Here is a 113,330-nt window from a genome sequence, read left to right as displayed (position 1 = left end):
TCCTTTCCCGTCATGCATGTCCGGAGCCCTAAGGAGTCAGTATTTTAGGTGTATCAGGCAAAATCCAAAGGAACAAAACAAAAAGACAAAATTAAAAACAAAAGACAAAAACACGTGGCACCTAAAGACTATGTTTCAATTTGAGTTTTCGTGGACACGTCCACTTTGTCGGTGGACGTCGACGAAAGCTGACATTAAAATATAATACTTAAGTCTTTAAGGTGCCACGTGTTTTCGTCTTTATTTTTGTTTCGTTTCGTTTCTTTGGGTATTGCCTCATATGCTTGCACAGACTGACAGGGCGACCTTTTCCAAAGCTATTTGAGGTGCGCGCTTCTTGATGTGTCGTGTAATAACAGCAAGTGACACCGACTAGAATGTTTTAGTCAGGCTGTACGTTTCCGTCACTTCATAGGAAACGGTGTGGAAAGATGAACCTCTTAAGGCGTAACTCCTTGGAAGTGGGGCAAGTGTTGTCTCCCCCGCCCCGCCCGTTCGCCTGGTTGCCTTTTACTTTTGCACCACACAAGGCTGGCTCCACCCCCAGGTTTATCTTCCAGGGACAGGGGGCCACTACGGGAGAAGCCACATTGCCACCACTTGGGAGCGTCGTTTGGGCCACGACCATTGCCAGTTAGGCAAGTACCGATCCTTCGTTTCCGGATTGCAAGACTTCCCTCAACATGGTGCCTCAGGCCCTTCGCCCAGCCATGACGTCACCTGCCAAGAAACGAGTAGGTAGGTACTCCCTTTGCTTCTCCCAACATGGCGTTGACGTTGTCGCGTTGCTAGAGACGCTCTGTAATTGCGACGCTAGGGGAGGAGAGGGGAGGGGGCTCGGCTCAGGCAGCTGGGCTGGCCGGGTGGGGAGGAGAGTGAGAAAAGAGGGCGGCGCGCGCGCGCGCGGGGGGGAGTTGATGGGACAGCGCGCGCGCGCAGGGGGGGAGTTGATGGGACAGCGCGCGCGCGGGGGGCGCATTTAAAGGAGCCATGTCCCCGGCGCGGCGGCGGCCTCGGCTGCTGTTGCTGAAGAGGCCGGAGCCGGGTGGGGGGCAGAAAAGGAAGGTGCCATAGGGTTGCCGAGGGGGAGCCGGCGAGGCAGCCCGGCCCTGAGCCTTCGAAAGCGGCGGCGGCAGCAGCAGCAGCAGGAACAGTAGCATTTTGCCCTCAGGATGGTAAGTGCGCCCCGGGGGGGGGGGGACAAGGCACCGCTGGCGAGCGCGACCGGACCGGAGGGGACGGAGCCCGGAGGGGACCAGGAGGCGGTGCCTCCGAGGGGTGGGGTGGGGGGGGAACACAAGTGACAGGGAGGCGGGAGGAAGCCCGCTTCGCCTGCTGCTGTCAGGGAGCGAAGTGACAGGTAGGCCACGGGCGGGGTGGCGGGACCGGCTTGCCTTGCCCGTGAACCGGCGCAGTGAGGAGAGGGTGCCCTAAGGCGGAAGAAGAAGAGCGGGAAGAGCTGGCGCCGCATCCGCCCCGGGCAGGTGACAGGTCCGGGGGGAAGGTTGGACGGGGCACCCCAGAGAGAGGGTTCCCGAGGCGGGACCGGTGCCGAGGAGCGGGCGGGCGGGCGGGGGGGGGGGAGAAGAAGCCGTGCGCCGGCCAGGGAGCTGAGCTGAGCGGCAGGAGGCGAGGCGGGGGTACCCCGGGGTGCGGAGGGCAGCTGGACGTGCCAGGGGTGAGAAGCCGGCGCAGGAGGCGAAGGGAGTGCGGTGGTTGGGGCAGGAGATGGACTCGCTTTCTAAGGGATTCCAGCAAAAGGGTTAGGGACGCGTTTCCGGGGGCAGGGGAGGGTCAAGGTACCTTATCAAGGTAAGTAGCGCCATCGGCCTATTGCTCGACCCACACGTATTGCGTATTTGAGGCTTTGTGGTCGTGTGCCTACCAGCTCTTCTCTTCAGCATAGTTCCCACGTGTGGGTCATGATGTATGGATTGATTAACAGGAGAAAACAAATTAGCCCGAACTAGTCAAGTGCATGTGAACCGATCCAGCTAACTGTTGGTGGATGTGTTTTTTTTTTCTTTGATAAATCTTTGTATAACCTCTTCCTCCTGCCATTTTTCTTTCCTTATTTATTTGGGAATAAGTTCCATTGAGTAAGGTTAATTCACTACTTACTTTGTAGTAGACATGTATAGGATTATGCTGTTTGTTTCCTATCATTCTTGCAGGTCATTTGGTAGGAACTGTCATTCTGGCAACTTGAAAGTGGCTCGCTAGTATGTCTAGTCAAAGAAAGACCATTCAAAGTTAAGAGAACTTTCTTCAGGTCAACATGGTTTTGAAATCTATATAGTGCTTACAGTAAGATTCTTGACAGCAGCTTCTTGAGAATTTTACTGTTGAACAGGAGAAAAGCTTCCTGTTTTCAATTTTTTAATATTTTATCCATCTATCTTCACAATATCCAAAGCTTTGCCTCTGTTAGATTCAGGTACATATATCATACAGACCAGAATTTTCTGATGATGAACATGATAAACAGGATTTATTGGGATACTGGAGATGAAAGCAAAACAGTGTCAGAACTGTGGGAGCACTTGAATATTCCATCCTCAATCTGGTGGGATACTTCAGAGGATTACTTTACTGAATATTCTAGGCAGGGGGAATTTTAAAATACACAACAGAAATATGATAACAATGAGAAACTGTTACATATAGTGAAGATGATGTGCTATCAAGTCATTTCTGACTTATGGTGACCCTTCTAATTGTTTTCTAGGTAGAGAGCATTCAGAAATGACTAACCATTGCCATCTTCTGGGAGATTGTGCAGCTTGCCCAAGGGTACATAGGCTGCATGTTCTCCCTGAAACTGAATTCCCAGCCTTTGGCTACAAAGCCAGATGCCTGCCTCACTGTATAAACCATGCTTCTAGTATAAATTATGTGCTTTCTGTACAATTGTAAAAGGGTTTTAGAGGTAAAGCTGTGTTTACTGCAGAAAGAACAAGGGTTGTGGCATCTTGAAGATTAACAAATCAATTACCGTATTTTTCTGTGTATAAGACACCCACTACTTTTCTAACCCAAAATTAAGAAATCTAAGTGGGGCTTAGCAAGTGTAGAGGGAAAGGGATCAAAGCACTGCAGGATCACTTTGATGCCTGCTTTCCCATCCACTTGGTTTTCTCTCTCCTCAGCTTACTTTTGTGTATAACACAACCCTCAAATTTTAGTCTAAAGATTTTAGACAAAAGTATAGTCTTATATATGGAAAATATGGTATGTTATACAGTTTTGTGAGTTACTGTTCATTTCACCTGATGACTCTTAGATGAGTATTCATTTATCACTCTGATTAACCCATTAATACATCTAGCATATATCCATATAATGTTCACCCACGAGACTGTTGTTGTTTAGTTGTGTCCGACTCTTCTTGACCCCATGGACCAGAGCACGCCAGGCCCTCCTGTCTTTCACTGCCTCCCGGAGTTGGGTCAAATTCATGTTGGTTGCATCGATGACACTGTCCAACCATCTCGTCCTCTGTCATCCCCTTCTCCTCTTGCCTTCACACTTTCCTAACATCAGGGTCTTTTCCAAGGAGTCTTCTTTTCTCATGGGATGGCCAAAGTATTGGAGCCTCAGCTTCAGGATCTGTCCTTCCAGTGAGCACTCAGGGTTGATTTTCTTTAGAATTGATAGGTTTGTTATTCTTGCAGTCCAGAGGACTCTCAAGAGCCTCCTCCAGCACCACATGAGACTAAACAAACTCAAAATAAGACTCAAAATACAAGTTTGCCAAGGTGCCTGTATAGTGGCTCCTCATCTACTGGTTATACCTTTAAATTTAATGCCAGATGAAAACACAAGGAGCAGCACATGGAGTTGACTTAGCAAATGAATGTCTGATTCTTCATCACCCTGCTCATGTTTTAAAATGTAATGAAGTCAGGCTGGTGAGAGGGCCTTCTTAGTTGTGGCCCCCACTCTTGGAATCATCTCCTTAAAAAGGCACATACTTGTTTCTATTAGATGGTTTTACTATTGCTCTCATAGCTGGTCTTCCTATATGAAGTTCTCATAGTATAGTATAAACTGTTCTAAAAGTCTTGTAAATTGAAGGACAGTATAAAAATCTAGTAAACTATCAGATGCAAAAGCAAGTGCAAAAGTGTTGCTTACCATTTGCCGGGTTACCCATAGGCAGGCAGTTGCCATTTGACTCATTTTATGTACAGGTTATATGTTTGGATTTTGAAGGCTAGACTGAATTCCTTGTTTGCCTGCTAACACTCCTTGACCATGACTGTTGGCTGGTTAGCTTCTTCATTATGTTACATCAGAAAGTAACATACTGTGGATACATGTTGGCTTTGAACCTCATTAATTAACCACCTCTAAAGAAAAAAAACTGATTTTTAAATTTAAAACAGTTGATTTAGGCTGCTCATGTATTCAGGCAGACTTTGATTAAATCTGTACAGCATGCTTGAGGTGTCAGCCAAAAGAATGAATGAATGCTTTTTCACTGTGAAGTTAGGAACATGTTTTCAAGTTCCCTGTCATATTCTTCATTACAGTAACTTCATATAGTTTATGGTGAAGAGTCTGCTTCCAAAGGCATACCTGCATCTGCTAGGTGACTATGTACAGTATAACAGTTATGTAGTGTATTCCTGAAAATAGTATCTTAGATGTGGGGAAGTATTTCTGTATACTTCCCTCCATTTACGCTCAGCTGAGAGAATGTTTTTGCAAAAGCTTTATTTTGTAGCAGTCATTTCCATTCTGAAGGATAGAAGGCAAGGCTGTTGAGGAGATTGTTGGGGAGGTGTCCCAGGATTTATTTATTTTATTTTATTTATATCCCGCCTATCTGGTCAGGCGAGGACCACTCTAGGCGGCTACATGTCCCTTTACACATGTATTTTATACATCTAATGACCAATCACAATGTACATTATATCATTGGACATTACATAGGATTACATAATCTTCTCCAGCTGCATAATATTAAGTCTTTAACCTGGGTACACACCTGAATCCACTTTGTACATGACTCAGGTTATATCAGCCATTTCACTTTTTACTATACAACATTATATTTAATACATTTTTAGATAAAAAATCCCATCAGACAAATGAGCTACAGGGCTCAGCAGACCCTGTTGAGGGATGAGGACAGGCTGCTGCAAAGCTACTGGAACAATGTAAATGCAAAACTTGGACTCTTTACTTATCTTGCATCACAGTGGGGAGGGGGAAATAATTTCTGCTGAAATAATTCATCAGCTGTTCAGTTCCTCACTTTTTCTTTGATCTTTTTTATTTGTCTTTGTTGCCTACTTTACACCTAAAATTCAGTTTGTATGCTACTTGCAGCTGGGGCCAATCTTTACTCTTACGCAAAGCATCACATACAGTACATGGATAGCATAATGGACATAATTTGGACAGGTTTTTGTTATAGTTCATTTTTCTCTTTACAGTTTCAAAATTTCAGTATGCCAGCAAAGTTCCTTGCAGCTAACTGCATTATGTTGTGTCTGCTAACTAGATGTATACACTTAATTTTGCATATAAGTAGCAGAAATGAATGTCTTTCTTCCTCTAAGGCTGCAATTCTCTATGCCCTTCTCTGGGAATAAATACAGTGGGATTTACTTTAGACTGAGCTTGTGCTGAACTACATGGTTAAGTGGTTGTAATAGCCATGTTGCCGTACTGCTTTTTGGTGAACCACTTAAGGCTGTACAGAAGAGGCATCCAAAGTATAGTATTCGACAATGGAACCAGTTACCTCAGGAGGTGGTGAGCACTGTAATGCTGGAGGCATTCAAGAGAAAATTGGATAACTGTCTGCCAGATGTGTTTTGATTTGGATTCCCGCATTGAGCAAAGGGTTGGACTAGATAGCTTTAGAGGCCCCTTCCAACTCAATTATTCTATTATTCTATTCTATGATTCTTACTTTGTCAGCTGGTGTTGATTTGAAGAACCAATGTAATTCACTGTTTGCTTGCATGATTTTCCACGGCATCTGTGGCATGTTTGCCATTTAATAGTTCTGCCTATATTTCTGGACATGCCCTTATAAAAGAATGTTGTGGAACCGCAATTTATGTACTTAGGCATTTTTTTAAACAACTGCCAGTCAAAGGAAATTAATTATCCCGCATTTGCCAGAATAATTTCCTCCTTGAGCAATTTACTCACCCTGCCTTCATCTGGCAAAGATGCCTAGCAAAGGGAATTCTGGCAGTGTATCAATCCACCATGGGTGGTGCTCAATCTACAGTGACATTTGGCAGGGGTAGTCAATTTGTGGTGTGTTCTGTAACCCACAGGCCATTGGGAAAAGTGTTGGATCTCTAGCAGGGCATGGAGTTTGAAAATGAAATAATCACTCATCATCGGTGTGATGATTCCAGGCCAAGTGTTTGAGTAGACATTGCTGCTCTTTATGTGTAACATCTTTGTGAATGCAAATGGTGTTCACAAGGTCAGTCCTGGCACATGCCACAGCACAACAGATTGAGAGGAAGCCTTTTAGAGAGACTGTTATGGTTTGCCTGGTTAATGTGTCATCCAAGAACAGCTTGCATGGAAGAAAGGTGCAACAAGTGTCTCATGGGGGTGGGGGGGAAGCTTGCCAAGCTGTTTTCTCCTGTCTTTCATTTTGCATTCCACATCCACTAACTACTGTGCTTGCTCACAGAGCCAGCATCACTTCTGGACATCTATCTCCTCCTAGTGGTAACTGCATTTGTTGTTCTGCTGGTTCCACTGGTCCTGATGCTTACTTCTCCCTCTTGAAGTAGCTATATTGCTCTTGGCCCCAAACAGACGTTCTGAATGTATTCACGAAGGCTTTCATGGCTGGGATCTAATGGTTGTTGTGGGTTTTTCGGGCTCTTTGGCCGTGTTCTGAAGGTTGTTCTTCCTAATGTTTCGCCAGTCTCTGTGGCCGGCATCTTCAGAGAACAGCTCTGAAGATGCCAGCCACAGAGACTGGCGAAACGTTAGGAAGAACAACCTTCAGAACACGGCCAAAGAGCCCAAAAAACCCACAACAACCAGACATTCTGAACCTTGGCTCCTTGAAAAACAGTCCAGGTTCAGTAGAACCAAATACTGGTGTCTATAAATCAGTTCATACATAGCACTGGGTTGTTCTCTCATTGTGGCAATACAGTATATTTTCGAACAAAGGTTTCTTCAAACCAGGAAAATCATAAGACAGGCACACAGATTGGTCATGGTGGCTAACAAATTCTGTCCCTAATTATTTCTGATTTGAATTGTTTGAAATTCAGTGGAACATACTATAGGCACTTCATCTGTTCTGATTGTCTTTCAGGCTTGTGTGTTAATTTAGTCTCTCGCAATTTAAGCACTTGAAATTTGAAGAAACCTATGGATGTTGCATGGGGAGCTGCAGAGGGATGGGACAACTGACGAAAATAGCTTCTTCAGCACTGGGTTCAATGTCTTATCTAAATGGAAATAGCTATTCTGTTTGAGGAAGGGACATTTAGGATTCCAGATTATGTGCCTTCAGCAATTTTGTGTAGGACTAGATTATTAAGGATACTGTGATTTGTTATTATTGTTTACTCTGTCATGTGCTCTTGTTCCTTTTGTATTTAGGGATGGTCCTCAGGATTGTGCTTATGTGGTAGTCAGTTTCATATGTATATTACTTGCTGAGAACTATTAGGTAATTTGAAATGCAAAAGAAGAATTAGGAATAGGAATAAGAATGATAATTGTTGTCAAGTCTCTGCTGACTCAAGGCAACCTTATGAATGAACAATCTCCAAAATGTCCTGTCCTCAAATGCCCTGTTCAGTTCTTGTGAATTCAGGTCTATGGTTCCTTTAGGGGGTCTGTCCATATTGTATTTGGTCTTCCTCTTTTCCTGCTGCCTTCCATCTTTCCCAGCATTATTGTTTTCTCCAAAGAATCCTCCTTTCTCATGATATGCCCAAAGTAGGGCAACCTCTGCTTCCAGAGATATTTCAGGCTTGATTTGATCTGGACCCACTTGTTTGTTTTTCTGGCAGTCCAGGATATCCAGAAAGCTATCCTCTAGCACCACATTTCAAATGAATCAAGTTTTTCTATGTAAGCTTTTTTTAACTGTACAGTTACAAGAGCAGGATGGTCTTGGTCTTGAGTGACACATTCTTATACTTTATGAGCTTTTTCTAATTCCTTCTTTGCTGCCCTTCTGAGTGACTCTTCTGATTTCTTGGCCGAGGTCTCCGTTTGGACTGAGAATTGAACCAAGGTATACAAAATCTCCAACAGTTTCAGTTTCTTCCTTGTCAGTGCTAAAATTGTGTAGTTTCTCTATAGTCATGATTTTTGTCTTAATGTTCAGCTGCATCCTGCTTTGGCAGTTTCTTCTTTCACTTTCTGTAAAAGTTATTTCAAGTCATTGCTTCTTTCTGCCAGTAAGATGGTGTCATCTGCATATCTTAAATTATTGATGTTTTTCCACTAATTTTAATCGTCTGTCATCTGAATATAGTTTGGCTTTCCGTATGATACATTCTGTGTATGGATTAAACAGATAAAGAGTTAAAATGCACTCTTGTCTGATACCTTTTTCTTTAGGAAACCATTTTATCTTTATATATTCTGTCCTAATATTAGCTTCCTGACCACAATACAAGTTACACATCAGGACAATCAAGTACTAATGCACATGTTCATTTCTTTTAGAACAACACATAGCTTTTCATGATCCACACAGCCAAGGGCTTTGCTGTAGTTTATAATGTATAGTCTGATCTTTTGAAATTCTTTTGTGCTCTCCAGTAGCAAGTGGATATTTGCAATCTGGTCAGTTGTCTTGCGCTTTTTAAAATCCAGCTTGGACATCAGACACGTCTTGCTCCATATAAGGTGAAAGCCTTTGTTGCAACACCTTGAGCATCACTTTTCTTGCATGGGTAATGAAAGCAATGGTCCATTGTTACTATACTCCTTGGCATTTCCTTCCTTGGAAATGCCAAGGAGCATATTGAGCATTTCTAGTCATTGTTTTGTTTCCCATATTTATTGGTATATTCTTGTTAGAATTTTGACAGGTTCAGTCTCTGTCTTGAAACAGTCCTATTAGTATTCCATGTACCCCTGGTGATTTATTTCTTCTTAGTGCTTTCAGGTCAGCTTTCACTTTGCATTTTAGAACTTCAGGATAATTATCATCATCATAATAAGATCAATGTATTACTTTAGAAAAAGTTTTCTTCAGTCAATGTTAATGTAGTATCAAGAATTGAACTAGCAGATTTGAACAGAAAGAAATTATGCCACACTAGCCATTATTAGATTCACTGGGCAGTTGGGAGTGATGGGATGCAGTTGTAATACTGTAGAATTTATAAGCTGAATTATGAAATTGAATAGTAGATATGTTCATGTCTGCATGTGACATAATATTTAGGTGTTGTTTATTGTGTGCTTTCAAGCTGCATTCTAATACAATTTTCAAGGTATGGTATAGTTTTACCATTGCCATCTTCCCGTGAATTTCCGTGCCCAAGCAGGGATTTGAACACAGGTCTTTTGAATCCTGTTCCATTGTTCTATCCACTACTACACCACGCCGGCTCTTGATATACTGTACACACATAACTTAAAAGAACATAGTTAGAGAGAAGATAGCTTCTTTGCCACAATTAGACTGAAAGGTTCTGCAAAAAAAGGGTGTGTGTGTCTTATTAATAAATTTATAAGAATATATTGATGTATATCTATTAATATATCTAGTCATGAAACTAGTGTAAATATAGGACTTTTACCCAATCATGTAAGTAAAATTAGAAAAGTACTAGATGACAGCAACAAAAATGATTGGACTGCTTAGGCCAGTCAGAGGAGATCTACTCCCACCCCCCCAATTGCTCTCTGCTGCATTTCCATGCATGTAAATGGCAGTGTCTTTGTAGTAGTTAGTAACTTTGTGGGTGCACTCACATGCTAATTTACCTGCATGGAATCCAGTGTATCCTTCTTTCTTTAGTTTTTCCTTTCTTATTGGAGTTTAGATGTCATCATAATGACATTAAATATTATTTATGACATTTATACCCCACAGTTCCACCAAAAGATAGCACTCAAGGCAGTTTGCAAAGTAAAGGAAAAACAGATAGAACCTCATTTAGGTTTTAAAGAAATCATATAAACCAGCCCCACAGTAAAACTGTTAAAAATCAGGCAAGTACATTAAAATAATTAAAAACAACAAAAGATATTGTTAAAACAAGCATAACAGGGTTTGTTCAATATCATATGCCAGTCTAAAACAGATCACTACTTGGGAGTGCATTCCATCGTCTATTGCTGCTGTCTCCATACTCATGAGTAAACCTGGTAAAACTTGTTTCAAGATCATCCCCAGCCACAAAGCAAACAAACCCCAGTAATTTCATAGTTTAAGTGAGTGATCTGCTGAATATTATTTTTAGTTATTAAAATATCTTTTAAAATATTTTCACAGAGGGGAGATAAACTGTTTGGCCAGAAAGGAGTTACTTTATTTTTCTGTTTATAACACGCCCCCATTTATAAGGACACCCCCTAATTTTCTAACCCCCAAATTAAGAAAACCTAGCTTTGAGGATTCAACCTCTGGGCTCAGAACATCAGACATTTTGTCTCTGTTGAATCTTGAGCCTACAGGCCCCACCTCCAAGGGGGTGTGTTCCAGTTGCTTTGTGCAGGGTCAGCTGACGTCAGTTCCATAAGGTTCGTGACTGGAGGAAGCTAAGTCTCCTGATTGTAGGAAACTAAGCCTCCTCACTGAAGGAAGCCTATTTACAGAGGCAAAGTATGTGCTGTTTTGTTCTTTCGTCTGCTATCTCAGCTTATGTCCATGTAAAAGATGCCCCTCAATTTTTAGGGTAATGATTTTAGGAAAAAGTAGTGCCTTATAGACGGAAAAATACGGCAACTGTTATTTTTCTCTCTATCATGGAATACCTCAGAGTGGCAGGGTCAAAAGGGCAATCTTGTTTAGAATGGTGGGAATTTATGAGAGATTGCCTAAACTCTGAATTTTTCTGGGTTGAAATGCACTAATTACAAATAGTCTTTTAGAGTCATGAATGGCTGAATTCCTGAGAAATAAAACAAAGGCAGGAGCTAGGGATTTTTTTCCAAGTATGCAATTTTTTTTCCTTATCAATGTATTTGATCTGTTTTAAATCATCCAGAGCTCCAGATCATTTGGTTCTCCACAGGGTGAAGACAGTGTTACTTTTTTAAAGAATTGTAACTTGCAAACATTTGCCCAAACATCCCCAAATTTGACACAGAGCAAGAGCAGACTTTCTGCTACATCTGTTCCTAATTTGGTGCTGTTCTGAAGTTAACTTTACTTAGATTTATACCCCACCCCTCTAGACCAGGTCTACTCGGGGCGGCTTACATACATAAAACATAACAAACGACATCTTAAAAGCATTGAAAACATCAAAATTTTAACAATTATATAAAAAAGCCTTGCCAAGATGGAAAGATTAAAGAAAAGTGAAGGTCAGTTTAATTGACTGGAGAGAAAGCCTGCCTGAAAAACCATGTTTTTAAATGGTTTTTAAAAACATCCAGCGAGGGTGCCAGCTGAATTTCTGTCGGGAGGCTGTTCCAAAGCCGAGGGGCCACTGTCGAGAAGGCCCGATTTCTTGTTCTTTCTTTCTGGGCCTCTCTCGGCGTTAGGCCCCTCAGCCGTCCCTGCTGGCTTTGTCAGGTGATTTGGGTAGAACTAGGTGGGAGAAGACGCTCTGCGAGGTATCGAGGTCCCAAACCGTTTAGGGCAGGGGTTTTAAACTCAATTTACCTGGGGGCCGCTAGAGGCAGAGTCTGGGTGAGGCTGGGCCGCATCAGATTTTCCGCCAAGCGGAGCAAGAGCCCGAGGAAGCCGCCCAGGAGTTTCCTTAGCCGACAGGTGGGCTGGCTGGCAGGCTGCAGTTCTGGATGGAGGGTGCAAGAGGCACTGTCTTTGGAGAGAGCCAGCGAGAGAGGCAAGGCTTTTTTTTTTACTCTTGACAGCAGAGGATGTGTGGGCGCTTTAGGGGGGCAGGCAAGGCGAGGGCTACAAACTATCATCTGGGGGGCTGCAAATGGCCCTCGGGCCGCATGTTTGAGACCCCTGGTTTAGGGCTTTATACGTCATTGTTAGTACTTTGAAGTCAATGCGGAAACGAATGGGAAGCCAATGCAGAGCAGCCAAAATGGGGGAGATATGCTGATATTTCCTCACCCCACTAAGGAGCCTGGCTGCCGCATTCTGAACCATTTGAAGTTTCCGCATCAACCTCAAAGGCAGCCCCACATATAGTGCATTGCAATGGTCTCATCTCGAGATAACGAACACGTGGACTAGAGTGATGAGGCCCCCCCCATCAAGATATGGTCGCAGCTGGGCAATCCGCCATAGATGGAAATAGGCGGAGCAGGCCATGGACGCCACCTGGGTTTCCATGGTAAGTGCCGGGTCTAGATGTATCCCCAAGCTGCGAACTTCGCTCTTTGTGGCAAGGGTCATCCCCCCAAATGAGAGGGAATCTCCCAGTCCACTGATGGAGGAACCACCCACCCTCAAGACCTCCATCTTGTCCGGGTTCAGCCTCAACCCATTCAGCCGCATCTATTGCAGTACGGTCTCCAGGCAGCGCTGAAGGGACAGAACAGCATCCACTGAAGTAGGTGAAAAGGAGATGTAGAGCTGCATGTCATCAGTGTACTGGTGACACAAAGCCCCACACCCCCGGATGACCCTGCCCAGCGGCCTCATGTAGATATTAAACAGCTTTGGGGAGATGATCGACCCCTGCGGAACCCCACAGTTGAGACTCCATGGGGCTGAGACACTCTCCCCAAGCTGCACTCTCTGGAGTCGGTCCTCCAAGTTTAGTTTTCAAGTTAGAATTTTTTGTTTGGACTACCACCCTTTTTAGAGCTATTTGGTAGCATGCTGTTTTTCATGTAATATAAGAAAGATAAGATATTCCTGTACACTGGGGATATGCAATGTTAAATAATTCCTCTTTCTGTTATGTGGGACTCAGTGTAAGCATTCTAATTTCAAGAGGTGAGGTACTTTGTGAATTGCAAATTGATGGAGGCTTGTATCTTGCCAGTAGCAGTGGTCCATACCCTGCAGCGATAAATAGAATCCTGACAAATTTGCACATAATGATTTATTTCTCCTCTTTTTCACTGTTATATTGCAGTTTTAACAAAAATTGGGCATCAGTTTTAATGGCTTGAGAGTGAGAGCTCATGGCATACTACCATTCCGATTTGTGGTTATAGTCATCAGCCCTTAGAAAAATAAAACTGATGGCCTTCCCTCATAATCGAAAATTTCTGTTCTCCCTATGTTAGTTATTTCCACCATTCTATGAAACATTACATCATGTTAAATCTTTAAATGTCTATGTTGTGGACTTAATGTTACACTGCTGTTTCTGAACAGGGACTGGAAAAAATATTCTGCAGTGGCTAAAATACAGTTTAGAGATGATTCTACAGTATTGATATTTCGGGTGAAGTATGGGCCTGAACTAGATAAATTGGTGTGCACAGTAGTTACGATAAGTATGTCACAAGTCAATTCGAAAGCATGACAAAGTACTACTATAATGCATTTTAATCCATAATATATAATGAGCTCCTTCTGTACGGTATTTTAAGGTGAGTTTGTCTGAGGTCTGTTGAGCCAAGAATTATAAGGGACAAATGCACCCTGGTATTGGCACACAGGTGGTCCTGCAAGCCCTTCTGGACAAGTGTGGGCATGCTGCTACCTTCTGCAGTTGGGATACCAGTAATCTAGCTTTGGCCACTCATTTACAGATGTGTTGAGATTAGCACAGAAGGTATTTTTTTTTAATTGTCTTGTCTCATGTCAAACCAGATTTGCTCTGCTGTGGTCTAGAAATAAGTACTATTTCCAGGAAGCAATTTGTTCTGAAATTGTATAATGTGTATTTTTAGAAGTAGCACTAAATCTTAACTAGCACATCTAAAAGTTGTTTGGTGAAATTCAGTTTTCTGAACGCTTCTGAAAATGAGCCATCTTGACACCTTTTTTATTATTATTATTATAGGTTGTCTGATAGTGATTATTCCAAATCTACCAAAGCCTTGATGTTTGGCTTGTGACATCAACCCAGGAGAATCCACAAGGAATGGAGAAAGTCGTTCCCACTGCTTCATCAAAACGACAGAAGGAGCATGAGGATGATAGAGAAAAAACTGTGCTGATGACCCTGGTGTCAAATAAAGAGGATCTTTCTGCCCTTGAGCAACTCCAAGGTGAACAGATAATAGCTGCCTGTTTGAAAGATGCAAACCCATCTCTTGATAGTGTGGCTCTATCAGGAATGTCGAATGAAGGGAGGAGTGTTCTCAAGGAGACAATCCCGAGTTCTTTAGAGAAATTAGAAGCAATGAATAGAGAGGGGAAAGTGACTGATGGGATATGTAACCGTAAAGAGGGTCCCTGCTTTTTGTCACTGTTTACTCACCAAGGCGCAGATGATGCTTTGGAAGCCTGTGATTTGACAGGTAAGTCCTGTGTGTTATAATGACAGGCACATTTTCAGAAGTAAGAACTTCCAATAAGGGCTTCATACTTTCAGAGCAGATGAGGCAAAGACCTTTGAGGTGAAAATTAATGTGCTTTTAAGACATGCTTTGGCCTAGAGAATGCATATGATATTGTTCTGTTGCTGTAGTTGATTAGATTTCTGTGGAAATGTGTAACATATGAAATAATCTGTGGTCTCTACCTTGAGACACACACAAATAAACATGCAGGATCAAAATGCATCTTCTGTTAATTCAGCATACAGTAATAGAGAGAGACCTGATTCAAGCTCTGCGTAGTACCTAGCTTGGCCTATAACTTTAACTGAATCGGTTGCACACTGAAGAATCCTGTCTAAAAATGGGCTGGGGAACATGTATTGAATTCCAAATCTTATCAGTACTGTATGTATTTGCGAAGGCTTGGGCAGGCTTATCAGTATGGCCAGTGGACAGGGCTGATGTGAGCTGTGGTTTAACAGTACCTGGAGGGCTCCTGGCTCCCCAAACCTGTTTTATGGTGCTTATATCATAGGGTTATCAATGGTGGAACACCAACCATATGTTTTTGTTTCAAAGGTATTGCTGACAACTCTTGTATGCCAGTTGTACAAATTACGGTTGCGATTTGGACATGTTTCGTCTGGCAGTCCTGTTGTTGCCTATAGTAAGAGTCCATGGCAGTGGGCCAAATCCTAATGCTTAGCATAGTAAATCACATTAGAGTGTGATTTATTATTCTAGTGCCATTTACTATACTAAAAAACAGCATTTTGGCCATTATGTTGTAAAGCTTTCTAAGAAAGATGGCTGTTCAGGATAAGGTTTTCTAAGGCAGTGGTCCCCAACCTTTTTCGCACCGCAAATTGGTTTAGCTGTGAGACATACGTGGACAGGGCGTCCAACTTTAGAAAGTGTGTGCGCGAGAGGTGTCTGTGTGTCTATGTGTGGGGCGTCTGTGCATCCATATGTGGACGGGGCATTCATGTGTCTGTGAATGTGTGGGTGGGGCGGACGGGTGTCTGTGCATGCGTGAGCGGGGCATCTGTGCATCCGTGCTTGTATGAGGCAGCGTCCGTGTGTCCGTGCGTTTGGGGGGAGCTCTGTCTCTGCAGCCCGGTCCTGCCAAAAGCAAAGCGTGCTGCTTATATACCGCCCCATAGTGCTCCAAGCACTCTCTGTTAATTATGCAGGCTACATAATGTGCCAAGGCCACAGCCCGGTATCTGAGCTCCAGTGAGAAAGTTATGACATGTACTGTGCTTTTATTGTTGTTGTTCTGTGTCTGTGACATACACGCGTGAAATAGGAATACATTAGATATAATAGAACAACATTCTATTTCTTTTATAGTTGTTCTACAAGAAACCATAAGAATTCACTATCATTTTGTTTACAAAGTTTGGTTTTTGACAATTTTACAAATGTTAAGCCAAAATACTTATGAGATGTGAAGATAGAGTAAATAAATATGGAGTTCCACAGGGATAGATCATCTCCCTATTGCTGTTCAACATTTATATTAGGCTGCTGGAGGAGGTAATTCAGAGATCTGGAGAGCACTCGTCATTACACAGATGACATGCAACTCTATCCTTTTCATCTTCAGCAAAGGAAATTGTGCAGATCCTAGTGTTCTGCCTGGTTGTTGTTATGGACTGGATGATGACTAATAGGCTGAAATTTAATCCTAACTATTTATATGCCACCTCTCTCCCCATAGGGGACACAAGGTGGTTCAAGACAGGGACCTTGTTGTTAGGAAGGGGACCCTGATTGGTTAGGAGGCTTCCTGCCTGATCTAGACGGGGCCACACTTCCCCTGAAGGATCAGGTTCATAATTTGGATGTGTACGTAGACCTGGCCCTCTTAATGGAGAATCAGATCTTGGCCATGACCAAATCTGCCTTCCTCCAACTCAGGCAGATTGCATACCTTCACCACTATCTTGATGGGAAGTCCCTAATAACACTGACCATGTGCTGGTAATCTTGAAGATTGACTACTACAATGCTCTCTATGTGGGGCTACCCTTGAATGTGGTTTGGAGGCTGCAGCGAGTGCAAAACACAGCTGCCAGACTGGTTTCAGGAACATAAAAATATGATCACATCTCTCCTGTCCTCGCCCATTTGCACTGGCTGCTGCTATGCTTCTAGTTCCAATTCAAGGTGTTATGCTGACATTCAACGCCCTGAACAGTTTAGGACCTTGCTACCTGACTCAGCAGCTCTTCCTCAGATATACCTCCCATCCTATCCACACCTCCCAGTCTTTGATGATGTGGAGGGCCACCCCAAGGGAGGCCTGAAAATCTACAACTAGGAACCAGACCTTCTCAGTTGTGGCCACTTTACTGTAGGAACTCTCTTCTGGTGGAGGTGCGTCTGGCCTCCATCGTAGTCTACCGTAGAAAGCAAGTACCTGTACTGTAAAAACATGACTTTTAACTCAAGCCTTTGAAAATCTTACTCCCATCTAATTTTAATTTATTATAGATATTTATTGTTTAATTGGTAACATTTTTGCCACCAGCTTTTGTGTTAGTGTCTGTCACTAAATATAGGAGGGTTCAGAGAGGGCCTTTTTTTGTCTGTTTTTTAAATTTATGCTTATTCCGGAATGTTGTGTCAATATTTACTTTTATTTTAAACCATCCAGGGTAGTGGCTTGCCACTATATGGGTGGGGTAGGAGTCTAATCAATCAGTCAATCAGTCAATCAGTCAATCAGTCAGTCAGTCAATCAATCAATCAATCAATCAATCAATCAATCAATCAATCAATCAATCAATCAATCAATCAATCAATCAATCAATCAATCAATCAATCAATCAGATTCTTTGGAAGGTGAGACATAAATCTGTGTAAGGTAGAAAAGCTTCAGGTTCTGACTGCTGGTGGATTCTGTCTTGTCACCTTTGCTTCTTTGCTGCATTGCCAGCAATTAACTGCTCCAGGCGTTAAGTGTTAAAAGGGGCTTTAAATCCCAGTGGGTGCTGGGTTATTTATGTGTTTTAATTGCTTTTAAGTAGCTTAATGTTTTAATTAGCCTGTTGTATGTTTTCAGTGATGTGTTTCATTTAATATAGTTCATTGTTAATGACATTGATACTACATTTTCTGGCTGGCTGGCAATTTCTGAGGAGTTATTTCATTTTTCTGATCATTCAAAATGCACCATATTATATCTGGAGGATGCCCTATTTCCTGAGATAGTGCCAGATATTACTGTTATGACTTCTTTGTGAGATGTTTTGGAGGCGCAAAGCAGATACAGTATTATGAATGAAGACCAGATCGTTGGTTGCAGAGTTATTTAGCTATTTGGAAGTGGTGCACCTATCTATATGTACATTCAGCTCAGGTTTACCAGAACTGTCTGTCAAGAAGTGCAGGCTTATCCTTTGCCTCGTTTATCTCTGCTAGTCTTGAAAGAGGACAGAAAATACATGGAAAGCACTGAGCCAGCATACTTTCTGATAGTAAGAATCTTGTCAACAGGATCCGTTTAAGTTTTATGAGATTTCATTAAGTATCACCCCCCCTCCTTTCCAAGTCTATTTTCACAGGAAAGAGGGCTTGACATCTAGTAAATGATTTAAAATGAAGGCTGAAATTTGCAGGATTTTGAACCCTCCATGTCCCTGCTTCATGCTTTTTGGTAAAATAGTTTCATTCTAGTTGCACCCTACTTGGCATGGAAGTGCAATCCAACCAGACCTGATAAAATATCAGAAATTGCAAAAGGCAGTCAGTAAGGCCATGGTCAGACCAGCAAAGCGTTTCCCCATTTTCTTGCATTTTTTTACTCCTTGAGCAGTTGTGACAGATATCCTGGGGTTGTGCATTCTGATGTGTTTTTGAATTATTGCAATATTTCCCTAAATTTTATGTGATATGATCAGCTACACTTAGGTACTGGAATATTTCCCTCTGGGTTGTTTATGTCTCTGGAGCTCCCTTTTTCCTTTTTATTTATTTATTTATTTATTTATTTATTTATTTATTTATTTATTTATTTATTTATTTATTTATTTATTTATTTATTTATTTCTTTCTTTCTTTCTTTCTTTCTTTCTTTCTTTCTTTCTTTCTTTCTTTCTTTCTTTCTTTCTTTCTTTCTTCATAAATTTAATTACATCAATGTTTCAGCAACATTTCCTTGATGGGTACAAGTTCCTCTGCTGTGTTTCTTTCTCTTGCAGCAGAGAAACTCCTAGTTGGGCTTTGTTCTCATTGCAGCTCTACCACAGGATCACCAAGAAAAAAACATGAAAGGGCTCAGGGGAAGGAGCACCACTTGGTGGAAGGATCGGCAAACAGATGAAGGGCAGAGGCCGAGGACATAGGTTTTGCAAAGCATCGACACTAGGCTCACTATTTTTAATTTTTTTTTAAGATAAAGGGACATGTAGGCAAATGACACCACTAGTGGAAGAAACACAGGGTGACTTGTCAAAAAAGTATTGGTACAGCTATCAATGCAGGACACAGATTTAATTGTTGTGTGATGAAATTCCACAACAAAAAAGTAGAAACCTCTCAATGGGTGGGATTTAATGCAGAGATAGCACAGGGGGAGGACAGAAGAATGGATAGTGGTGGTACTTCATCTGAAGCCCCCCCCCCCCCCCAAAGGATTGAAATTAACAAGGAGTAACTTGGAAATATTTTGCTGGAGTGATCTCAGCCTAAGACTATATTGTCCCTGCTTTTGGATGGGACACTGCAAAACTGATTCTCGAAAGTCACTAGCAGGAGTGTAATGTGATGAGTTGAGTGGGCTTATGGCATATTACAAGTGAGTATATTAAAAAGCTCTTGGATTTCTTTCCTCAGATTGCAAACATGTGAGACAGCTGCCAAGCAAATTAGCTCATATTATTGAAGAGTTAAATAAGCAAGGAGACAATATACAGCCTTGTCGTACTCCTTTCCCAATTTTGAACCAATCACTTGTTCCATATCCAGTTCTAACTGTTGCGTCCTGTCTCACATATAGGTTTCTCAGGAGATAGATAAGGTGGTCAGGCACTCCCATTTCTTTAAGGACTTGCCATAGTTTGTTGTGGTCCACACAGTCAAAGGCTTTTGTGTAGTCAATGGAGCAGAAGTAGATGTTTTTCTGGAACTCTCTGACTTTCTCCATAATCCAGTGCATGTTAGCAATTTGGTTTCTAAATGCCCAATTATGTTTACTCTAATAGGAATGTTTAGGATCTCTGGCTATGCTATGCTATGCTATACTATACACTATACCCCCTCTCTCTCTGTGTGTGTGTGAAGTTTGTAGAACATTTCATCATCTAGTTAGGACAGCTGAAAACTAATACAAGCATGTAATGTGGCCATATATGAGAAGTTAGCCTTAGAAAAGTAAGTAGCAGGTCAATTATGTAGCCAAAAGAACAAGAATGAGGTGAACTTTCCAGCAGAACAGTTCTAGGAAGAGAATGTTCATTGGCAAGATAAGACATGTTGGGATATTTTATTCTTGAGTGACTGTTAGGTTGCAAGAGACAAACCAGTGTGATTATTATCTGACCATTACGTATTGCTTTGTTCTTTCTGCCTGGTAAAGATCCTGGGCCCTTCACAGTAAGTGGAAACAGCATCCAGGCACAGACTTGATTGGTTAACTGTTTCTAAAGATTTATTCACGAAGAATGGTACAGTCTGTCTGTCTTTAGTTTTGTCATATTTTTTTCCTCTCAGATGTAGTAAGGTAGGCTTACCTTTTATTCTCTTCATATCCTTTGTTACTATAGTCTCCAGATGCTACATGTGTAGCATTATAACCTATTTTCAATAGCATTTTAACAATACTTAGTCAGAGTGAACATATAGAGCACTGTTTTCCAACTTTTTTTGCCACAACTGCTTTTTATGATAGCCAAGTAACCTGCAACCCCACCACTACATTTGCATTAAAAAGGCATTTTAATAGGGTAAAGAAAACATCCTATTAATAGCAATGCAAAAAATGGAGCGTCCCACCAGTTTCCTCTTCCCTCCCCTCCCCCCTGCAATATGTGCACAAGAGAGAAAGAAGGCACACATTGGTCCACATTTAAACAAGTAAAATCAGTTTCACATATTTCTACCAACCAAACCCAGCCACTCCACTCCACCCTCCCTATTTCTCACCAAATGGGCCAGTGGCAGAAGGACATCATGGTCTTAGGGAGATGGCCAGCTTTCACACAGAGAGGATCTCCTTCAGAAAGCAGTACTGTACAAAGCTTTCCTTGCACCCACTGCAGAAGAGGTGGACTCTTAGTGTTTGTGCCTCCTTGGGGGGGTGTTTGTTTATTTTCCTTTTCCTCCCCTTCTATAAAATGCCTTTCACATGGAAGAGGCAATAATCTTCCTTCCTTCCTTCCTTCCTTCCTTCCTTCCTTCCTTCCTTCCTTCCTTCCTTCCTTCCTTCCTTCCTTCCTTCCTTCCTTCCTTCCTTCCTTCCTTCCTTCCTTACTTACTTACTTACTTACTTACTTACTTACTTACTTACTTACTTATAGTTTGGTTATCCCTTCTCAGAAAGTAGAGATTTGCTTCTAGGTCAGGGGTCTTCAAAGTATGACCTGTGAGCCATATCCAGCCCACCTGGCTTTTTTATACATCCTGTCTGTGCAGGTGGGCGTGTGTGTATGTGAGTGCAGGTGGTCAGGAGTGCGTGCTCACGCACACATTCCTTCCACCCTCGAAAATATCAAAAATATATTATATGGCCCTGTAGCGGAACCCAAAAGATGACGTCATTCGTGCATGTCAATCAGAAGATACAGCAGGAGGGGCGGAGTCAGAATGACAGTTAAGACAGCTGGAAGAGACAGAGACAGGGTTGGAATAAGACAGGGATAGAGAGAAGGAGAGACAAGAAGTTATTGAGAGAGTGTTAGGGTTTAAGAATAGATTAGAGGGGTTAGGAAAGAGAATTGAACAGTTTACATCATATTGAACAAGCAGGAATGAACGCATAAGAATAATATAAATAATACCAGTGATTGAATACATGATTTAAAAATTGAACACCTGAAACAGTTATATTTGATTCTCCTTATAATTTTTGTTCTTTAATAAAAGAAAGTTTGATCAAAACCCCTAATTCCTAAGTTCTTTGAGTAGCTCCTAAGTGTGTGGGAATTGTATTGGTATTAAGAGAATACCTGGTGGCAGCGAAAAGGGCATGTTCACCTTTGTGGAGCCCAGAGAAATAAGGAACCACAAGGGGGATCGCCACAAGTGGTGGCAGCGAAAGTGGGATTCGAAATATAATCCAGCGAGCCAAAAGATTTCAGTAAACCAAAGAAAACGTGAATTTCCTGAGCATAGGGAACCTAGTAGTCTGGTGCTATCAGGGCAGGAGTGGGACCCTTGAAAGTAGCTTGGTGAAAAGCTTAAAAAGGGACTCCTGAGGGTAGACCAGAGAAAGACTACAGAAAGGGGAAGCCGTGAGGGAAAATTCAACAGTTTAAGGTTTACCTAAAGATTGTGAAAGACCAGGGGGGCTAGCTTTGGGGTCCTAAGCTCTGAGAGGAGAGTGCTGAGAGGACAAGAAGCGGGAGCCAGGGTCAAAACACGGATCTCAGAGGAACAAAACAAGCAGAGAAGCTTAGAAAATGGAAAAATAAACAGGTGTGTGGCTGAAAGCCAAACAGAAACAGTGTATCCCACAAGGAGCTCAGGCAGGGTGCCTGGAATAACAAAGTAGCGAAGCAAGCCTAGAGCAGGTTGTCTAAGCTACTAAGTATCTCTCCCTAGCACAAAGAAAAAAATCAAGTCCCTTTTAAAAAACAAGGCTTGTGTTTTGAATCTGCCAGAGAACAGATAAGCCATGCCTCCTAAGAGAGGGAAGAAGTTAACAATGGAGGTACCTGAAGGACAAGGGTTACCTCACGAAGAGGAAAGTACTTTTGAGGTAGCTGAGCTGGCGGATGCTACTCAGGAGGATGATGATGATGCCTCAAGGGGAGGAGAAACTACTTTAACTCCCCAAGAATTTCAAAAATGGAAATTGGAGAAAGAGTTTCAATTAAGAGAATTACAGCTCAAAAATGAGGCAGAGGCCAGAGAAAGAGCTGAAGCCAGAGAAATGGCCATGAGGGAAAAGCAGATGGAACATGAGTTCAGAATGAAACAACTAGAAGTTGCAGCCCTAAATCAGAATAACAACAATTCATCAGTTGAAGAAATTTCAAAAAGAGAAAAATATGAGGCTCAGGCCAGACAAAGTAAGCAAGATCTTGAAAATTGGAATCTGCAAAAAGACTTTACATTAAAAGAAATTAGAGCTAAGACTGAAGAAAAATTAAAAGAAATAAGAGCTAGGGCTGTGGAAGAGATTTTACAGATCAGGGCTGAGTTCGAGGCTAAGCAAAAGGAACTGGATTTGAGAATAAAAGAGAAGTAATTGCAGCTAGAAAAGAAACTAATGAAATTACCAGCCCAAAATAAAAATACTAATAATGATTCAAATCCTGAGGGGAACTTATCAAAGCCAGTTGTATATATAAAAGAAATAAAGAACTCAAATTATTCTGAGGTGAAATTTGAAGGGAAGTCCAAAGCTGACAGAAAGAGAGAACCCAGAATGTACCTCAGAGATCAACTGACAGTTGGAAGCCATTTTAAAGGCGAGTCCTCAGAGAATAGCCAGCAGAGACTAAAAAACTGTGAAGGAAAAGGAGATAAATCTCCAAGTTTCGAAAGAAAAGCTTCTATATGTTTTGCTAGTGGAGAACAAGGCCACTGTACATCCCAATGTGTTAAGAATAGAGATTTTGGGCAGCATAAAGGGAATTTGAATTTGCCTAAGGAGGTATACTGCGTACAGCAGAATGAGGCACCCACAGGGGCAGTTGAAGTGGGCACCATAGCAATCACAGTTAGTGCTAGAGCAGAGAGTCCAAAGCAACTTAAACAGGGGCACAGAGAGGTGTTAGTACTTGGAAAAAGTGAGAATGAGTTGAAACAGGTTAATTTAGTGTATACAAACGCAAAAGGTAGACAGGAAACCTTAAATACAAAATGTGAACAAAATTGGGAGAAAATAGAGAGGAAGCAAGGTCCTGAAACAACAAGTCAATGTATAGAGAACTTAGGGAACACTTTGCAGAGACCCCTAAAGATTGCAGCACAGAGTTTGCAGGGCCAACGACAGAAACAAGAGCTAGAGGCTGACAGAAAAGCCAAAGGGGTAACATTTAACCCTGAAGATGAGGATCTGGAGCTAGAAACCTCCAAAGAGAGCAAGTTACAATTAGAAGAGGCAGATCCACTCAAAATAAACCCCAAAATGAACCAAAGAAACTACCTAATACAAGAGAAGGGAGAACCAGGGCAGAAAGTGGTTCAAACAAACATAATATTTGTGAAGGCTTTCATGGCCGGGATCTAATGGTTGTGGGTTTTTCAGGCTCTTTGGTTGTGTTCTGAAGGTTGTTCTTCCTAATGTTTCACCAGTCTCTGGCCGGCATCTTCAGAAGACAGCACTGTGTGCTCTGGTGCAGTTTGTTTGGGAGTTGAGTATTCATTATCTTGTTGAGACTTCATTATCTTGTTTCTTCGATTTCTGCTAATAAAACTGTTTGGTTATTGTTGGGTAAAATGACTTTCGATATTATTGCAGTGAATTCCGTGACAATACATTTTGGTTCAGCCTCGGAATGAATCACTGGCTGAATTTGAAACATAAAAGAACTGATACTGTTGATGAGAGTGCCTCCTGTTCGAAGCAAAATGAAGCTTCTTCCAGTCATCTTAGAAAATGTTGCCACTATGGCAAGGAATATCTGTCAGTGACACCCTTCATCAACTTTTAAATAAATATCTGATGCACTTTAGGCTTTCAGATCTTGAGTTAAGTCTTGGTGGTCTGCAGCAAGAAAATATATTTATTTAAAGGGGGTCGAGAAGTTTATATATTGATTTCCTCTTAATAATCTACATGATGTTCATTATGAAAAAATCTATTTCCAGTCAGTCATATTTTACTAAAAGTGAGGTGTTCCCTTGTCCCACTTCATAGAGTGTGCACACAGAGCCTTTGAAGTATTAAGAATTTATTCCAGAGAGCAGATGGTAATATGGGGGTTAATGTGCAATCACACAAATTGTGCAGTCAAAAGAAGAAGAAGAAGAAGAAGAAGCAAGTACAGTTGTGCAGTATAAGAACTGTTTTATGTTAAGAGAAGGCGTCTGCTTCCATGGAACTATGGCTATGCCTGCTAGAAGAACAGGAAAGTAAATCAATGGAACAGATACTATGGCATATTCTTTTTAATTTAGCATGATTTTCACCCTTATAATGTACCTTTCACTGGTGGGCCAATATTTTTCTCAAAAGCAATTTTTGTTTTCTCATTGCTCGTATATGTTATTGTTTATACAGCAATTCTCTACTATACAGAAATGTCCAAAGTGGGAGGTGCTTGACAATTTGGTAATTGATGGTCACATGGATAAAACCTTTTTCTGCAGGTGATTAGCTGAATTCATTTCATAGTTTCTTATAGTGATCTTACAGATGGTATGGGGATCCTTCCCTGGGCACCTCTTCACCAGACCCTCCTCTTCCTCCCCCCACCCCCACAATATCTTCGCTTTATTTTGTTCTCCCTCTCTTTAGTCTCTTGGTGTTTTGGAGTTTCCTTGACAAATCATAAACCTTACTTTCCTTCGGTGCACTCTTTCTCCCTTTTTAGAATTTGTTATCCAGCCTTTCCTTTAAAGATCCCAAGGCAACAGACTTGGCTGTCCTTCTCCCCTCTTTCTTCTTACAGTAACTTGATCCTCAGTCTGTTGTACTTGTTTGGTATTAAGTCAACCTCGATGATTGAGAGAATGACTGATCCAACATTACGTATGGAATTTATTGATTGACTGGAGACTTGAACATGGATATCCCATTATAGCATTCACCCCTTGTTATGCAAAATAAGTCATGTATTATTCATGTACTATGCTAATGTGTTTGAGAGGCGCAGCCGAGAGAGAGAGAGAGAGAGAGAGAGAGAGAGAGAGAGAGAGAGAGAGAGAGAGAGAGAGAGAGAGGTTAAAAGGCGGGACCTGAGAGGAGGAGTCAGTTAGAGAGAGAGTGAATTAGTCAGAGTCAGAGTCAGAAGAGATAGAGATTGAGTTAGAGACTGGTTAAGCTAAATAGATAGAGAAGGTGGAAATTATATGGCAAGAGAATAGTATGTACATCTGAAAAACTTCTGTGATTAATAAATTGTCTTCACTTTAATAAATACGTTTTGTTTGCATTCACCATACAAGTGTCTGATCAAATGTCATTTATTTTGTGGATTGAGGTAATCCACTGGTGGCAGTGAAAGGAAAACATGACTGGAACCTTTGTGAGGGCACAAAACGTAGGTGTCTCTAGGAGGTGAATGTCACACCCATGTTCCACTTCTAGACCTGTTCTATGACCATTATATCATGTTGGCACATTGGCTGTTATTAGAGCGAGCAAGAGGTATTCCTGACCTTTGACACAGACATTTTGTTAGGTGTCCTTTCTCCACATGTCACACATGTGCTCCCTTTTCCTGTCCCCCAAAAATGCTCTGCTAGCCAAGTTTAAAAAGTAGCCTGCATGTTGTAACCTTTGAGTGTAAAAGATGTAATTATGTAAGATGCATAGGAAAGTACAGAATGGCAAGTTCAAACCTCACCTTTTGTGCAAAATATTTGTTATTATAACTATTCGGTGTTTTGCCCTTTAATTCCAAATAGATTAGATCCATAAACCTATTAGATAGTTTAGATGCTATGATAATATGTTGACGTTGTGATAGCACCGAGGCCATGAGAATGCCAAAGGATGGTAATTTTTATTAAAGCTTTTATTAAATGTTCATGAGAACAGGGTTTTTTTTTTACAAAGTGAAAATAGGCCATGCACTAAAGAATTTTGAAATGTATCTAGAGTGTGGTGCATAAAAATTGCAGCCTGTACAAGAAAGCTGTATTTGAAGTTAATGACTTCACACTTTAGAATGGTTACATTTTGTCTTAATATGAAGTCTAAAATAATAAAGGATGATAATAATAATTGTTACATTCTAGAATTTTCCCTCCAGGTCTGGCTTGTTTCCCTAATCTTTCTGTCTGAAAGAATTTAAATATAAATCAGTGGCTGAAATTCCTTTGGGATTAACTGTGCAGTGTCACATATGCGATCTGAGCCTCCACAGATCACCATTTTGGAAAAATCTCTCGAGTTTAAGAGTCTGCAAATCCTCCTGCTGAGCAATGAAACCATATGCCCTGGCAGAGGTGGGGCCAAGGCTGTCTCTTTAGGCTCTCCCTCCCTGCTGTTTCTGTTGTATCTGTTTTTGAAAGCCCTGTCCATGTCAGAAGGAGAATGACATGTGGCATTGAGGATTATTGTTCAGTATAAATAAGACCAGTGGTCTTTTGAGCATAAATCTGTTTCTTTGGATCTCAGGCATAGTTCAGAATTCTGTATTTCTTAGTGGGAATTTGAGCTGTTTAATATGGAACTTTTTTTAAAGTTAAAAGTACAGATACTAAGTTTCTTCTATATGATACTTTTGTCCTACTGATAGAGAATATTTCCTTTGCACTTACACATGCATTTTATTGTAGTTTGGGAGAAATCTAATTTATTAGTCAATTGTCCTGATTGCCAAGAATAAAACTGATAATGTGAAGGTTTACATGACTTTGTACTGCTAGAAGACATTCCACTGTGTAAGTTGAGGCTGACTAGGGATTTCTCTACTACATGGCTTTGTCCAAGGGGCAGTGTCATATGCTCAAAAATCCTAGCATTCCTCTTACTGTCGCCCTACAGTTTGGATAAGTGTGGTCAGTCTCTTTTGAAGTAATCCAGGAAAGATAAGAAGGTTTGAGGTTAGAGTTCTTGAACCTTCCCACAGTCTTTAACCTGAATTCATATTGCTCGTATCTATCATTAACAACGTCATATTCATTTGTAAACCTGTCAAGGTTGAAAGTATGACACTTGAAAAGTCCTTTGGGCACTATGTGAGGGTTCGACTTTAGGCTCCTCCCTTTGTGCAAAGAAATCAGGAGATTTTTGTTGTTTAGAAACAGGTGTGATATTTATTGGTATATTGAACAAATAACCAGTGTCAACTAAATGGTTCCAACGTCTTCCTCCTTCTTACAATGGGTCAGTAAGGGGCTTCCATTTGTTGTCCAGAAATGGGTTCCTTTCACCAGAGTTCCACGGACCCAGCCAATCTGCTGAGAAGTTCGGGTTCACAGTCCGTCCTGCTTCACCTTCCAGCTGGGGCACGGTGTTGTCATCCCGGCCATCAAACCACACGGGACATCAGGTGTAAAGGTCTTCCAGGGTCCTCCCTGTACTCCTTCCTCCTCATTTCATTCACCCTCCATTCTAGCCTGTCCTCTCTCTCTCTGTCTCCTCTCTCCTTCTCTTCTCTCAACTTTCTCCTCCACTCCCTGGCCTCTGCCTCTCCCCAATAATATGGTTGTGATGGGATCCCCCTTCTTTTCCTATAGTCAACCTCCTCCTTTAGGCACTCTCAGTATTTCCCATGCTCCAGTCCATGGATCCTCCATCCAGACCCATTCCCAACCTGGCGGCAACTGCTCTTCCCTCTTCTTTGTATCAGCTGTCCCTGCCTCTATCTCCACCCTCTTCTTCTGTTCCATTCCCGCCGTTTCCCTCTGAGTCCCTTTGACAGTTAGCTTTTGTATTATTCCTCCTTCTATATCCTTTGTTTCTGTCCCTCGCTGCTCTGTTCTTTTGGGGGATGAGACTGTTAAGGGAGTGTGCGTCTGTGACTTTATCTTGTCTCTCGCAGAGTAAAGAGCAGATAAACGCACACAACAGCTTCTTCTTTTCAGCAGTGTATTTACAAAATATATACAGGATATACATACATACAGCACTTCAGTATTCAGTATTCAAACCGGCAGCATGACATGCAGACATCAGTACACAGGAGAAGAGAGTGACTGTACAGAGTTCATTTCTTAAATACAGTTCTGGCATCAGTCTGGTCCAATCCCGTCTAAGGTGACTTCATGCACACAGGTGTGGCAATCTTCATATTGCAGAGAAATTGCATCAGCCAGGGATGAAGGAATGACGTCATCTTTATCTTGTTCTGCACACACACATATTATGTTCAGGCTATATAAAAATTATATACCTTAACACTCCTCCTAATTTTTAAATTGCCTGAACCCATTACACATTCCCAATGCATCTATACACATTTCATGCTTTTGAGCACACAACGGTTTAGTCAATATGTCTGCAATATTTTCTTCAGTCTTACAATATTCTAATTCAATTAGTTTTCCTTTTACAGCTTCCCTTACGTTATGATATTTTATATCAACATGTTTGCTCCTGTTTTTTACTCTATCTGTTTTGGCCATTTGTATACAGGTGGTATTATCTTCCATTACTTTTATTGTATTATCTGTTTTACACTTTAAGTCTTTTGTTAATTGTTTGTACCAGATTAATTCAGAGCATAAATCTGACAAGGCAGCAAACTCTGCTTCAGAAGTTGAGATTGCTACAGAATTCTGCTTTCGTGATTTCCAACCAACTATATTACTTCCAAATTTTATGACAAATCCAGTCATAGATTTTCTGTCTTTTTCATCGTTAGCCCAGTCACTATCCACATAAGCTGACAGTTTTAAATTTTTTGATGGTTGCAAAATTAAACGATAATTATATGTTCCCTTTAGGTATCTAAAAATCCTTTTTAATCCTTGCCAGTGTTTTTCACTAGGTTTTTCTATATATCTACTGAGTATGTTTACTGACGCCGCTATGTCCGGGCGCGTCCAGTTCGCTAGATACATTAGGCTCCCTATTGCTGAGTGATATAAATCTTTATTTTCAAAATCTTTACTTATTTCATCTTCCTTTTGAAAATCCACTGTCATGGGAGTACTCACATTCTTGCACTCTCCCATACAATATTTTTCTAACATTTGTTTTATTTTGTGTTCTTGACTTAATTCAAGTCCATGTTCTGTTTTCTTTATTTGTACACCCAGATAATTTTGTATTGGCCCTAGATTTTTAAATTTGAATTCCTTTTTTAATTGTTTTTCAAACAACTCTACTTGTCTTTGATCTTTTGCTACAAAACATAGGTCATCAACATACGCCAGAAGAATATTTAAATCATTCCCAACTTTTTTGGTATATAAACAAGGGTCTGCTAGACCGTTCTTGTATCCTAGTTTCATCAAAACTTGGTGTAAACAATCATTCCAATTTTTAGCAGATTGTTTCAAACCATAAATTGCCTTGTTTAGCCTGTACACTAGTTCTGGTTTAGTACCCTCAAAACCTGGTGCTTTTGCCATATATAACTCTTCCTTTAAGTCTGCGTTTAAATATGCAGTTGTTATATCGTAGTGGTAAATTACATAATTTTTACTGACAGCAAAGGCAAGCGTTGTTCTCAATGTTTCAGATCTAACTGTCGGGGAAAATATCTCATCATAATGTATAAACCTTTTCTGTGTAAAACCTTGTGCAACCAACCTTGCTTTATATCTGTAGTTTCCGTCATTTTGCAATTTTCTTTTGAACACCCACTTACTACCTATTACCTTATGCTCTGGTGGTAGTTTGGTTTCAGTGAACACGTGATGTTCTTTCATGGAATTCATCTCCTCCTCCATGGCCTCTAACCACTTATTCTTCTCACAATCAGGAAGCTTCAAAACATCTTTATAATTTCTGGGCTCAATATAAACATTACACACTGTAATACCATTCACTCCAAATCTATTGGGTGGCACACCCTTATTTGCCCTCTGGGACCTCCTGGGACCATGTGAATTTGTGTGTGTTTCTATCTGACTACTAGTATGTGCTTCCTCCTCTTCGTGTCCTTCCTCATCACTACCTTCTTTTTCTTCTTCTTCTTCATCATCTGTAGTAGCTCCTCCTTCTTCATCATCAGCACAGGACTCCATGCCTTGCTTAAGTGTTCCTGTCTGTCTTAATTGACTTTTTCTTTCGTGTAGAGGGATGTATAACTGTGAGTTTGCATGTACTTGGTCCCAGTTTTCCCCTTCATTAAAACTGGCTGACCTAGAGATTACCACATTTCTATCCCCATCAAAAAACCGGTATGCCTTTGAATTGGGTTCATACCCTACAAATGTCATTTTTCTTGTTTTATTTTTACCTTTTCTTCTGAGTTGTTTCGGGATATGCACCCAAGCCGTGCATCCAAACACTCTCAAATATTTTAAACATGGTTTCTTACCGTATAACAAGAAATATGGTGTGTCATCTATCGAGGAAGAATAAATTCTGTTAACCAAAAAGTTAGAGGTTAGTATCGCTTCACTCCACAGACCTATGACGCAACCCAGAGTCTGCCAACAATGCATTTTTCATCTCTTGTAACACTCTGTTGCGTCTCTCAGCAACACCATTCTGAAATGGGCTATATGGGCTCGTTTTTCTATGTCTAATTCCCGGACTTTCTAACCATCTTTGAAACCTAGTGTTTGTAAACTCTGTACCTCGATCCGTTTGCAACTGCGCCACCTTGTGGTCAAATCTTCTCTCTACTGAAAATAACCATTTTCTAAATGTATCAAATACTTCTGTTTTAGATCTTAGTGTATAACAAAAAGAAAACCTTGTAAAATCATCCACTAGAACCATTGCATATTTCGCTCCTCCTAATGATGGAGGAAATGGTCCCATTAAATCTGCATGAACTAATTCAAATGGCCTGGTTGTGACTCTGTCACTTTTCTTCCCTTTTGGGGCCACATTTGTCTTGCTACTTTTACAGACATTACAGTCCAAGTAATTTTTGCATTCCTTTATGTTTACATCCCTGGCAAAATGTTCCATTTTCTGTAATGATCTAAAATTTACATGACCCAGCCTCCTATGCAGTAAATGTATACAGTTATCATGTTGTGGTTTGTTTGTATGTATCACATGTGCACTTTCATGTGTCTGGCTCTTTAACATGTACAGATTGTTTTCTTGCTTCACTTTTGCAACTATTTTACCATTTTTCTTAATTATACACTCCTGTTTCTCAAAAGTGACAGTGAACCCTTGCTCAGCCAACGCTGATACACTTATTATATTAAACGACAATTCAGGAGCGTAAAATACCCCACTTATCTCAGTATTCAACGAAGGAATGTAAACAGTTCCTTGTCCTTCAACGGCTGTCTCTTGTGAATTTGCCATCATCACACTTCTGAGGCTGGTTTCATCTAAAAGACAAAAGAGATCCCTATTATTAGTCAAATGCACGACTGCCCCCGAGTCAATGAGCCACGCCTCAAATGTGTGGCTGCCGGGAACCTTGTCCCTCGTTCCTCTGGTAACCAAGGAGACCGGCCTCATGTCGTTTCTTTGTTGAAACCGTTTGGAGACCTTCTTCCTGCCTTCTCTGTTGCTTGGAGGACTTCCGCTTTTGTCACAGTTCCGTTGCAGGTGATTGGTGGACCCGCAGAGGAAACAGGCTTTCGTCATCATCACTCTTCCTCTTTGTTCTCCGTCCTCCCGCCTCCTGGGTACGCTGCCATCAGCGTATCTCTGTCTCTCGTGGTCAGCACGCACGTGGCTTGACTTTTTGTTCAGCATTCTCTGTTTTAAATGCTGTTCCTCCTGGAGAATTCTGTTTGTCACATATTCTTCTGAAAGCTCTGTTTCTGGCATGCTTTCCAAACTTGTTACTAGCATGGAGTAATCGTCATTCAGAGAACTTAGCAAAATATAAACGCGCTGTTCCTGAGGGAAGACAACATTCATTAATTGCAGTTGATTAAACATGTCCTTCATATTTTTTAAGTGTTCCGAAGCACATTCATCCTGTTTCATCCTGCATTGGAACAACCTCCTGGTAAGAGAAATCTTTGTGCCTGTCGTCTCCCTCTGATAAATGCCTTTTAGTTTATCCCAGACTGCTTTTGCTGTTGTCAGTCCTTGAATGTGGGTTAGAAGCGAATCTTCAATGGCCAAAATGATCGTGGCTAGAGCTCTCTCATGCTCTGCCTCTTCCTCCTCACTGGGCTGCACTGGGGGGGCTGTAACGTAGCGAAACAGACCCTCCTTTCTCAACAACATCTCCGCTTTAATTGCCCACGTTCTATAATTATTTTCATTCAGTCTATTTATGGCCAGGCCACCTATATTTCCTCCCGTGCTGTATGCCATCCTTGCAGCTCTCTGTATCCTTCCCTTCCCCGGGTTTACAGACGAACTGGTTTCACTATCACTGCTGCTTAGGCTCTCCTCCTCTTTCATTTACTTATTTACTCACGTTTGCAGCGCAGCGGAACGTTGCTGGGCGCATAACCTCTGTTAAGGGAGTGTGCGTCTGTGACTTTATCTTGTCTCTCGCAGAGTAAAGAGCAGATAAACGCACACAACAGCTTCTTCTTTTCAGCAGTGTATTTACAAAATATATACAGGATATACATACATACAGCACTTCAGTATTCAGTATTCAAACCGGCAGCATGACATGCAGACATCAGTACACAGGAGAAGAGAGTGACTGTACAGAGTTCATTTCTTAAATACAGTTCTGGCATCAGTCTGGTCCAATCCCGTCTAAGGTGACTTCATGCACACAGGTGTGGCAATCTTCATATTGCAGAGAAATTGCATCAGCCAGGGATGAAGGAATGACGTCATCTTTATCTTGTTCTGCACACACACATATTATGTTCAGGCTATATAAAAATTATATACCTTAACAGAGACAGGCTGGGTTTGTACCTCCTTCTCTGCTGTATGGAGGAGGGATGGCACTCCTGCGAGAGGGATACCACTTTCACCTCCTGTCTCTCACACTATAAGATTATAACACTGCTTGATAGTTTGAGTCTGTGGTGATCTGTCTCAGCTGACATTTATCACTGAAAGGGTTATTTTCAGTATGAAACTATATAACTTTTTCCATCAATATCAATGTTCATCTCTGTATCAAGGTAAAGGTTGCTTCTTTGTTGGAATTATTCTAGGCAAGATCAGCTTGTATGTCTCTACAAGGTTTATTCATCTGCATTGCTTTTTTGCATCAAAATGCAACAGATGTTGAAAACATGTAACTTTTTGGGAGATCACAGACATGTTACTGTATCTTACAAAAATAATTCTTATAGGTATGAGAAGCCTGTAGGTATAAATGCTTAAAAATATATGACCAACATATAAAAATTGAACTTAAGTTGCAGGCAAATACTTAAGTCAGAATTCAATTCAAAATGCAAGAACATAAAAGTATAATAGAAATACAAAAAGAATGCAAAAGAGTACATTCTAAAAATTACATTCTGAAAATGCAGGAGCTTATAGCCTCAAAAATCACTATAAAGAATTAGAGAATACAGTGGTGCCCCACTTGACGACGATAATCCATTCCAGCAAAATTGCTGTAAAGTGAAATTGTCGTCAAGCAAAAAAAAAAAAAAAAACCATTGGAATGCATTGAAAACCGATCAGTGCATTCCAATGGGGAAATATCTCATCGTCCAGCGAAGATTGCCCATAGAGAACCGCCGATCAGTTGTTTAAAATCGCTGTCTTCCGAAGCAGGGGTCTGGAAGGCAGCCATTATACGAAAGGAAGCCATTTTGCGGAGCCGGAAAAATAGTCATTTAGTGAACAAACGGTTCGCGAAGCAGGCTCCTAATTGACGGTCAAGTGGAAAAAACCCATTGGAACCATCGTTTTGCGATCGCAATAGCGATCGCAAAAAACCTCATCGTAAAGCGATTTCAACATCATGTGGGGTAAGCGTCAAGCGGGGCACCACTGTATATCTCTATAATATCGAAGTTCTTAAAAGTAAAAATATATGAAAGTAAAATACATTTCTCAGCCTTTAAGCACATTATATGAACACACAAAGAAAACTGTAAGTGCTCATCCAGCCACCTGCCAGTTTGAATGTGTGGAAGGATATCTATGTTGTCTTTAGCTGTTGCTGCTTCTGCTGCTTTGTGTCCTGCTTCCTTTCTTCTTTGAGTGTCATGCCTGCTGCCTGGTATCCGGTCTGTATATTGTTGTTTCTTGCCTGTATATATATTTCTCTCATTTGTTTATTTTACGATGTTAGGTGGCACACTTCCTGTATACCAGTGATTTGCTTCCAGACCAATTTGCTTCAGTACGAACCATAACCCATGAATTTTTGCTAACCTTGCGAACTGTTGGCAGCATGGCCTGCTTCCCTAGCAGCCTGCTTCGGCACAACACCTCTAGGCATGCAACAAGTTTATGAAGAAAACTGGAAATGTACTAATCAGCTATAACTGCATGGTAGTACTCTTCTAGAAATTTCGTGGCTAGGACTTTTCTTTTTCCTTTGCCAATGCTATGTTTCATTTTCCTTATCAACATTTACATGTCCACAGTCAAGTGTTAGCTTGCTATGAAAGAGATTCTTTGCGATAACATTGGTCTTGCTTTCACTGTGATGGCTTGTTTGGAGAACTAGCTGATTGTCTTGCAGTGACTTTTAGCACACTGCTGTTCAAACCTCATTTTTAAAGGCACTATGTAAATATTCAGTATTGTTTCTTAATGCTTCTCTTAATATTGAAACATTATATTACATACAACAATTCAAACCTTGACAAGATGCTAATGTAAGCTGTTTTGTGAGAAGGCCTTTTACTCTGAAATGCAGAATACAAATATATGGATAAAATAAGCTCAACGTCTCCTAACTTTCCCTGTAGAATACCACGATTGCTCATCATTTTTAGCAGTTTAAGGCCCTAAATGCTTTGTTAGAATAATTTATTTGTGCCTTTTAAATTGTTTACTTGATATGTTCCAACTGCAAGGTTTTTTTTTCTGTTCAGAGTACAGTATAGTCAGATAGTTGTTGTGGGTTTTCCAGGCTGTTTGGCCATCTTCTTAAGTTTTTCTTCCTATGTTTCACCAGTCTCTGTGGCCGGCATCTTCAGAGGACAGGAGTCAGAACTCTGTCTGTGCTCTGGTGGGAAACGTTAGGAAGAAAAACCTTAAGAACACAGCCATACAGCCCAGAAAACTCACAACAACCATTGGATCCCGGCCATGAAAATCTTTGAGAATACATATAGTCAGATAGCTTCTGAACATCTCTACCAGAGGCTATGAGAATAAAAATTGTTATATGTTTATTTTTTAACTGCATGTTGTAAGCCGCCTAGAGTGGTCACAATTGACTAGATAGGCGGGGTATAAATGAAATGAAATGAAATGAAATGAAATGAAATGAAATGAATGAATGAATGAATGAATGAATAAATAAATAAATAAATAAATAAATAAATAAATAAATAAATAAATAAATAAATAAATAAATAAATAAATAATTTCTCCCACCCTTTGGTCAACCTTTTTAAATGGGTCCACAGGATGATATTTGTTTGATTTATGCAGTGACTAGCCAATTCTGCTCTTTTAAGCTTTTGAATGGTTACCCAGGAAGTAGGAATAGTACTGAAATAGAGCTCCAAGCTCATTTTGTAAGAGCTTTGGGAATCATTTAATGCCGTGGTTACTAAACAGAAATTCATGTGAACAATTCTGATCCTGTGGTGGATTGTAAGCAGTGCATTATCCTAAATAATGTAGGAAATGGCTTGTAGAACGTGGGAAATGACATGGAAATACTTTTTCAAAGCATGTTCACAGCAATAGCAGGCAGGATGGAAGAGCCCCAGTGGCAGTCTGATAGAGAGGGAGGTATCCAGGTTAGACCACTGAAGTAAGAAGCATGGTCTCATCATCTGTGTTCTGCTGACTGAAAGAACTCGTTTGCTTTTATCTAGATGTCACACTGGGTCTGCTTCAGAACTGCCAGCATCTTAAAAGAGTCTGACTGTCAGCGCACAAGGATCTCTTTCATAAACTCACAGCTCTTTCTTCTTAGCAGCTGTCTCTGTAGCTTCCTTCTGTGAGGAACTTGCAATTATGTTTCTGAGCTAGCAATATTTCAGTTTTAATATCTGTCAAAGGATGTGATCTCTGAGCATCAGGAATTGGAAAGTTCCAGTTGCCAAAATTCATTAAATCATTGGTGAGCAATAAGTGTTTTATAAATGGTTCTCACAGATTCAGAAGGTGAAGCTGTTGCATCCTAATATCTTGCTATCTCTTTAAATCCATTTCTATAAACCTACATATGTTAAAAGCTGCTATGTGCTGTGGCCATCACTAGAAGTGATATTATTGATCATTTACAGTAAAGAACTTAATTATCTTCAATGTTCATTGGGGTTGTAGCAGTACACTACACAAGATATTGGAAACAGTCTTATGGTTTTGCTGTACCTTAATTAGGAATAGTTAGGATGCCAAGCCAGAGATCAGAACATGCTCCCTGGGGAGTTATGCTGAAAGACAGCAATATGCTAAACAAGTTAGCAATTGGTTAATGAAATGTTCCAGTAGTGGAAATCCTTTTGCGTAAGACAGTAAGTCACACTAGAGCATGTATTCCCACTGAATCAGTGGGGATTTGGTGAGTCAACTCCTCCATAAGTTCCATTGATTCACATGGCCTTAATCTATTTGTGACTTGCTTTAGCATAATAGTCACAACTAGTAGAGGCCCATTTGAATCAGTGAAACTTACAGAGGAGTTGACACACCAAATCCCACTAATTAAGTGAACCTAATGAGTAGTTTCTGTATAAGCCAAAAATGTGATCAGTTTATGAAGCAGAGATCATCGTGAGACAAGCAGCCATGAATAATAGACCTCATCAAACTAGAATCTTTGGATAGTAAAGATGGCTGATGTTTGCGACTGCAATGTTTCAGATTCTTTCCTAGTGGTACTTGCAAGACAGGCTAACCCTGGTTGCTTTAGTTTTCTGCCCTATAATGCAAAGCCTATAATTTATTCTGAAATCTAGGGCATGGGGAGGATCCCATGGGATTATTCTGCTGATGTAACTACTTAGTCAGCAGAATGAAGAGAAGGTGACTCCAGTTCACCTTCAAACTTGCTTTAGTGGGCTGGGAAACATTTCTGAATTGTGTAAAGAGCTGCAGGTGGGCGAGGGGAAGGGGAAAAATCCCATTGTGCTATTGAATCGGCACTAGGGCAACATTGAACTAAGGTGTTAATCAACTCCCATAGACATCCATAACTTTTGGAAAGATCAATTTTGTTGTTGTTTAGTAGTTTAGTCATGTCCGACTCTTCGTGACAGGCCCTCCTGTCTTCCACTGCTTCCCGGAGTTGGGTCAAATTCATGTTGATCGCTTAGATGACACTGTCCAACTATCTCATCCTCTGTCGTCCCATTCTCCTCTTGCCCTCACACTTTCCTAACATCAGGGTCTTTTCCAGGGAGTCTTGTCTTCTCATGAGATGGTCAAAGTATTGGAGCCTCAACTTCAGGATCTGTCCTTCCAGGGAGCACACAGGGTTGATTTCATTTAGAATGGATAGGTTTGTTCTCTTTGCAGTCCAGGGGACTCTCAAGAGCCTCCTCCAGCACCATAATGATCAATGTACTTTGTATTTAATGTACTGTACTTTGTATTAATTGTTGAGCAAGTTAATACATGCTTTCTCTCCAAGAGCACTTTTGTGAGGAAATAACTTTTCCCAATATGAAAAATGCAATTCAGGGAAAATATATTTTATGCTCCAGCACACTAATTGTTTTTGTTTGTTCTTGTTTTTGGATAATAGTAATCAATGCTGTGTATGCTGTCACTGTACAAGTTCCATGGACAAGTATTGGATAGTGATGTTTACTTTAAAAATGAATGTTAATAGAAGTTCCCTTGCCCCCTCTCTTCACATTTTTGTGCATTTTAATCTGTATTTTGTTTTGCTGGAGTACTTGCATAGCTTTATTGGTGATGTTATGTGTTTGAAGTAAGAGTGTCTTGTAGCATGTTAAAAATGAAATTTTATTTGACACAAGTATTTGTGGACTGCACTCCACTGCATCAGATACATGGAGTATTACTAGAGCAAGGAGTGTTACTAGAGTAAGCAGATGTTTATACACCTTCTTGAGTAGTAGAATGAAAGGGAATAGGAATGCAAATGGTACAAACATTGATGATTATCTTTGCAATGGTCATATAAGAAACAAAGCAGTAATTGTGATGTGATGAAGACAACCTATGGTCCTAAGCATTGATAATCATATTTACAGAAGTATGTTGATGAAAAGTACGAGGTAGTGCAATTGCCCACATATGGACACATACCTGTGAGAGAAAGAGAGAATGACTTCAATCTCTAAATGAACTCTGTGAAGAGATGTTTGCATGCAGAAGATCCAAAAGGAATAGAATTGCAAAAATTACAGCCAGTGAATATGGCTTAATGGCTTAAAACACTGGTTGTTAAACCACTGAGTGGTGCTGCAACCATCTCTGAACAAATGAGCTGAGTGGCTAACACATGATGTTGTTATGTGATGTCTGACCACTTCCAAGTTATTGTGACCCTGTGAAATAATGGCATCTAAAAGTTCTATCATTAACAGCCCTGCTCAGCTTTTGCAAATCAAAGGCCATGATTTCCTTTACTGAGTCAATCTGTCTCATGTTCAGTCTTTCTGTTTTCCTTCTGCATATAATGGTATTGCCCTTTCTACTCAGGAAGAACTCCACATATCTGATGTAACGCTATGTGAGTAGAAAGGTCATATCCATGAAAGCTTATATTAAATAAAAAAATTAGCTTTTAAGATGTAACAGAAGAGTTTGCTTCTTTGTTCTTGGTGGCTAAATTCTTAATCTCAACTCTGTTAGAGGCAGATCATGTTCTTGGCCATTCTTCCCTCCCCTAGCCAAAAAACAATTCTTTGAATCTCAAAAAGGCAGAGAAGGCAGGGGGCAGACTGCCTTGCTGTCCTCTGTGTTAAGAGATGGGCCATAAATTCCAAAATGATAGCTGAAAACAACTTGCATACTGCAGCTCTCTCCTTCTAAGAAGCAAACCTGGCTTCAGCATCCTCAGCCATGTGAATCTGGGGCATTAATAGCAATATATAAGTTGGAATGACCCACAGGAGTCTTAAAGAAGATGTTTTATCATCAAAAACTTGCTGTTTGTTTTTTGTTTTCTTTTTAAAAAATACATTTTATTGGTTTTTCAATCTATCTACATTCGGTTCATGCTTATCAAACAATGTGTTACACGGGTTGCTTACAATTATTTGGTTTTTGCATCTTGGTGTCTTCCCAATTGTCCACCCCAATTCCACACATCTTCCGCTCATTCAAACCGTTCATGTATGCATTTTAGTATAATACAGTGGTGCCTCGCTTAACGACGAATCTGCATACCGATGCGCTTTGCGATTTTTCCCCATAGCCCAATTTTCCCCCAGCTGAGCGGCAGGAGCTTCAAAGCCCCACCGCTCAGCTGGGGGAAAATGCCGGTGGTGGCCTCGGAAGGACCCTTCCGAAGGGTCCTTCTGAAGCCACCGCCTGCATTCCCCTTTGGAAGGGGCATTTCCCCCCAGCTCAGCGGCAGCCCCGCCGCTCAGCTGGGGGAAAATGTCAGCGGTGGGTGGCGGCCTCGGAAGGACCCCGAAGCCACCGCCGACCACCGACATTTGCCTTCCGAGCTCTCAAAGGGCCCCCCTCCGACATTGGAGAAAGCCCTTTGAGAGCTCGGAAGGCTCTCAGTGGCGGCGGGGGCAGGGTAGGGTGGATCCGGATGGCTTCCAGGCAAAGCACTGGAAGCCTTCCGGACCCCCACACACACCCTGCCGCCGCCGCTTGAAGCCGCCCCGCGCCGCCTATCCCAGCCATGCTCGGACTCCCAGGAGTCCGAGCATGGCTGGGATAGGCGGCATGGGGCGGCTCCCGGCGGCAGGGGCAGGGTAGGGGGATCTGGATGGCTTCCATGCAAAGCACTGGAAGCCATCCGGACCCCCACCTTGCCGCCGCCGCTTGGAGCCGCTCTGCGCCCGGTTTCCCAGCCATGCTCGGACTCCCGGGAGTCCGAGCATGGCTGGGATAGGCAGGCGCGGGGCGGCTCCTGGTGGCGGAGGCAGGGTGTGGGGGTCCGGATGCCTTCCAGGCGAAGCACTGGAAGGCATCCGGACCCCACACACACACCCTACCACCGCCGCTACTGCTTGGAGCCGCTGGCCAGCATTTTCTCGGCGGGCCCTTCGGAGCAGCCGCAGGGGAAGGGTTCCCCTGCCGTCGTTCTGAAGCGCCCCGGCCGGCCAGCTGTGTGAAAATGGGGGCTTTTCCTCCCAAAGTTCTTCGCCTTCTCCACATCAACGTCGACAGGCTCATGCTACTCTACCCGTTATAGATGTGAAGGCTTCTAAAAAGAATTCTTCTACCTCGACGTTGAGGACTAAGGCTACCCAGCAAACTACTCAGTTCTCCTTAGCTGAGACTGCTGTACATAGGGTCCCATCTGAGGAAGATGACCAGCTTTGTGAGGTGTCTTCCAATCAAGATGAAGAGGTTTTCTCTCCATTGCAAGCCCAGTCACCAGTAGAGGCAGACTCCTTTGAATCAGATACGGGGAATCCCCATCCATCCTCCCCCTCTGAGGATTTTTCTTCGTATTCACAAATGGTGACCAGAATGGCTAGTGTTTTAAAAGTGCAAATACAGTGTCCACCTCCTCCAACAGATGATCCCATTTTTGGGGACATCGATCGAGAGTCTTCTCAACCACTGAGCCTCAACTATATTTCCCAGCTGTTTACCCTGATTATGGACGCTTGTTCTCAACCAGCCACCCCTCTTTCTGTCTCTAGGAGGACTGAGAACATGTATAGGATTCATGGAGATGAAGTTAATTTTTTGTCTAAACATCCTGCTCCCAACTCTGTCATTGTCCATGTTAATGCATCTAAGGCCTCGGGGAGACCACATGTGACTCCCACCAATAAAGAAGACAGGAAGATGGATGTGTTGGGTAGGAAAATCTACAACTTCTAGTCTTTCCTCCTTAAAATATGTAATTACCAGGCAGCGATGGGAGCATACCAGAAGCATCTCTGGAATAAAGTATTGCCAGCATTGCAAGTTGCTCCTGAGGACATTAGACAGGAGTGTTTAAATGCTCATGCTGAAGCTATGACGTTATCCAAGCATCAACGCTTAGCTGCCAAACATGCTACAGATGTTTCAGCTAAAACATTGAATTCTGCCATAACCCTTCGACGCCATGCTTGGCTCAGGGCATCTGGTATTGCTGAGGATGTGAAGAAGCAAATTGAGGAGTAGGCTTTTGATACAAAAGGTTTATTTAATGAAAAGACTGATGAATCACTCAAGTCCATACATGAAAGCAAGAAAAGAGTGGTCTAGCCGCCTAGAGTGGTCTTAATTGACTAGATAGGCGGGATATTAAATCAATCAATCAATCAATCAATCAATCAATCAGTCAATCTTACGACATTGATCAACAGCCTCGTTTTCAAAAACAACTATGGCAAAGGCAATTTCCCCAGCAGCAATATCAGCAGTAGGTTTCTCAGGGGTATAGGCCTTACAGAAATTCTCAAGGTAGATCTTCTCAGCAGTCTTCTGCCGCTCCACCCTACAAACAGCAAACATCACATAAGCATCAATCTTATCGTCCGCCCAACAAAAAATCCAAAAAGTACCTTTGACTGCATCAACCCTCTGCTTCAGGATCATCACACACAGCTTGCCCCATTTTACCACAATTGGCAAAGGATTTCAAAGGACAATTGGGTTCTGAATGTCATCAAATTCAGCTACCAGCTAGAGTTGGTAGAGCTTCCTCCTCTAGGATATCTGCGAATGACATCTAATCCCACCCTGGAGGAGGAGGTTCTCGCTCTGCTCCAAAAGAATGCAATACAGCGAGTCCCTCGTCAGAACATCCTCAGGGGATTTTACTCCTGATATTTCACTGTTCCAAAAAAGGATGGAGGTCTCAGGCCCATACTGGACCTCAAGGACCTCAACAATTACCTTCAGCCACGCCGGTTCCGGATGGTCCATCGTCCACCTGTTGAGAAAGGGAGATTGGTTTGTGGTTATAGACCTGAAGGACGCATACTTCCATGTCACCATACACCATCATCACAGGAAGTATCTGCAGTTCATAATCAACAACAAGGTCTACCAGTATGCGGCCTTACCATTCGGCTTAGCACCGGCTCCATGCACGTTTACAAAGTGCATGGCCCCAGTGGCTACATTTTTACGTCTACAGGGTGTAAAATTATTCCCGTACATTGATGATTGGCTCGTAGTGTCGCCATCCAGACGGAAAGCCATTCAGGACACCAAGTTCACCCTTCACACTCTACAGAGTCTAGGCCTCTCCATAAATTTCGAGAAATCTACCCTAAAGCCTTCTCAAGTTATGAGTTATATAGGGGCAACACTGGATTCCAGGAGGGCAAGATTCTTCCTTCCTCCAGAGCGCATCTACAAACTACAGACTGCTCTTCAAAAGTTTCAACCATACACCCTGGTGTCAGCACATCATGCACACCATCTGCTGGGCCTCACGGCCTCAACTACAGCATCCTCACACCAGGCTAAAAATGCACTCGCTACAAGCTTGGTTTCTCCATCATTTTGACCCAATGTGGGAGGATCTGAGGAAGAAGATCCTAATCACCCCAGAGCTGGCAAAACAACTACAGTGGTGGGGTTTCCGGCCTCATCTACTCATGGGCTGCCCATTTCGACCTCTACAACTCTCTGCTCAAGTAACAACAGATGTGAACCCCACAGGCTGGGGAGCTCACTGCAACGGTCATACCATCCATGACCTCTGGTCACATCGCCAAAGAGGACTCCACATCAACCATCTGGAGATGCTATCAGTGATCAAGTCGTTCAAAGCCTTCCTGCCGTTGATACAGGGTCATGGTGTACAAGTTGTAACAGACAACACCACGACCTTGTACTACATCAACAAACAGGGCGGGACGAAGTCCTTGTCCCTTCTCTACCTTGTGCACCTGTGGGAGTGGTGTTGCTACCATCACATTTATCCAGTGGCAATCCACATATCCACATCAGAGAACCAACTGGCAGACAAGCTGAGTCGCTGGAAGGGACAATCCCACGAGTGGGAACTGGACAACGATGTATTCAGATGTTGTGCGGAAGATGGGGTCAACCGACCATCGACATGTTCGCTTCGCACATGAACAGGAAGTGCGAGAGGTATGCATTTTGAGCAGGCAGGGGCCCCGGTTCCCAGGGAGATGCCTTCATGATACCATGGCAGGACCATCTTCTGTACCTGTTTCCACCCATCCCTCTGATCTAAAGATCTCTAGTCAGGATCAGACAGCACAGGTTGTCAGCAGTTCTCATAGCACCATACTGGCCACGTCAACCATGGTTCTCTACTCTGAAGGAGTTGGCCACCGAGGTATTCAGACTTCCACAGTTGCCACATCTACTGACTCAGGACTCGGGGAGCGTTCTACACCCAGAGTTGGACTCCCTCCACCTGGCTGCGTGGAGGAGCTGCCTGAAATCAAAGAGGTGTTAGACAAGCCCAAAAAACCATCTACTATTCTCTTATACAAGTATAAGTGGAATAATTTCTTTCGTTTTGCCACTGCCAGAAATCTCCAGACTTCTCCAGTCTCCCTACAGACTCTGCTCCTTTATCTCAAACATCTTTTTGATCTCGGCCTTACCTTGTCGACCCTCAAGGTGTATATTTCTGCAATAGTCTCTTTCCAACCTAGGGACTCAGAATCTTCACGTCTCTTTTCTCATCCTACATTGAAGGCATTCTTAAAAGGACTAATCAACATTCGCCTTCCTACAAGGCCTCCAGTACCTCAATGGTCCCTTACATTGGTTCTACAATCACTCATGAAGCATCCCTTTGAGCCTATGACTTCCTGTGATGTTAAGTTTCTTTCCCTAAAGACTCTGTTTCTAGTTGCAGTTACGTCTGCTAGAAGAGCAAGTGAGTTGGCAGCCCTAAGGTCTGATCCCCATTACCTGCAATTCTATAAGGACAAAGTTATGTTGTTTCCAGATGTTTTGTTCCTGCCTAAAGTTGTTACAGATTTTCATCTCAATCAGCCTATTTCGTTACCAACCTTGTTTTCTGATCCTTCGTCTAATGTAGAAAAGATGCTCCATTCCCTGGATGTTAGAAGGGCGTTAGCATACTATGTTTCCAGGACAAAGGACTTTCGAAAATCTGAAAGACTCTTCCTGTGCTTCTTTGGACCACACAAGGGTTGTCCAGTGTCATCTTCTACCTTGTCACGGTGGCTTGTCTCCACTATTATTCTTGCCTACCAGCTTGCAAGAAAAGATGTGCCTGAAGGTCTTAAGGGACATTCCACAAGGTCCATGGCGACATCTACTGCCTTACTACGTGGTGTGGACATTCCAGAAATCTGCAAGGCAGCAACATGGTCCAGAGTGTCCACATTTGTCACCCACTACACATTGGACCTTTGGGCAAAGAAGGAGACGAGTTTTGGAAGGGCTGTCTTGACATCTGTCCTGCAGTGACGGCCCTCCTTCCGGTAAGTTGGCTTGTCGGTCACCCAAATGTGTGATTCACAGAGACCACGCTGAAGAAAGAAAGGTTATTTACCTGTAACCATGGTTCTTCCAAGTGGATCTCTGTTAATTCACACATTCCCACCCAGCCTCCCCACTATCCATCACTGCTTCCTTTATGATGAGCTCTTGCTCTAGCAATGGCGGATAAATGGAACTGGAGGCGGGGAGGGAATGGAGTATGCGTGCTAGGGGCAACCTAAACTTTGTATCTTTTTCAGAAAAGCTCTAGAAAGTTCTGAAGTTCCAGCGCAGGCACTGATTTAACCCAAATGTGTGAATTCACAAAGATCCACTTGAAGAACCATGGTTACAGGTAAGTAACCTTTCTTTTGTCCGTAGACAGTTTCCATGGTCACGTGGCCAGCGCGACTAGACATGGAACACTGTTACCTTCCCACCGTAGTGGTACCTATTTATCTACTTGCATTTGCATGCTTTTGAACTGCTTGGTTGGCAGGAGCTGGGACAAGCGACGGGAGCTCACTCCGTTACGTGGATTCGATCTTACGACTGCAGGTCTTCCAACCTTGCAGCACACAGAGGCTTCTTCGGTTTAATCCACAGTGCCACCATGTCTCTTTTATTACTCTCATAGTATACAATATTTTAAAAAATCCTCTAATAACATACTTAATAAAAGTCATTCCAGTTCCAAATCTATATAATTTGGGGTAATTTAACCGACAAACTTTGTAATTTATACCAATCATAACTAAGTTCTTAACACGTAATAGATATTATCTAGAGCATCTTATACAGATTTTCTTTGTATAGTTGTTTAGCCATTTCTATCTCCATATTTTCTATCTTGTCTATAACAATATCATATCTAATGCATGTTCATTATGTACTATTTGTTTACCCCAACTTTATATCTAGCTTCAATTTACCTTAAAAAAACAACAACATATTATGCCTTTGCTCTGATTAGTGCTCCCTTATTTCAGTTTAATTCTCTTTTTTAATATATAAGATATGCCCCTTTGCAATTCTAGAAGTTAGGTATATACCTGCTTTCCAACACTGAGGGCTACCTTCCTGCTTTTCCCTTTTTCATCTTTCTATGTAATTCCTTCTCTTAATCTTTTTTCAATTTTTGTTTCTATCCTTCTAAACATTCTGCCATCTTTTATGTCCTCTGAGGCCATTTTATGCATTTGATTTATCTCCAATAGATCTTTATACACTTAGTCTATCTCCAATAGACCTTCCAGGCTATTTTTAAATACACATAGCATGAACAGATTTTGTTTTCCAAAGTTGTTATCAGTAGTGTTTTCAGAAAAAAAATTCTGAAGTTTTAATACCAAACTTCCTTCCTTTAAGTACTGTATAATTAAGTGTCTAATTAATGCCCAATTTATTTTCCTTGTGTCTCCCTCTGTCTCTTCCTCGCCCCAGCTTCTCCACAGCTCAGTCAGTGATGATGGAGAGCTATGAGACGCTATTTCTGCTGTAGAAGTTGTCTTGTTCAGGGATTGTAAATAGATACAGTTTTTAAAGATGTTTCTCGCCCGTTTGTAGCACAATGTTAATTAGGCTGCTTTATCACTTCTTCATACCCTGTTGCCGGACGACTTGCAAGCAAGCTAGTTCAGCTGCTTGTTTCCACCCATTGGTTGATTGGGGAGTTTCCTGGATCAAACGTGGGTAACCACCATTCCCCTGTGATCAACAGACTTCTCCCCCATTTCACCATCTCTTTGGGGTGGTTTTTAACCATCACACAAATGGTAAAAAGCAAAGAACATGTTCTGATTAATTGTCTGGAAAAGCAACACCTTCTTCTCCTTTGATCTTCTTGTTCTCTTTTTTTTGCTCATCTATAAAAGGGAGCTCAGTCTGGGCATGATCAGTAGAGGCTCAAAAGGAGGAACATGTGAGTGCTTAACATTTCATTAGTTCAGAAATAAGGTGTCCAGTGCACCACTGGGATCAAAATCTCTGCAGTGCCAAAGTGGATTTTCTTGGCGGCCTGTGTCCTTCCAGATGCTCCTGTACTACTTAGAACAGTTACATGAGCTCATAATTCTCATCTATTGTATCCATTAGTTGATCTTTTCAATTTTTCATTGTGAGTCGCACGGTTTTATACATTTAGAGGGAGCCAGAGACCATGCAATGTATAGCATTGCATACTTTTGTGTTTCTCAGCATCTGCAGAGGGGTGCTTGGAACCAATCCCCTGCAGATACTGTGGTCCTAGTGTAGATAAAATAAACATGGTGTAGGTTAATTAACAATTGGTTAAGTTTTAGCAGAGTGCATCTGAAGAAATCTTTTCCTCCAGCAAAGCTCTTGTGTGTAGTGCCTAGCCCTAGGAAGTTGGGATGGTAGGTAAAAACATCTATTTACTCAAGGATTTTAATTTAATTTAATTTAATGCTTTTGTGAAAGATGTAATCAGCTGTTAATTTAGAGAATAAGTGCTTATGTACTTTAATATTGGTTTTTTTAATGTTGGTTTTCATGTACTGCTGTTATTTACATATTTATTGTTTAAATGTTGGCCTAATTGTAAGTATTTAATTAATTTAAATACGTATAACTTGTACATGATTATCAAGTTCTGGAGTTGCCTGGAATTATTGCAACAATGGAAAATCCTTCAATAAGCTAACCAGATGAGTGTGGCGACACTTAGTACTGATTATTGGTTTCATTCTGGTATTAAACCTTAATAAAGATAATGTCAGCTACAAAGAATCATAGAATCTGTTCTCTTTGCCTGGGAGGTCTGTAAATCTTTGTGGGACTCCTGGGAGAGACAGATATCCTGATCAGGTTCTGACATAGTGGCGAGCCAACCAGGAGGCTCAGATGGTCAGATAAAACTAAGATTGGCTAAGAGATCCAGAAAACTGATACAGTATGTCTAGTTTCTGGACTATAAAGATTTTTCTGAGCCTGATCAACTCAGAAATAAGATTAACCTCATATTCCACATGTTAACTCCCACAGAAATGAGAAAATATGCGCACATCAAAAAGGTGAAGGTCTGCTTATGTAATTAACCAGATAAAGAAAATTCTGGGAAAACAAAGTAAACTATGAACTTGCCACTGAAGAGAACTGTAATTCCTGTCCTGATGGCATGTAAGGAATTGTTTATGCCCTCTAAAAGAAGGAAGAGAGTTTATGTGTATCTCACCTGTGAAGGGGAGGATATTGTTATAAAAAGAATGAAGAAAGTTCAGAGAGAAGAACTTCTCATCACAGCAGCTACGTACAGAGTGAAATATACATTGACATTGTGAAATGGTGGTGAAGAGCAAGTTCATATGCACAGAACTGTATTGCAGCAAATAAGCAGATAGACCTAAAGTGCTCAACTTTAATTCAGACATGGAGTCTGTAAAAAATTTCCTTCTTTTTGAGGAAAAGCAAAAGCCTGGGTATAAATATTTTCTAAGCAGATAAAAAGGAATGAGTAACTAATGACTGAAATACTGCATTTGAAAGCTTCAAAGAGCCTGAAAAACCCACAACAACCTTCAATCAACATGTTACATGACTGAGTAAGGAAACTGAGCAATTTTTTCTACATTGCAACTGGGCTCTTAACCACTTAAAGGTTTAAGGACACTTATGTCATCTCACATGGATTACATTATTTGTTGGTAGCCATTTATGCTATTACAAGATGTATGACTCCCCCCCACCCAAATAAGGATAATTGCAAAAGCAGGTTGAGCTCAAACAAGTCTTCTCATACTACTCTCAGTTAATGAGTCATCATGCCTTTACAGCACAGTGGAGAATCAGACACACTCTTTCAATCCTGTTTCATTTATGGTCTAATGGGAAGATAGAGCACGGTACAGTGTATAGGAGATAAAGAGAGCAATACTAGCTTTTCTGTTCAAATATCCTATGGCACAGAAATTAAAAAAAATGTTGTTGTTTTTTGCAAGTCTCGCCCAAGCTAGTAAAATTTTTGAATTTAAATAAGCCTGAGCATGACACACACTTTCCTTTTGTCTACTGACAAAATGAGAAGCAGTTTTATTTTTGGTTTTGTTTTTCTCTCTCTATTCCTTTTCAGGATAGAGCTACACTCAGGAGATCCAGATCTTCAACAAGACAGATCTTCAAAGCAGAGCAAAGCAGATCTACTCAGATGATTGCACAGAGCAAAAGAAGCTAGAAAGCTTCAAGTCTTCACAGATAGATGACAGCTAATCACTTCAACTTCAGCAACTGAAACCAGTTGATGACCTTTTTATCAACAGAAATCTAAGGATAACATTATTTTCATGTGAAACTGCCAAGAGGGGAAGTGTTAGAGTTAAAAAAATTGAATTTATGGGGTGCAGAGGTGTTACCCTAAAAATAAAAAATTTCTTTTTAAAAATGCCTCAGAGATGTGCATTAAAAGCAAACGTACAATTGGAAAGTACTCTGTGAAGAAAGCTTATACTATAAAACCAAAATACAGCAAATTGTTTTGGTACAACAAGTAACTAGTAAGATAATAAGGCAGTAGTAGCTCATTGAGCTTTACGCCAGTTTTCATGATGAAAAAAGTAACAATAAAATACTTATGTGAACAACAGAAAAAAATTGAATTGTATTTTGAATTGTAGCTTGTGTTGTGTTTACCTAAAATGTTAATTAACCAAGAACTACCACAAAATAGATGTGGAAACCTATGTTAAACAAATGAGAATAACCATAATTGTGAAATAGAAGTGTTTACAAAATAGTGCAAAAGAGGGAAAAGATGAATGTTGTTTTAAGCAGTTTGTTTAATAATAAGCACATAGAGAAGAAAAACAAATGTGCGGTTTGTTTTATAAGGCTTTCACCTCATGATTAATAGTAAATGAGTTTTTAAAAGAGTATACAACCATATAATATTCTGTAGTACTGTATTAATGAATTAAATATGTAAATGTATTGTATTGTCCCCAATGTATTGCATAGTCAGTGTATTATGTCAGTCTAGCCATGGGAGGGGGAATTTTATTCTGACCTTGAGGGCAAGGCACTGGACTCTCAAGGAGCTTGACAGGCGAAGCCTTGGTGATGCCAGGAGCTTTGCTTCATTTGGTCTGGGAGGAGAGGCTTCCGAACTGTAAACATGTTGGTTTCCTATTGGTTGAAAAACATAAACTTTGACAAAGTTTGTTTTGATAAATGACTTTTTACAGGAGTATAAATAGAGAGCACACATGCAGGGCTATAAAAGGGAGGAACATTCTATCTGAAGGTAGTGAAAATAAGACAAGCTTTGTTCTCGTGGAATGAGAGAATGGGACTCATATCTAGCACACAGACTGAAGGCAGCAAAGAGATTACACTGAATCAGATTATGAAGTTTCCTCCTTAGACTTTGGCTGAAAAGGCTGGGTGAGCTTTTCTCTTTTTAGGGAAAAAGTTTTTCTTTGTGTCAACTACATGCTTAGAACTAAATAATGCTTTTTTAGTTTGTATGTTTTTACTTTTAAAGTTTAAATACTTTTTAATGACTTTCACTAATCGTTTAAGTAGTCTAAAGATTTTTTTTTGCCTTATTAGGCTATAAGCCCTTATTGTTCATTTTATTTGTAAAAGAGTGTGTACAGTGCACCCTCTACTTATGGAATTAATCCATATTGGAACGGTGGCTGCAGGTTGAAAAGTCTGTAGGTCGAGTCTCCATTGACCTACAATGCGTTGAAAACCGATTAATCCGCAACCAGCTGTTTTTGTTCTGTTTTTGTTCCATTTTGTTTTTGTTTTTTCTGGTCTGTAGGTCGATTCTCTGGCTGCAAGTTGAACCTAAATTTTGTGGCCAAAGAAGTCTGTAACTCGAAAAGTCTGTAAGTCAAGCTGTCTGTAAGTCGAGGGTCCACTGTATTTCAACACTGCTATGTTTTGTATTCAAGTATAACTTAAGATAACTTTTCTTATTTTTATATATTTGTACCTATAGCTTTGTTTGTAAGGATGATTTTATAAGATAAAGCAACATGCTGTGAGACAGGAGGCGAGAGTGATATCCCTCTCGCTGGAGTGCCGTCCCTCCTTTATACAGCAGAGAAGGAAGTGCAAACCCAGCCTGCCTCATCCCCCAAAAGAACAGAGTAGCAAGGGACAGAAAAAGAGGAGACAGAAGGAGGAATAAAAAAAGCTAACCATTGAAGGGACTTGGAAAAACGGTGGGAATGGAACAGAAGAAGAGGGTGGAGATAGAGGCGGGGACAGCTAATATAAAGAGGAGGGGAGATCAGTTACCGCCAGGTTGGGATTGGGTCTGGATAGAGGATCCATGGACCGGAGTGTGGGAAAGGCTGAGAGTGCCTAAAGGAGGAAGTTGACTATAGAAATAGAAGGGAGATCCCACCACAACCATCTTATTGGGGAGAGGCAGAAGCCAGGGAGTGGATGAGAAAATTGAGAGAAGAAAATGAGAGCGGAGAGAGAGAAAGAGAGAGAGAGAGAGAAGGGAGAGGCTGGAATGGAGGGTGAATGAAATGAGGAGGAAGGAGTATAGGGAGGACCCTGGAAGACCCCCACACCTGAAGGATGTCCTGTGTGGGTGGACGGCCGAGATGATGACACCGTGCTCCTGCTGGAAGGTGAAGCGGGATGGCTTGTGAACCCAAACTTCTTGGCGGGTTGTGGAACTCTGGTGAAAGGAACCCGTTCCTGGACGAGGAATGGAAACCCCTTCCTGACCCGTTGTCTGAGGGAGAAAAACGTTGGAACCATTTCATTGACACTGGTTATTTGTTAAATACACCAATAAATATCACACCTGTGTCAAAACAGCAAAAATCTCCTGATTTCTTTGCACAAAGGGAGGAGCCTAAAGTTGACCCCTCACACATGCCTGTGACTTCTCAAAAGTTACATGTTTGTAATACTTTTTTGGATGTTATGTTTTTCATATGGAAACTAGATAAGATGTAAATAAATAGAACTTGTACATGATTACCAAATTCTGCAGTTGCTTGGAATTATTGCAACAATGGCAAATCCTTAAATAAGGTACCCAGGTGAGTGTCGATATGCTTAGTATTGATTACTGGCTTCATTCTAGTATTAACTATTTACTGGGATAATGTCCAGCTATACAAATCATGGAATCTGTGTTCTCTTTGCTTGGGAGGCATGTAAATCTTTGTGGAACTCCTGGTGGAATCAGTTATCCTAATCAATGACATAGCTGTAATTGTAAGTTGAGTTAAGAAGTCACGTCATGCTGTGGGATGGAACTCATTAGAGAATGAGATCCATGTTGATGCTTGCTAGAGATGAGAAGGAACCCTGATTGAGAGGTTCGTGCCGGTTCGTACAGGCAGCACCTGTGGCTCCCTTCTCCGGCCTCCCCAACTCGATCCCCTACTCATCAGCTGGCACACATTCCTCCCCTCCTCCTCTTTGGCTGTTCGACCAGTCTCCAGCAGGGCCTCCACCAGTCCAAAGATTAAGGAATTCTTTCATCAACCCTGCGAAGTCCTCTTGCCCTAAGCCCTGCTCCGGCTATACTGCTCGGTCTCTCCTTTCTGGTTTTTCACTGTCGGTTAGAATTCTGAAACTTCGCGCGCCTTCCCCCTCTTTTATATCCTCCTCTGAAATGATTAAGTCCAGCTCCTGCCCCTTTTCGTCGGCCAAACAGACTTCCAACGACCCTTTCCACTCTTCCCTTTCCACTAACACTCTCTCTACACAGCCACAGTTCTCCTCAGAGGTCTGTTCTGTGAAGGATGGCACACTGATGTTCTCTCCTTCACACTATCCCTGTCCTGCTCTGCTGTCCACTAAATAGGTATCAGAAGTTGAGTTGGTGTTGTTTCTTTTGAATTTGAATGTCTGTGACTGTCCACTTTAGACTAAAATGTGACTGGTTGCATGTTTTGAGTGTGCATCTACTGAGCCACTAGTGTTACGGTAAACCACTTACTTTTTCAGATTTACCTTAAGGTCAGTTCAATTAGCATATTTGTTCCTGAGTGCAGGAAAAAGTAATCTGACCCAATACATATGAGAGCTTATATAACACTGGGCTGTTATAGTCACTTGCAGAGTAGTATAGGGCCAAGTCTGCAGTTCTCAATATTTGTGTGCTACAAGTGGTTCCTGATAGCTTTTGCAGGATATTGTTCCTTGTGGAGCTCTTTTGTGTTTTGGCACAGTTTCTTATAGGTCAGCACACAATCCTAAATAACACCTAGATATTTGTTGGCAAACAATTACAGTGGTGCCTCAACTTATGAACTTAATCGTTCCAGAAGTTGGCCTTAAGTTGAAATGGTTGTAAGTCGAATCAGCATTTCCCATTGAAATGCATTGAAACCTGATTAATCTATTCTGGCTGTTTTTTGGTTGTACAGTGGTGCCTCGCTTAAAGATTATCTCGTTAAACGACGAATCCACTTTACGATGAGGTTTTTGCGATTGCAATAGTGATCACAAAACGATGTTTAGATAGGGAAAATTCGCTTGATGTTGATCGGTTCCCTGCTTCGGGAACCGATTTTTCGCTAGACAGTGATTTTAAAACAGCTGACCGGCAGCTCTAAAATGGCTGCCTGCTGTGCAAAATGGCTGCCCGCTGTGCTTTAGGACGGATTCTTTGCTTTACAGGCACCAGGAAATGGCTGCCCTATGGAGGATCTTTGCAAAACGAGCAGGTATTTAGCCCATTGGAACGCATTGAATGGTTTTCAGTGCATTTCAATGGGTTTTTAAAATTCGCTTGACGACGATTTCGCTTAACAACAATTTCAACTGAATGGATTATCGTCATCAAGTGAGGCACCACTGTAAACTAATTGTAATAATAATCATGTGCTGTCCAGTAAATTCTAATTTATGGTGACCCTTTTCAGGGTTTTCCAGGTAGATAATAGTTACAAGTGGTTTACCATTCCTCTCTTCTGGGGTCACCCTGGGACTGCACAGCTTACCCAAGGCTCCACAAGCTGGTTCCACTCACATAGGGTTGCCAGATGTCAGGCAAAAGGAGGACATGTCCTCCTTTTTAACCTAATGGCCTCCATCAGGCAGGCAAAGATAAAACCCTTTAAAATGTCAGGCTTTTGTATATTTTATGTTATAATTTTGGATGGGAGGGGGAGCGGTGGAAGGACCCCCTTCCCCCTGGCTTTCCCTGCCCCTACCTGCCTGCCCACCCCTGGTATTTTGAAAAACAGCCTCCATTGAATTTATTTTTAATTTTTAACATGACTGTTTCTTTGTCGGTTCACTAAGAGACATTTATTGGCAGCTATTGTAATAAAATTATATTGATTGTGGGTTTAATCTGGAATGATTCAAATGAAACATTCAATATGTCCTCCTTTGTCCTCCTTTTTGTCTTTCTATGTCCTCCTTTTAGTACCCGTGTATCTGGCAACCCTACACTCACAGGAGGCACAGTGGGGAATTGAACTCTCATCCTCTGGCTCTACAGCCAGGTACCTAAACCACTGAGCTATCATGTCAGCTACATGTAAACTAGCCATCTATATATAGCTGAGTGGGAAAAAGCAACTTCTTGTGTTCATGGATTGTATAGTTATCTTTGGAATATATGAAGAATTCATTAAACCACTATCATTAAACAGTTGTGGAATAAAATAGTGCATTGCTCTAATAGATCATGTTGTAGTTTAAAGAAAATAGAAGACTGGAAGAGACGCCTAGTGATGTTGATGAGTATCTGCACTAAAATTTTGTGGCTATGAAGTACAAGGAAACTGAAGCAACTGCAAATCTTTGAGAAGAATTGTTTTATGAAAACATTGAACTGTCTCAATTTTTGTTTTTTTCAGGTTTCTAAGATTTTGATGATTTCTGATTCTACACTGAAAATAGACAGTAAATAATGGTTTTCTCTGGTCACTTGAAACCAATTCAGATTAAAAGATAATGCAGTATGAAATGGATAGCAAATTCCAAATCCATGCAAGAAGTTAAAAATGTTTTTAGAGGAAGCAGTGCCTTGAACTAGATTGTGTTTCGCACTTTTGGAAACACTGGGAGGATTGTAATAATTACTTTATTCAGAGCTACAGTGATCTGTCAGATCAAGGTTGTAAACCACTTAAAATTGTACACTATGATATGGATATAACAATGTACTAGAGAAGACTACTGAAGGGTCAGCAAATTTGTCCACCACCAAAATACATAAAAATTAGGAGAGCTGTAGCTGCAGATGACATTTTCTGTTCAGAATGTTGATAAAGCATAACAATTATAATGGATAATATGGTGGACATACGTTATGTTTCTGCATTGTTTTTCATATGATCATAAATGGTTCCTCTTTGAGTAAGGCACAAAATTGTAATTGGATCATACAAATGTTTCTCAAGTAGAATATAGGATGCATGTCAGAACCTCTGGCTGAGCTGAGTGCCTGGGGTTACTGTGTGCCTTTATTCAGTCTTTTCTGAAAGCCAAGTCTTTCATTCTTAATATTCAGAAGTGAAGTTTTTCAGACTACCATAGAGGGTAAACCATTAGCCTGTTAAGATTAAGACATTAAATTCATCGCTTGCTGTTTCCAAGAAATGAGGTCTTGCAGCACAGAGTACTATTTTGTGCTCATTGGAAGGAAGATAAATCACTGTTTTCCCTCTAAAGGAGATAGTTTCTAAAAATAGAGCATGCTGGAGCTCCAACTGAACAAAAGAATTCCTAAGATCCACCTCTACCATTGTCCTTCACTCTTTATCTATCCTTTCACTGTTCTCTCTAAACAGCTCCATGCTTTTAATACCCCTAAAATTCAAAATTCACCCCCTCTCTCTAAATATGGGAATTCTGCAACATCTCCCCTCCCTGTAATTGAACTTAGCCCACAGTACATATGTTTCTAAACAAGTGGGACTCTGCTTCTTGTTCACCAAGGGAGCCATTTTATTTTTCCTGTCTTGCAAAACTCTTCCTTGAAAATGTGAGAAACGTTTAGATGGCATTCTGTGAAGTGTTAAGAGAATTATCTGTCTTTTTGGCGTGGATTTTCATCAGTCTTGCAACAGAAATCTGGAGAAACTCCATGTTTTAGTTTGAAATCGGTATATGGAATTCTTTCTTTTTTCTTGTGACATGAGTAATGAATCATTGGCATGTTGAAGCAGAGGTTTGTTTGGAAGAGGTACATTTGAGGGAACAGCCATGTAGATTACAGCATGATCTTGTCTCTTTTTTTGGTGAAATTTTATTTAGAATATAATGTTACAAAACAGACATAGTGAAAACACTAACCCATCAGTCACTACAAGACCAGATAGATGAACAACAAAAGATTAAAAAAACCCACTACTAACTAAAGGAATTCCTCCCCCCATTTTGGGTCAGAGACTCCAACATCGTTTGGATCTTGGATTTCTCCAATTGGTTTCCAGTGAGAACTGAGTACGTAAAAAACCAGATTTTGCCCTATACTCCTGTCTTTTTCTGGGCCCAAAGATATATTAATTTCCAGCTTTGTTTTACATAGTCTCTTGGTTCTTCCTGCAATGCTTCTGAAAGTGTGTCTAGTTCTGCTATATCCCATAACTTCTTTAACAGCTCCTCTGTTGTTGGTGTTTCTTCACTTTTCCATTTTTGGGCCCAGAGTAGCCTGGCTGCTGTGAGTATGTACATTAGACAATGTTTTATTTTCTCATCAATAATTTCCGGCATAATATTCAATAATGCTATTTCAGGTTTAATATCTACTTTTTGTTGAGTAATTTCTTTTACTATATCCCACACCTGTGTCCAATATCTTTTGACTTTTTTACATGACCATCACATATGATAATAAGTCCCTGTATTTTTTTTTACACTTCCAACAAACATTGCTGTTACTCTCTGAGATTTTTGCCAATCTTACAGGTGTATAATGCCATCTATAAAACATTTAAATGATATTTTCCCTAAGGTTTACTGGCTTAATCATTTTATGACACTCTTTCCACATCCTTGTCCAGTCATCAATATCAATGTTACGTCCAAAATTATTTGCCCATTTTACCATCATCTCCTTCACCCTCTCATCCTCCAAGTCATACTCTAATAAGTATATACATTTTTAAATTATTTTCTCATCAGCATATATTCACAGTTTGTCCACCTGAACTTCGCCCTCAAAGAAACCCACGGTTTAATCTTTTTTATATCTTGATTCTAGTTTCAACATTGACTACCAATCAGAGGCCACACCCAATTCCTCTAGCTCTTGCTTATCCTTAATATTCTGTTCATTAGCAAGTAGTTCTTTATATGTGGTTAACACTCCTTTCTGATTCAACACTTTCAACGTAAATGCCTCAATAGGTGCTACCCATAATGGAATTTTCTTACAGGTTTGTGCTTGGAATTTTTGCCATCTGCTTTTCCAGATGCTTTTCATAATATTCCAGAATATCTATTATTGTCCTTACGTTTGATGACATCCTCGCCTCTGGAACAACTTGCCTCTGGAGATTCACGCCGCTCCCTTGCTGGGTATTTTTAAAAATCAATTGAAAACATAGATGTTTAGGCAGGCCTTCCTCCCCCACTAATCCTTAATTTTCTTACCTCTTTTTCTATGATGATTTATTATGTCTTTCTTTCCATCTTGTAGAAAATTTCTCTAGTTGTGTAAACTATTATATATATGTGTGTGTGTTTTATATTTGTGTTGTAAGCCGCCTAGAGTGGACGCAGTGACCAGATAGGTGGGGTATAAATGAATGAATGAATGAATGAATGAATGAGTGAGTGAGTGAGTGAGTGAGTGAGTGAGTGAGTGAGTGAGTGAGTGAGTGAGTGAGTGAGTGAGTGAGTGAGTGAGTGAGTGAGTGAGTGAGTAAGTAAGTAAGTAAGTAAGTAAGTAAGTAAGTAAGTAAGTAAGTAAGTAAGTAAGTAAGTAAGTAAGTAAGTAAGTAAGTAAGTAAGTAAGTAAGTAAGTAAGTAAGTAAGTAAGTAAGTAAGTAAAATGACAGTTTCCATTCAGGGAGAAACCTGTTTGATCTTTGGGTATTATTTCTTCATGTATCTCCTTTAGCCTTGTTGCCCAGATGGCTATAAAAATCTTATAATCAACATTTAAGAGGGAAATCAGTCTGTAATTCTTAATTTGATTTTTCTCCGTCCCCTCATTATGTATTAGGGAGATATATGCCTCTTTCCACGAGTTTGGAATGTCCCCTTTGATCTCAATGTCTTCCATTAGTTTTTCAAATTGTGGGCTTAACATTTCTTCAAAAGTCTTATAATATTCTTGAATGTGATTGGTGCGTCATGTGCAGAATAATAGAAGTAGTTTGGAAGAATACTAGTCTATATTCTTTGGGTTTTTTCTCTCTCTTTTGGGCCAGCTCTGCAAGAAACTTTAATTGTGTATTTTTCTCAAACTGTTTTAGTTTCATGGGATATTTTGTCAGTTGATGTCACTGATCAGCTAGTACCTACCTTGTATTCTCAAAGGCTTTCACGGCCGGGATCTGATGGTTGTAGGTTTTTCGGGCTGTTTGGCCATGTTCTGGAGGTTCTTCTTCCTAATGTTTCACCGCTCTCTGTGACCGGCATCTTCAGAGGACAGGAGTCAGAACTCTTGTCTGTGTACCTACCTTATCTGCAAGACTTTCTCCCCTGTTTCTGGAATAGTTTGGCAAGCTTTGTGTTTTTAATAGAGAAGAGGTTGTGCATGTAAATGTACTTTCATAGTTTTTTTTCAAAAGTGGATCAGCTATGTAATATATGAGGAAAGGAGCAAAATTAATAGTTGAGCCCTGATTTCACTTGGAGCTATGTATGTAGATGACAGATTATGAGCTGAAGAAAAGCTATTTTGTTAATATACTACATGGTAACAACTATCTTTCTTGTGATGCAACGTATGCAGTTCTTTTTTCTTTGTTTTATTGTATTAAAATTGCATTGGTTGTAAATTGCATTGATTGTAAATCTTGTCTTCAGCTTCTATACATTCTGATGACCTTTCTTTTCCATTTGGTGTTTATTGTACTATGAATGTAATCAGTCCTTCATGTAACTCAGGATATTCTGTAGCTCTAGCACTGCACTTCCTGTCTATGAAGTCATTCAGATACAGGAAGGTACAAAGAAACTGTGCAAATTCAAGCTCTCCCTTCAGTTAAAGACCTGATAATCATATGCTGTGTTCTTCAGTATCACTTTTCTCTCCATTAATCCTTTCATATAGTTATCGCCTCTTCCTACTGGCTCTCCTTTGAAGGCTATATATTAAAATATGCTTGATGTGTAGCAGTTTATGTTGGTAAGATACCATGGATCCTCCTGCCTTCATCCTTAGGACAGTAGATACAGTTCAGCAAATATTCTGTTGAATTAGGAGGTAAACTAGGTGAGAAATTGTCAATACTAAATGACAGTTTTGGGCTGGAAAACAGGAGGAAGGGGTTAAATTCTCCCTTCCCTTCACCTACTCTTATTTACATTTTGTTTAAAAAAGCATATTAAATGCAGATATGTATTCAATGTCATTTAATTAATGCTTTTGAACTGTAGTGCTGGAGGAGACTTGTTCAACAATTAATACAAAGTACAGTACATTAAATACAAAGTACATTGATCATTATGGTGCTGGAGGAGGCTCTTGAGAGTCCCCTGGACTGCAAGGAGAACAAACCTATCCATTCTAAAGGAAATCAATCCTGAGTGTTCACTGGAAGGACAGATCTAAAGTTGAGGCTCCAATACCTTGGCCATCTCATGAGAAGAGAAGATTCCCTGGAAAAGACCCTGATGTTGGGAAAGTGTGAAGGCAAGAGGAGAAGGGGATGACAGAGGATGAGATGGTTGGACAGTGTCATCGAAGCGACCAACATGAATTTGACCCAAATCCGGGAGACAGTGGAAGACAGGAGACATGCTCTGGTCCATGGGGTCATGAAGAGTCATCCATGACTTAATGACTAAACAACAACAAAATTTATTTAATTATATTTCATTTCACCCATTTGTCAAAGAACATATGTAGTATATGTAATGTTCCACCTAATTTAATCTTTGTAATACTTCTCTTAGGCACTGATAGTATTCATGGCCACCCAGAGAATCTAAGCATGATGTTGAGCCCACCTATTTATTTATTTATTTATTTATTTATTTATTTATTTATTTATTTATTTATTTATTTATTTATTTATTTATTTATTTATTTATTTATTTATTTATTTATTTATTTATTTATTTATTTATTTATTTATTTATTTATTTATTAGATTTTTATCCCGCCCTTTTAGACAAAGTCTACTCCGGCTGGGTTCCATTAAACATTGTAAGCTAAAGCAATTAAAAACAATTCAAAACAATAGTGATTAGTAATGCTAAGTAATGCTCAAGATGGGAAAACAGAAAATTATAATAAAAATAAAATCAAGTATTGACAGGAGGGAAGGCCTGCCTAAAGAGCCAAGTTTTTAATTGGCTCTTAAAAACACCCAGCGAGGGAGCCAGGCAAATCACTGATGAAAGGTTATTCCAGAGCTGAGGGGCCACTGCTGAGAGGGCCCGGTTTCTTGTTCTTTCTTTTCAGGCGTCTCTCGGCGTTAGGCCCCTTAACCGTCTGTGAAGGGAAAGACCAAACACTTTGGGTCTTTCTGGTAGAGCCGACTCTTTTAAAAACATCCAAGTTGACACAGACTAGCCCTCCTTCCACCCCTGGTCTTAAGAGGGATCAAGGGATGGATACCCGTGAATTGGAAGAAGAAAGACAGGGAGAAGGGGTTTCCTGTGCTGTGGATACCAGTGATCTGGAAGACGTGCTTAAGGGGTTAAAGATAACCAACCCTTCTAAGGAAGATTTGGTGGGAAGAAGAAGGGCGGAGCTGGAGGGCGATGAAGGGGGGCTGGGAGATATAAAAGTGGAAAGAGATAACATCCCGGGGGGTTGGGAAATGGTTTGGATGGAGGATCCGTGGACCGGACGCTGGGAGCAGGTGCAAGTACCCAAGGAAGAGGCCGAAAACCGGTGTAAGAGAGATTTATTTCAAAGACCCTCTTACTGGGGTGAGACTGAGGCGAAGGCTTGATGAAAGAAGCTTCGGGAAGCTAAAGAGGCTAGTGAAAGGGAGAAGGAGGACCGCCAGGCATGGCATATAGAGCAGCTGAGGAAGATGGGGTGTTACCTGGTACTTGGAGTGCCTTGCCGAGAGAAGACCCATCCTGGGGCTGGATGGGAGATGAGGAAACCCTCCCATTCCCATTATTGAGTACACATAAGCATGATATAGAGGCTAAGCCGCCGGAGCAGGTCCCCGTTGGACCTTGGAATGTTACGCTTGTTAAAACACTGGATGAAACTATGTTAGTATCCTTGCCTGAACCGTTGTCGGCGCAAGAGACAAAAGCCAAATCTAAAGTTACTGTTGAAGTTCCTTTTATTGAGTTGAATAAAGACAAATTGTTGTTAGAAAAAGGTGCCTCGACTCCTGCTTGGGACGGGCGGGAAGCCCCCATAACCGAATCCTCACACCGTCCCTCCTGGCTATGGCGAGTGATTTGGGTAGATCGAGGTGGGAGAAGGCGATCTGCCAGGTATTGAGGTCCCAAACTGTTTAGGGCTTTATATGTCATCATCAGTGCTTTGAAGTTAATGCGGAAGCGAATGGGTAGCCAATGCAAGGCAGCCAGAGTGGGAGAGATATGCTGGTACTTTCTCATCCCACTAAGGAGACTGGCGGCTGCATTTTGCACTATTTTATTCTGACACTCTAACCATGACATAACACTACACTGCCTTTAGTGTACAGTGCACTTCCAGGTTTTATTCTCTCTTCTTTTATTATGCAGGAGCCATTTCTATAGTGAGTCAGGACTGGTTATAAAACAGGTTCTGTGCTCTTTCCAATATAGTGGAGGAAGTGGCAGTAAGGGAAACTCTGAGCAAGGGTGACCATGTTCTACTAGAATTCTTGATTTCAAAGGAGTGTAGCCACACATATACGCTGGATTTTTTAAAAAGCCAATTTTAATAAACTTAGGACAAGGATAGGTAAGGTCGGTCCCACGGCAAAAGAACCTAACTGTGACAACCCCAGACCTACCGGGATATGCCACAGTTTCACAAAGCTGCCACCAACCATTCCCTGTAAGGAGTCACACAGACCAGGAATGGATTTTTAACAAACAAAGGAATAAGGTTTATTTAAATAACACACAGGGAAAAATAAAATGATCAAGTGAATAAGATACAGTAACGTGGCTTAGTCTCAATCATACATACATCAGTTTGGATCACACAGAACACCTTTAAATAAAGCACAGACCCTGAACCTATCAGTTCTGGCTACCCATACAGACACCTGAACCTATCAGGTTGGTACTGACTGACACACAGTAGTACCCTGTCTGACACACAGACTCCCACACCAGCTTCTTCTCTCAGCTCTCCTTCAGCTCTCCTCTAACTCTACATATATATATACAGTACAGCCCCTCCTCCTGATGTCCCGCCTTCCACTCCCCATAGGATGGAACTTTCCCTCCAAACCCATGACAGACAGGTAACATCAGTGCTGTATGTAACACCTCCCCTCTTTATAAGTTGTTTTGTAGGGGGAAAGCTAAAGTGCTTTTCTCCAAAAAACAACCTGGATCCAAAACATACAAAACCATTTATACATTAACATACAATACCATACTTACTCTAGGATAAACATATCAATTAGGCATTTAAACATTTACCATTTACAATACATCAAGTTACCTTTATTCATACAAACCAGGCATGTTTAATAAACAGATACATGTAACTTTTTGTCACCAAAATATATACATAGTCCATGTTCCTTCGCCGTCTTCATTCTTCGGGTCTTCTTGACAAGGCGTCAGCAACACAGTTCACTGACCCTCTGACCACCTTCACTTCAAAGTCATAGTCCTGCAGGTTTAAAGCCCACCTCATAAGTTTACTATTGTGGGTTTTCATTGTCTTTAACCATTGCAGTGGTGAATGGTCAGTGCACAGAACAAAATGTCTTCCCCAGATGTAAGGCTTGGCCTTCTGGATCGCGTAGACTATGGCCAGGCACTCCTTTTCCACGGTTGTCAAATGTCTCTCACCTTTCTGGAGTTTCCTACTCAGGTAGGACACTGGATGCTGGTCACCATTCTCATCCTCCTGGCAAAGAACTGCTCCTACCCTGCTGTTAGACGCATCGGTGTAGATGATGAACTCCCGGTCGAAGTTTGGAGCACGCAGCACTGGATAGTTGATGAGGGCCTCCTTCAACCTCTGGAACGCCTCCTCACAGTCGCTGGTCCACGGGATGCGGTCATCAGTCTTCTTCCGCGTCAGATCGGTCAGCGGAGTCGCTATCTCGCTAAACCTCGGGATGAATTTTCTGTAGTAGCCCACCAACCCAAGAAATGATTTGACCTTTTTCTTGGTGTTGGGTCTAGGCCAATCACGAACTGCTTCTATCTTGGCCTCTAGGGGTTTTATCACTCCTCCCCCTACTATGTGACCCAAGTATTTTATTTCTGGGCTACCCAGCTGCAGTTTGTTCTCTTTGCAGGGCCTAGGCCAAAGCACTTCCTCCCCTGGGTTAAAGTGCCTCTCCCTGCCTTCCTGGTCATCCCAAGCTTTCTTTCTGACCTTTTGAGCTTGCAGGGTCTCTGCTGCTAGCTCTAGGTTTCTCTTTAGGTCATTCCTTAAAGAGTCTATATATGTCACAACATCTTGTGGGTCATCCTGGGTGATCTGCTCCCAATTTTGTTTGATCAAATCAAGGGGCCCTTTCACCCTTCTCCCAAACAAGAGTTCAAACGGACTGAACCCGGTACTGGCTTGTGGCACTGATCGATAAGCAAACAAAAGGGATTGCAGCTTCTGGTCCCAATTGTTTGGATTCTCTGCCAAGTAAGCCCTAATCATGCGCATCAGAGTCCCATTGAACTTCTCCGTTAACCCATTACTTTCAGGGTGATAGGCAGTGGTTTCCTTGTGTTTAATTCCACAGATTTGCCATAACCGTTTCATGAGCTTCGATGTAAACGATGCGCCCAAATCTGTGATTATTTCTGAGGCAAATCCCATCCTGGACATATACCCCACCAAGGCATCTGCCACTGTGTTAGTTTCAATGTTAGTCAAGGGAATGGCTTCAGGGTACCTCGTGGCATGGTCCACAATGGTGAGAATGAACCTGTTCCCCCTCTTTGTGGCCTTGGGCAAAGGTCCCACAATATCCACCCCTATGCATTTGAATGGAGTGTCAATCACAGGCAAAGGGCACAACTTTGCTTTGGTCCTGTCACGGTTATTCCCCTGCCTCTGACACACATCACATTGTTTACAGAACTCCTTGATCTGCTTCCCTATTTCAGGCCAGTAAAAATTCTGTGTAATTCTCTGTTGTGTTTTGTTCACCCCTAAGTGTGCAGCAAACCTGTCAGAGTGCCCCCTTTGTAAGATCATGGGGCGATACTTTTCAGGTACCACCAGCTGACTCCTCAACTCTCCCCCTTTTGAGATATTCCTCAGGGTCTCTCTATATAAAATTCCCTTTTTCTCTCGAAATCTCACTGGGGTTTCAGGTGTTAGCTGGGCGTCTGTCACCTGTTCAAAACACTTTTGGAGAGTGGCGTCTGCCTTTTGCTCTTGGCCAAATCGGCTGTCTGTGGTTAAGGTTTCTACCACAGCTTCGGAACTCCCCTCTGCTTCCGTCTCGGGCTCTCCCATTCCCCCTTGAACTGTCCCTGTGTTAGCTTGTGAGCGTGTAATCACTAGCACCCGTTTCACATGTTCAGCCAGGTCATTTCCCACGAGCACGGCTGCTGGCAGAGTCGATGAAATCGCTAGCCGCCAAACTCCCCTCCAGCCTTGAAAGTTCACAGGTACCTCAGCTACTGGCAGCGAGATCACCTGTCCTTCAATCCCTGCCACCTTCATGCTCTCATTCGGGATCATATACTCCCTAGGAATAATATCTGGATGGCACAGGGTCACCTGGGAACAAGTATCCCTTAGCCCCTTATACTGATGGTCAAGTATTCCTACGTCCACCCCTGCGGTCTCAAACAACTGCGAATCTGTTCTCACTAGCAAGCAGCGCTTGACCTCCACAAGAGGACCATTTTCCTCAGCCTGATCAGCAGATGTAACTGTTCCAGATTGAGTAGCCATGGCAACAGGCTCCCTCAGTGACAAGGAGCTTTGCTCTTTCTGGACACAGAACACAGCTTTTGGCTTGGTTCCACTCAAATCATGAGGCACATTTCCTTTTAGCTGCTTTAATTTCTCACACTCTGAGATTAGATGGCCCTTTCCTTGACAGAAATAACATTTTCTGCTGTATTTTGAGTCTTTCTCATCTTGTTTTGGTTTTCCCTCCAAAATCTGAGGTCTTTGTTTCATGTCTGAGGGCTTCCCTTCACCATGGGCCCCTCCCCCTTGCTGGCTTCTCCCTGGTCCCTGAGAGTACTTGCTGTAGGTCTCTTTAGGTTTGCTTATAGATTTCCCCTCACCTAAGGGCTTTCTTATTTGGGAAATAAAATCTGCGATCTCGGCCGCCTCTGCCACAGATTTCGGTTTCCTTTCCCTCACCTGGAACTTCAGTTCCCCATGCAGGACTGAATAAAACTGTTCCAGCGCTATCAGGTCTTTGAGCTGCTGGAAGGTCTCTGTTCCCTCCTGAGATAGCCATTTCTCTAGCAGCCTCACCAGTTGGGCCCCCACTTGGGTAAAAGTCTGCTCTGGTTTCTTGGTGAGTGACCTGAATCTCTGCCTCAGCTGTTCCGCATTTATCCCATGTCTGGCAAACACCAGTTTTTTAAACTCTGCAAAATCTTTTAACAGTTCCTCTGGCATCTCTGCATAGACTTCTGCCAGGCTGCCACTGATTAAAGATCGCATGATGGTCATCTTCTCAGTTTCCCTTACTGAGAAGTCCACAAACGCTCTTTCCACGAGGGAAAAGAACACCTCAGGGCAATCTCCCTTGTGGTACACAGGGAATTTCTTCAGGTCAGTTTTAGACAATTGGCCTCCCTCAGAATCCCTATTGTTATTATTGTTCTGATTCATCAGTTCCAATCTTCTTAACTCAAACGCCATCCTTTCTTTCTCCAACTCAAATTGTCTTTGCCTTTCCCTTTCCTCCCTTCTTTCTTCTCTCTCCAATTGCCTCATCCTCAGTTCATGCTGTTGGGCTATGAGCATTTTCCTGAGTTCTGGATTCTGTTCTCCCGTGCTCTCATCCTGCACTGAGCCAAATTCATCCTCAGAACCTTGGTCCACCTGGGGTTCCCTCACTTCACCCATTTCTGCCATTTGGCTTCGAGTCAAGGGCATAATCCCCCCCCCCCCAGAACAGGCTGCTTTCAAAAGTCAAGCCTCAAAATAAAGCGACCACTTTTTTTTTTCTCTTTTGCCTCAGAACCAGCCTTCTATAGATTGCTGCTGTTCTTCAGCACTAACTTGCAACTGTTGCCAGCCAGAGTCCACCCCCCTCTGCTAGGCCTCTCAGCAGACAGGCTAGATCACTGCTACTTCACTCAGCTTTGCCTCAGCCTTTTCCCGCCAAAACAGGTTGCCTCAGAGCTCCCTAATCTAGTCCCCAATCTGAGGTGGCACGTTCTTCCACTAGCGTACCTCCCCGTGAGGTAAGCCTAGAAGATTACCTACGCGCTCTCAGATTGTCCCTGACTAGACCCCCCTTGCTCTGGGCACACTTGCCAAGGCTTTGCTGTACCACTGGACAACTGGACCAGTCGTATCCCACACGCTGGACACCAATCAATGTGACAACCCCAGACCTACCGGGATATGCCACAGTTTCACAAAGCTGCCACCAACCATTCCCTGTAAGGAGTCACACAGACCAGGAATGGATTTTTAACAAACAAAGGAATGTTTAAATAACACACAGGGAAAAATAAAATGATCAAGTGAATAAGATACAGTAACGTGGCTTAGTCTCAATCATACATACATCAGTTTGGTTCACACAGAACACCTTTAAATAAAGCACAGACCCTGAACCTATCAGTTCTGGCTACCCATACAGACACCTGAACCTATCAGGTTGGTACTGACTGACACACAGTAGTACCCTGTCTGACACACAGACTCCCACACCAGCTTCTTCTCTCAGCTCTCCTTCAGCTCTCCTCTAACTCTACATATATATATACAGTACAGCCCCTCCTCCTGATGTCCCGCCTTCCACTCCCCATAGGATGGAACTTTCCCTCCAAACCCATGACAGACAGGTAACATCAGTGCTGTATGTAACAGTGGAGGAAGTGGCAGTAAGGGAAACTCTGAGCAAGGGTGACCATGTTCTACTAGAATTCTTGATTTCAAAGGAGTGTAGCCACACATATACGCTGGATTTTTTAAAAAGCCAATTTTAATAAACTTAGGACAAGGATAGGTAAGGTCGGTCCCACGGCAAAAGAACCTAACAAGTTTAGGAGTCCAAGAAGTGTGGGAAAAAGAAATTCTAAGGACATAACTACAAACAGTTCCAACAAGGAAAAAGAAAAGGTGGAAGATAGCAAAAAAGGCCAGTGTGGTTTCACAAAAAGCTCAGGGAGGACCAAGAAAGGGCATGTGTAGGAAGTAGAAAGAAGGCAAGGCCACAGCAGGGAGGGCATTAGAAGGGCAAAAGCAGAGACCTAAAAGCAACAAAAAAGCATTCTTCAGCTATGTGCACTGCAAAAGACAAACAAAACAAAACAAACAGTGGCTCAGCTACTCAGTGAAGATGGAAAAATGGTAACAGACAACAAAGAAAAGGCAGAAGTGCTCAGTTCCTATTTTAGCTCAGCCTTTTCCCAAAAGACAGACTATGACCTGCCAGGCAAATGTGAAGTGCAAGTGGAGGGAACAGGATTGCAGCTAGAGATTGATAAATAGTCAAGGAATACCTTATTACCTTGAACAAGTTCAGATCTCCAGGAATTGATTAACTGAGTCCAAAAGTACTGAAGGAACTGGCTGAAGAACTTTCAGAACCACTCGCCATTATTTTCTAAAAATCATGGGAAATGGGTTAGGTGCCAGCTGACTGGAGGAGGGCTATTGTTGTCCCTGTCTTCAGAAAGAAGGAATGTGGGAACTATAGACGAGTCAGCCTCACACCAATCCCAGGGAAAATTCTGGAACAGATTTTTTAAAAAGCGTGCTACTTAAAGGGGTCACTATGAAAGCACCTAGAAAATAAAGCACTTATAACTAGAAGCCAACATGGATTTGTCAAAAATAAATCCTGCCAGACTAATCTGATCTCATTTTTTGATCAGGTAACCTTCCTGATAAAGAGAATGCTGTAGGCAAAGTATATACAGTATTGATTTCAGCAAAGCTTTTGACAAAGTGGCCCATGATATTTTGATTTGCAAGCTAACTAGGTGTGGGCTGGATAGAACAATTGTTGGGCCAGATACACAGTTAGCTACAAAATTATACTCAGAGGGTAATGTTTAATGGCCCCTTCTCAAACTGGGAGGAGGTAACAAATGGGGTACCCCAGGGCTCTGTCCTGGGCCCTGTGATCTTCAGCATTTTGATTAATGACCTGGATCAGGGGATGCAGAGCATGCTAATCAAATACTGTATGTGGATGACACATAATTGGGTGGAGTAGCTAACACCTTGGAAGACAGAAACAAAATGCAAAATGATCTAGATAGGCTTGAGCACTGGGCTGAAAACAACAGAATGAAATTCAACAGGGAATGCAAAGTACTGCACCTAGGAAAAAGAAACCAAACACACAGTTACAAGATGGGGAATACCTGGCTCAGCAATACTGTACTACAGGTGAGAAGGATCTTGGAATTGTCATATATCACAAGCTGAATGTGAGCCAACAGTGTGAGATTGCTACAAAATGGGCTATTTTAGGCTGCATTAACAGAAGCGTAGTCTCCAAATCCCACAAGGTACTAGTTTCCCTCTATTTGTCACTGGTTAGGCCTCATCTTGAGTACTATGTCCAGTTCTAGACACCACACTTCAAGAAAGATGCTGACAAATAGCAGCAAGTTCAGAGGAAGGCAAAAAGGATGATCAGATGGCTGGAAATCAATTCCTATGAAGAGAGGCTGAAAGAACTGGGCCTATTTTGCCTTGAGAAAAGAAGGGAAAATATGATCTCACTTTTCAAGTGCTTGAAAGGCTGTCATACAGAGGAGGGGGCAGGATCTGTTCTCAATCATCCCAGAGTGCAGGACATGCACCAATGGGCTCAAGTTACAAGAAGACACATTTTGGTTGAATCTCAGGAAAAACATCTTAACTGTTAGAGCAGTACAGCAGTGAAGCTAGTCACCTTGACAGGTGGTGAATGCTTCAATGCTGGAGACATTCAAGTGAAACTTAGACAACCACCTGGCAGATATTCTTTGATTTGTATTCGTGCATTGAGCAGGGGGTTGGACTCGATGAATTTATAGGCCACTTCCAGCTTCATCATTCTATGATTCTGTGATCTCTGTCTTTTCGATTTGATAATGAGATCACTATGTTTTTGAAAATATGGTGAGAGCAAATGAAGCATCCATTGATGAAGTTTGAAATACACATGCCAAGTTGATCTTTACGTGATGACACAAGACTTCGGTGTCGTTACAGACAGCTTCTTAAGTGTTGCTCCTCAATCCTTTTTACAAGCAGACAGGTTCTGGCAGTCTAAAGCCTTTTGTTTCCAGAGGACAGGCCAATTCCATCTTGCTTGGAATTTTGTAAAGTGCAGCCACATGATGGTGAATTTCAGCACAGAAGCAGTCTCTATACATGTACATAAATCCTAAATTAAAAAGTGGGGGATGTAATAAGAGAGTTGGATTGATGTTGGTAGCTGTCCAGTTGTCCCAAAATAACAGAAGACATTTCATGCAGAACCTGGGAATGTCAGGTTGTGGGCATATTCAGGCTTTAATTGAAGGCTTAGCAAGTCAAGACTCGAGCATGATTTGTGCTTTAGCACATCTTTCCTGTGATATCTATTGTAAGCAATGCTATGTGTACTCTAATTCGGTCTTCCTGCCTTCCATTCCTTATGTTTTCATCGTGGAAAGACAGATTCCCTGGGTTTACTCCAGAATAAAATATATATATACCGCCCCATAGCGCTACAAGCACTCTCCGGGCGGTTTACAATTTAATTATACGGGCTACACATTGCCCCCCCATATTGCAGTAGTGTCCAGAATGCTAAACAAAATCTAAGCAGATTCTAAGTTTTTATACATAATTTTGCCTCCAAGATACTTTATCAGATAATTTGAAGAAAAACATTTGCAAGGATTAGGGTTAGAGGGAGTGGTGTAAACCCTACTGCAACTGGTTAAATATGAATCAGAAAGAAGGACAAAGGGTTTAGTGAGATACTTGTGAAAATCTGGTTGTGGTTTTGGTTCAGTTTGAATCTGTACCCGATTTTGAGTCAATCCAAAAAGTTGGATCATGGAGGTTGTGTTTCTCCATTCCTGAAACATGAAAAATCAATTTAAAGAACAGAATTGTATTTTAGTTCTCAAGATGTAAATTGGAGACTTTAAAAAATAATTCCTCCCTTCTCATTTTTTAACAGTAGACTATGTAAAATTTAGTCTCTCTAAATGCTCTGAAATGTGAATATAATTTTAGCTACACCGCTCTCTGTATGCAAGGAAGAAGCAACAATGCTTGTGTAGTTACCTTTTATAATATTGTGCAGACTTCTAAAACTGTAGTCACAAGATACGGTACCTCTTTCTCTGAGAGCCATAAACAAAGCAAATTGCTACAGGCTTGGTCATAATTTTTTATGTTTATTTAATATATCTATTTAAAATATTTTTTACTCTTCCTTTCTCCTAAAATATGTACCCAAGGCAGCTTACATCATTAAAACACAATATTAAAGCTAAAAACAATAAATTATTCAAATATTGAACACATTAATAATATTATATTAAGAATTATAGGTAAAATACTAGAAGCAACAAAATGCGAACTATCTGATTTTAAAATCTCTCCCAGACAGTCTGTCACTCAGGGAAAGCTTGCGTGGAGACAATTTCATTTGTCTGCTTGTGGAAGGACAGCTATGATGGAACCAGCCTGGCCTCATGCGAGGGATTCCAGAGTCTGGGAGCAGCAGCAGAGAAGGCCCTCTCCCGTGTCCCCACCAAGTATATCTGTGAGGATGCTGGGACCAAGAGAAAAACCTCCCCTGATGATCAGGCAGACTCATCGAAGGAGATACAGTCTTTGAGATAGCTTAAACCCAAGCCATTTAGAACTTTATAGGTCAAAACCAGCACTGAGATGTGCCTGGAAATAGATCAGCGGCCAATGGAGCTGCTATAGCAGGGGTGTTATGTGTTCCTTGTAACCAGCCCACGTTAACAATCTGGCTGCAACATTTTGGACTTTTTGAATGTTGTAGAGGAGCTGTCTCACATTTTTCAATGGAAATAAGCTTATATTTTTATAGACTGGCTCTAGCAAAGCTTAGCATGATCAAGTAATTTGACTTCTCATTGGAAAAATTCTTGGGCATGCTGCATTTCAAGTCGATATTTTTATTTTATTTTAAACTGCTTAACTGCAGGAATGATTATGTATCGAATTGCTGGTTTTTAGGATTAATGGTATGGGTTAGAAATCCCATGCTAATCCAGAAATGCCCCCAGGGAGTCACATAGGCTGGGTAGGTTTATCTGCTTTGAAAGCTTTGTAGTTTTTTAAATTATAGGATTGTAAATTACACTAGGAACTGCCATATTCCACTTAGTCAGGGATGTGATGTTAATGTTTTTCTCTTGTAGATGAGCCTCATCATTCTCCTCGTGTTTCCATCACAGGTCGGAGGAAGAAAATTTAGTAAGTGCTGAAATTTCTGGGTGAAGAATTACAGAGTTTGACATTTTTTAATCCTTATGGCCAGTTCCCAATGTCTTTCATTTGTACTGGAACATCAAGCTTAGTATAATACCACTGGATATAATGTGCACCCTCATCCATGTAATCCTTCCCGGAAATTTTCCCTAGATTTTCTTTGAAGTGGGTCACAAGCAAGTCAGTTATGTTTGCTCTTCAGGTCACTGGATCAATTGACTGAATATATCCCTGCTATTGGATCACTGACTCTAGGCACATTTATGTGGAGACATTAGCTGTAAGACTAGCTGCTAAGGAAAACTATATACAGTAGTAGAGATAGACAACCCAATGTATTCCAGATGTTGTAGATTATAGTTCCTATAATTCTTGACCATTGATCATGCAGTATTGGACTTATGGGAGTTGTGGTCCTAAATATCTCAGTGTTAACAGTTTATCTCCCATTGACCGATAGAATTCTGGTGCAAGTTCAGTCTCAAACTCAGGTTTCTAAATAACATAGCATCCTAACCATTAGCTAGATAGCTCAGGGGAGGTGGGATTTAGGAATTAAATTCCCCTCTGTGCCTCATAGGAGAAGAGCCAGCCTGTATAGCCCTGGGTAAGTGGTATAGTGCTAAAGGACCACTTCTGATTACTTCATACAAAGGATACCCTGTTGTGGGTTGCCTTAAACCAGAATTAATTTGGCAGCACATAATTATTATAATTTTCAACTATTTATCAAATGTATGCAGCCCTCATTGTCATATATTCTTGGTAGAAGAAATGTAGATCTTTCAACTATTTAGGATCCTTTCTCACTTCTGTCTGAGCTGATATTGACTGAGGAATAGCGATATTATAAACTTACATAACAGAAGTGCAGCCATGTTTATAGTTTGTGCTGGGGAGGTCAACTCTTTTATTCTGGAGAACAAATAGCCCAAATGAATGTGCTGTTGGCAATTCTTGTCTTGTCTTGGATGATTTCTTAGCAATATCAAGACTCTTGTTACTACTGGAAGTTGCTTGGTCCCAAATAAGGAGATCACTGTAGAGTAATGGGACAAAAGCCGAATTAGAGGGTAGCTACATGAGTATTTAGCTTGCTGTTTGCTCCCAGAAGGAGGAGGGGACATAGAGGGGAATTTTTTCTACTCTTCAAGGTCTGATTGAGAGCATGCCTGATTTGGCTGTGAGCAGGCTCTCTAATGGACCATTAAAAGAAAAGCAAACAAAATCCTCCTCATTGTCTCCTGCTGTCTCCTCTTACTTCCAAGAGGAAATTTTCAATTTATAATTTATTTTTCTTAAATTGATGCAGTACATATGCACTGCCCTAATACATTGCCCTAAACAGCGACTCTGTTTAGCCTGCACCAGCCTGCTCCAGCTAAGCTGTGCAGCATAGGTTCCAAGAAGGAGCAATTGAAATATAAGAGTGAAGAAGCACTATCCAGATAGAAATGGTCCCTGCTTACTAGTTTAAGTCATTGTTTATTATCTTCGGAATGTCCATGTTTTATTGGAGCTATATAAAATATTAAAAGAGACACACACAGGGCTCTTTGGCTTACAATTTAAACAATACAACAAAAAAGAAGCAGGTGTGAATAAGGAAGAGAAAAAGCAAGCTGTGATAGGAAAACATGGGCTTACAATTTAAACAATACAACAAAAAAGAAGCAGGTGTGAATAAGGAAGAGAAAAAGCAAGCTGTGATAGGAAAACATGCCACAAAGATTACGAGAAAATGTAAGGGGCACTGAGAGAACCATTCTGGGAAAGGTTAAGCCAAAAGGCGGTTGTTTCCAGTGGACTGAGCCAGTAGAGGAGGTTTCTCCTGTAGTCGGGAGGAACACTTCTTATAGGAATATTTTTAATAGTGATGCTGAGGGAACTGTGCAGGGAGGTGTGAACATATATGAAATGTGGAACCACATATGTTTTCCATTTATCTGTGAAGGGAGAGGTAAAGAAAATGCATGATCCTATCTGTGACTCTGAACAATGTTTTCATGATTCAAGATTCTACATGTGTGTATCTTATTCAATACATAGCCTTTAGCTAATGTTGATTGTTCTTTTCAGCAGCAAGACTGAAGACTGTTTAAAATTCAGGAAAGGCTCTTATAAAGCAGATTTGCGGGGATCAACAGATGAAAAAAGCACGACTGTTTTGTGGGACTGCTATAACCAGGAGACAATGGGCAGTGTCTCTAAAGAAGAAAGCACTTTAGAAAGACTCCCTGGTCTGAAGGATTCAGTGAGCTCTCAGGAAGTAGCACCGCAAAATCCTTCTTACCCAAAGGAGACCACTTCTGCAATGGAATCTAATATTACAAGAACTGTGCAAATGAATACTGGTGAGCTAGAAGGGGAGTCTGAGCACTTAGACATTGGCAAGGCAACAGCAGAAGCTTCTCCACCACTTGCTGGAGCACAAAATATTAGTGGAGATGAAAGATACCATAGCAATGAACCAAAGCAGCTAAAAGCCTTCAGTAAAGAGCACTTAGAAGGAGGGCAGGAGTTGGATAAGAAGGGCTTTCAGAGGTATGATTGGCTTTCTGAGCACAATGAAGGACTTTGGCCTCCTCACAGAAGCATAAATAAGCCAGCAGATGTAGCAGCAAATCTGTCTGTGAGGGGACAGTCTACACGAGAAACTGCTCTGTTGGCTCTCCCGGTATTTAGAAAAACCTTAAATCCTCATTCAAGTAAAGCAAAGACTGTTGAGAGTGCACTCTTTTTCAGGAAGGGAAGGGCTTTGGACTCTGATTTAGATGAAGTAAGTTCTGTTAACACAACTAAGTGGGCATTACAAAAATCAGGGGTTCAGACAGCTATAGACCTGGCTGTCCGTAAACATGCTTGGATCAATAGTGGCAGAGATACTATGGAGTGTGTTCCTCTGAGGTCTGCAGAATCTCTTTCCTGCAGCACCTGTGATGAGACAAGGCCATATACATGCAATGCTGTGCTAGAGGAGCAGGGAAAAGATGATGTAGGTCAGGAAGAGGGGCCAACTGTATACACATGCATTGAGTGTAGCATTTATTTTAAGATGAAGGAACATTTGATGGATCACATGCTTCAGCATAACAGGGGACTAGGGCTGGATCAAGGCAGAGAAGGAACTGGAGATCAGTGTCAACTAACCTGTAATGAATGTGGATGGGCATTTGGGGACACTGGTTCTTTAGATCAGCACAGAAGACTCCACCAAGAGTCAAGAGAAAAAATCATTGAGGAAATCCAGAAACTCAATGAGTTCCCAGATGAAGGCCGTGACGCCAGGCTGCAGTGCCCAAAATGTGTATTCGGAACTAACTCCTCTAAGGTGTTTGTCCAGCATGCAAAAATGCATGTCAGGGAGAGGAAAGATCAAGGCCTGAAGAATGTGAACTTGTTTGGCAGTTCTGGTGGTAATGAACCACGGGACGGCTCTATGCACAATGTATACAGACACTTCAGGGCACATGAGGATGTACCTCACATGGCAAATGCGTGTAGCAGCAGCAAAAGTCAGAGCACTTGCATGCTTTGCAACTTTCCTGCCCCAAATGAAAATATTTTAAAAGAACACATGAAATATGTGCATTCCCACTTGTCCTGGAACACAGAGACTTTTGAAGCAGACATGAACCAGCCTGGAACTAGTAGGGATGCCTACAGCCCTAACAGATCACGCAGATTTTCAGAAAGTGATTATTTGAACAAAGCCAATAGACCTTTCCCCCAATCTCACTGTGAGAATTCTTCCCATTATAACCCTCTCCCTGGCTTTACAGGGGGCCAACAGAGACTTAATAAAAGTAATAGCACTAACAAAAAAGAAATCCCAATGCCTGGTTTCCGGGCTAGGAAACGAGCTCCTTACAGCTCCTCAGATAAGATTTTGTCCACTTTTACCTCAGCAAAACCTTATTCTCCCCATGTTCTGACACAAATTAGGAATAAAAGCACAGCACTGCCATTTGAGACTGAGAGAGAGAATGCCAAAAGCCACTCAGGTGGGCTGGAAGAAGCCTGCCACAAATGGTTACCCATAAGTGATAACATGAGTATGGAAGAAGAATTCCCTTTAGCAACAGAAATAGAGTTGACAGAAAATAGATACTTCCAGCCCTTTGTGATTCCTCAACCTGCCTTGGACCTCAAGAGGACCTTCAGAGGCACTTTGAAGGCAACTGATTATTCAGTAGCATCCGCCGGACAGCAGCATCAGTTACGTCAGATGGTTCCTATCGTTCTTGTGGAAGAGCTGAATCTTTATCCCAGAAAAGTGAAACGGCCCAAGATGAACATGTTAAAGAAAAAGATGTCGCCTTCTTCCCGAGAGTTTGGAATGGATGAGTCCCTTCCCCTAAGTGTCTTCCTATTAGATTCCTCTCTAGAAGGATCATTTGAACTGGATGATCTTCTGAATGCAGATTCGTCAATGCTGAAGAATGAGGAGAGGAAATGCCCATACTGTCCTGACAGGTTCCACAATGGAATTGGCCTAGCCAATCACGTGCGGGGCCACCTGAACAGGGTGGGTGTGAGCTACAATGTCCGTCACTTCATCTCTGCAGAAGAAGTGAAAGCTATTGAGCAAAAATTTTCCTTCCAAAAGAAGAAGAAAAAAGGTAGTATGTATTCAATTTATAATTTTTTTCATTTTTTTCTAATATTTTTCATTCCTTTGAAGATGGGTATGTATGTTTCTCTACCTACTCCCTCAAATGTTACAAGATTCTAATAATGTCCACTTGTCATATTACTGTGTAATGCAATAGTTCCCAACATTAGGTAACCCAGGTATTTTTGGACTGCAACTCTCAGAAACTAGTGGTGAAGACTTCTCGGAGTCACCTGGGTTACCCAAGGTCGGGATCCACTGATGTAATGTATAATTATGTAAATGGAGAGGGGTTTCTAGACTTATTTGTTGTCTGGTCTTTATGATTTCTTGTAACACTATCATTTTCTCTTTCACAGTTGCAAATTTTGATCCAAGTACTTTCAGTTTAATGAGATGTGAATTCTGTGGGGCTGGCTTTGACACGCGTGCAGGCCTGTCCAGTCATGCCAGGGCCCACTTGAGGGATTTTGGTATCACCAACTGGGAGCTTACCATTTCACCAATTAACATTTTGAAGGAGCTTCTGGCCAATTCTTCAGAATACCCTGTGCTTCAGTCTGCACTAGGGACAGATCCTTCATCTCCAGATCGAGAGAGAGAGATGCTTGGCTTTGGACCCTGCAAAAACACAACCACCATCTCTGAGTGCAGCATTTCACAATCTCCTTTCTCCCCCTTCCCTTCTTCATGGGGAGATGAGCCCATGCAGTCCTTCAGAGATGGTAAGCAGTTTCTAAACCTTATGAGCATTCTGCCTGTCGTGTCGGCCTGAATGATAATCTTTATAGAACAACAAGAAGGAAGTGATTATGTTTGTTGCAAATGGTACTGATAAGCAGAAGTGCACAGGCTTTTTTTTGGGAGGGGAAACATTTAAGAGGCATACATTGCCTAAGAGTCCCTGAGATGGGAACCTGAATAGGCCAATGGGATAATCAGTTTAATGAATGTTGCCAAGATTCATGCTTCTTCATCGTGGTCTTCTGTGAATGCACACAACAAGGGTTAATCAGCGCCAGCGATGATCTCCTCGGAACGTTCTAGAGCTTAAATAAAAGAAACAAAGTTGTAGGTCATTCATACTGCGCATGCTCCTCCCACCCCCTCCTTAGTTCCATTTCTCCGCCGGACGAACTCGTTCTCTTCGGCTAGAGCTCTGTTATTTCGCATACTATTCTCTGGTTTTTTTGGCTTTTTTGACCCTTGGCAAGGCAATTCGGCTATTCTACTCTCTCCTGTCCTGACTTGGCTCGGTTTCTGGACTTTGAACTCTGTTTTTTCCTTGTTTGGCGAGCTCGGGTTTTTCCCGCCCTTTTCAACGGTCTCCGTTGCAGGGCGTTGGTGCGGTTTCAGCTTATGTCCCCCTCCGGTCCCTTTAGCCGGTGCATAAGCTGTGATAGAAAGCTCCCCTTCCAGGACCGGCACGAAAAGTGTCTTTTTTGTCTCGGGGAATCCCATTCTCCCCTGGATTGCAGGCATTGTAGGGCTTTTACTAAGCCAGCCCTCCGTGCTCGCCAGCAGCGCTTAAAATTTCATCTCTGGAGCGCTGCGTTGGCTGCCTCAGAGCCGTCCCTTATGGAGCTTCCCGGTGCGACAGTTTCTCCGTCCACCTCAAGTAATCTGCCTCAACCTCCTGCCTCTAAGGCTTCTAAGAGGGCTACAGACAAACCTGATAAAAATTCATCCAAGGACCCGTCCTCTTCTAAGTCTGCGAAGAATAAGCCTGTAAAGCAGACAAAAAAGAAAGCTGTTAAGCGCTTGGGAACGATAGAGGAGTTGCCTTCCGTCTCGCCCTCCCTACGTTCCCCTGCATTGGAGGAGCCTTCACAAGACAAGGAGTCCTTGTTTGGGGTATCTGCTTCTCTACCCCCAGGACAGTCTGAGCCACCCAAGATCCCGGGGACCGCTTCCCCAACACCTATTCGGCTTGCTGCAGCCACCGCAAGCTTGGTGTCTCCGCCCAACAGCCCTGAGTCTATCGGGCGGGCGTCTTCGGCTCACTCCTCCACTTCGGCTTCCTCGACACCGCCGCCGCCGCCGCGGAAGAGGTCTCGCAAAACTAAACATATTTCTAAGCGACGGCATCGATCACCCCTTCGCCATTCTCGGCGCCGACGTCACTCGTCAGATGACTCGTCTTTGTCATCCTCCCCGCCGAGGAAGCATCGACGTCGACACCGACGGCGCTACACCTCCTCTTCGCCCTCGACTTCGCAGGACAGGCGTCGACGCCGGAGGAGGGCAAAATACATCTATGTTTCTTCCTCCTCGTCTTCATCTCCACCAAGGAAGCACCGACGTCGTCACCACTTCGACGTCGAGGAGCTTCCGCGACCTGCTCTGCTTACCGACCACCCCAGGGGTGTTACTGCCCCTGTTTCATCTGTGACGTCTGTCGCCGCCGACCCTCAGCGTCTTTCTACAGCGGATTTCCGACCTGAGCTTCGAGCTCGCAAAAAAGGACATTCTCCCTTATCAGAAGAAGGGGTTCCCTTTTCGGACAGTTTCTCTGATTCTGAGGAGGAACCTCCTCCTCCAGAGGACAAGGAGGATTTGCCAGTGGGTGACACTGTGGGATCCGACACTGGTGACCCCCATGCATCCTCTCCGTCGGAAGACTTCTCATCTTACTCACAGATGCTCGCACGAATGGCCAAGGTCCTTAAACTACAAATGGACACACCAGCTCCTCCAGAGGAGGATCTCATTTTTGGAGATATTAATAGTGAACGGTCTCCTCCTCCCACTCTGTCTTACCTTTCTGTTCTTACTACTATCATCAAGGATTTTTGGGATCAACCTTCTACGACGCCTGCACTATCTAGGCGCACTGAGAATCTTTATCGCGTGTCTGGGGAGGATTCCAAGTTTCTCCTGAAACATCCTATACCCAATTCCTTGATTGTTGAGACTAGTTGCACCAGACCAACAGGGAAGTCGCACGTTACCCCCACTAATAAGGAGGGGAAAAAGCTTGAGGTTCTTGGCAGGAAGATTTATTCTCTGATTGCTTTTATTCTTAGAGTGGCGAATTACCAAACTGCTCTGGGAGCTTATCAGAAGCAATTATGGCTAAAAACTTTGCCGGGTTTGCGGTTGATACCTGAGGATATCAGACAAGATTTTCTCAATACCTACGAGGAAGCTCAGACTGTTTCAAAGTATCTTCGTATAGCTACTAGACATTCTGTAGAAGCTGCAGCTAGAATTTTAATGTCGGCTGTTACTCTCCGTAGGCACGCCTGGCTGCGAGCTGCCAATATTCTGGATGATGTCAAGGTGAAAGTTGAAAATTTGCCATTTGACGCCTCTGGTCTTTTTAATGAAAAGACCGACTCCCACTTGGAGGAATTACACAAGGCAAAAAAGACTGCCAAATCTTATTATATTCAGCCTCAACCGAAGTTTAACAGGTACCAATGGAAGAAACCTTACAGCCAATATGGTCAAGGCTCTCAGTTCAAACAGTTTAAGCCTCAGTCGCAGGCTAGGTCTTCCAATACTGCTTCTTCTTCTAATACTTACCGCTCTCAGCATTCCCAGCGCCGTCAGGGATTCAAACAACCTGTCAAGAAATCAAAACAGTACCTTTGACCCAGTCATCTCAGCTCCGCTTTATCATACAACAAGGCTTTCTCCGTATCTAAAAAATTGGTCCGTTATTACAAACGATTCTTGGGTACTAAACATTGTTCAGTACGGATATCTGATGGAGTTTCTCGACTACCCTCCTCTAGGGCAGGTTCTTCCTACACCATCCGACCCTGCTCTAGAGGAGGAAGTTCATTCCCTTCTTCTGAAAGGAGCCATTCAAAGGGTACCAGCAAGAGACGTCAGGAACGGCTTTTATTCAAAGTATTTTGCCGTTCCCAAGAAAGACGGCGGCATCAGACCGATTTTGGACTTACGACTGCTCAATACTTACCTCTGTCCACGAAAATTCCGGATGGTCACTCTGGAACAAATAATTCACCTCTTAACAAAGGGCAATTGGTTTCTTGTCATAGACCTAAAGGACGCTTACTTTCATATTACGATTCACCCTCAACATCGGAAGTACCTCAGGTTTCTGTTTCAGGATGCCATTTACCAATTTCTTGCCCTCCCGTTTGGCTTGGCTACGGCTCCCAGAACTTTCACAAAATGCATGTCTCCAGTCGCGGCTTACCTTCGTCTCAACGGGGTCCAGGTGTTCCCGTACATAGACGATTGGTTAGTGGTCTCCAAGTCCAGACGTCAGGCCCTGCAAGACAAAGCATACGTCCTTCATGTTCTACGCAATCTAGGACTCACAGTCAACTTAAGAAAGTCGCATCTTACTCCATCTCAGGTCATAAGTTACATCGGAGCAAAGCTCGATGCGAGGAAGGGGCGCGTTTTTCTTCCAGCAGAAAGACGTCGAAAGATACGCAAGGCAATAAGGAAATTTCGCCCAGGGACAACCGTGTCAGCAAGGCACGCCCAACATCTGCTCGGCCTCATGGCGTCAACAACACCAGGGTTGGCCCATGCCCGACTAAAACTCAGATCCCTTCAGGTCTGGCTCCTATCCCTGTTCAATCCGGAGACAGATCATCCACACAAGAGGCTTCTGGTCACTCAGGAGCTTGCCTCACAGCTCAAGTGGTGGACCTACCCTCCGCACCTGAAAATAGGGAGACCCTTTCGGCAGCTTCAACTCACTGTACAGGTGACCACAGATGCGAGCCCGGTGGGTTGGGGTGCGCATTGTGGCCACCACAGGATTCATGCATTGTGGAATTCAGAGGAGCGGTCACTTCACATCAATCATTTGGAGGTCCTTGCCATCCTCAAAGCACTCAAGACGTTCTTGCCCCTAGTACACGGCCGTGGTGTTCAGATAGCCACGGACAACACCACGGCCATGTACTATGTGAACAAGCAAGGCGGAACACGTTCGAAGTCCCTGCTGTTACTTGCGGTGATGCTATGGGAATGGTGCTACAAGCACCATGTTTTTCCAGTGGCTGTGCATATTGCAACGGAGGACAACACGATAGCAGACGAATTGAGTCGCCGCGTGGCGCAGACACACGAGTGGCAACTCGACGACAACGTATTCCAGTTCCTGTGTCGCCGCTGGGGCACCCCGGTCATCGATGTCTTTGCTACCACTCACAACAAGAAGTGTCTTCTTTATGCATCCAGAGCCGGACGGGGAGTCGGGTCCTCCGGGGATGCTTTCATGATAAGGTGGACCATGGGTTTAGTTTACCTATTCCCACCGTTTCCGTTAGTTCAGAGGACCTTACTCAAGATCCAGTACGACGGAGCGGACGCCATCCTTGTAGCACCCTTCTGGCCCCGCCAGCCATGGTTCCACAGGTTGATGTCGATGTCCCACGAGGCGGTCCGGCTCCCTCTTCATCCTCATCTTTTGACACAGGATGCGGGCAAGATACTTCACCCGGACTTAGAAACCCTTCACCTAACTGCGTGGAGGATATTCCGCAGATAAGGGAAGTTCTAGTCATGTCCAAAAAACCATCCACCACGAAACTGTATAGTTACAAATGGAAAGGTTTTTTGAAATTCACAGCTTCTAGAGGACTCGTTGCTTCTCCAGTCAGCTTGTCTACGTTGCTCCTTTTTCTTCGTTATCTTTTCGACTTTAACCTTTCTGTTTCTACTTTGAAGGTTTATATAGCGGCGATTGTTTCCTTTCAGCCGCCTGGTTCGTCGGCTTCTCGTCTGTTCTCACATCCAACTGTTAAGAACTTTTTAAAAGGTGTAGTGAATCTTCGGCCTCCAACTAAGTTGCCTGTACCTCAGTGGTCCCTGCAATTAGTGCTGCATGCCCTCATGAGACCTCCCTTTGAGCCAATGGCTACATGTGACTTAAAACTTTTGTCTCTCAAATCCCTTTTTCTAGTGGCCATTACGTCTGCCCGCAGGGCTGGTGAATTGGCGGCGCTTCGGGTGGATCAACCCTATCTTCAGTTTTTTAAGGAGAAAGTTGTTCTGCATACGGATGTCTCCTTTCTTCCTAAGGTTGTTTCGCAGTTCCATCTGAATCAACCCTTGATTTTACCTACCTTGTTTCCGAATCCGTCTGATGATACTGAGCGCATGCTTCATATGTTGGACGTGAGAAGAGCCCTTGCCTTTTATGTTTCTCGGACTAAGCAATTCCGTTTATCCACTAGGCTTTTCCTGTGTTACTTTGGCTCAAAAAAGGGGCTACCAGCTTCGCCATCCACCTTGTCCAGGTGGCTAGTCTCCACAATCTCACTAGCCTATCAGCTTACACACCAGACTCCTCCCGATGGACTCCGAGCTCATTCTACGAGGGCAGTGGCCTCATCTACCGCTCTGCTACGTGGCATTGATGTCCCGGATATTTGCCGCACCGCCACGTGGTCTAACGTCTCTACGTTTGTTGCCCATTACAGACTGGACTTGAGAGCTCGGAAAGAGGCGTCCTTCGGGAAAGCAGTATTAACATCTGTACTCCAGTGACGTCCCTCCGCCTGGTGAGTAGCTAGCTAGTCACCCTTGTTGTGTGCATTCACAGAAGACCACGATGAAGAAAGACGGGTTACTTACCTGTAACCATGGTTCTTCGAGTGGTCATTCTGTGAATTCACACAATCCCACCCTGCCTCCCCACTATCCGTCACTGGCATTTACATTATTGCTCTGCTCAGTGTACTGAGGTTCTAGTGGCGGATAAATGGAACTAAGGAGGGGGTGGGAGGAGCATGCGCAGTATGAATGACCTACAACTTTGTTTCTTTTATTTAAGCTCTAGAACGTTCCGAGGAGATCATCGCTGGCGCTGATTAACCCTTGTTGTGTGAATTCACAGAATGACCACTCGAAGAACCATGGTTACAGGTAAGTAACCCGTCTTTTTATGCATATTATAGGCTGGCTCAGTGCAAATCCTAAAGGAGAATCTCTTTCTGTCAATTTTCACTCTCTTCAGGTGAAAGTGAGACTAAACACGTTGTTAAATGGTTGTTGTGGGTTTTCCGGGCTGTTTGTCTGTGTTCTTAAGATTTTTCTTCATAACGTTTCGCCAGTCTTGTGGCCGGCGAGCACAGACAGAGTTCTGACTCCTGTTCTCTGAAGATGCCGGTCATAGAGACTGGTGAAATGTTAGGAAGAAAAACCTTAAGAACATGTCCAAACAGCCCCGAAAACCCACAACAACCATCAGATCCTGGCTGTGAAAGCCTTCGAGAATACATTGTTAAATATTTAGTTTACAGTTAAAGATGTCTTCTTTTTTTAAACACACAAACATAGGCATGCATGGCTTCAGTTCAGATTGGGACCACTGTGCATGAGTGAGAAGATTTAAACCTTCTCACCATTTTTTCATCTCTAAGAATTTCCCACATCCCTGCATCTGCTAAACAAATTGTGCAAGTGGAAGTTTTTGCTTCTCATTTTAGCTCCTGTTTCCAGGGGATCGTATCTGAAAACAAAAGCTGGCTGTTTGGGGGGATTTTAGACTCCCCCACCCCACCCAATGATGAGGCCAGTCTAGATTGGAGACTGTTGTGTGAAAAAGGAAAATAATCTTTATATGTAATTAGCAAATTACATATAAATGTAATTTGCTAATTATTTAGCTCTGAGAGAAAAAATGGAAATAAAGCAGGGTTGAGTTTAAGAAAAATATTTATGGTGGTGGGATAAAGAATTATTGACTGTGTAATGGGATAGAGGTTTACATGGAAAGGAATCTCGGAAGAGGCAGATTTATGTGGGAAATGGTGACTGGAGCAGCATAACACAGATGAGTGAATAGAAACTTACTTCCTGTCTTTGTCACCAAAAAGTAGGTAATTTTTTAAAGTAACCAGTAGTACTCCAGTACCCAAATGTCTACACTCCTTCCAACCCTTTATGAGGGCTGAAAGTAGTGATTAATCTCCTTCTTATCCAAGGGTGGGCAATTAATTTCTATAAGGGGGTCACATGAAAAATCTGAACTGTGTTTGGGGGCCGAACCAACTTTACTTAAAAATAAAATGAAACAGTGATGTTATGATTGTTTTTATTTTAAACTTGCTAATCTTCACAAATACTAAAGAGGCGTTTTGCGGTATGTTAAAGATAAGCAACTGATCAACTTTAGACAAAAAGCTATAAATGGTTTTAATGTTCAAAACAGTCCGCGGGCCAGACAGGAGCAGCTCGCGGGTCGTATGTGGCCCTCGGGCCACATTTTGCCCAGGTCTGTTCTTATCAGTAGTATGAAACTATACACAACTGACTGGGGCACAGATATTCTCAGTCTTTATCCTATTGCTCTGGAGAGGACACTCCTCGATTCAGAGCATGTTACCATAGTCTCTCGAGACTGAAGGATGCCTATGATATCCTATTTCCAGTGCTATCCACATTTTGCATTGTACAGGTATTTTAAGAGTGAACTTGTTTATCTACTTGAGATATTAACCAATTTATTGCCAGCTTTCTGAATCTAACAACTTGTTTAGAAGTCAGTGGGTATAATTTAGATGCATACATACTAAAATATGGAATGCTTCACAAACCGTCTTGTAATCTATAACCCTAACTGAAGGAGAGATGGACAAAACTTCTGTGGATTATGTCGTGGATGTTTGAGCCCATATATAATCATTTTATGTGTTTATGTAATGACTTTACTGACACATCCTATTGCTATCAGAAAGTCTTGTCTGTGAGCAATTTTTATACAAACTGTTCAGCTAATATATGTTTCAAGTATAATTATGACATATAAATAATAAAGAGAAAATAGTCTAATCCTCAGTATACACAAGCATGCAGATCAAGTTTTTTTGACACTGTATGTGAAATGTTTTGCTAAAACACTAATTAGTTATTTCAGGGTATGTTTGACCTTGTTCATGTCAGCGTCCTAACCAGCTGGCTGCAACTAGCAAGGTTGATTTGTTCAGCAATGACAGACACTGCTTCTGACTCAGCAGGAAAGTTCTCCACAAGTTACACAGTTGTTTAGTATAATATCCTTTACAGTGCCATGGAGAACAGGCACAGGAACAAAAAGTCAGAAGTACTTATTTATTTATTTATTTAATTTATACCCCGCCTATCTGGTCGGTGAGGACCACTCTATTTGAAAAGTGAAAACACACTATGGCAAAAAAGTGATTCTGTTCATCCTGCCAATCATGTATATGTAACACACTGAAGCATATCGTGGAAAGTGTTAGATATGCATTGCCACATAAAACATTGATGTGGTGAAAAAGCAGGTATTAGTTCCTCTCTGGGGAAAGGGAAGTGCAATGGCAAATGGCAGATTCCAAAAGAATTTTGCAAGCCTCGCTGCATTGTGAAATACAGAGACATTATGATTGGTTTCGAGAGTGATCTGCAATCAATTGATAGATCTCCATGTCTGAACCATTTTGCCTGTATAAGCTGCCTGGATGTGACACTGCCACATAACTATATGTAGATCACCCCCAGTCCTTGAAAGAGATGAAGAGTAAGTATGAGAAATAAATACATTTGCAAGTTGACCAGTAAGAAATATATGATTCATTCATTACATGCACATTGGACAAGAACCTCTGTAATGAGACTGAGATTATAGACAAAAATAAGCTTTGAGAGTCAATTATGTGCCCTTATAAGTCTATGAATAGGTTATTTATAGTATATACAGTACTATGAAGAATGTGTAGGTAGTGTTGTGCAGTGGAAGCATCATATAGTTACTGTAGAAGGTTGCTTATGCACACCAACGGTGCCTGAAACATATACTTCTAAGTTAGCAGTATGCACACCCTTATCAGGGTGTGTGTATCATCACCTGATGAGAAGGAACATTTTGGTGAACTTATCCTTGGAGAATTTTAAATCAGTATACTTTTTAATGAAACAGTCCCTAGAAGAATGTAACTGAAATGAAAGACTGTGGTCCTATGAAGAACCTTGGGGAAACAGATGGGGTTTTGCTGCTAGTCAAATGCTTTGAAGCCAACTGTGATGTGAACCAAAACATTTGTTGCTTTGGTATTCTTGATACATTCAGAAAAGAAGTACAGCTACTAACTACCATCACTCATTGAGTCTTAACATCTAGGAAGAACCATCTGAACTGGAAAAAGGAGAAGAATATTAGTTGCCTTCATGTTTTTTTTTCTCTATCCATGGAAGAAGCACTGAAACATACAGAGATGCCAACCCCAAACAGAAGTCAATAGAATTAACAACATCTGGAACTTCTGCTATTCCCCACTGATGGAAAGACAGCGCTTGCCAGTGTACTGTTCAATATTTATGTGTGTGCAGAAGCTGCCATAGTGATTTCATAAAATGCCAGCTGCATATAACCAAGCACATGATTAACACCTTGCCAAATAAATCACTGTGGCAGCTTCTGCAGTTGGAGTTCTACCCATGTACATACTGAACAAGATACTAGCCAACCACAGTTAGTTCTTTATTGACAGAATAATCCAACTCGGTAGCAAAAATTCTAGAGCACTACAAGAGGCAATGAAAGGCTTTAGTGCTACTTCACTGATGCCTGCAGAACAGAGCATGAGGAAGTCTGGTTTTTTGTTTTGTAATTGCGCATAAACTCAGGTTCTTGCAACCGCTTCTTTAGAAACTCTTATGCAAGTTTTAGTTCTCCAAGTTATAGTGATAAACTTTAATTAAAAAAAAGTATTTCTATAACGAATGCCTCAACATTTCCTATTTTTAGTGCTGAACATGAAAGCTTCTTAAAAAAAATGTCTACACCAAGGTCTGGAACGTATTCATGAAGAATTGGGGTTGAGTTAAGAAAAGTAAAGTAGTAAAGTTGGCAGATGACACCAGAAAGATAACAATGCAACCATACTGTGAAAAGACTCAAAGAGATGTTCAAATTATAGAGAGCTGGTATATTTGCAAGGCAAAGTGGGACCAAAACCTGACCATGTATTTGTTGATTACCCAGGAACAAGTTCTTGGAATCAAAACAGCTTTCATTTGAAAAGACTACAGGAGTGAAAGGTGTTGGTTCAGTATTAAGAAAGGGCTTAAAATAGCAAATATCATACAGTTACTATCTTGAGAATTTGTATTGGGACTGGAGCTTTTTAACTTGGTTCTGAATGATCTGAAGTTAGGGTTGAGACATAGTCAGATTTATTGATGGCACAAAATAATTTCAGGTGGTGAAAACAGAAATGGGTTGCAATTGTTGAAAGGATGTATGGCAGTATAATTTGCTCTTGTGTGGATGCGAAGGAAGGGATGATGGTCAATGGGCTTGACGATTCTTGGCAAGCTGTCACATCTTGGCTTTTTGATCCAGGGAGGCAGCACATCTCCTGAGACATCTCGTCAGGTTTGCAAACTGCTATCATGTTTCCCCAAAAATAAGACAGGGCCAGTCATGTCATCTTCTTCTGATTGCTGCACAATGGCAGAGGGTGGGGTTTCACTTAACTGGGTTTATTTTTTGGGGTAGGGCTTATATTATGAGCATCCAGAAAAATCATACTAGGGCTTATTTTCAGGTTAGGTTCGTGGAAACAGGGTACTTCCATTCCTGTCAGTAAGGAGCCTCCTACTATCATCAGCCCCACATATCTCCTCCTCCTTGGGTAGTGGCATGAACCCTTTCATCTACAGCGTCCTCCATGGCCACTTGCCTGCTTTCTCCTGCTTGCTGACCTTTTTTCAGTGGCTCAGGATCATTGTCTATAAAGAAAGTCTGAGGTGTGTTCCTTGCTCCAGAATATCCAAATCTCTGCCTGTGGAGGGGGCTGGAGATTGTTACACTTATTCCTGCAGATCAGAACTGTTATCTGTAAAGAGGGCCTTAATGGCCCATTCTGGTTGCTCAGAATTGCTGTTCATGGCAAAGTACTGGTGGCTATACTTCTCTGTATCACATAACCTCTAAGTACTTGTTTCCTCACATGCTATTTTTCCTCATCCCTAAAGAAATTCACAATTTGCTGCTCTTCTGACAGTCTGCTCTGCCCTATAAAAATGCTTCCTTTTCTCTGATAAGCTAAAGTGTAGAGAGGCAGGCTTCAAACTTCGGTACTAGCAGGGCACCTACTTACTGTTTAGGCTGCCTTTCTGGTAGTGGATACGTCAGGGCACCATGTGAATGAGTTATTAGCCCTATAAACAGGTTTTCTGTGTATGTTCTACCATAGAGTAAGATTGTCCTTTGTCAGTATCTGTTCTTATTATTCAAGGTACTATTGAACCTTCTTATCAAACAGAAGATTATTTTGCCTGCTTTCTTTCTCCCCTTTGTCACCTCTGGAGGACTCACTCCATTGCTTTGATGTTAGAAGGGCACCAGCCTTCTAAAAGTACAGTACAGGGTGGAGTATATTACTGAAAATAGTAGTCTTCCATAGTCTTTGTGTGATGTGGGGATCCTAAATTAAGATTTGGCAGTCTCATCGTGACATATTCTCCAAGTGGTTGAATCAGTTTACATGGATTTGTTACCAGATTGAACCAGGGATCAAATCTTCTGATGGTCTGTGAACCAATTGTCTTTGTTCAGCTGTCTATGTCAGATTCAGGCTTGCACTGCATAGTGCAAGGTCAGGTCATCTCTCAGTCATCATCACTTGTTACAAGGTTGATGCTCATGCTGGAAGAAATGCTTCCTTTGTTTTTGCAGTTCTACTATCTGTGCTTGACTGTCTACGCACCACTGGCAAATGAGCTTGCTGATTTCCCATGTGTGTAATGCACAGAGACTATGATGGGAAAGAACCAGTTACTGTAACTGCGGTTCTTTGAGTGATCATCTGCATATACCCACACCCCACAATCTATCTCTGCTCTGGTGCTATGCCAGAGCCCAACCATGTTAGATCTGAAGTATCTTCTAAAGTGTTCATGCAGTGAGAAAGGAACTAGGCAGAAACATTCCCTGAAAGCATATGGGGGTAGATACGTGGCGTTCCAGTCTGACAAGTTAACAAGAGCCACAGTAACTTGTGCTTTCTCTTGATTCAAAATACAAGATTAATGTTGTTATCTAGAGCACTGTTTCTTACCCTTGGGTTACTCAGGAGTTTTGGACTGCAACTCCCAGAAGCCTTCACCACCAGCTGTCCTGACTGGGGTTTCTGGGAGTTGCAGTTCAAAAACATCCGAGTAACAAAGGTTAAGAACCACTGATCTAGAGCCCTATTTTCAGTAATGGGTGAACAATTGACTGTGGTGAAATGGAAATATTTGTCTGAAGTTAGAATATGGCTGTAATTAGCAAAGCATGGTAAATCCTTTACAAACCATGCCTCATGTTAGTCAAATGCCATGTCATTTAAGATGTTTTTTTCTATGTCTGGCATTCCATTAATCTTTTTCCTCATTCCACTTTTTTAGTAGTTCAAATACTGTCATTTTAGCATTTTCACTATTAGCACCAAACAACCCAATAAAGCAAAATATGTTTTTTTTTATTTCTAGAGATCAGTTACTGAAGTAAATCAATGGCAACATTTGGAATTATTACAAAATTTCCTTTTTAATTAATAATATTTGCTGTTGTCAAGTCAGTCCTGACATAGCAACCCTTTCCAGGGTTTTCTGGGTAAAGAATATACAGAAGTGGTTGCTGGAACTGTTGCTGGCCAGGGTCACACAGACTGGCTCTTCTTCCAGGAAGCACAGGGAGGAATTGAACTCCCAATCTCAGTCTGATACCTAAACTGAGCTATTAATAAATCCAGAGAAAAATGACTCATTAAATTATTAATACAAGTAAACATAGTATAAATATTTTAACATTAAACTACAATAAGTAACAAATGTCTCATGCAGTAATCACCACAGCTGCAGCCTGCAGTTTAACCAGCCTAGGTTTTGCTGACCTGTTCGTTAAAGTCATGTGAGATTGAATAAACAAGGAGAAATGTCTGCATCAGAGTCCATGATGACCTGATGTTGGGTCCATGATGAGCCTGCATGTTTTGTATTTCTTTCAGTGCAGGGAGGAGAAGCTGGAGATGGTATACATACTTGGGACAATTCATGCTCTTCCAGCAGAAAATGTTTGCACCTTGTAAATTTTGGCGTGCCAGGTTAAAGTCCTAGTCACCCAGTCCTAATTTCAGCTCCAGTAGTCACCTTCTCAGTTATGCCAATCTTCTTTATGATTTATAACTGGTTCGTGGTTATTGCTTTTCTTTTTCTTTCTTTCCACCATATTTTGCCTTTTCTTAATTGTACTCTGTTCATTATTCCTTCATTTCTGTTATTCTTTGCCAACCATTTCACTCTTTCCCCTCTCATCCCCCCCGTGCTCTAACAATACTGTAGTTTATGAACTAGCCTCCCATTCTCTCTTCTTTTTATTCACTGCTTTCCTATTTTACAGTTGACATTGTCAGGCATCTGGCGGCAAGAATTATTTACTGTTCCCTTTGAATCATATGACTGAATTAGTCCCTTTGAACTATCCAGAAGCATAATGACTACCTAACTCATAAACAAGAGGCTGTAATAATCTCATAAATTTTGTCTCCATACCCTAATGCATTAATGGACCAGCTTCATGGAGAATGCCTATGTTGGAAATGCTATGTGACATCACAGGACGACATTGTCTGTGGCCTTAACTCAGTCACAGTTACACCAATTAATCCCCCCCTCTATTTTTTAAAAATTCAATTTGACATTTAACTTGGATGTGGTCCATCATTTACTTTAATGTGGTGGAAAAATGGGATCCAGATTTTCAGTATAGGACTGGGATTACCAAATGGGTTCAAAAGTGCCAAATCTGATTGGAATGTAAGAGGACATTCTGAACTGGGCACTATTCATAAATGATTCTGAAAGAAATATCATTTCCAGGTTAAATTGAGATATAAAAGGCCTTTTGGGATGCATAACTGATATACAGTCTGTCAGACGTCCTGAAATATGTTTCCAGATTAAGTAACCTGTTAATTTGCCTGTCGTTTAGACATAAGGTGAAATTACATTGAAATTATATAGCTCCAGGTGGCCATTGCAACAAATATGTATTTCATTAGTTAGATCTAGAATTTATTTATACCAATATTCTTTAGTGTTCTGTAAGATTCGTTCTGACGGTATTCTGGCTTCCTAGGTTGTGACTGTTGCTAAGGGAATTAAAATCTAGGCAGCTGCTAATATTATGATTAAATTTACCATCTATTCATAACTGAAACGCAAAGGAAGCAATTGTTACCTAACACGTTTTCTAAGATACCAGAAAATCTCAGTCTTTTTACACCTGCTCTGCGAGTAGATCAACCTGCTCCACCTCTCTGCCAGCGCTCCTCTGTTACCCAGATCTCTCGAGGCTCTTGCAACGCTGCCAGATACAGATGCTGAAGCAGTGTTCAGGACATTAGGCATTCTACTGGTCTAGTCTGCTGCACAGCGTTACGGTCGGAGGTTCCGGAATTATATGCGCGCGCTGGTCATCGGCAATTTGGTACTGGAGTCGTTTTGTCTGGATGAGTGACTGTACTCGTTTTGTGCTCCTTGCGTCGCGCCGGGTCTCTGAATTTCTTCTGCTTCGTCCGGGCCGGCTTCTCCAAGGGTGGCTCGGTGGTCGATTGCTTCACCTAGTCAAACTCAGCGGGAGTTTCGGCGCTCCGCCGTCCCGCCTGGCTGCGGCCCCGCATGTGCCGGACCCAAGATGGCGGCCTCCACCCCATCGCAGCCCAAAGCGACAAAAGCGTTAGCGGCTCCGCGGCTCCAAGAGGACGAGGCGGGCGTGGGGCCGCCCCCGGAGGCCGGTAAGAGGCTCTGAAAGGGGGGGAGGAAGGCTCCGTCAGGCAGGTTGGAAGGCCGAGCTGAGAGTGTCAGGCTTGGATGCCGCTTTCCTTTTGACCCGCTCTCCCCCCCTCGGCCGTTTTCAGGGCAACCCGGGGCTGTGCCTGAAGGGAGGCGGCTGCTTTTCTCTCTCTCTCTGGAGGGGGACTGAGGTCGGAGTGGGTGACAGGAACCCCTGGAACTGCGTGCCCGCCTGAGGCGAAGCCTTGGAGGCGTCCCTGTCAAGGCCTGATCTCCGTGTCTTTTATCATCCTCCCCGTTTTTCTCTCGTTTGCAGCGATGGGTGGTCGCCAACTTTTTTTTTTTTAATCTCAACGGTCAACATGCCTTCAGACGTCTCTGATTTGGTTTGCAGCACCCAGAGCCCTTGGCTAGCGCCTTTTAGCGCTTGGTCACTGTCTGTGGTAGCAGCTTGTCATTGACAGGGGACTCGTGTAACTAAAACTCGTTTGGTGGGAAAATGAGATAATCGTATTGAAACAAAGAATCTCCATTCTTTTCACTTTCACGGTATGCTGCTTCTAAGTATTATTGTGTGGCCTATTAAAAAAACCAGTCATAACGTACATTTTGAAAAATTTGGGAAGCAAAAAAACCTTACTGTGTATTCTTCAGTGTAAAAGACAAAGCCCTGGAAAAATTGTTTATACTATGAGAAATAAATATATGATCTATTGTTATGGCTGCAACTTTATGTTTACATGTAAGCAGGTGACTTATCCAGTAGTTTCTATACTGCAGTGGTTTTATAACTCAGCAATGTAGCAGGTAATGTAAGAACAGAACATAGTAGTATTTCTCTTGAATTCTTCTTCTGGTTAGCATCTCTTTATTTTTATTTTATGGCTTTGTAAAACTGTAAGATATTTTAAAGACATTTTAAACATTGTAAGACATTTTTAAAATGTGGTGTAGTGGATCGGTCTCAGGATGCATGGATTCAAATCCCTACTCAGCCATGGAAACTCACTAGGGGTGTCTTGAAATATCTCATTTCCCTTGAAAACGCTGTTAGAGTTGCTATAAGCCAAATCTGACTATTTATTCTATTTATTTCTTTAAAATATTTTTCCAACTTTCTCCTAAAAAGGAGGCTTACAGTATTAAAAAGGAAGCTTAAATTATTAAAAATAAATAATAAATAATATTACAAGCTAAAAACAATAACTTATTATAATATTTAAAAGAATTAAAAATAACTCATAGAGAAATGCAGAACTAAAACACACTTAAAGCAACAAATGCAACAGTGGAGCTTCTGTAACGAGGGTGGTGTTATGTGATACCTGTAAACATTCCTAGTTAACAATCTGGCTAAAGCATTTTGGACCTGCTAAAGTTTCCAAACACTTTCCAAAGGCAGTTCTGCATGTAGTGGTTTACAGTAATTCAACTGGGGTATGGCACTGTGGCCAAATCCGTCATCTACAAGAACAGATGCAGCTGGCACACTAGTTTAATGTAAATACACTCTTGGCTACTGCTGAAACCTGGACATTCAGACTTGGGGGACAAATCTAAGAGCACCCACAAGCTGCACACCTGTGTTTCAGGAGTGTAAACCTATCCAACACAGGTTGGATCCCTATTCCCTGATGTGCCTTTCAGTTGACTAGGAGCTGAATGGCTTGGGATGGGGTGAATAAACTGAATGCAGACAAGATGGGGTATCTTGTCTGGGTTCAGTTTATTCACCCCATCCCAAGCCATTACTGACACTAGACACTTATCTAGAACCAAAACAGCTTCCTCAGATTTAAATGGAAAGAAGAGAGAGAGTAGGGTGTCATCTGCATAGTGGTGACACTGAACTCCAAAACTCTGGGCAGCCTCTCCCAGCAGTTTCATATAAATGTTAAATAGTATGGGGGACAAAACACAACTCTGAGAACATCACAGGCCAATAGACAGGGCATAGAATAGGAGTCCCTCAGCATCAACTTCTGAGTTCTGCCTTTCAGGAAAGACCAGAGCTACCACAAAACATGAGAATGATTATCAGATTTGCAGATGAAACAAAATTGGGTGGAATAGCTAATAGCCTGGAAGACAGAGAAAAAAATTCAAAAAGCTTTTGATAGGCTTGAGCATTGGGCTGAAAACAACAGAATGAAATTTAACAGAGATCAGTGCATAGTGCTACACCTAGAGAGGGAAATCACATAGTTACAAGATGTGGAATGCCTGGCTCAGTAATACTACAAATGAAAGGGATCTTGGAATTGTTGTAGATCGCAAGCTGAATAGGAGCCAAGAGTGCAATGTGACCACAAAAAGTCCAGTACATTTTAGGATGCATTGACAGAAGCTTAGTTTCCAAATCTAATGAAGTACTTGTTCTAATTATCTGCTGTCAAGTCACCTCCAACTATGTTGATCCTATTAGTGAGCAGTGTCCAAAATATCCTGTTCTCAGCTATTGCAGACTCAAGCCTGGGGTCTCTTTAGGTAGTCAGTCCATCTCACATCTGGTGTTCCTCTTTTTCCTGCTGCCTTCCATCTTTCCCATAATCATTGTCTTTTCCAGAGAATCCTGTTTTCTCATGATGTACCCAAAGTAGGACAGCCTCAGTTTCAACATTTTTGCCCCCATAGATCAGGAATGGTTTGATCTAGGACCCACTTGTTTGTCTTTCTGGCCATCCAGGGTATCTGCAAAGCTATCTTCCAGCACCACATTTCAAATGAATCCATTTCCCCCTTTTCAGCTTTTGAGAAGCAATAGTTGCTCTTTAATTGGCACTGGTTAGGTCTCATAATGAATATTGTGTCTAATTCTGGATGCTATACTTTAAGAAGGATGCCGACAAATTGCAACAAGTTCAGAGAAGGGCAACAAGGATGATCAGGGGACTGGAAACCAAGCCCTATGAGGAAAGACTGAAATAACAGGCCATGTTTAGCTTTGTGAAAAGAAACCTAGGGGGAGATTGGATAGCACTCTTCAGATACTTGAAAGATTGTCATACAGAGAAGGGGCAGGATCTGTTCTCTGTCATCCTAGAGTACAGGACACATAATAATAGGCTCAAGTTACAGGAAGCCACATTTTGGTTGAATGTCAGTGAAACATTTCTAACTGTTAACGCAATACAAAAATGGAACCAATTACTTTGAGTACTCCAACACTGGAAGTATTCAAGAGAAAATTGGACAACCATTTGTCAGATCTGCTTCATCTTGGATTCCTGTATTGAGCAGAGGGTTGGACTCAATTGCCTTGGAGGCCCCTTCCATGATTCTATGATTCTTTCATTCTGTGCTTAAGTGTGTTTGGATTTTCTCAGCAGTCCTTAAAATTTTTGGTTTTAATTAAAGCATTTTTTAAAAATATATAAAATTAAAAAAAAACTTGTTGGATTGTAGTAGATAAACTTTGCTGAATTTTTCACTGGAAACAGTTTTGCATAACTCCCCCCCCCCCTTCTGCTCTGGTAGAGTTGTTTCCTTTGTACTGAAAATACTGACACCCATGCTGTGTTGTAATAGCTAGTTGCCATCAATAATGTTTCCCCCTACATCAGTGCTTAGTTTTTATGCACATAACCGCCCTCTTTATGTCACTTAGTGTGTAGGCTTTGTGCTATAAATATGACATGGCCTGTTGAACTGAAGATGGAAACATAGCATATGATTATGAAGTAACTACTGTAATTGCCAATTTAATTATTTTAATAGCTTCTCTGTAAGTAGTTTGGATACCTTGACTGATCTGAGCTCTTATCCAGGGAGAGGGATTAGTTTACTGTAGTTGTAATTTTTGGCACTAACTTGGATGCCTTACCTTTATGATAATGTTGTCTATATTGGCTTTTTGTACTTGATTATGAATTTAGTCTGTGATTATATTAAGTAAACTCTCCTGTTTCTACCACAGAGGAATAGTATGGCTTCTAATATATATAATTAAGTTACCACTCATTTATTGTTTTCTGATTTTAAAATTACTATATTGTTCACTACCTGAACCCTTGCTTTTACATTTAAGCTAAAGGAAATAATATTGCTCATTGTGAATTCCACATGTTTGATACTCCATTTATGTAAATAATTTTTCAAAGTTAGATAGGCTTCAATTCTGTTTCTTAGTGGGATTTATTTCTGACAAGATAACCTACAAGATTGTTCTGGTTGCTGAGACTGAAAAAAGTTAATCAAAATAATATTTTACCTTTCTTTGTGAGGCAAGTGAATGAAAACCATGCTTAATCTCTTTGCATTGTTAATTTTCTGTTTTCACTTGAAGCCCTATATCCTTTTCTGTCTTTTGATAGTTACGGCCTCTGAGGAGGAAGAGATCGTTACTGCAGATTTGGGATCACCACCACTCCAAAAGAACAATTCTCTGGCTGGGTCATTAGACCAAATTCCAAATAGGATAGGGGGCTCACTTTCTCCAGAACCTTCCAGCAATAGGACAGACTCCCAGGATGCCAAAAGTGAGTCTGTCTGCTGTTGAGATTGCTATTGAGCAACATGTGTATCTGTGATTGTGAAAGTCCTAGATAAACCTCCTTAGCTGGTTTACAGTGCAGATCTGAGTACTTTTCTTGTGACCTCTTCAAGAAAGTAAAAGTGGTATCTTTGCTTTTTGTTTTCCTCTGCCTATTAGCCTTTTCCCCTCCTGGAAGCTTTTATAACTAATAGAAAACATTTTTCACTTTAAAAATATTATTGAATTTTGTGCAGAATTCTTGCTTCTCTAAATCCTGAAGATCTAATGCAAGGGTGGGTCAAGGGGTGTATCCTCTGCTGCCACTGAATGTTGCCAGTAGGTCAAGGGTAAAAAGACATTTTCAGTATCTTTCTAATTTAGACCAAGATGCATGGAAAGTCTTGATTTAATGGAACATTTGAGCTTCTTTTTGAAGGCAGGTTTTTCTTTTGCTGCTGCCGCCGCTGCCACAAAGTTAAGCAGCAGTGAAGGATAGCTGAAAACTTCAAAACTGGGTGAGAGGAGCTGTATGTGAGACATATGGATCTCTTCTTGTGTGACATCCTTTTTTTCCCCCCAATGTATTTTGAGTTCTGCATGGCAGTAAAACTGGTGAAAGACAGCTATCAAATAAACACATAACTAGTTAATTAACTTTGTGTAAATATTTGCAGCAATAATGTGCTCCATTTTTATCAACAGGTATTTTCTCATTGCTTATTATATGGTCCAGCTGAATTGTCTTGTAGTGTATCCTTGTTTTAAAGGAGATATGGAATAATATTTATTTTAGAACTCCTACATTTCTGAATTTTGGTCCTGTTTTTTCCTGAAAGCAAGGTGGAATTGATTTCAATCAAATTGATTCAAATCACAAGTTAAATAACAATTTAAAATGTAAAAATTAGATTTTTTGACATTTTAAATTTTAAAATTTGTTTTTTTAAATTTTAACCATGATTTAAATCAAATTCACCCTGTCTTCTGGATATTGCACTTTAAGAAGGATGACAACAAACTGGAACAACTTCAGAGGAGGGCAACAAGGATGATCAAGGGACTGGAAACCAAGCCTTATGAGGAAAGGCTGAAAGAGATGAGCATATTTAGCTTTCAGAAAAGAAGATTGAGGGGAAACATGATAGCACTTTTTGAATTCATGAAAGGTAGTCATACAGAAGAAGGGCAAGAACATCCCAAAGTAGAGGACATGTAATAATGGGCTCAAGTTACAGGAAGCCAGAATTCAATAGGTTGAATATCAGAAAAAGCTTCCTAACTATTAGAGCATTATGGTAACGGAAACAATTACTTCAGGAGGTGGAGAGTACTTCAACACTGGAGGCATTGAAGAGAAAATTGGACAACCATCTGTCTGCTATATTTTAATCTGGATTCCTTCATTGAGCAGGGGTTGGACTCTGTGGCTTTGTAGACCCCTTCCAATTCAATTATTCTATGATTTTAAAGGGGGGTACCACTGATTTTTATCCACTGCCTGAAAGTAAGGAAATGTTAAATACTGTCTGATATCAGCCTTCATCACAAGTCATAGTGGTGATATTACTTATTTATGTAAAGCATCTTTCCCCTGATTGTTCAGCTAAAAAGACTACCAAGACCATTCTGTGAAGATCAGTAAGAACAAGACAGACTTGTACACAAATCTAGAACTCTGATAGACACAAAATAGAAGGAAAAGGGATCACAGGAAAGGTGGAAAGCAAGTGAAAGTGGGTACCAATTCTTCAAAGTTAAACTGTAGTTGATGGAATGGCCAACAAATGGAAATAAATTTGTGGAGAGGAAAAGCTTGCTTCCCTTCTCTTCCTTTACTACAGCCTAGTGGAAGAGACCTAGTACTACTTCCTTGTGGTTGGATTGAAGTAATAGCTGGCCTTATTTGAAATAGACTTGAAAATGAGAATCACAGCGTTGTCTTTAGAAGGAATGGCATTTTTAAATGCATTTGTATAATTTGATTTTAATAGATTAAGTAGCCTTAGGTACCTAATAATTTTATGTGTGAGTTTGTTTCAGATAGGTGATTTCATGGTAAACTTGCTAGTTTGTTTGGAGAGGCAGGGTTTCTTAAGGAAAAGTGACCACCAACTACCTTAAAAATACTTAGTGAATTCATCTATTCCTAAGTAGACTGCAAGTTTCAATGTGTAGTCAGTCTACAACAGCCTTGGTGATCATACATGATTGATTTATGGAGAGGGGCCCAACTTAAGATAACTTGGTGTGCACTTCTCATCTACTGTTAAAGCCAGTTTGAGGGGTGAACTTAACATTGTCTCAATAAGTCACTCTCCTCTTTCCAGCACCAAACCTCACGACATGTGAGGTCTGTGGCGCCTGCTTCGAGACGCGCAAGGGCCTGTCCAGCCATGCCCGTTCTCACTTACGTCAGCTTGGTGTGGCTGAGTCTGAGAGCAGTGGAGCCCCCATCGACTTACTGTATGAACTGATGAAACAGAAGGGCAAAGTGGACAGCGATCCCATCTCTCCAAGTCTTAGCAAAAAATCTGCTTCTCCCAAAGAAGGGACTGCAGGGTCCTCACAGCCAACACTGCTGCCTCTCAACAAAGCTACAGAACGGTCACAAGAGCCATCTATAAACAAAGCAATCAAATCCCCACCAGGTTTCACCCCCAAGAATGTTGTCCAGCCAGGATCTCCCATACTCAAGAAAGTGACACCTGCTCTGCCTGGTTCTCCTCTGCCAAAGAACCCTGAAGATAAAAGCCCCAAGCTACCGCTCAGCCCTCTGCAAAGTTCTCCTAAAGCACAGTGGTCACAGCCGGAGGAAGAAGGCCCCTTAAATCTAAGTGAGTCTATTTGATGCTGATGCTGCTTGCAAGCAAGAGCTGGCTTGCACTTTGATGCTTTAGGAAGCTCTTGGGTTTTGCAATATCTTTTTGTGTGAATCAGAGCAGAATTGCACACCCACAAAACATATTTATATCCTTTGGCTCTGCACAGTCCACTCCATTCACAAACATTGCATCTTGCATTCACCCCAGTAAAGGAGGGGCTTAAGAGACAAGTTGGATATGTTTCATCGCCTGGGATTCTTAGTGTGGTTCTTGTTGCTGGTGATAGGGAAAGTTTCCTTTTTCTGAGCCACGTAAGCAGGATTTGTATATTTTTAGGAATGTCTAGATACCCATCTCACAGACCTCTCTTCTCAAAAGAGGCAGCTTGCTCTAGCTGAACAGGTTTCTTCTCCAATCTGTCTCGGGGAGGATTGGGTGTATCTCTCCTTGGAAATTCCACAAAATCTCTCCAAGTGTCCTGATATGTGCCTGGAGACCGTATTGTCACTGTTGGAAAGTAAGAATGTTGAAGGAACAACATCCATAAACACCACATGATTCCTCTCAAGGTCTTAAGCAGAGCTGCTCTTTATCAGAAGAAAAAGCTAAGGCATCCTTTGCTTTCTTGGTGGTAGCAAGTCATTTAAAAGCAAATTTCTATTTTAGTATTCTAGAACTGAATGTCTAGAACTGCTGATACCTTAAAGTTCTCAACCTGAGGCAACTTCTACTGCTTCAGAGTCATTGCTTTTTCTCAATTGCAAACATGCATATTATTATACCTGTACCTTCCTTGCTGGGACATACAGTGAGATTGTGGACTTCCACAGTGATGAAGCTTTAAGCTAATATTATGGATGCTTCATTTGTACAGTACTCTGGTATTCAGAGTTAAGTCTGTTCAGCAATGCTGCTCAGTGGTGTTCTTTGAAAACTGACAGAAATGGTGAAAGCCATCTAGTATTTCCGGTTCAGTCTTGCACATTATTCTCTTGCATGAGCAGGAAATCGTGTGAAATCAATACCTTTCTCATAATTCAGTCCTTTTATGTTACTCTATATTTGTTGACGCCAGAGCAGTAAGTTCTCACTTGGTGTTGGCTAGGCAGAGGTAAGTAGAACTATAAAGAGACAAATGTTCTGGTGAGCTTGGCAGAGGATCCTAAGGGTGCTCCTGTTTTATGGAGAGAAATTAACAGTACTTGGAGCTTTTATCGTGGTTGTTCTCATAATCTTGGTAGCACCAAATTCTCGTTGTATAGAATGTGTTAGATGACAACCTGACTCATCTTCCCCATGACTGAATCTCATGCTTCTTTCATCTGATTGCCTTTGGTTCAAAAGCTCAATTTTCATGTTCTGTTGGCTACTGGTTGAAATATATCTTTAGGGGTAAGATAATTCTTGCTGTGAGAAAAGATTTTAATTTAAACAAAGTTCTGGAGTCTTTAGATATAATGCAGTTCTGCCCCAACTATATAGTTGAAAACAAGTTGCTGATAAAGTTGATATAACATTTTTACTATTGCTTCCCATTCCCATTTTGAGTTATAACCAATCTCCAGATGTACATCTTTATCCTACTACTGATATAAAGTATTTGCCCAGTCCTGCTTAGTCATAGTCTAGGAATCGCAGTAATCCGACTTTGCAATTTGCTAGTTGGCTTTGTCTTGGCTAACAAGATCTTAATCTGTGTTTCATCTAACCAGTTGTATATCTAAGTGTTGGTTTGTGACCAATAATTTGCTTATGTGGTTTCTCTAAACATACATAGGTTTCAATTTGCATGTGACAGAAATGGACATAAATCTATGAGAACTAAATTAAGTTCTTGAAATAGTTTTGCATTCATGGAGTTGCAAAAGTTGTGAGTTCTGATGTAAACCTATTATTTGTTAGGGGTCATATTACATATTGTTGGACTATATAAGGTAAAGGAGCTACTAAAAGAGCCACCGCAAAGTACTAATACTTTGGATTAGTACTTTTGGATTGGTACTAATCCAAAGCTTAGTACCAATTGGATATACTTTTGAAAATTTAGAAAATATGGGAAATGAATACTTTTTTGAAGGTGTTCTATTTAGTTTTCTTGCACTGTTAGAGATAACATGTAAATGATATGTCAGTCATTCTGTGAAAAGAGAAATGCTTTGGACCTTGTAAATTGAAAACCTGTTAAATTTTCTTTTTAATATACTCTGTTCACTTTGCCATTTGCTTCAGTGATGTGAGCCCAGTTGACAGTTGGGAGCTTTGCAAAATCTAGGTTTATCATCTTGTGATACAGCAGTAAAAATTTGATGTTGTCATTTTCAAAGTTACAAATGTCTTGAATGTGTGGTGGTTTAAATTGAAATGGAAATGTTTGAGAATCCTGTTTTCAGGATTGAGAAGGCTTGCTTATTTGGAAACCTGACCTAGCTAAGCAAAAAGAAGGCTGATCAAATACAACTCTACTGCAAGAATTTCTGCTTTAACCATTAAGCTGGTAGCAGAGGTACTGGTGCATAACACACATTTCAGTTGGGGCTGCTTGTAAAATCCTGTCATGCCATTTGTGGAGAAACAAATTGGACCTTGAGAGCAAGGTCTATTTCAGTTTGTAACAGGTACTTGAGACACATTTCTTGTGTGATCGTATCTATTGTGATCAATGTGTTTTTTTCCCCGCAGCTATAGATAGTGATTCGGGCAGAGAAATTGACTGCCAGTTATGTGGTGCCTGGTTTGAAACCAGAAAGGGGCTGTCGAGTCACGCTAGAGCCCACCTGAGACACCTGGGAGTGAGCGATCCAGATGCTAAAGGATCTCCTATTGATGTTTTAAATGAGCTCATCAAAAATGAAGACTTCAAAGGCCGTCTTTCCTCTCTCCTTCCTAGTGAGGGAGAATCGTTAGGGGAAATTGGGAGCTCTAATGGACCCAGCCCAAAGAGCACAACTACAACAGCGCCTGCCACAGGCATGAAACAAGCACATTCACCAAGGCCTTTGGGCAAACAGCCATCTGTACTCTCACCTCACTCCCCTCCACCATCTAAGAAACTGAAGCCACATGGCCACAAGCTGTCAGCTATGGCCAATCTGCAGAGGAAACAGGGTCTTTCTTCCAGTGCGTACTGGGCATCAGACGTTGAGATGGCTCCACTCAATCTTTGTAGGTTCTATCAGCACTGGCTCATGTGCTCTCCTCCCTCCCTGCTTCCCTTCCTTCCTAGTCTTGTTTATGTGACATGGAGCTGTGCACCAAGAAATCTAGGCCCTTCGTCATTTTCTGCAGTGTGTCTGATAAACAGAGAAGGGGTGGGGCAGCTTGCTCTTTGGCCCACATACTCTCCATTCCTGTTTTCTTGCAAAGCCTCTTTACAGTGCAGCTTTCCCACTTGGCTTCTGCATATAGTGAAGTTACCTCTTCCCTGACAAAATGCTCAGGATGAACATATTTCTCCTTGGCATAGAGTGTCTTAGCAGTCACAGAGCAAGAAAGAAGATTGCTTCCTTTTTTGCTGTTTCAGCAGGGCATTCAACTAATGTCACAGCCTGTTCCATGGAAGAAGGAGACAGTGTCCTCAAAGTGATGAGATTTCAGCTATTTTCCTCCCTCTGGGCACAGAGAGTAGAGTGGATCAGTCAGAGGGTTACTGATTTTGATCTTGGTGGTTTAAACCTCTTTGATAACCACAAGCACTCCATATTGAATGGCGTGTTTCACCTCTTTGTAATGGCTGTTCTGCAGGAGGCTGTGTGGCTCTGGGATATGGTGGCAAATACAGATCATTCAGTGGTTTTTCCCCAAGCACACACTGAGAAGTGTGGTCCTTTTAAATGTCCTCCTGGCAGTCACACCTAAACAGGCATGGAATCCTAAGACAGGTATTCAGCAATTTCCATTTAGGAAAACAGTGTGCTTGATCTAGATGGCTTGGCCCTGTGTCTTGAAAAAGACTGTGGGATCACTGTCATGGAGAAGATCTCATATTTCCTGTGTATTGCTTTGCTTAGATCTGGACTTTACTTTTCAAAATCTGGATGGGGGTGGAAAGTGCACAGCTTCTCTTCTGCCTCATTACTAGAGAGATAATCTCATGACATAAAATCAGTCCCATTCAGCATTTTTTTTAATTTGACAGTGCCTGCTTTTCACCATCTTCTGTCTTTGTCTCCAGTGTCCCCTTCCCTAACTTTCATGCTTCACAGGACTTGTTAGTGATTGAATATATTTTCTTTTGGCCAAGCTTGTTGAGGTATCAGCTTTGCCTTGTGTAAAACCCTTGCACTGTGTGCCTGCTTTATACTGCCTGGAAGGGGAATAATGTTGCTGGTGCCCACCTTATGTCCTGCTTTTTGACTGACATACCTTTTAGCCACTGTAGTTGATTTTCCCCCCCACTCTCCCCTATTTCTCTTCAGCTTCTGGAGCAGAACCTGTACGCGACATCAGGTGTGAGTTCTGTGGTGAATATTTTGAGAACCGGAAAGGGCTCTCCAGTCATGCCAGGTCACATCTGCGCCAGATGGGAGTGACTGAGTGGTATGTGAATGGTTCTCCCATTGATACACTCCGAGAAATCTTGAAACGGCGAGCTCAGCCCAGGACCAGTGCCTCCAGTTCTCCAGGACAGGGTCAGAAATCTCTTGCCCCATCTGTTCTTGGAGGTTCTCTGGAGCCCCGCAGTGCAGGGGAGGGCCACATGTCTGTAATCCCAAAGAAGGCGCAACCTCCAGGGAGCCCTATGGGGCATTCGCCTACCTCTTCACCTCCCCCAACTGCCAGAAAAATATTCTCGGGGCTTCCTTCTCCTTCTCTTCATAAGAGACTGAAGCAAGACCAATTACGAATGGAAATCAAGCGGGAAATGATGTCTGGGGGTCTTCATAATGAATCACATCTGTCTGACAGAGCTTGGTCGCCACGAGAGGAGATGTCTCCACTCAATCTCTGTAAGTATTTAAAATGGGAGGTGAACATGTGAAATTTGTCTGATTAGCAAGATGGCATGTTTGAATGCGTGTGAAACTAGGAGTTGGGGGTACAGGGCTTTTTCTTTTTTCTTTTAAAGACAGGGGTGACAACACTGGGTTCCATTCCATTGTTTTTTCTATCCACCTGCCTGTTTGTACTGTCTTTGCACTATGTGCTTGATGTCTTGGCAAGTTAAAATCTGAAATATATGGTAACATTGAGAAGTGTCTGCATTGTTACCAAAATATAGGCATTTAGATGCTCTTAACTCCAAATGCCCTGCCATCCTAGAGCTGGCAGAGTCTTCAGGTTTGTATTACAAAGACTTGGAACCAGGTTAGCTCTAAGGTTTGATGGACAACTTCAAAGAAATCAGCATGTCAGAATAAATGGGATTAAACTTTACATTTTGGGGGTATTGAAGAGTATCACACATGCAACCATGGGCATTTTGAGAAGGATGCATGGCATGCTAGAAATTCTTTGTCTTTATGTAATAAGTATTATTCCTGTACTTTCACCTCTCCCTTGCAGCCTCTCGTGCAGACCCTGTGCGAGATATTAGATGTGAGTTTTGTGGAGAATTTTTTGAGAACCGGAAGGGGCTTTCTAGCCATGCCAGGTCTCACTTGCGCCAGATGGGAGTGACTGAATGGTCAGTCAATGGCTCCCCCATTGACACACTACGGGAAATCATTAAGAAAAAGAACAAGCCATGTGTAATAAAGAAAGAGCCAAGCACACTGAGCATTGAGCTTCCAAAGCCCATAGGAGAAGATGGAGCTGGTCCAAAATCCCCAGGGAAAATGTTGCAGTCCATTGCCTTGTCCCCGCTGGGCGGGAGGACTGGAAAACCAAATGTCGGTCGGGAGGTCTCTCTATCACCACTCAAATCACAGGAGGCATTCTTGGCACCACTCCCCACTAAACGCCCATTATCAGATGAGCGGCTGAGTGGCCACAGTGAAGTGAAACAGAAAACCTACATCCAGACTGAATTGCCGTATAAAGCCAAGCATGTGCATGAAAAGCCCACGCATACATGTAAGTGCTACCTCAGATGGGGGAAGGGGGTATGGCTGGGATCCAGAGAAAGCTTAGTGTTCTATTGCAGGATATTTCCTTGCTTGATGAAGATGTTTCCTGGTTTGCTGAATTTGGGAGTGAAAGGGGAGGGATGCTGTAGTGGTATATTCAAGAATTTGTAGTGATAAGTAGTGCATGCCATCTTTTGATAAGCCTGTTGATGGAAGCTGGTGTCCTGTCGGATGGGCACTTCAGGATTAGATTAGCCAGTAACTCAGGGTAACAAATTTTCTTTCTCCTTCCCTGATATAAGCATGCCTGGCTTTTGGCTGACAGGGAGTACCTTCATTGTTGGGGGGGAGGATCTGCTTCAGGCAAATCAATAAATGGAATAAACCCTCGTGCCTTCAGCCGTGGGCCAAAACTTCTTAAATGGTCAAAGACATGCAGTTGGATTTACTTGATATGTGGATTGGAGGTAAGAAGAATTGGAAAGCAGTGATTTAGGAATTTCCAACAGAGACTTTAAGCTTTTCAGTCTAACTCCCAGAGTATCTTTTATGGGGAAATAAAAGTAGTGGCTTGGAGCAAATAAGACCTACTGCTCTACTCTGAACTGATGCTGCTTAAGTCCTTTACTGAGACTTTTGCTCAGTTTAGCTCCCTACCATTTCTGCTCCCAGCCAGCGAAGCCTGCTGTGAACTGTGCGGCCTCTACTTTGAGAATCGCAAGGCGCTGGCCAGCCACGCTCGTGCACATCTCAGACAGTTTGGCGTCACTGAATGGTGTGTGAACGGTTCCCCCATCGAGACTTTGAGTGAGTGGATCAAGCATCGCCCCCAGAAAGCTGGAGCCTATCGCAGCTACATCCAAGGTGGGCGGCCTTTCACTAAGAAGTTTCGCAATGCCTCTCATGTGCGTGACACTGATGCCTCTGGAAAGAGGGCTCCTCTTGGCCTGCAGGCAGGCAGCCCTTCACTGGTGAGCAGAAGCCTAGGTGCAGAGATGATGCCCAGCGAGCCCAGCAAAGCTGTGGATGGTGGCGGCGGTGATGAGCGGCCTGCAGTCACATCGCCCCTATCGGTGGTAAAGGTGGAGGAGCAGCAGCAACACAACATCAACAGTGAGTCATTGCTCCCAAAAGGCCAGCACAGGGCCCATCAGAAGTCTTGCTGGACTGCCAGAGAAAGTCTTGGCAGAGGAGGCACTAGCTTTTTTGGCAGGGGGAGGAGGTTGTGGTTTGCTTCTGTTCCCAAATACCACACTAGCTCCAGCTGCTTCTCCTGATGTTGAATTACTTCAGGCAGAGGGCATTGGAAAAATTGATAGACTAGTCATCACAGAGACACTAAAGATGGCATATTTGAAAAGCAAGAGTAGCTGCACTGGTCATGACAAATAATTCAGAAATCCATATTGGTGTGATACCTTATTAGCCTAATCAAAAGGTGAGAAGATCTTCAGGATTCTTGTAGCTTTCTCCAGGACAGGCAGTTATTCAGAAAATCCTGCAAGGCCTTTAGTTTTTCTACTTTCATAACTCTCTTCTCTCAGTCTTTATTTATTAAAGCAAAAAAAAAAAATCATAAGTGGTGCTTCTTCCTGTATGCTTTACAGAAGAGGCTGTATGCTGTGTCCCACCATATTTTCTGATACAAATCTTTCTTCTGTTTGTTCAGAGTTCGAACGGAGGCAGGCCAAGCCTGTTGAGGCTGCTGTACCCCGAGAAGAGGAGACCAATGATTTGCAGCAGAAAACAGAAGAGGTCCGCCAGCCACCTCCCAGAGTGAGACCAGTGCCCTCCTTGGTTCCTAGGCCACCCCAGACATCTTTGGTGAAGTTTGTGGGAAACATCTACACACTAAAATGCAGGTTTGTATCATTTTTCCATCTTGACAATCACCTTATGAACTCTGAATAGTTAGTAGTATTTTTGGCTACACTGTGTGGCATTATTTTAAGTGCATTACAGAGGACTGCTGCTTTTGCTGCAAGCCTCACATTGGTAAATGTGAGGCTATGGACAGAGATGCAGGTGGCCCTGTTGGCAGGCTGTCTTGTCTTCTCCCAAGACCTACGGAGTTTAGGACCATAAGTTTCCCTGTAGACCTGAGAGAGGCAGAACCCTTTGAAGACATTCCAGAAGAACCTGGATGGCAGGTCAAGGGCACTCAAATAGATGCTTTGGAGAGGGAAACATGTGGTGACAGCCCCAGCCCCAGGAAGTGGCCATTGTAGGGAAAATGAGAGGCTGGGACTGGGACAATATAAGGAGAGTCCTGGAAGGGAAGGGCCAGTCAGAACTGGAGAGGAAGAAGGAGATTGCAGAGGGTAGCACTGAAGCAGGAGAACAACTCCCTGAAGTGATAGTGGAGGAGGAGGTTGATGAAGGGTCCTGGGAGATGCTCTAGAGGGCCCTTGTGAGGGCTTCTAGGTGGAGGTGGAACTCCCAGAAGAACCTGAGTCACCTAGGGACTGGGAGTACATATACAAAGAAGATGCCTGGACATCCCTGTTGGGATGAATTCAGGTCCCTTGGGATAAATTAAACTGACACCTTGACCTTCACACACTTCATTTCCCCTCTTACTGAGGAGAGTGGGAACATCAGGACAGTAGATGCTAGATTTATAGGTGATTACAGACTTATATCTTGGTAATGCTGGGAAGCTGATGGCTACACAGCAGTGGATGCTTTAGAACCTACTTACGTGTCCAGCTATGAGAAAGTGAAACAAGTGGTTTTGCGTTCTTTGAACCAATCCAAGGAGTCATACCAAAGATGATTTAGGGAGCTCTGCTTGCAACTGAGGTTGTATCCTCAGGCCCTTGCACAAATGAAGGCTAATTCTTTGTGGTGATTGAAGAAAAAGTTCTGCAGAAAAAGTTGTAGAGGTAATTGTTTGGGGTTAGTTAGTTGCTTACATGGAACAATCATTACCTTCCAAGGCTCATGGACTGAGTCCGAGAAGCAATCCAATAATTTGCCACAGCATATACAGGCAACATCATAGCATCCAGTGCTTTTTAGTCTAAACATCTGCAAGCTGTATTAACTGAACTCGGGAAAGCTGGCTTGACCATCAACCCAGGTAAATATAAAATAGTGAACCCCAGGTCCAGTATTTAGGGTTTCAAATGAAAGGGGGATTGGTCAAGCCCGTAGATCAGTGGTTCCCAATATTGTGCCCCCAGATATCCTTGGACTAAAACTCATAGAAGCCTTCGTCAGTAGCTGTGCTGGCCACGATCTCTGGGAGTTGTTGTTCAAGAACACCTGGGGACCCAAGGTTGGGAACCACTGCCATATATTATAAGTAGAGATGGGGATATTTGTATTTGTAAATGAATATGAATATCTCTGTCCCAGCTGGACCTAATGAGAGTCTGGCCCCTGGGACCTGCCTGTCCACTCACGTGTTCCAGTGCCGCTCTTCCTGCCAGTTGTGCCAGGAACTCCACTGTCTCCCTGCTCGATTGGCCATTCCAGGTAGGAGGCGCGAGGACAAGTTTTTTGAATACCAATATTCCCATCTCTAATTATAAGGTGACGAAAATCTCGTTGTGGCCATAACCACAAACTGAAAAGCAGGTACAGTGGTGCCCCGCTTGACGATGATAATGTGTTCCAGGAAAATCTCTGTTAAGTGAAATTGTTGTCAAGCGAAAAAAAACCAATTGGAATGCATTGAAAACCAGTTAATGTGTTCCAATGGGGAAATACCTCATCGTCCAACGAAGATTGCCCATAGAGAACCGCTGATCAGCTGTTTGAAACTGCTGTCTTCCGAAGCAATGGTCTGGAAAGCAGCCATTTTGCGAAGGGAGGGAAGCCATTTTGTGGAGCTGGAAAAATCATTGTTTAGCGAACAAACGATTCACAAAGCAGGGTCCTAATTGACGTAATGCGAATAAAAAACATTGGAACCATCGTTTTGCGATCACAAAAAACTAATTGTCAAGTGATTTCACTGTCTACTGGGGTCATCGTCAAGCGGGGCGCCACTGTACAACAGTTTTTAGGGTTAGCCAGGTACTATAGACAGTTTCTCGCAAATTCCACTGCCATAGCAGCTCCTCTCACTGATCTTACTCATAAGAGAGCCCCTAAATTAGTGTTCTGGAGGAAAATGAGCACCAACTCCTTGATCTTCACCCATCTCCTCATCCCTCTTACTGGGGAGAGCAGGAAGATAAGGAGAGGAGATGCCTTTTTGAGGAAGGTAATGTTAGGAAGCTGACCCCTATATAGTAGAGAGGCTGGAGGAGGTTGCAGCAAAAGGTGCATCAAGCACAGGAGCAAATGCTCCCCTACCCTCAGTGTGGACATATTGTCTATACCTGTTGCAGGCCTCTCACATTGGCTCAGTGGAGACATCCCCGTTAAGGAGCAAAGGACAAGACTCCTTCCTCCCAATGAAGTTAACTGGGTGGGAGGGAGAAGGACTTGCCAATTCTGGGAACCTTGCCAATTACACCTGGGCAGTGCAGCAGATTAGCTCAGCCACCATTGAGGGATGTTTAGTTGTGAACCCCATCCAGTTACAATAAACTCAATTTTGCTTCAGTCTGCTGTCTCAGTGCCAGAAAGTCCTGTTGACCCAACCAGAGCCAGCAGAGCTCACAGTAAGATGGGGGTGGTTGGGGGGGAAGTATCGTTTCCATTTTTCCTTTATGTACTTTAAAAGCAACTTTCCCAATCTGGTGCTAGCTCCTATTAACCTTCACCACTGGCCATATCAGCTGCAGTTGATGAGAGCTGTTCCTAAATTATCTGGTGGACATTTGAGAGAAAGCTTACTTAGTGAGTTTGACTTTATTATGGATAATTTTCCAGACTGACTCCAACAGATATTGTTCTCTCTTTGTGCAGGTTTTGTGAAGTGGAGTTCCAAGGGCCCCTCTCCATCCAAGAGGAATGGGTGCGGCATCTGCAGCGCCACATCTTGGAGACTAACTTCTCCAAGGCAGATGGCTTACGAAGTGGAACCGATATGCCTACAGCACCACCTGTAGCTGAGGCTCAGTAGCAAAGCTCTTAGGAAATACCAGCATTCCAGGGTTTTTCCCCTTACTTTTCTAAATGAACAAGATTAATGGTTGACAAATAGGGGCAAAAGCAGTATTTGACCTCCTGGGTTCCACAGCTTCACTTCAGAGGCCAAGAGTCTGTAGACTGACTTGGATTTTAGTGGGTTTGGAGAAAAATCCCAGAATTTGAGCACTAACTGAACCATGCTGTTTTTGTTGGAGATGCTCCTTATTGATGGCAGTGGTATTCTAGACTGGAGTTTGCTTGTTTGCATTCTGTCTGCACAGAAGGGAGGATGTGGATCAAATAAAACAGGAGTTTCTTTATCCTTCCAGTGAACACAGGTTTCTCCAAAGACCTCCTTTCATTACAGAGAGGAAGCATGCACTTGCTCTGTTGCAGTTCAGATGGTTGGGGATGTGACGATGAGAGTCTTGAAAATGAGGTTCCAGTGAAAGTTGTGAACATGAGTATCTGTTTAAACCCAAGCATAAATGAGTTGGAAGCTGAATGCAGAGCTCTTTTGCTCTGTGGGAAAGCTGTTGGTTCTGTTTGTGATCCTAGAGTTAATGTATGTTTGACTCCTTAGGTAACAAGTCCTTAGTTTCTGTAGACGTTGGGTACTGTTGTGCATGTTCATGTCCCCTAACTTTGTCTACTGGGGTCTCAGTCCCACCGAAGTTAAATGGGAAGCCATGAACTCCTTGACCATAAACATTTCCCTATTTGCTCACCGTCTGATATCAGTTGATTAGCCCTGTCCATTTTCATGTGGGACCCTTTATGTAGGGAATCTAGCTCTGCCTATTAAGGCAATGAGATTGTGGCAGAAGAACAGGAGTCTTTTCTAGCTTTAGAACTGAGCTGAAGAATTGCTAGTGATTTACTAGCCATTCTTTACAGATTTACAAACTCTGCCTGAAAACAGGAGTGACTTGTCTGTTTACCCACCTCTGGATAAGCAAATCCTTTCCAAGAGTACATGATATGCTGGGGGCAGCAGGATCTCTGGACTTCTTGGTAGTGGGGTTCTAAGTTTCTCCTCTCTAGCAGAACTTGGTGCGGTTCCCAAGTCAGCAACAGTAAGTCGTATTGGAATTTCTGCTCTCCCTGTTCTGTTGGTTACTGTTGCTGTTCTCTCTCTGTTCATAGAACCTCAACTTTTTAAACTCTAGTTTTGTGTAAAAATGGCAAGCGTTCGTTTTTATTTGGAACCCAGGCAGAGCAGAGCCTGGAGGGAAATTACCTTTTAACTTTTTCAACTGGCATATTCTGGTTATTATTGTACCTAGGAATATGTATACTAGATTAAACTTCTGTTCTGGAAACAATATGAGAATCTTGAGTGTGTGCTTTCTGATTCTCTGATTATCTGCAGATGTGAGGGAAGCAGAGAATGTATTTTGGTTTCCACAGCATGGAATCCAAGTACTTTATTAATAGATGTGGATGATATTTTCAGCATAACTCAAGTTTCCTCATCTAGTATACACTGAAAGGGACAGTATCACTTGCTGTTGAAACATGCATGGCCAAATGAGTTTGCTAGTGTGTATTTTAAAACACTTCTTTCCCTTTGTTATTTATTACTTTTCAGTGAGCAGTAAAGTTTGAACCCCAAGCCTATAAAAGTAGTTAAGTGGGATAGCTAGTGAACACTATATATATAAATGTGATCCCATCATTGAAAATGTGCTCCTATCAGAGATGAGCATCTATTTTGCCATACATAATTTTGTTCTCTGTTTCTGATGTTTAAAATAGTCTACCTTTAGATATAGTGTATTTTCTCAGACCAGGCAGATTAACATAATCCCATGATAAAAATCAAAGATACCATGCCAGAACTCTTTTTTCCATAGCCACTTAGACCATGCAAAGATGCCCAAGCACAAAGTGGGATAACAATATCAACTTACATTGCAGCATCTTTCTCTTAAACTGAAGCAGGTTTAATACTTTATTTTAGTCTAGGTATCCAACTAAATGTATGTGGAAATCTTGCAGCCCAGAATGTATCATTGGGAAGGGAAATTGTCAACATATGTTGACCTGTTTCTAGTAGATTAACTAGTATGATAATATAGTTCTAAATCTTGCATGCATTAGATATTGCAACATCATTTCCGTCCTTCTGTGCTAAATGCAGTCCTCCCAGGATGGCTGGAAGAAGTGTCAGGATTAAGTGTATGAGACTTGAATGAGGTCCTCAGAACACTAGAGGATAACACCCCTGTGTAGTCTGACTCTGTGGTGGTCTGTCACAGCTGGCATTTATCCCTGGAAATGTTAACGCCAGTGTGAAATCAGAAAACCAATTTAGTATTCTTGATAGAAGGGCAGGATATGCAGACGTTTCTCCTGCTGCTTTAAAGTAAAGTTCATCATCAGCACCACAACTTTCTTGTCTGCTTTATGCTATATTGCTGGAAGAAGATATGGGATAGAAGATAAAATTGTGTCCTGTATAGTCTGCACAAAATGTGTTACTGTCAGTAGTTTCTAAAGGAAAGAAATGTGATGGCAAGCACTAAGACTACAACTCCCAGAAATTTGGCCAGCATACTAGTAGTGATGGCTTCTAGGAGTTTTAGTTCAATAACCATCAGGGACCCAAGGCTGGGAACCACTGCTCTAAGGCAGTGGTTCTTAACCTTTTTTACTTGGATGTTTTTGAACTGCAACTCCCAGAAACCCCAGCCAGCACAGTTGGTGGTGAAGGCTTCTGGGAGTTGCAGTCCAAAACTCCTGAGTAACCCAAGG

General features: G+C 41.9%; 1 protein-coding gene and 1 long non-coding RNA gene across 22 annotated transcripts; one reads left to right on the top strand and one right to left on the bottom strand.

The window, feature by feature from the left end:
* The first annotated feature begins 493 nt into the window (after nucleotides 1–493).
* Nucleotides 494–111,898, top strand: WIZ (WIZ zinc finger). Of its 21 annotated transcripts, none has more exons than XM_078385885.1 (13): nucleotides 494–738; nucleotides 14,082–14,289; nucleotides 71,819–71,873; nucleotides 73,968–76,513; nucleotides 76,863–77,228; nucleotides 96,558–96,722; nucleotides 99,046–99,552; nucleotides 102,220–102,702; nucleotides 103,956–104,486; nucleotides 105,043–105,552; nucleotides 106,218–106,658; nucleotides 107,215–107,407; nucleotides 110,409–111,898. In XM_078385885.1, the coding sequence occupies exons 2-13, from the start codon at nucleotides 14,163–14,165 to the stop codon at nucleotides 110,563–110,565; spliced, it is 6,081 nt and encodes a 2,026-aa protein (XP_078242011.1). In that variant the 5' UTR covers nucleotides 494–738; nucleotides 14,082–14,162; the 3' UTR covers nucleotides 110,566–111,898. The 21 variants fall into 21 exon arrangements, with proteins under 21 accessions (XP_078242011.1, XP_020651981.3, XP_072846458.2 ...); XM_020796322.3 differs by having other exon boundaries at nucleotides 536–738; nucleotides 14,082–14,541; XM_072990357.2 differs by lacking the exon at nucleotides 494–738 and adding an exon at nucleotides 1,038–1,175 and having other exon boundaries at nucleotides 73,971–76,513.
* Nucleotides 89,973–92,047, bottom strand: LOC140704533 (uncharacterized). The gene is made up of 2 exons (XR_012083764.2): nucleotides 91,691–92,047; nucleotides 89,973–90,187 (listed from the first exon to the last, which is right to left on the bottom strand). It is a non-coding gene; the product is annotated as an uncharacterized LOC140704533 (long non-coding RNA).
* Nucleotides 111,899–113,330: the final 1,432 nt, after the last annotated feature.

Source organism: Pogona vitticeps, chromosome 2 (genome assembly GCF_051106095.1).
Source record: "Pogona vitticeps strain Pit_001003342236 chromosome 2, PviZW2.1, whole genome shotgun sequence".
NCBI classification, from domain to species: domain Eukaryota; kingdom Metazoa; phylum Chordata; class Lepidosauria; order Squamata; family Agamidae; genus Pogona; species Pogona vitticeps.
This window is presented reverse-complemented; position numbering and strand designations above follow the sequence as displayed.

Coding starts and splice junctions, on each gene's coding strand:
- WIZ (XM_020796322.3), top strand. CDS start 14,163: ATGGAGAAAGTCGTTCCCACTGCTTCATCAAAACGACAGAAGGAGCAT. Junction 14,542..71,818: donor GGAAGCCTGTGATTTGACAG/GTAAGTCCTGTG, acceptor TTTCTCTTGTAG/ATGAGCCTCATCATTCTCCT. Junction 76,514..76,862: donor AAAGAAGAAGAAAAAAGGTA/GTATGTATTCAA, acceptor TCTCTTTCACAG/TTGCAAATTTTGATCCAAGT.